The following is a 144,179-nucleotide window of genomic DNA, read 5'->3' on the forward strand; positions in this document are numbered from 1 at the left end:
ACATTACGGACTAATGAAAACAAAGAGTCATATGGTCTCTAACACATCTTTTCTGTTCCAGAAGTAATGCATTCATACAAACTTGGACGAGTAAATGACGAGGGTCAGTAAATGATGACAGAATACTCCTTTCTGGGTGAACGAACCATTTAACCAAACAACATGCCACACAACAAGAATGAACTACTTAGATTTCATCATTTCATCATGTTCTCTGCATTAACAGGGAACAGAAGGAAGGCTTTGAAAGTGGAGTTTAATTTTTCACTGAGTGGATATCGGAGTTGCTTCAGCTGCCTGAGGAAAATTACAGATGATAAAAACGGAAGAACGGAAAATACAAGAAGATACTGTCCTGATTTCCAGACGTTCCTGCAAGCTCAGTCTTCTAATCTACGGTCAAGTATTTTCGAAAAGCTTTCTAAAACAGACCAGCGCTTTCTGAAAAAAAGTTAAACTGCCTAAAAAGTATGCATGTGCACCAGTGAAGGAGGGGGCACTCCAGCAATTTCTCATTCAACACTTCATATGAAAATCTGTCTTGCTTGACAACTCTAAAGTCATCTTGGTCCAGTATAGTCACATTGATCTCTGCTTTATTGCACTTTTTCTACACTAGCGCACACTGGCTCTGTTTCAGCACTTCAGAACGCTTCAGCAGATGTCCCAGACTTATGAGTACTAAATACTGCCATCATCTGCGGTGCTCTACTTCGTAGCAAGTGGTTTTGTTTTATCACTTGGCGCTTTTTATCATAAAGTAAAGGTCTACGAATCTTCTAAAACAGAAGATTCGTAGACCTTTACTTTATGAAAAAAAGCACCAAGTTTGAACCCTGAAGACAAAGATAGATGCTGCTCTGGTTTTCCTGCTTTATTCTGACTGAATTGATGGAGATGCATATAAAATGTCTCAAACATTCAAGCTGGGGCTGCACGATATTGAAAAAAAATCGGACATTGTGATATTTTGTTTTTTACACTCTCAGAAATAAAAAGTACACGAGCTGTCACTGGGGTGGTATCTTTTCGAAAGGTACAAATTTGAACCTAAAAGGTCCATATTAATACCTCAAGGGTACATATTAGTACCTAAAAAGTAGAAAAGTGTTCCTCTTAAATTTTTTAGGTACTAATATATACTTTTGAGATACCAATAGGAACCCTTCAAGTACAAACGTGTCCCTTTTAAAAAGGTACCACCCCAGTGACAGCTCACTTACCTTTATTTCTGAGAGTGTACAATATATATTAGGATATGAATACTATTGCACTAGATGGCTTGAATAGCTGTTTGGAAAGAAATCATTCATTTAGATTGACTGTGGTGATTTTGTAAGGATGTAAATCATGTACAAAAAAATTATAAACAAATTGGGGTTTGGGTCGATAGACGATGCCATCACAATGCTAAACCAGCATTGTGATCCTCCGCCCAGCCCCCATCGCAAACCAGCTCACGAAAAATACACACTTAGGCCCCATTTACACTAATACATCTTGGTTTTAAAATGACATTTTAGAACAAAAATGATCCACGTCCACACTGGCGTTTCGTCTAGCATTTCTGAACCGCCCTCCGTCGACACTATACCGCTGAAAACGCACATCACGTGACCACACACAGACACAACACATTGTCATGTGCTCATCTGAGCACCTGTATACATTGGCGTTCACTTCGAGTTGAGTTTTTTTAATAGAATACAGCGTTTGTTAATTTAATTGAATTTTTATTTACTTTTTACTCATTCTGACATTGTGAAGCACTTTGGTCAATGATGGTTGTTTTAAATGTGCTATATAAATAAAATTGAATTGAAATGTAAAATGGGCGGCATTGGTGGCTCAGTGGTTAGCACTCACACTGCATTTTGCCATCTGAACCGCAGCACGCTAATGTCATTGATGGTGCGACTGTTCAGTTTAACAGAAGAGAAGCGCTCTCGCTCAGCACAGTGGACATTGCTTTAGGTATATTTTTTGTACTATTTGTAGTCGTTTGGGATGCAGTGACATGCAGTCAAATATTTTGCTGAACAGATCCACAACTTCTGGCTCTCATAAATTATCATAAAAGTCCTTGTGCTGCACGTATTAGGAGGTTTGCTGAAGGTGCAGCTGTCGTGCAGTGAGGGGTTTGCGTCTAATAAACTATGACAGTTTGCGTACATTGAAAAGTAAGAATGATTAATAAATCTATATGAAACAGTGCCTAAAAATGGCGTCGCGTCTTAAGTTTCGGGCTCAGACGCGCTTTGCACTCACACTACAAGCATACTGCGCCGAAGCCCAAGTGAACGCTCTAACACACCTCTTCCATCTGGGCCAGGGCCGGCCAATTGAACCGCACCTGGGCCCGATTCATAGCAATCACACTTGTTAAATGAACCAGGAAACGTATCTGGACACAGTTCGGATAGCATAGTGTGAGTGCACCTTAAGTGAATTGGATGAACTAAATTGGCCGTAGTGTATGAGTGTGTGAATGAGTGTGTATAAGGTGTTTCCCAGTACTGGAAGGGCATCCGCTGTGTAAAAATATATGCTGGAATAGTTGGCGGTTCATTCTGCTGTGGCAACCTCCGAAATAGAGACTAAGCCGAAGGAAAATGAATGAAATGTACAACAAAAAAAAAACTACTTTACATATGCTATTTGACAAAACATTATTTTCAATAACTGCAAAAAATGCAACGTATTACCATATTAGACATAAAAACATAAATGGGTGTCCGATTAACATTTAGGCCCGATTTTCACCTGCCATTAAAACGCATTTACAGTAATCCAATCACAGAGTTCTGCTTGGAGTCATCATTACCATTTCTGCATGGTATTACCATGACTTCATCGCTTGTGACTACTTGTTTAGATTTTATCTAGATCTTTCCACCTTGTTTCATCACGCTCCACATCATTTTCACAGAAACTTACTTTCACTTGCATTTCACATTGCAGAGACTGCAAAATAATCCTTTGCTGGCCACTGATATTTCATGTACTTCTGATTTTCAGACACCATTTAGGAGCATGTGTGGATATAAACCTAGATTTTTCTTCCTTCTCAAAACAAACCTGCAGCAGACATGCAATAATAAGTCTGCCTCCCAATTATCTGAAAGCTCTCAAAGGCCTGCAAAATATGGCACCATGGGGAATTCCGGTAGTCCCATACAGAGGGCATTGCTCTTTCAATAAAGATGAGACGTTATGTAATCTGCTCCAAGCATCTGTTTTCTGCAGTGTTTCATTTATATTTTTTCTGCCATTAAGCCAAATACAAGCCATTCTAAATCCCTGTTGCAATGAACAGAATCAGGGCACAGGAGTGGCCCTCCAGTGAAAAACACCTGAAAGTTTTTCAGAGAGATACTTTATGTTCATGCTCTCCCTGCTTAACATGAGTTTAGTCATTCATAGTCATGCAGCCTGCAAAACACAGCGCTCAAACGCCACCGGTCCAACACCGAGAAACGATTAATGGTGCACATTAAAATAATTGATGACAAAGCACAATCAGTGATGTGTAAAACTCCTGCTCATTAAATCAATTCTTTCCAGGGCAATGATTTATTCTTGTTTATGCGTCAAACAAGAAAGAAAACCTGCTGCAGCTTTGCAAGAGGAACAGTCACTGAGAAGACTATATTTAGGTAGCTGTTGCTTCACTTCTTGAGAAAATTATCTTTAAAAATGAAATGGCTGAAATTTATTCAGCCTTTTTATTCAGTGACCCATTGGTACCGACAACATATCCATAAATTAAACCAATTTTAGAACAAGCATTAAACCAGACAGGCTGTTTAAGCTTCTCAAATGTGAAAGGTTAACCATCCCATCAGCTGTCAATGTGCCTCAAGTTAATTAGAATTGAATTGAACTCAGGACTATGGCAAGCAGTTTAAACATTAACATTCCTTAAGTTAAAACTAACTAATGTTGCGAGCGCACCACGAGTCATGTGACAAGAACTGACTGTTCAGCTTCATGCTTTGTATGGAATATACACATTTCTACTACAAAGTGTAAACAAATACAAAATAAAATTACCAAACACATTCATAATATAGTTGATCATAAGTGCCATTCAGACATAGGTTCAGTAGCCATGACTACATTTGTTCTCTTTAAGGGAAATACTTAGCAAATATAATGCTTAGATTTACATTGGACAAATACTATTTTTTATTTATTCTTATTTTTATATTTATTAAATGTGTCATTTATTTCAGTGTAGAATTATTACTTATGTCGTAATGCCAAAAAACTTTTTTCCACTTATTTTTAAGTCCAAAGAGAAATGGACTATTATTTGTTTGTTTGTTTGTTTGTTTTTTTTGTTTTTGTGCTGTATTATTTAGATACTGAGCAGCAATAAGTAACACTTTCAAATATAAGAAGTTTTCATGTGATTTTCAAAACTAGTCTTGTTTTTAAATCAATGAATGCATAATAATCGTGATAACTGTGAAACTGTGATTATTCCTCAGACTATAATCGCTGCATCCCTACTTGTAAGATACTAAGTAAAAGTATCTCACAAAAAATACAATTCGAGAGCCATTATATTTATGCATGTATATTAGAAGCATCGGAATGCATTTTACTACTTTTTTCCTAATAATAAGCATTGTATTACTTAAATTCTAGTAAATAATAAACAGTATTTGTTCACACAAGTCCTCAATAGCTGGGTTTCCATTACCCTGTGCTAATGTGCATTTTAAAGTACTGCATGAGAAAAGATGAGATTAAGATGATAATAAAAATTATTTAATTCACAAAAAACTATTTTTTAAAGATAGTTAAGGCGGTTTTTGGACTTGTGTGAAAAGGGTAAATGCAAATCACTTGAGACGGAAATGCATTTGCTAAATAAACTCTGACGTAGTGAACATTACACCCACAGCCCTAATCTGTCAGCATTATGCTTGCCTTGTTTACTGTTGGTCACTAGGTTACCAATACTACTGTCAGTGGCGCTCCAACAACTTGACAGAAAGCCAACAAATTTGCATTTGTGATTGTTTTGCAAACTTTCAATTGGTTCAAGTTAGAAATTATGGAAACCAGGCTAGTACAATTTCAAGTACAAAGTTCCGATACCCGTTGACTTGAATTTTACAAATCACAAAAATTCACGTTTTCAGAATATTTCATCCGCTTGTTAATTGTGACATCATGCGAAGCAGCTTCTGAGTCCAAGCGCTTTATTAAACTGCATGAGGAGACTCAACAAATGGTAATAATAAATGTTTAAGCAATGTGTAATACTTTTCGAAAATCAACAAACACAATATACTGTTTATATCCATGCCTAATTTTTTTTTATATATAAATTGTTAAAATATTGGTGCCTGTGATGCAGAGACTGTTGTGTACACCATGATTTTATATCAAATTTAATGTGTGATATGGCTAAAAAGTGGTCATAAATTACTATTTTCTCAATTCAAATGAGTAGCGGCTTAGACCCGGAAAAAGTATTCCATGTCATGACTTAACAAGCGCATAGAGACTAAAAACAATAACAGTAAATTATTCAATTAATTACCTAGTAATAGCTATAAAACTGCCCAAATGAAACATTACTATAGTAAATACTATAGTGTTTCTGAAACATACAATAGTATACTACTTGAACCTGTTGTGGTAATTCTACAGTTGCTATAGCAATATAAACAAATATAAACTATAGCAATATAAACAAATCACCCAATATTGTAGTTTTCTACAACAATAAAACGCATATTATACACCAATACACCACAGTTTACTGTAGTATTTACTACATTTTATCAGTTCACTGGTTGATACTAAAGTATTCTGTAGAATTCACTAACAAATACTATAATACAGTATAATATACTCTGGTTTAAAAACATTATAATAGTTACTATAGTATGTTGTAGGTGGGTTCATTAACATTTACAGAGTTACAGTAATTTTTAAAACGGCTTGCCATAATGAAACACTACAGCGCAACACTGTTATATCTTCGCCGACATTAAACGTGAATGTTTCCCTTTTTTCCAGCAACGAATGATGAATGGAGGCATTAGACCGACTCCAGTTACTTCCTACACAAATGTTGGTGATCATGAAATATTTATCCCCCTTCACCCATCCCATGCCTCCAGCGAGCACTCTTACCTTGCAGATTCTGCACTCGGATGTCGCTGATCTGCCCGATCAATTCCTCCCGTTCAAACCAACCATCACATTCGTGTCCCGCCATCTGGATCAAACAGCTGCTCGTTTTAAGAAGCTTCCGTCCCGTGATCTCCGCAGATCTCTGTTATAAAGTACTCTGTGTGGCCGGTGGCCAGGCGGTGGCCATGAGTGGAGTTTGTGCGGGTTTCAGGGGTCTAGATCCGATAAGATGCTGGTGCTCGGCTCCCGCATTGCTCCAGTAAAGTTACTTTGATTCCTCGTGACACACAACAAAGTCTCTCCAGCGCTGCTGTGAGGAGGAAAATGAGAGGGAAATGTGGGAGGAAAAAACCACCTGGTTAATGTTTGCAGGATCCTCTGAACACGCCTACACTACCTCTGATACTGCGAGGGCGGCGCTGTCTCTCTCGCTCATGTTTGATTCCTGAAAGAATCACTCTATTGAACCGATTCTTTTTCAGTCTGGTGCAGCTGTGGTCTCTGAAGCCAGTCAAATGAGAAATTAACCCAAATTTTTTTGCTAGTAATTTTACTCACCCCTCAGGCTTTCAAACATGTGGGGGACTTTTTTTTATCAGTAGAACATTTTAACTGAATCTGTGGTCCTTGGTGATTCATGAAATTAAATCAATTTAAATTTGAGAACCCTAATAGAAATATTTTCATATTCACAAATACTCATATAAAATGTGACAGTATTGAGAAATAATGTCGTAGTATTTACTCTGGATTTGATAATAATGTCTTATGGACTATTATTAAATATTTGGGTTCAAAAAAGGTGTAAGTGTATATATTTCTAGTAAAAGTAAGTTACATTTTGGAGCTTAAAATATATAAAGTGATAAAAAATCGTTACCTCAAAAAAACTGTCATCTTTACTCAACATTTATTCGCATGTATGTGTGTTTGTTGTTCGGTTGAATACAAAAGAAAATATTCTGAAGGAGTAGAAAATCTTATGCACTGACATAGGTTCAATGTCAATGCCAGTTTCCAACATTCTTCAAAGTATCTTCTGTATTCAACAGAAAAAAACTAAAGCCATAAAGCCATATTATTTTGAAGAAATCCTGAGGGAAGTACGGTGGCTCAGTGGTTAGCACTGTCGCCTTACAGCAAGAAGTTCGCTGGTTCGAGTCCCGGCTGAGTCAGTTGACGTTTCTGTGTGGAGTTTGCATGTTCTCCCTGTGTTAGCGTGGGTTTCCTCCGGGTGCTCCGGTTTCCCCCACAGTCCAAAAACATGTGCTATAGGTGAATTGGGTAAGCTAAATTGGCCATAATGTATGTGCGAGAGTGTATAAGTGTATTTGCTGCGTAAAACACATGCTGGATACGTTGGCGGTTCATTCCGCTGTGGCGACCCCTAATAAATAAATGGACTAAACCGAAGGAAAATTAATGAATAAAATTATTTTGCAAAAATGGGTGTGTGAAACCTTTTTTTATCACAATACTTATTAGCTTTATTTGTGAGCTATCAAACCTTTATGAGAATCAATAACTTATAATTGTGACTTGGAAAACAATAAAACCAGTGGACTATTTTGAGTGAAGACTCCCAGGAACAGGTGAATCAATTGTCCTACTCAATTCATTTGAACTTACCGTCAGAGCGAATCGGTTCACTAAAGTGAATCATTCTTCCCAACGCAGGCAGATTTCTCTCACTCGTTCCTCTCACTGACGAAAGACTTCTTGAAGGATTGAGTATGTATGCGGTATTGTGCCGCATTTGAGTCGTGTAATTGTGAAGGACACCGTGGTCGTTCACAACTACATGTACATGTGTTTTAGACAACAAACGAGCTAAATCTGCTTCATGCGATGTGCAAATAAGCAAGCCGCCCCCATCCGACTGATCGAGGTTTAACGCGAGCTGTAATAGACAACCATCTGTAATCGTGAGCACTTCTTTTCAAATGACACCAACACACACTACACCATCTGATAACAAACTAGAAGAGTCGTATAAAGGTTAGCGATTAAGGATAATAAACTGGTTACATGCGGTAGAGACACAGTAGCTTATCTTTACTTTGTTTTTGCTCTTGACGGAATTCAATCATTCAAGAACACGAGATTTTTGATCCTTCTTGATATATGTAGTAGCAGCTTCTAAATCAGCAAAACATTTTCATTTTAAAAATTCCAGTCAGCAGCCGTATTTTGTGGAAATCGTGCCACAAGATACATTTGCTTATTTGTCACAGTAATAATATGCCTATAATGGCCTACAAGTTGTAGATGTCTTCTAGATTCTTGTCATTCATTTTGATGATATATTATTAAAATTATATGTAATATAATGCAGTTATAGTTCTGTGTTGCAAATGTAGTTTGTCTGCTTATTACACACTGTAAAAAATGCAGGGTTCCACACAATTCATTCATGTTGTCCCAACACAAATTAATTAAGTTAACACTTTTAACAAATTTATGTAGCCTGAACTTAAAAAAATTAAGTTGTCCCAATAAAATCTCAAGAATTGTGTTGTTTCAGCTCATTTTAATTAAGTAGTTTGAACAAGTAAAAATATATATATTTTTGAGTGTAGTACAGCGTTTTGTTTTTATATAATTAGTATGGTTTTCTTTAAAAAAAAAAATCTAAGTATTATCATTTATTTTTAACAAATTCTGTTAATTTATTTTATTGGCAGGGGTGGATTTAACCAAGGTAAGCGAGGTAAGCAGCCGCTTAGGGCCCCAGGAAATTTGGGGGCCCCCAATAAATATCTAGAGGTATAAATTATACCTATAAATTATATATAATGTTGTTTTCTATCATATTTTGTGTGGTGAGAGTCAAACAAATACAATTTAATATTATTTATTATAAAATCAAATGTAATATTAATATAATAATGTAATGAATAAAAAACAGCTAAATAAATTAAAAATGAAATAAAAGTAAGAAGGGTGCAAATTATGACTTATGGGCCTCATGGCTGGAATTGCTTAGGGCCCCCAAAATCCCTAAATCCGCCCCCGTTTATTGGTAACACAAGTTTCCGTTGTAAATATTACTCAATGTATGAGTAATAAGTAGCCCTTTTAAAAGTACTCAAGAATAGTGAGTATTACACTGTGAAAGGCTGATACGTTTACATGCAGTTTGTGTAGGGATGTGTAAACGTAACACTCTGTATTCTTCCTATATTTGTTCATTCCTTCCTTCTATTGTTTGTTTGTTCTGTCCATCCTTCATTCATTCATTCATTCATTCTTTTGATTTTTTGTTCCTTCATTTATTTGTTCCTTATATCGTTCCTCCCTTCATTCGTTCACTTATTCATTCGTTTGTTCATTCTTTTGTTCCTTCCCTCATTTGGTTCTTTGTTCATTCATTCCTTGAATCCTTCGTTCATTCATTTGGTCCTTCCTTCCTGCATTAGTTTGGTCCTTCCTTCCTTTTATTCTTCATTCATTAAGGCTGTTTGGTGATTTCAGTCATCATGCAGTCGACATCCTTCATTTTCACATCAGTAAAATGCAGTCTATAAACAGTCTTTGGGTCATTGGGTGTAAAGATTTTGGACATCTTGGACATTTGTAATGCTTCCAAAAAGTTTGCTGCATTTATAAAGCACCCATGTGTTGACGTTGTTCAGTATGATGTGATTTACTTTCTATGTGCGATCTGATTGGACAGGAACTTTAGCCAATCAACATAAAGAAGAAAGAAATAAAGTATAATGACTGCAGGTTGAAGGAAAGTAGTGGAGTAAAAGTACCGATACAGCACTAAAAATGTTGTCAAGGGAAAGTAAAAGTACATATTTTTAAAACTACTTACAATTCCTGAGAAAAACTACTCAATCACAGTAATTGGAGTATTTGCAATTTGTTACTTCACACCACTTTAGTTTAGGTCAGAATTCATGCTATTAACTACTAGTGCATTACCTGTCTATAATTAAGATATTAACTGTTCATTAGTAGTTATAAAGTATAATCTTATTCTGCATCCCTAATCCTAAACCTAACTTCTACCTTACTAACTATTAATAAGCAGCTTATTAATAATTTATTAGGCTATTACTGTGCTACTGATTTATTTTTCATTTATTTGAATATTGTGTAATAATTGTTTTACAACTATAATTATTAGATTATTTTAAGCTAATTTATTTGAGAATTAATTCATTTGAAACCTTTTTCATTATTAACAGAATAAGTTATTTTCACAGAGATATTACTAGCTTTCACAATTACCAAAAAAACAGCAAGCATCAAATTAAATTAAACTTTACATTTTAAAGTAAGGGTGGCATATTGGCTCAGTGGTTAGCACTGTTGCCTTAGAGCAGTAAAGTCGCTGGTTCGAGCCCCGGTTGGCTCAGTTGGCATTTTTGTGTGGAGTTTGCATGTTCTCCCTGTGTTGGCGTGGGTTTTCTCCTGGTGCTCCGGTTTCCCCTACAGTCCAAAGACATGCGCTATAGGTGAATTGAATTAGCTAAATTGGCCATAATGTATGTGTGTGAATGTCAGAACGTATAGTTGTTTCCCAGTGCTGGGTTGCAGCTGGAAAGTCATCCACTGTGTAAAACATATGCTGGATAAGTTAGCGGTTCATTCCACTGTGGTGACTCCTGATAAATAAAGGATTTTCTATATTCAACAAGCTTTTTTCTCTTCAATATAAAGTGAAAGCAAGTCCTCAAGGAGGCTTTGTGTTTTTAGCCTGTGAATGAGATCACTCTGTAGGTAATCTCCTATAGTGTTTACTTTAGAGAGCACCTAACAGCTTTCTTCAGAAGATGGATTGTAGTAATAAGGTGTACAGTCAGCTGCCTTCAACATCCTGAATGATACAGTGCTTGAGCCCAAAGCAAGCCATTATAATAACAGGGATTTCCTGTAGAGAAGCGGTGGAGTGTGCATGTGGCAGAGGTAAAACAGCGCAATGGTTTATGCACTGCAGTGATTATGATGAGACATGTCTGTGAGGGTCAGTTATGCTGAATATCCATAAAGATGGATGGACAGCAGTGTTCACCCACCCTCTGTTCCAGGCAGAGGCGGCTGTTGTGTAACAGGGAAGAAGATGAGAAGTAAAAAACACCCACAAACACAAGCTGGAACAAAATACTGCATCCAAAGATCTCTGCTGTGATTGCTCTACCTTAATAATGCAATGCTCACACGTTTGTTAAGAGTACAGTTAACGATTTTTGTAAACGACACAGTATTTAACTAATATGTACTGTATTGTAGTTATACTGCTAAATGACTAAATGTAAATGTAATGTAAATGTATACGGTATGTTACTGTATTTTCAATTTTCAATGTGAAAATGACTGTATATTATACAGTAAATATATACATACTGTACAGTTCTGTAAACATATACAGCAAGATAAATGGTGCTGTAAATGTAAATACAGTCGTTTTACTGTAATTGATTTCCAGTAGGGCGGCACGGTGGCTCAGTGCTAAGCACTGTTGCCTCACCGCAAGAAGGTCACAGGTTTGAGTTCCAGGTGTGCACTTCTGTGTGGAGTTTGCATGTTTTCCCCATGTTCGCGTGGGTTTCCTCCTGGTGCTCTGGTTTCCCCCACAGTCCAGAGACATGCGCTATAGGTGAATTGGATGAACTAAATTACGGGTCATTTGAACATGAGATGGGGCATTGGTGTGTCAACTTGAATGCACCACTGGAACTCAGATATGAAGCTTATCAGGCTATAAAACTACTTGTGAGGTCATAAAAACATTGCTTTGATTTACAGTGATAGTGCTCGTGAGTTTGCGAAATATTATTTTATTTTATTATTTTTGTAGTCTACTTTGTGTCATAGATTGACATTCAGAACTAAATGTAAAATGTATTGTCTTGTGTTGGTCATTTTTCAGCTTTCAGTGTAACTACTGTGATTTTGAAGAGAATCTCGCTGAGAAACTTGGCTGAAGTCAGTATGATTATATTATTTCATGCTGGTTTCAGTCTACATTACGGATGTCAAACTCATTTTATTTCGGGGGCCCGATCAAAGAAAATATCTCCTTGTGTGGGCCAAATTACCTGTATATATATTAAACGTTAGTTTCCTCAGGATTGTTTAAGTTTAACAAATTTTCTTATTTATTTTATTTATTAATTTAATCACTAATGACTGATTAGAAATGAAGCAAGTGGTATTTATGAATGGATCATTGAATCATCGAGTCAATTATTATGTGTGTGTGTGTGTCACAAAATAAGGAGGGAAAAAAAATAAATAAAAAATAAATATATATATATATATATATATATATATATATATATATATATATATATATATATATATATATATATATATATATATATATATATATATATATATAACAGAACAAGGTTGCACGGTGGCGCAGTGGGTAGCACAATTGCCTCACAGCAAGAAGGTTGCTGGTTTGAGCCCTGGCTGGGTCAGTTGGCATTTCTGTGTGGAGTTTGCATGTTCTCCCCCTGTTGGCGTGGGTTTCCTCCGGGTGCTCCGGTTTTCCCCACAAGTCCAAAAACATGTGGTCTAGGTGAATTGGGTAAGCTAAATTGTCCGTAGTGTATGAGTGTGAATGGATGTTTCCCAGTGATGGGTTGCAGCTGGAAGGGCATCCGCTGCTTAAAACATATGCTGGATAAGTTGGCGATTTGTTCCGCTGTGGCGACCCCAGAATGACAAAGGGACTAAGCCAAAAAGAAAATGGTATTGTGTGTAGACTTTTAAGAAATTTAATTAATTTAATCCATTTTGGAATAAGGCTGTAACATAAAAAAATGTGGAAAAGTGAAGCGCTATAAATACTTTCCAGATGCACTATAGATAGATAGACAGACAGACAGAAAGACAGACATTAGCGACTCATTTGAATTACCAATATATGGAATAAAACCTAAATAATAAATTGTCACGCGAGTTGTTCAGGCCTTAAATTTCCAACCCTACGATACTGTAGGAATAAGATTTGCATTACTGATTTGTGCTGTTGTAAAAGCTCATTTTAACAAGTCAACAAGTCACAGAGCTTTGGATTTTGATTACGATCGACACTAAGTGAATCTATATTTAGGCAGACTTGACACTCCGCATTTTTGACACGGGCCACAGCTGCTCTGTGTGTCTTGTGCGGTGACCCGAGGCTCTGATGTGATGCCACTAGTTGCTGCAGAAGCTCTGATTGGATTTATTTTTTGAATGCTTTACAGAACAAGTGCCATGCTAATGCTGCCAACACACTGCTGACCATCTGTCCACTGAGAAACATGGAGGAGTAGAAACGGCAGTGACACAGTTGAAGAGCAGTGGGCAAATGAACACCACTGAAACACAACACTGATCTATTCAGAAACACTCTCGAGGGCTTCTCACACTGAGCTTAATCCCTGCTTATCAATCGTCGCCGTAAACTCTGCTTTCAATTCAATTCAAGTTTATTTGTATATTGCTTTGTATATTTGTATATTACAATAATTACTGTTTCAATGCAGCTTAACAAAAAGTGCACATTATTGCATTACAATCAAATTAAGCTAATGTTACAATCAAATATAAGGTATATAAACATAGCTAACCTGCAGTTTTATAGCATATAGGTGATGTCTATTTGTGCAAGCTTTCAAGTAGAGAAACATTTCACCCCAAAATGAAAGTGTACTCATTTACTCACATTACTAGTTTTGTTCCTACTATGGACGTCAATGGGTTGCAACATTCTTCAAAGGTTCTTCTTTGTGTTCTTTAGGGGAAAAAAAGTAATTCAAAAAGACTGTGAACAATTGGAAAGGGAGTAAAAATTATGATAGAATTTTCATATTTGAGTGAACTCTAAAAAAAAAATTGTTACACATGTGAGTGGGCTTGACAAACCACCTGTATAAACACATTCTCTCTTCATATGCACCGGACACTTTACTTAAACTCCGTTTTACAAGGACTCAATAAGGAAAACAATGTTTACTTGTGAATGTACAACAAATCATCTTGCACTACTTGTTTTCATCAACATTAAATACCTCATTTGCACATTATTGTTCTGTCTAATGTAAAAGTACTTGTATACTCTGTCTTATGTTTAAGTATGGACAGTATATATATATTTAGTATAGTTAGATTATCACTCCGGTATGTTAGTTATGTATAGGTTTAAAATACCTCTTACATCCAGTGTTGTGTTCATATTTATGATTATGTTTATTGTTGTTGCACTGTGATCCTGCAAGACACAACATTCCGTTCCCCTTTATGCCCACACATGCAGCGGAATGACAATAAAGCTCAATATGTCTTGACTTGACTCATCACTTTAATAATGCTTGCTATGAAACAATTTTTTTTAAAGTAAACAATACTTGGGACTTTTTCTCACAATTCAGTTTTTTTTTCTTTTCAGGCAATTGCTTGATGAAGCCAGAATTTTCAAATCCAAAATGGCGTTTGCTGTTTGCTCAAACTACTTACATTTAAAATTAGCTTAAACAACAAAATTATTGAAGGTTTTTTGACAACTTAATTGTTGTATGTTCAATCCGCTTAAATTTGTAAAAAGAATAAGTTAACTTAATTTGTTCATGTTGTCCCAACACAAAGCGATTGTGTTGAAATCAGCATTTTTTACAGTAATATAAACTTGCAAATGCGAGAAAACATATACACACACATATATATATATATTTATACACACACACACACACACACACACACACATATATATATATATATATATATATATATATATATATATATATATATATATATATATATATATATATATATATATATATATATATATATATATATATATATATATATATATATATATATACTTTTTTTTACAATACACTCAAAATATTTTTGCTGCTTTTTAGAAATTATATTATTTACAATGTACTTAAACACAATTATTGATATATTTTGAACAAACTAAGTGTTTTATGTTCAATCAACATAAATTGGTAAAAACGATTAAGTTTTACAGTGCAGTTTTGAGCTCTAGTAATACAAGTTTCTCATAAAAATCTCATATATCTGTAGAGAGAACTTATAATTGTGAGTACACAAGTCAGAATAGCAAATTCTAATACTTTTTTTCTAATTATGACTTTTTCCTTGCAATTACAAATTTATATCTTGCAATTCTTTCAAAATGTGAAATTGTGAGGTTATATGTCACAATTCAAAAAAAAAAAAAAAAGTAAATTCATTATTTTTTAAGGTGAAACATATCAAATGATAAGGAAAACAAAATGGTAGTGAATAGATGTAATAATGTAATGTGTATTCATATAGTGCATTTATTGTGTATGGCCATACACCCAAATTGATTTACAATCTTAAGGGGGGCGGGAGTCTCTGTCCACACCTCCACCAGTGTGCAGCATCCACTTGGATGATGTGACAGCAGGCACAGGACAACAGCACCAGTGCACGCACCAGCTATTGGTGGAGTTGTGAGACAGTGATAGAGCCAATTCAGTGGATCAGGATGATCGGGAGGCCATGATGAGTAAGGGCCGATGGAGGGATTCTGGCCAGGACACCGGGGTTACACCCCTACTCTTTATGAAAAGTGTCATGGGATTTTTAATGACCACGGAGAGTCAGAACCTCGGTTTAACATCTCATGCAAAAGACGAATCTTTTCGTACTTAAATCTAGAGAAAGTTCAAAGCAGTTTTTAATGTGATTTTATGTAAACAGGTTGCATTTGTACAATCAAATGACAATCAACAGATATGACTGTTAATCTGGCATTTATGAATGCACATAACCCCAGGTTTAGAAGAGTTATAGCAAATGTAAAAAAGCCCTTTTGATGGCATTAGTGTCATCTCTACGCACACAATCTCGTGACTTACCGCCATCCCATCTGGCACTCAATCCAAAGCTGAAGGTCATGAAATCTTGTACTCAGGTCTTGTAGTTCACCATAAAGAAGCATGGTCTCCAACCTCTCCTTAACTGTCTTAAAAACACAGAGCACTACAGTACAAAGACATCATTAAGCTGGATTTAGGACGCTTTAATTTAATGGGTTGTTCCACATATCAGGTCAGTCAGTAATCAGCTGAATCCAGAGAAGGAGACTCTCATGACATAATCTCTGCTGTAATATTCAACTGCAGTACAAGCAATAAAGAGCTTATGATAGATGTTATCACATGATCTTTCCTTGGTGAATTATCTATAAATAATGTGCACCATTTCTAACTAATGCACTGTTCAGTTCTATAGCTGACTGCAAAACTGGTGTTTTAAATCATGACTGGCTGTAGCTTGTAGATATTAGAAGTAAAGTTCATCCAAAAGTCAAAACTCTGTCATTAATTTCTTACCATTATGTCAATCCATACATGTAGGTTCATCTTCAGAACACAGATTAAAGCAGGGGTCACCAATCTTGGTCCAGAAGGGCCGGTGTCCCTGCAGGGTTTCGCTCCAACTTGCCTCAACACACCTGCCTGGATGTTTCAAATATACCTAGTAAGACCTTGATTAGCTTGTTCAGGTGTGTTTGATTAAGGTTGGAGCTAAAATCTGCAGGACACCGGCCCTCCAGGAACAAGTTTGGTGACCCCTGGATTAAAGAGACAGTTCAACCAAAAAATGGAAATAGACTCATTATACTTACCCTTGAGTGGCTCTAAACCTTTATGAGTTTCTTTCTTTTATTGAAGACAAAAGAAACTTGAAAACTGGTAACCAGTGGTGTAAAGTAACTAATTACAAATACTAAAATGACTGTAATTGAGTAGTTTTTCTCAGGAATTGTAATTTAATAAGTCGTTTTAAAAATAGTGTATTTTTACTTTCCCTTGAGTACATTTTAAGTGCATTATTGGTACTTTTACTCCATTACTTTCCTTCAAACTGCAGTCACTACTTTATTTTTTTCATGTCTAAGGGGATTAGAAAAATCAGTCCTGCGAGTCCAATCAAATCACACACAGAAGGCAAATCGCATCATAATGAACTATCTCAAGACATGTGCGATTTGTAATTGCAGCAAACTGTTTGGAAGTTTTCAAAGTGTCCAAGAAGATGTCCAAAATCTTTCCACGCTCTGACCCAGAGACTGTTTAGATGCAGGTCACTGATGAGAAGATGACAGATGTTTACTGTATGATGACCGAAATGGCCTTAAACACCCAGCAGGCACAAGACGTCAACATGACGTCAGATTGACGTTGTACCCCAACGTCATGGGGACGTTTAATTTAGTTTGGAAATAAAAATCGATTTGACATCAGAACTAAACATCAGGCTAACGTCAATGTCCAACATAAAACCCACCGAATATCAACGTCTAATGATGCTACAGCTTGACGTTGTGTGGATAAAATTTTAGTTGCCATACCATATGAATAAATGTCAGTATTTGACGTCAATATGATGTTGATTTTAGATGTTGGATTTTGGTTATTTTCTAACAACCTAAAATTGTCCAAATATCAACGTCATTTGACATCATTATTGGACATTAAAATAAGATTGTTCTTAGACGCTGGCTAGATGTTGAATTTTGGTCACCTGACGTCACAACCTAAATCTAACCTAATAATAACGTCTTATGATGTTGTGTGCCTGCTGGGCAATAACTAAATGCACTACAGAATGTTACGTTTACACATGTTCACAAATTACAAGTAAACACATCAGCTTTTAACAGCGTAATACTCACTACTATTGAGTACTGTTAATGGGCTATTTTTTACTCATACTTTGAGTAATATTTACAACCGATACTTTTTACTCTACTTGCACAACATTTTTAGACAAATAATGGTTCTTTTACTTGAGTATGATTTTTCAGTACTCTTTCCACCGCTGCTGGTAACCACTGACATCCACAGTAAGACAAAAAAACACTGTGGAAGTCAATGGTTACTGGTTTCCAACTTTCTTCAAAATATCTTCTTTCGTGTTCAACACAAAACAACAGAAAGCCAAACAGGTATTGAACAAGTAAAGGATAAGTAAATGATGACAGAATTTCCAGATTGAATTGTATTTTTTATGAAAAATGAAGGCCCTCTGACCCTCCATAGACAGAAAAGGTCCTGAAACACAAAGCCCAGAAAGGTATCAAGAACATTGTCAAAACAGTCATGTGTAATCAGTGGTTTTGACCATCTGTTTGCCCAGGCTGTTGATTAAATCTAATGATAATGTTCAATTTCTTGCACAGACTGATCTTTTTTACGCTTTACAAGATGTCAGTATGCCGCCAGGAGCTATGGCTATTTATTTGGACTTGTTTGTATAATTATTTCTAATCTACAAACAACCCTGTTACCACTGACTGCCATTATATGAATTCCTTATGTACCATGAATTCAGCTAAAAAGTCAGGAAAAAAGTGACCTACTGTACATGTCGTATGACCTGAAGATGAGTAAATTTTCATTTATTTTGAGCCTTGTTATATTAAAGGTGTAATAGATGAACATTTTTTGTTGTGCCGGTTGAAAGTCTCTTTACATTCTAATAGTACTGATTAAAATAAATGATCTAAATGTATTTATATGTATTTTTATATTCTGGGTAAGGCATAAGACTAAAAAATGTTCATCCAATTAAATATTGTCTTATAATTCTGATAAGTAGCCCAAACTATCTGTCAGCAAATGAAGATCTGATCAAATGCAAATGTACCAATGTGCGTTCACGCGCCACAGTCACGTGGACACATGGACACGAGTGACAGCAGTAAAAACAAATGCTGAATCAAAACTTGTTAAAATCCTGAGTGAATATTGGAGTTAGTTTTGCACGCTGGAGTCACACCATGGCAGAAGTATTTCTGTAATGTTCTGTTTTAAAATTATGTTAATCACGCAAAGCTGATGTAGATTGAGTTGTTATGAATGGATTATATGCACAGAAGTGCTGTTCAGCAACTGAAATCTTCCAGCGAAAGATTGATGTGGCTATTTCAGTTTCATAAGTGACCTTTTACAGCATCAATAATGTAGATTTTTATTTAGTTTAACAAAGAAACATCAATATAACGCTATTGCGCCTAGCCTGCTTTACTGAGCTGACGTTGGTTTATATTCACATTGGTTCAATTTTGAACAATGACAACCTGTCATCATGCTCCATATATTGTTTACTATGCTACTCTGAATATTCGGTCTGAAATAGCATGCAAGTATGGCTTAGCATTAAGCAGGGTTTAATTTGTGCCTGAACACGCCAGATCCAGAACCTCTGAAATCTGGTCCGGCACCTCATTTTACCAATCCCCTCCTCAACTGCCCAATCTAGTACAGTAGCAACTTATAAACAACCTCCAAAGACGATTTGCATTTACAAATCACACACAACTCAATGACCTGATAAGGCAGTTCTTCTTCTTCTTCTTTTTTTAAAAGAGCTGTCGATTTGCATTTACAAGACTTTCCCAGTGGAAAGCACCTCTGACATGGAAACCTTGGCTGCCATGGCAAAACGCCACAGAATTAAATATTTACTACTTTAGTCACTGACCAGACAGAACCATAAAACAGATTCATTCAGCCACAGCTTTAACAGCCCAGGTGCACAATGACATTAAACCATTAGCTCTGCATACTGATTAATTAACAACCAGTCATCAATTTTGCTCAAGCTACTCTGCAGTTTGACTTTCACACTCAAACTTTGAGTAGTGTGTCACAGAGGGAGATAAATCATTCACTTTTGCTAGATTTCTAAGCCAACGAGAAGATCAGCAGTGTGATTCATATCCGGTACATTCGCCGCAGCAGTTCATCATGTGCTCTCTGTGTGTTTTCTCATATCCTACTTAAACCAGCAAATGTGTAACTTGAATTTGAGTCAAAAGTGTGTAAATGTGATGGCACCGCACGCAAACATCCGGCTAGAGCTTCATCTCTTACATGCTTTCTGCTGACATAATTCAATTACTATGGAGTGCAGATTTCCGCACACATTACAGGAGGTTAATGCAGGTCATCTTTCTTTATTTCAGTGAACATGGTCATATTGGTGAGGTCCAGAGTGTAAATGACTGATTAGCACAGACTGAGCAGAGTCAAGATGGGTAGTTCAAGGTTACTTGTACAAATGAGTGTGATTTAGATTTGGATACTTTTATGTTATTTATTATTAGTATTTGGCGATGCGGTGGCGCAGTGGATAGCGATGTTGACACAGCAAGAAAGTCGCTGGTTTGAGCCTCGGCTGGGTCAGTTGGCATTTCTGTGACGAGTTTGCATGTTCTCCCCATGTTCGCGTTGGTTTCCTCCGGTTGCCCCAGTTTCCCCTACAAGTCCAAAGACATGTGGTACAGGTGAATTGGGTAAGCTAAAATTGTCTGTAGTGTATGAGTGTGAATGGGTGTTTCCCAATGATGGGTTGCAGCTGGAAGGGCATCCGCTACGTAAAACATGCTGGATAAGTTGGCGGTTCATTCCACTGTGGTGACCCCAGTTTAATAAAGGGACTAAGCTGAAAAGAAAACGAATTAATGAATTATTATTATTAATATTTATATGAACAATTGTATTGTTAATATTTATAAGAATGTTGCTTTAGCTTTATTTTCATATTAAATTTTAATGTAACAGTTCTATATAGGTTAATAGTAACTTATTTATTACATTTTTTATACATTATATTTTATAAATACATTTTTATATTTAAGTTTTATGTTTATAGCTTAAACTTTATTAGGTACAGATTACCGATAAAGTTAGGAACAACTTCATTAGGTACAGATTTGTGAACTGCACATTCATGATGTGAATCTCCCGCTCCACCACATCACAAAGGTGCTCTATTGGATTGAAAACTGGTGACTGTGGAGGCCATTTGAGTGAAGTGAACTCATTGTCATGTTCAAGAAGCCAGTCTGAGATGATTCACGTTTTATGACCCGGCGCCTTATTCTGCCCTAGAAGATGGGTACACTGTGGTCATAAAGAGATGGACATGGTCAGCAACAATACTCAGGTAGTCTGTGGCGCTGACACGATGCTCAATTGGTACTAATGGGCACAAAGTGTGCCAAGAAAATATCCCCCACACCATTACACCCCCACCACCACCAGCCTGAACCGTTGATATAAGGCTGGATGGATCCATGCTTTTATGTTGTTGACGCCAAATTCTGACCCTACCATCCGAATGTTGCAGCAAAAATGACGAGAGACTCATCAGACCAGGCAATGTTTCTCCATTCTTCTATTGTCCAATTTTGGTGAGCCTGTGTGAATTGAAGCCTCAGTTTTCTGTTCTTAGCTGACTGGAGTGTAGCCCATCCGCTGTGTTGTGCAATCAGAGATGCTCTTCTGTATACCTCGGTTGTAGCAAGTGATTATTTGAGTTACTGTTGTCTTTCTATCAGCTCAAACCAGGCTGGCCATTCACCTCTGGTATCAACAAGGCATTTGCGCCCACAGAATCGCCACTCACAGGATATTTTTTCCTTTTCAGACCATTCTCTGTAAACCCTAGAGATGGTTGTGCGTGAAAATCCGAGTAGATCAGCAGTTTCTGAAATACTCAGACTAGCCCGTCTGGCACTAACAATCATGCCACGTTCAAAGTCACTTAAATCACCATTCTTCCCCATTCTTTTTTTTATTTTCAATAATAATTTTTTTGGGGGTTTTCACCTTTTAATGGATAGGAAAGTGTAAAGTATTGACAGGAAAGCAGAGGAGAAGGATCGGCATACGAGGTGGGAATCGAACTCGGATCGCCATCAGCACCGGAGTGCTTGTGTCGACGCACTTAACCACTACACCACTTAACCACACATATTGAGTAGCTTGGTTAATGTGTAAGCATTTAAAGGGCAGAGAACTACAAATATGATGTTTCAGTCACTCTCCAATGAAATGAATGTGGGTAAAGGATCACTGTATTATTCAAACCCCGTTACTTTCACCTGAATGACTGATTTCCAATCAATCTCAATCTTTGGGCATCAGCAAACAGACTGGATTGCAATGAGACAACAGAAGAAAAACACCTCAGCATGGAGACGACGGCGTGAAATGTGTAGCTGTGGGTGTGTGGATGACTCTTTCACACACTCACAACAAACACATCTGAATAAATCAGGCCATGCAATCTTCTGCTTTCAGAGAGTGGGCTTTAACATTAAAGGCACAGATCCACTCATATATCTTTGTGCCAAATAGACTAGAGTTCACACACACACACCTCGAAGACAAACATTCACCTGACTACACTGACACTATGTCAACAAAACAGACTCTGCTATGACCAATGTTTAACCAAACATGTATCTGTCCAGTCTAATGGTGACTGAAAATATACAGTAGCTGCTGCACAAATTGCTTCATGGAGAACTTTCTCTTTCAATCAACTGAAGAAAAAATAAAACCCCGAAGGTAATGGAGAACCACACGAGGGTGCTGAGGCAAAGCAGAAATGACAAATCTCGGCCAATAAGCACTAAATTAATTGAAAGAAAACAATTCATTCTTGTTCCATTCTTAAGTCTACGGAAGTACATACAGTAAAACACTACGGTAAAGAGTGGTGAAATTAGGCACACAGATAGAGAACAATGTGAACATTCACAGCAAATTTAAAGACTTCAACTTAAACTATCTATCGCCACCATCATTCAGATTTGCATTAATGTTTAGGCTAACAACTGATAAACCACAGAGGCTAAAACCAAAGATTGTTCCTCCAACCATTTAAATGCATGAATTGAAGAATCAATTGATAAACACATCATTTTTTTACTTTTAATTCAAAAAAAGACAAGTATTACTATTTCTTGGAAGTTTTCAGCATCAGGGTATGTGACAGTGTGAAGCTACGGCTCTATCGCCCACTACCTGTATTCAATACCTGTATCTATTTTCATGTTACTAGTACTTATTCTTTAGATACTAGTGCTTATTCTTTTTACACTAGTGCCTATTCTTTTACACTTACTAGTGCTTTTCAAAAATTTACAAGTGCTTACTCATTAGACATTAGTCCTTTTTAATTAGATACTACTGCTTATTCATCAGACAGTGGTACGTATTAGATACTGGTACTTATTTATTAGGTACTACTACTTATTTAATAGGTACTTTTACTTATTCATTAGATACAGTGCATCTGGAAAGTATTCATAGAGCTTCACTTTTCCACATTTTGTTTATGTTACAGCCTTATTCCAACATAAATTAAATTCATGTGTTTCCTCATAATTCTACACACAGTAACCCATAATGACAATGAGAAAAAAGATTTCTTGAAATTGCAGCAAATTTAATAAAAATAAAAAAAAAAACTGAAAAATCACATGTACATCAGTATTCACAGCCTTCGCTCAATACTTTGTTGATACACCTTTGGCAGCAATTACAACCTCAAGTCTTTTTGAATATGATGCCACAAGCTTGGCACACCTGTCTTTGGGAATTTTTTACCATTCCTCTTTGCAGTACCTCTCAAGCTACAGCCATTTTCAGATCTCATCAGAAATGTTCAATAGGATTTAGATCTGGGCTCTGGCTTGGCCACTCCAGGACATTCACAGAGATGTTGTGAAGCCACTCCATTGACATTTTGGTGGTATGCTTTCAGTCATTGTCCTGCTGGAAGATGAACCGTCGCCCCAGTCTAAGGTTAAGAGCATTCTGAAGCAGGTTTTCATTCAGGATGTCTCTGTACATTGCTGCATTCATCTTTCCCTCTATCCTGACTAGTCTTCCAGTTCCTGCTGCTGAAAAACATCCCCACAGCATGATGCTGCCACCACCATGCTTTACTGTAGGGATGGTATTAGCCTGGTGATGAGCGGTTCCTGATTTTCTCCAAACGTATCGCCTCGCATTCACTTCAAAGAGTTTAATTTTAGTCTCATCAGACCAGATTTTGTTTCTTATGGTCTGAGAGTCCTTCAGATGCCTTTTGGCAAATTCCAAGCGGGGAATGACTCCATCTGGCCACTCTACCATACAGGCCTGATTGGTGGATTGCTGCACAGATGGTTGTCCTTCTGTAAGGTTCTCCTTTCTCCACAGAAGAACGCTGGAGCTCAGACAGAGTGACCATCAGGTTATTGATCACCTCCCTGACTGAGGCCCCTCTCCCCTGATCACTCAGCTTAGATGGCCGGCCAGGTGTAGGAAAGGTCCTGGTGGTTCCAAACATCTTCCACTTACAGATGATGGAGGCCACTTTGCTCATTGGAACTTTCAGAGCAGCAGAAATTTTTCTGTAACCTTCCCCAGCCTTGTGCCTCGAGACAATCCTGTCTCGGAGGTCTACACACAACTCTTTTGTCTTCATGCTTGGTTTGTGCTTTGACATGCACTGTCAACCCTGGGACCTTATATAGACAGGTGTATGCCTTTTCAAATCATGTCCAATCAACTGAATTTACCACAGGTGAACTCCAATTAAGCTGCTGAAACATCTCAAGATTGATCAATGAAAACAGAATGTACCTGAGCTCAATTTAGAGCTTCACGACAAAGGCTGTCATTGAAATATCAACTATTCGGTTTTGACAAGCATGTCTTCCAGTTGGGACTAGTACCTATTTTTTTATGTACTAGTAGTTAATCATTAGGTAGTAGTACTTATTAATAAGAAACTAGTACCTAATTAATAGATACTAGTATCTATCTATCTGCTAAAAAAAGCAGCTTAAACCAGCCTAGGCTTTGGCCATTGAAGGTTGGTTTCCAGCTATTACCAGTCTGGTCTTAGATGGTCAGGCTCTAATAATGAGTGTATTCAATCAGAATACATACATCTTATTTGTTAGGCCTATTTTGTGTTCAATTCCTTGTTTTTTTTATTCACACAATGCAGACTGGTTTTGAGTTTCATTATCACGGCACATCTCACTAGACAAGTTAAGATGAACAGAGACAAACAGATACTTTTCCAGCTAAAAGATGATCACTGCCTTTCACAATGGCAATCGTGATATCGAGTCACATTTATCTATTCAATCTCAAATCCACAGCAACAAAGGAAACACAAACAGCACTGAAAATGCACTGCATGTTTATTGCCTGGAGTAAAATACAAAAATACTGGTTATATGCTTCATACCGGATATAGTCATCAGATCGATTATAAGATTATACGTTTCATCCAAAATACGGTAATAAAATAAACGTCTTTAAATACATTGTCTTCATGCATTTGAATTCTAAGCCATGACTATCATTTTACTGGCTTTTGAACATTTCTATAGTCAAATATTTTCCAGTATTTGTCTTTTCCCAAATAGTAAGTAAAAGTAAACTCTCCCATGCACACTGTGCTGTAAACTAGCTATATTAGTATACGTTAAAAGATCTTTAGGGCAAACACAACTGAACCGTTCAACCAGATTTGGAGTTTAGCATTTTGCAGTATCATTAATAAATCCTATACAGCTCATTAAAGGGTTTGCATTGACAAAGTGGATTAAATACAAACAATAAAGCAGTGCAATGAATTGAAGAGGTGAGCTTCAATATTAGTTTCCTTTGAAAAACGCAGCATATTTTGGGTTAAGTCTCTCTCTCTGACCATGCACTTTTGAGAATGCATTTAACATGAAATTGTACATTGCATATTAACGGAAAACTGGGTTATCATATCAGAGAGGTCAGTATAAGAGTTTTAATTTCGCTACAGCATGGTGTGCGTATGTGTATTATTAATCTAAGCTGAAAAGTCATGCAACTGGAATCAATATAATGTCTCACACTGCAATTGTAAAACTTAAAAATGCATTTAAAGTGACAGTTCACCCAAAAATAAACACTTTCTCATCATTTACTCACACTCAGGTGGTTCTAAACTTTAATTTCTTACTTCTGTTGAACACAAAATAAGATATTCTGAAAAGAAAAAAAGAAAAGTAGGGAAAAAACAAACAAACAAAAAAACAAATACTGTAGAGGTCAATGGTTGGTTTTTTTTTTTGTACCAACACTATTTAGTAAATCTTCCAGTGTGTTCAACAGAATAAAGCAAGCAGAGGATCATTAAATGATGACAGAACTTTCATTTTTGGGTGGACTATCACTTTAAAGAGAGTTTTGACCTTTGCCGTCTCTGTTTTTGTTAGACAAGCCTTCATTTTTGGACAAAAATAGATGCAGGCATTCCTTTCATCAAACTATGACCTTAAAGAAGTGGTCCTGAAAGAACAACTGAACTTTGCTTATTTTGGGTCCTTAGAAATCCCAGCTGAGACACTGCTTGCAAAAAAAAAAAAAAAGAGGTAAAGAAAAACAGACCAAGAAGGTCTTGAGTTCCCAAATTCTCCTCAAAAAAGGACATTTTCCCCCAAACAGGGCTATTTTTACTCCATAACCTCTATAACTCCATAATCACACACGTATACAGTAACCTAGAACAACAATCAGAGGCTCATACCAAAAACTCAACAATTTCCAAAACGGGTAAAAAGCCTGTTATGAATGCACCTTTGCTTTGGAGTGATTCATGAATGTGTGCATTGGTTTTGTCTTTTCTGAGGTCAGCAATGTATGAAGAACATTTTAAAAGCCTTATTTATCACTGACATCCAAATCAATACCCGCAGCACAGTGATAGTTACGTCCTATTACTGTATCAAACACAGTTTAGTTTTCAAATGGCCTGAGTAAAATAACAAACAACAGTGGTATGAATAAAAACATCCACAACTTTAAATAAGACATACCACAGTAAAATCATACACTCTCAGAAATAAAAGTACGTGAGCTGTCACTGGGGTGGTTACTTTTCAAAAAGGTACACGTTTGGGAGTTCATACCTCAAAAGTACATATTAGTACCTAAAAATTTTAAGAGGAACACTTAAATGTACCCTTGAGATATTAATATGGACCTTTTGGTTACAAATTTGTACCTTTTGAAAATGTACCACCCCAGTGACAGCTCGCGTACCTTTTTTTCTAAGAGTGTAGGGATAGATCAAGCAAAAATGAATTTTCTGTCATTATTTACTTACTATAATGTCTTGTTTTTAATTGGGTCCATAAAATGAAAGTCAATAGGGTCAAAACTTTGTCACAAAGGCATAATTAAATGGTAGTATTAAGGTTTACCCCACAATACTGGCCTTTCCTTTGAGAAATATTTTACAATATCATGTAATTCCTGGAAAAAGTCTAAATCGCAACACTGCAGTAAGCAACAAGTTGTAAATAGTCAGGATTCGGAGGAAAAATATACATAATTGCAAGATGTAAACTCCGAATTAAGGAAGAAATGTCTAAAATGTGACAAACTTAAAAATCTGAGGGAAAAAGTCTGAATTAAGATGTAAAAACTGCAAGAAATGAGTAAAATAGAGAGTTTATAAGTTGCCTTGCTTCTAACTTTTTTTTTTGTTGCAATAAAGAGTTTTTATCTTACAATTCTGACTGTTTTCTAAGTGTATTACTCAATATTACAAGATATAAACTCACAATTCTGACAAGAAAAAACACAATTGTGGGACATTAATTAAAAATTGTAACAATTTTTTAAAAATCAATAAAAGGAATATTATTCTTTACCAAAAAACTAAATCCCACAATTTTGGACCCGATTGACATTCATCATGTGAGCAATTAGCATTTATTTATTTATTTTTTACCAATGATCTCTCTGTGGGCTCCATAGAACAAAGATGTGATATAATGGATGATATAATAGTAAATATTTAAAGACAGAAATTCTATTTTGGGGTGAACAATCTCTTAAAACGCAGATGAACTACCAAAAAAACACAAGTGATCCTGAGTAAAATATGTCTCTAAGGAAATGTTTTGCTCCTTGTAAAGGCTGCACTACTTTCTCCAAATGCCTGTGGAGAAATGAACAGCTTGAATCATGTCGAGCAGGTTGTGAGTGTCTACGCCATATATCCACCCACACACACACACACACGCACGCACACGCACATGGACACACACACACACACACACATTTCTGATCTGCTGTGTCCACCGGTGGGTGTACGACACCAGCTGAGAACCAAAAATAAAATAACTTTGAATAAGAACAGGAATAAAACCAATGACTTTAAACAATGATAAAATATATATAGGTTAAATAAAGAGAAGCGCGGGTTGGAGTGTTTTGATTAGTTAAGTGGGTGGAGGACCGTCGTAGCGGAGCATGATGTTGAAGGAGCGGGCGAAGTTGTTGGCCAGAGAACAGCTGGTGCCCTCGTCCATCATGGGCAGCAGGAAGGCCAGCAGCAGCAGAGCCAGTAACAGCAGCTGGAGAGGAAGAGCCACGCGACACACACGATACAAGAAGCCCAAACCACTGCTTGCCTGAAAAACACACACAAAACACACACGCTGTTACATGCTGAGTGGTAGTTACAACAGGTGCTTTGATGCTGACTGGCATTTGAGCAATCAGCTTGTGCAAGAAACTGAACATGATTACTTTTTATTTTATAATAATTATATAATTATAGTAGTGTTGGGCAATGATTAATCGATTCCAAAATAAAAGTTTGTTTTGATATAATATATGTGTATTATATATATATATTATAGTCAAACTATAGTATAAATTAAGTTCCTTGCAAAGACTGATTATTTCACTTCATAAGACCTCTGTTTTTTGTCATTAGTTGAGTTTTACATTTTTTTGCCTGTATATGTTATTTGACTCTCAAACTACCAGTAGCTATTGAGTTGCATTTCATGAATCATAAACAAATGAGATATCATGGTACCAGCTAAAAATTTTCATTTTGAGATAATTATTTTTACAATTACAATTACAATTACAAGTACACAAGTACAATTACATTACTTACAATTACAATAAATTACAATAGAGTTCTGTAGAATTGTATTGATATCTACAGTTCAGTAGAATTGTAATATTGCTTTATTGATTTGATTTTTACAATTACAATATATTAAAATAAAGTTCACTATAATTATATTGATATTTATAAATCAGTAGAATTATAGTGATATTTACAGTTCACTAGAATTATATTAATATTTATAAATCAGTAGAATTATATTGATATTTACAGTTCACTAGAATTATATTGATATTTATAAATCAGTAGAATTATATTGATATTTACAGTTCACTAGAATTATATTGATATTTCTTTATTGACTTTATTTTTTTTCTAAATAACTTTCAGAAATATTACAAAAATACTCTTTCAGAAATTTTCAGATGTTGTCAACAGTCATCAGCATCTTAAATTATCAAGTTTGGTAAGACTTTATTTTCATGGTGCCCATTGCAGATTTTGTTGAGTAAAAGTTAATTATATAATTAATAGCTTAATATCCGCTGATACTGCTCCTTCAACAGACATTTGACTGACTATAAGAAACTTTGCAAGTACATGTCATCTTACACTAACCCTAACCCAACCACAACCTTCTACTTATAATCTAATGAGAATTGCTGGCATGTAGATCCAATTTAACTTAAATGAAACAAAATGTGTTAAAGAGACCATCAAAATATTTAGATTTTAAAAATGTACTAAAAGTGTTTTATAAAGCTACACATTGTTTTACATCATCTTTGCATCAAATTACAAAAATCAATAAGTAAATAAAAAATAGTTAACGCTTATGTGAGGTGTTTCTAATAGAGCATCTAAGGACAGGATAGTAAATTTGACGTTGTTTTCGCTTCTGGCTGTCATCAGTCTCATGTAATTTTTTTGAAAGTCATAGAAACGCTATCTTGGAGTTTTTTTCTTTTATTTGAGCAAATTAGAATGCAAAAAAATATAAATAAATAAATACATTTGTGGTAATCTCCCAATCTTTCAATCAAGTCCCAGACCATTAGAATGAGTGGCAACATACAATATATTCTAAGTGTAAAGGTGCTTCTTTGAGTTTAAAAAGTTTATTTTAAAAAGCCTGCAAGAACATCAACTTTCTGCTTTAATAAGCTATTGTAATCTCTCCTGGTGGACAATAAAAGGGCTAAATAATCCTCTCTAATCCTCTTCTAACTCCTTAATGAAGTCAGGAGATTAAAAAGTAAACCCTTTGTTAGAAATACAGACCCTGTGACTTGATGCACAGACACAGCACTCGCATTCATTAGTAATATACAGTAGGGCTGAATAAATGCCTACATTTGCAAAAATATCTGAATATTATAAAAGGCTGCATTTAGATTGTGGTCATGTCACATGCCAGGGTAAAGCAGCAAGGATACATCAGGTCACAATGTTTTCTTATTTTCCTCATTGGGATTCCATATAGACCATTTTGAGGGATGTAAACAAAAACAATGGTCCCGTATTTCGTGTTTTACATGTTTAATTTATACGGCTTCTGAGAAGAGCCACATATTGATAAATATTGCTATGATGGCTGTTTTAACATTGAATTACCTCTTGTTACAGTTATGAAGTAGTTTGATATCAAGCAGGAAATGTTCATGAGCCAATGACATCACCACAATGGTCAATATATCTCATTGGGATCTCAATTGGATTCAAGTCAGGACTCTGACTAGGCCAATCCAAAGTCTTAACTTTATTGTTTTTCATCCATTGACATGCTGGTTTGCTTTGGATCAGTGTCCTGCTGCAGAACCCAAGTTCGGTTAAGCTTGAGGTCACTAACAGATGACCGAACATTCTCCTACAGGAGACGCTACGCAGCACTAGCTACACAAACACTTTTTCACACAGGGCTGTGTAGTTTTAAAGTCACTTTCTTAATTGCATTTGAACAATGTGATTTCACAGAACCAATCCAGCAACTGTGTGGAGTCACAAGCTGCATCAGAAACTGCATACTTCCATACTACATAGGATGCTAAAATCAGTATGCGAGCCGAGTAGTATGTCTGAATTCATAGAATTCGAAAAACAGTGTGTGAGAAGTACCCGGATGACCTACTACTTCCAGAGAGATTCTTGTGAAGTGCGCATTAGATGGACGCTACGCTATCCCATGATGCATCATGAAATAATTCATGAATGGGAGTGAAGCGACGCAACTGACGCGGGTAGATCACGTGATGATGACAAAATGGCGGATGTAGTAGGTCCGAATTCCATTCATACTGCTTACATTCATACTGTACAGAACGTACTTTTCTAATGGCCGAGTAGTACATTTAAATTCAAATGCAGTACCTACTAAGTAGTAGGCGATTTCGGACACAGCCACAGTCCTCTTCAGAATTTCTACACAAATTATTGAAATGAATAATTGATGATGAAAGTAGTGATGCGATTTGCTAATCATATAAACATTAGCATAAGACAGCTTTGCACAAAGTGTGACTTTTTTAGGGAATTAATTATACAATACAATAATTCTGTGTTGGACATACTATAAGGCATTATTACTTGTCTTTGTTGACTAATACAGAGGACAAAGAGTTTCAAAAATTGGATATTAAATCAAATGCAATACTGCACTGAAAAAAATTATTCAAAGATGATTCCTTGGATTTACTCAATTTTTTACGTTAAGTGGTTGTAAACAATTTATTTGGGCTGAATTTACACAAACAAATTAAGTTGAACATTGCTCAATTGAATTTGTTTGTTTAAATTCAACACAAATAAATTGTTTGCAACAGTTTTGCATGCAACACTTTTTTCAGTGTGGTTAAAATAATCGTTAAATGGTGAACAACTGGCTCAAACAAATGTGAACGTGTAAATGAAGTTTTTCAAGCCGCTGTAGAATTGTAGGAGTGAATGTCCACCCACAGCCGCCATCGGGCCGTGAAATATCTGAACTGAATACGACCCCTTTCTATTAAACGCCTCTGTAGCAGAGCTGAGGAAAGAGCACAGAAGTAAGAGAAAGTGAGGAGGAGGTGGAGATGTGGGTGGATGAAAAAACCCAAATCTCTTTGCACACTTTTCTTTTGTCAGCCTGTATTCAGGAGACTGTGATTACACTGAAAGGTGAAGACGGCAGTGTTCAGGTCTACTGGAATGCAGAGAACAACTGACTATCCTTATAGAAGATGCACATCATCTAATCATCAGAAAACAGGAAAATATACTCGATCAAAACCAATAATTATAGATGCTATGTGCGCAGCCTGTAATTACAGCTGCTGAAAGAGAACGTCATTGTCGACTGAGGTGTCATCTTCACAATTAGATGATTGTATTTGGTCAGTGACGGATACAATTGTAGTGTGTGGAGAATGTATATTTACCCTTTATGATAATAACAGATCACTTAGACAGCAAAAAGTAATGACAGTTTCCAGGACAGGTGAACAATATGGTGGACAAGATGTGTTTTAAAACAGTCTAATTTTTATATTACATAAATATAATATATATTTTTTGTTAAAAATAGAACATCATTTAATCAACGTACAGTTATATGAAAATAAACTAATATAAATAACAATAAAAGTACCATAGTGATGGTTACATCACACATACCAAATTTTTTTCCCAATTTCTGTTTAACGGAGAGAAGATTTTTGTCAACACATTTCTAAACATAATAGTTTTAATAACTCATTTCTAATAACTGATTTATTTTATCTAGTCCATGATGACAGTAAATAAAATTTGACTAGATATTTTTCAAGACGTTTCTATACAGCTTAAAGTGACATTTGAAGGCTTAACTGGGTTAATTAGGTTAACTATAGGCAGGTTAGGGTAATTAGGCAAGTTATTGTATAATGATGGTTTGTTCAGTAGACTAGCGAAAAATTAGCTTAAAGGAGCTAATAATTTTGACCTTAAAATGGTTCATAAAACATTAAAAACTGCTTTTATTCTAGCCGAAATAAAACAAATAAGACTTTCTCCAGAAGAAAAAAATGTTATCAGACATACTGTGAACATCTTGCTCTGTTAAACATCATTTGGGAAATATTTTAAAAAGAAAAATAAATTCAAAGGGGGTTTAATAATTCTGAAAATTTTCACAGTATGTCTAATAATATTTTGTCTTCTACAGAAAGTCTTATTTGTTTAATTTCAGCAAGAATAAAAGTAGTTTTTAATCTTTTAAAAACCACTTTAAGGTCAAAATTATAAAGCTTTTTTTCGCTAGTCTACAGAACAAACCATCGTTATACAATAACTTGCCTAATTACCCTAACTTGTCAAATTAACCTAGTTAAGCCTTTAAATGTCACTTTAAGCTGTGTAGAAGCGTCTTGAAAAACATCTAGTAAAATATTATTTACTGTCATCATGGCAAAGATAAAATAAATCAGTTATTAGAAATGAGTTATTAAAACTATTATGATTACAAATGTGTTAAAAAAAATCTTCTCTCTGTTAAACAGAAATTGGGGAAAAAATAAACAGGGGGGCTAATAATTCAGGGGGCTAATAATTCTGACTTCAACATAGCGAATCCTAAAAGTCAAATGTATCATTGTTTCTATGACACTATGAAGCAAGAAAACACTGATAATTGTAAGAACCATTATTAGTGATTTTGTATAAATAATAACAGCTTATTATGGAATGGTAAATAATGATTTATACTGATTTCTGAAGGATCGTGTGACAATGAAGGCTGGAGTAATTATGGTGAATATTAAGCTTTCTATCACTCACAGTTTAATTTGAAACTACTCTACTCTACTCTACTCTAGTTTTATTAAATTCAATGAGAAAATATTATATTCCACAATTTACATATTATTTACTCTATATCTGGTCAAACAACAATGCAGAATTGGCTTCTTTTAAAACATTAACAAATCTTACGGTTTCTAAACTTTTGGATGGTAGTGTGTATATAAAATATATTATGTCAAAATTAAACTGGTTGTTGTCAAATAAACTATGGGTTATAATAAAGGGCAACAGTCTGGTTCTGGAAGAGAAACTTGTGTATATGATGTGATATATATATATATATATATATATATATATATATATATATATATATATACATACACCTATTTCACTCTCAATGCCACACAACCATTTTGCAGAAGAAGAATGTTAGTGTTAAGTATATCAGTAAAGATTACTGACTACCAAACCTACCTAAATACCAAACACCAAATATTAAAGTTAAAAAATGTATGAAAGCACTAAGACTTCACCTGATATTTTAAAATTCATGTTTTGGAGATTAAAAAGGTCAATATTTTCACATCTGCAGATGTTCTAACAATTTTGGCTATATCAATTTTTCAGAACAAGTTCAATTTAAGCATCTGTGCTAAGCCTTGATAATAGCACAGTAATGCTGCATGAGCAAAATGACAATCTCCACGCACTGTTATCTGCTTATGTAAACAATGCAGTCAGACTCAGGACAGCCTTTATAAGCAGTCAGCAGCAGGACACCTGCGTCTCTCCTGACCGACACTAACAGATGGCCAGAGACTGAAGGAGCGAGAGGAGAGGTGCTAAAAAAGGTGTGAACGCTGCGAAAATAGAGAAATAACTCAAAGATTAACACACTCCCCAGAGAAACGCAGTGGTGAAACTGCCTTCATGTTTTCAAGTGGCCCACAGAGCCAAAAAATAGCATTTGTTTTTTTGGGGGGGCCAAGATGGTACTTTGGTCCAGGATTTCCAAAAAGCTATTTATTAGGCTCTTTTTCAAAAAGCCTTACTAATCCAGCCGAAAAAGGACTCAACTCTCTTGCCAAGGCTTATGAACGATTTAAATCAACATGAAACACTATTCACAGCTTACTTTACTGAGGTATTTCAGTGTGAAATATTCAATAAGAAAACAATAGCAATATGCAGTTAAAGGGATAGTTCATCCAAAACTGCTCTTAATTTACTCCAGGTTTCAAAACGTTTATTGTTTCTGTTGAAGACAAATGAAGATATTTTGAAGAATAGCCACTGACATCCATAATATGTACTAAAAACACAATGAATGCCAATGAATATGGGTTCCCAACATTCATTGGCATTCATTGTGTTTTGGCATCTATTGTGTTCAATTAAAGTAAGAAACAGGTTTGAAACAAGTGAAGGGTGAGTGATTGGTGACAGAATTTTCATTTCTTGATGAATTATTTATTTCATTTGACCTGTAAAATGAGCTTCTGTAAAAAAAAAAAAAAAAGTGCATTGCGAAAACCAGGATAAAAACATACATTTTAGGAATGCACAATATATCGGTGGCCATATCATTATCGGCTGATAAATGCTATTTTTAATGTTCTCGTTATCGGTCCGGTGTCAAAATTAGGCCGATGTATATTAAGTAATTGTACAGAACTGGCTGCTTCACACATGCGTGGGTCGAACTTGTTCAGACTTGTCCAGTGCAATATAAGGGAGCTTTCCTCACATTGTTTATTCCTTCAAAGTCCGTCCTTTCTTTGTGTGGTATTGCTGTGCGTTAATAACTCAGTAAGTAACCATATTCCTTATCATTGTAGATATGTTTGATAGCGCGGCATTGTGTATTTTGGTTTAAATCGTCTCAACAAAAATTCTATCTGTATTAAGCTTTTTGCTTGTACGGTGGCTCTGAACTGTCAAAACGCCTCTCAAAATGCTTTTCTCTACATTGTTTGTACATATGTACATTACTGTAACACATTTTATTCAAGAACATTTGAGCTGGTTTCAGTTCTTAGTTCTTTAATTTTCATATTATTTCAAATATATTTATTTTACTTGTTTGTTAATTGAATCCCATTTGTTATTTAACCTATTCCTTTTTTATGCAACAGTCAAGTTGCTTGGTAATTTGCTATGCAAAGAAAATGAAACAATTAATTTTTGGCATGCTAATTTATGTGAAATTATGAATATAGGTCTATATAATCACCTTGCAGTTTTGAAATTATTGCTTTTTTTGCTTTGAGTAGGTTATTCAGTTCATAAGATCAGATCAAACTCTGAACTGGGTCTGAACTGAGAACATTATCTAATAGTTTAATGCCAAGTGACAATAAATAAACAAGTACCCTCCCATATATTACATGAAATCAATTAACTTTTATTATTCACCAGCCTTTACACTGTAAGAATACTCTGAAGAAACAAACTCCACCAGCCTCAGTTGTGTGTCAATAAATCAACACTGTGTTCAATTCTATTTGAAAGTTGAAAAAGGAATATCTTCTTTTCCAAATAGGCTTCAAACGTCCTATTTTTTGAAACACACTTTAAACACAAGCTCTTCACAGCATGAAGGTCTGTGTTTGAAGAATAAAGCCTACCTTTCCTGATCGGACATGCTCTTGTCTTTGTCCACCGACACGCTGAAACACACACAAACATTTGTTTTAGTTAAATATGGCTACAGGCTGCTGCCGCCTTCTGGTGGGCACACGCTACTACAGCAAAATATGCACTGGAGAATGGAGAAATCATGTATAGATAATATACGACTCTGTCCTTGTTTTCATCAATAAAATGGTGTTCACCATTTTTCAAAACAGAAGACAGCTAAAAGAAGACTTTTTTTATAGACAAAAAAAAAAGTGTAAAGCAACCTTGTTCCATTGCATAAATATAATTGTTTATGTATAACTAGCATACACTTTTATTAGATTTGCATAAAACACACAAAAGTTTATACCAAAAGTAAGTTTTTTGAGTGTATATATACACTTGGTATAAATATAATGTCACTGGCCCAATAAACAAATAAATAAAATCAATATATACATATTGTATGGCCTTAATGATTTTTTTCCTGTTAGTTACAATTGTAAATCTAATGTTTATTAGCAAAAATATCTAATTCTTTAGCAATGTATTAATTGAGTAGTGATGGGTAAACTCATTTATGCTAGGTTATTATTTAAATGCACGCACGCACGCACGCACGCACGCACGCACGCACAATACCAAACAGAGTTTAAAATGAATGACAGCAGAATAAACAGACAGAGATTTTCAATGTGTACCTTGTTTTTCAGATCATCAGCCTCTTTGAGTTTAGATTTGTACAACATCCAGCGATACCGCAGCTCTTCCAGCTCCATGTCCTCCTCTACTGATTTATGCTGCTGAGCGTCCATCAGTTTCTGGAACTGACTCTGACCCCAGACTACACCGGCACGCAAACCCTGGACGGAAAAAAACATCAACACAGAGCTACCTGAAGATGTGTGCTCATTATTTAATCATAATCCATTTATTCTGAATTCAAAACTGACCCTATCCTGCCTCAGCAACTTCTCGTCAAGCATATGATCAAACAAGCTTTTGTTGTTTTGTGACGCAAGCAAACTATGCATCAAAAGTTTAGAGTCGGTAAGATTTTTCAGTGTTTTTAAAGTATCTTCTCCTCATCAAGATTGCTTTATTTTCTCAACATTTTAAGCATCTTTCAGTCATTATACACTAATTTGGATCAAGTTTTTATTTTTAATTAAGTTAAATTAATAATTTAATTATGTTTTTTGATGAATAATATAAAAAAAGAATACAACCATCTGCCAAATCACGAAATGCAATGTACATTAGGGCTGTGCTATACTGGAAAACTATGCAAAATGCAGTACTGTTACTGAGTATAGCGATTATGATATTTCTTATGAAATAACAATACCCTAGAAAAATGCTATTTTTTTATTAGCCATGTTTTTTAAATCATTTATTTATTTATTGAAATTAAAATAAACTGGTAAAATAAATGTTTCAGATCTAATTAATTCTAATTCAGACTAAAAACATAGTGTCATAGTCCAAAACATTTAGTCTTTTAAACACTATAAATGAATAAAAATACCTATTCTGACTCTGATTATTATTATTATTATTGTTGTTATTATTATTAGCAGCATTATTTAATGTACGCATATTTATATTTGCTTTATACACCATATGAGGCATAAGAACAGGACGTGTGTTTGGAAAAGCACACTTTGTTATTATTGTTTATTTATTCGTTTGCTGCAAATTAGAACTGAATTTAGAAATAGTTTTGAAACAAATCTTTGTGCTTTAGAAACGAAATTAAATACTGTATGTAGGCTGATGGATGTCTTCAGTTGAGTGTGTACAACACAATTTCCTTATCAACGAAAGTAAAGGAGTAAAGTAAAGATTAAAAGTAAAGTAAAGAGAAAGTAAAGAGGCCAAATGGCGGAAGCTCTTTCTTTACCTTGCTGTAGATGGTCTGTTTAACCGTTTTCTCACTAGTAAAACGTTCAGTTTTTCCACTTACAAAGTCTGCCATGTAAATAGCAAATGCGCAATGGGAATCTATTCCTTTAAAGGGAATAAAAGATGCGACTCTGATTGGTTTAATGCATGTTCAAAACACACCCATAACTCATTAAGAGAATAAGCAAAACCCTGTTAGACCATGCGCCAGGGTGCAAAGCGTATTTTTTCATCCTTAAACTAGCAAAAGTGGATTCAGACACGCCCTTAATGCTTTTGCGCCATGCGCTTAAGACTTTGCGCCTAGATCGTTAAAATAGAGCCCATTATCTCTTTTAAAAAAACAACCAAAAAACAAGTCTTTTTTTGAACAGCTCTATCTGCAAGTCTGATGGCATATTCAACAGGATAACCGCATATGAACCGCCGTTTAAAAGCTTTCTCAAATCTGAGCTGTGAAGCTGTGACTGAACAAAAAAACAGCATGACACCGCGTCTGTCAGCTCAGCTATCATCAGATGTGACAGATTCTAGGTAGTTGTAAAGCTTGAATTTCTCAAAGCCTAAGGTAAAAAAACCTGAGCCCGGGCCTTCAAAAAAGCTTCACAGATCAGCATCTGCACTGATGTAAACGTACGTATGGCACACTACACACCAGATTCACACAGACACGCGGCTTCATATACTGAAAAATGATCCAGCATGTTCCGAGTGTGACCAAAGTAAAACATCACACTGCGCTTTGTTGAATAAGATATCAAAGCTATCAAAGATTGTTTTCTGCGCTAACACTTTTTGATATTTTGGACTTGACATGAAACTTTAATCAAAAACTGATAAAAAAGAAAGCAAAAAATAAAAGAAATGTAACAAACACCACCAACCTTGAGTGTATTCTGTCTTATCCTCAGTTCTTTAGCGCTCAGGGATCTTTGGTTGCTCAAAATTCCTGTGAGTATGTCGTTTTCCTTGTGAAGCCACGCTTCAAACTGACTCCTCTGGGCCTCCGTATCAGCAGGACGCCGGGGCCCCTGAGAGCCCTTCTGCGGGAGGAATGAAAAGAAACATCCCTCTGTCCGATTAGGATTGCAGCTTAGGTATTGCTCGCTTAATAGTGGCTTTAGGGCTGGGTGATCTAGCTAAAAAAAATTATTTTGATATTTTTTCCAAGCCTTTTGATGAAATTGCACGTCTCTTTTTTTTATGTATTTGGTCTGAAGTGACCTTAAAAGTTTCCTCTTCTAAGTAAATTACAGTACAACAGTCTACTTTAAAATACTTTTCCACTTATATTCCAATTATATTTCATGCAAAAATCACAGAAAATACACAAAACATTGATTTAAAACGATAATTCACCCCCAAAAAAGACATAATTTACTTTCTACTTTTTTCCCCCAAACATGTTTGTTGGTGTTTTTTTCTTATATTGAACACAACATATGATATATTGAAGAATGTTGGAAACTCCTATGAAACTCCTACAGAATTCAAAATATCTTCTTTTGTCATAGTCATTAAGGTTTGTGAAAAAACACCCTAATTGAAGGCGAGTAAATCATGAGTAAAGTAGATTTTTTGGGTGAATCCTCCCTTTAACTCCCCGCCCTAATAATAACAACAGTTAGTAATAATTATATTTTGATGATCCTCACCAGTGTGTTATCATATCTGATCTGTGATGACATCATCCTTTTCTGTGCATCGCCAGGCTCTGTTTCATATCTGCCATGCATGTCCAGTTCATCAATACCAGAACTAGTCATGTGTTCTTTAACCCAATCCCCAGTCCAACCAGCACTCCTGGCCAAATCACCTCCACCCTCCATCTGCATCTGCAGATCCATCTTCCTTGTGTTTACAGTAGGGATTCCTCCAGACGTGACTGCATCCACCTCGTCATCCAAGGACTGGTCGAGGAAACTTCTCTCTCTTCTCCAGACTTCGGAATCTCTAAGACTTGATATGCTTCCGGGGAGCACGGTTGGAATTAGATCCTGGTTTGCTTCCGTGTTTCTCTCCAGCTCTTGGAGACCCGTTGATTCTGATTCAGGATGGAATCTCAGAAGCTGATCTGGTCTTTTATTACCTGTGATTAGACATATGGCTATATTCATTATATTTTGATGATAAACATGCACAACTTTGATATTGTGGCCACAATTTGACAAGTCTTGCTAACACCACCCGTATGTTTTTCGGGTGAAATGTAAAGAAAAAGGGTCCATTCTGTTACACTGTGGAAGCTTCTGTCACAAAAACAAATTCCTTGTACATGTAAACACACCTGGCAATAAAGCTCTTTCTGATTCAGATCAAATGAATCCATTAACTTACACTCACCGGCCACTTTATTAGGTACACCTGTCCGACTGCTTGTTATTGCAAATTTCTAATCAGCCAATCTCATGGCAGAAACTTAATGCATTTAGGCATGAAGACATGATCAATACAATTTGCTGAAGTTCAAACCGACCATCAGGATGGGGATGAAAGGTGATTTAAGTGACTTTAAACGTGGTATGGTTATTGGTGCCAGACGGGCTTGTCTGGGTATTTCAGAAACTGCTGATCTACTGGGATTTTCACACACAACCATCTCTAGAGTTTACAGAGAATGGTCTGAAAAAGAAAAAATATCCAGTGAGCGGCAGTTCTGTGGGCGCAAATGCCTTGTCCAGAGGTCAGAGGAGAGTGGCCAGACTGGTTCGAGCTGATAGAAAGGAAACAGTATCTCAAATAACCACTCCTTACAACCGAGGTATGCAGAAGAGTATCTCTGAACACACAACATGCCCAACCTTGAGGCGAATGGGCTACAGCAGCAGAAGACCACAGCGGGTGCCACTCCTGTCAGCTAAGAACAGAAAACGGAGGCTACAATTCACACAGGCTCACCAAAACTGGACCATAGAAGATTGGAGAAACGTTGCCTGGTCTGATGAGTCTCGATTTCTGCTGCAACATTCGGATGGTAGGGTCAGAATTTGCCGTCTATAACATGAAAGCATGGATCCATCCTGCCTTGTATCAACGGTTCAGGCTGGGGGTGGTGGTGTAATGGTGTGGGGGATATTTTCTCCTACACACTTTGGCCCCATTAGTGCCAATTGAGCACTGTCACTGCCACAGCCTACCTGAGTATCGTTGCTGACTATGTCTATCTTTTTATGACTACAGTGTACCCATTTTCTGATGGCTACTTCCAGCAGGATAATGCGCCATGTCATAAAGCGTGAATCATCTCAGACTGGTTTCTTGAACATGATAATGAGTTCACTGTACTCAAATGGCCTCCACAGTCACCAGAGCTCAATCCAATAGAGCACCTTTGGTGTATGGGGGAACGGGAGATTCACATCATGGATGTGCAGTTGACAAATCTGCAGCAACTACGTGATACATTGACCAAAATCTCTGAGGAATAATTCAAGTACCTTGTTAAATCTATGCCATGAAGGATTAAGGCCGTTCTGAAGGCAAAAGGGGGTCCAACCCGGTACTAGTAAGGTGTACCTAATAAAGTGTCCGTTGAGTGTATATTTACTAGTTAGGCTTTATTGTAAAGTGCTACCTATTTTACTTTAATCTGGTTGAAACATTTGCTTATTAAAGCCATATACTAAGTATTTTCAGTTATTATACCTGTTAAAGTAAACTTTTTTGGAGCTCAGATCAATACCATCACAATAGCGTATACAGTGATAATTCCTTCAGTATTTATCACTAAATCGCAGACAATCGCAACAAGAACATTTAATACCAGCAGAAGTCTACCTGTGATGAACCCCTCCTCAAATTCTGAGGACAATCCCTGCTGATGCCCGTCTGGCCATCTGTCCTGGAACTCAGTGGTCTGAAGAAGCCTAACAAGGTATGGCGAAAACAATAAAAGTGCTGTCAAAAATTGCAAAAAAACTTTATACTATATGCAAAAGTGCTTAGATTAAAGGCTCAGATGAGATATCTAATTTCATTTAATCTACTGACCTTGTGAACATTTATTATGTAATATAGTGGTTAAACTCCACTCCCACAAAACCTATTTAGCTCTGCCGGCAAATTCAGACTGTAGCAGTAAATAACGAGTGGTCTACACAGAAATGACTGAAGACATCAAAATGCTGTGTAGTGCAAAGTTTTGGAAAAACACAGTCTTCGCATTATATTCTTTCTGATCTCAATGTTAGGGAAGTAAGAGTAGGTAAACTTTATTTTTAATGAAGTTCCAAAGAGCATCACTATGAACTTGATCCTTTGTTCACTTCCCAGCAAGTATTTTTTTTGTATTTAATATGTTGTCTATTCTATTTTGTCTGTTCAGTCAAACAGAAATAATTGAACAACTACAATTGTGAAGTCTGTCTAATCTGTCTAATCTGTCTATTTGACGACTAGTCTATTTATTGACCATAATTGTACAACTATGAGATCTCACTGACAGCCCAAATGTAGCCTTGTATTAATGTCTACGTTTAGATGACTAACACAAAACAGCTTGGTGAATTCTGTTTTTTAAAGACAATTACATCGATTACAATCCAACTACATTGGATCCGACAGTAATGTCACACAACACATTGTGTTACACACTGTGTATATAATTTAATTATACATTATAATAAAAATAAAATAGAATTATACCTGAGTCACCTGAGTTTCTCTCCACTGACTGAATAGCAACAACATCCTCTTTAAAAGAAAGCACTTCTTCTGCTAACCTGTACAGATTGAGACTGAGCGTGTGGAGGGACATCCAGGACTCTCTGAGACGTTTGAGGTCTTGCAGTATGTGCACTTTGCCTTCCTCAGAGGTTTTGGCCAGCACAGTCTTACCCTGAGCCTCCGTCTGATGAAGCTGAAGTTCCTTCTCTGGGAACTCTCCCAGCGCCCTCTAGAGGACAAACACAGTGATATGCAAGGATGAGTCTCAAATAATGCAATGCACAGACAAGCATTGATTTTGAGATATGACAAATTATATAGCACACTTTAATTTTTTAAAGTATTTTAAAGCCTTCAGTTCAAACTTTTTGGGGAAAATTTGTAATAAAATGATTTGGGTCAAAAGAGTACATAAAAAATTGACATTTATTGTAACTTGTAAGAGTAATAAAAAATAAAAGTAATAAAAACTTGTTTAGATGAAATCTTTTGTTTACACTGTATAAAATAATAATTAAATATGATTGGCAAGTTCATAAATTTTCCTTCAGCTCAGTCTATTATTTATCAATGGTCGCCACAGCGGAATGAGCCACCAACTAGGGCTGTGCGATTTGGGGAAAATATCGAATTGCAATTTTTTTTGACAGATATTGCAATTTTGATTTGATTTGTGATTTAATTTTGTATTCAGGCTTCAGCTTAATAATCTGTATCGTAGCTTCCTACTGCTAAAATGCAGTGAGTGTTAGTTAAACGGGGAACTGAAAAGATATTAACTTCCTTCAACATTTATTGAAATTTGTTTTTAAATATTCAGAAATGAAACACTTATTTTTCTCTAGAGCAAACAGTAAACACAAATAAAAGGACCTTATCTTTCTGTAATCAAGTTCAACTCAAATTAGGGAGATAGCATATATTATACAAACAAAAAAATTATAATTATAAAAATACAGAACACTCAGCAAACTACAATGGCTGATAAGAGCCTTTCTGTAGCTTATATTGTCTAAAACAAAATAATTATCACAGATGCTACACAAAATATCATGACGTTAAACATACAGCTGTGACACTCAAAATGGCTAGAATAGGTGCGAGACGGAAGTGTTTATCTTCTATCCTGCATTTAGATGTGTTTTTTTTTTAAATCCCTCTTTGGGCACTGCATTAAAAGGCACTGTGTCTTTAGCGAGGTAGTGCGCTAGTTATCTCCTGGGTAGGGTTGCACCAGCTGTTCGTAAGTCCTTTCTTAAACTGGAAGGTAAAGTCCAAACTAGGGGCTTTGTCATTACTAGCTAGTTTGTAACTAAATTTGTTAACATGTTCTTAAAGCAAACCATAGTTAGTAGGTCGTAAGCTCTCCATAAAGTCATGCGTATAGTCGCATTAAATGACGTAATATCCAATAAGAAACATTTAAATCGTTAAACTGCTTTAAAATTCTGCATCTAATGCATCTATACAAAACTGTTCTATGAAAATCTAAGTAATTGCACAACCGTCATATGTTTCACACAGCGGATGCCCTTCCAGCCACGACCCAATACTGAAAAAATGTTTGGCAAGCTTTAACTTAAAAATGTTTTAAACTGCAAATAATAAAAAAGAAATAATATTTATTACCTTTTTATATAGCACTATATAACAACAGCCATTGACCATTGTGCGGTACACAAATTGTATAAAATAATCAGATAAGATCAAAGGAATAAAACAACATACAATAGATAAAACTTGAAACATAAAAGAAAAAAAGCAAGCTCAAATGTCTTTTAAAAGGCTTGCTTGGGCAAAAAAGGTCAAGTTTTAATGTTTCCCTGAACACAAATTCTGTGGAGAATTATTCTAATAGAAAAAGGTAAACTACTCCACAATTTGGGGCCCACAAACGCAGAAGCCTGGTCTCCCTCTTTCTTTAACTTTGATCTTTTAACAAATTCTGACTTAATGACCTTAAACATTTAGCAGATATGATAACATAATAATGACTTGGTACTTTAAAATAAATGTAAAAAACCTAATAACACAATGGAAATCCAGAAAGTTACAACTCATAAAATCGTAAATATATCAAATATTTCACAAATTCCTTTGGATATGTTTTACATGGCTCTAGATAATTAAAAAAAAATACTTGAAATGATTTTTGCTTCACTCTTGCCTGTTTAAGGATTAAAAGTTAGAACGTTTGATCAAGACGTTCATGGTCATCTTTAATTTTAAAGCATTTTATAGCCTCCATTTTGAACATCATTTGTTTTGGAATTGCAGTTTATAGCACTTTTCACGATAATTATTGTTTCAAAGCAGCTTTACAAAGGTCCAGATTTGGAAAGGTAAATTTATTAGTTACCATAACTTTATTAGTTTCTAATAACTTTAACAAATTAACTAGCAACTAATATCTTTTACAGTTAAAGTTATTATATATAAGCATAGTTAACCTGCAATTACAGCTGGGAAAATTGAACACATCTCGCTTTTAAAACATATTTCTAAAGGTGCCGTTGACTTGACATTTTCACCAGATGTTGGTAACAACCAAATAAATCCATTTACGCAAAGAAAACAAATCAAACTAATTTACAAATTAAGTTATTCGTAATAAGATTAAATGACGCAGGGAAAAAGTATTGAACACATGAAGAAAGGAAGGTGTAGAAAGGCAGGGAAAGCCCCAGACAGCAGTTAAAATCTCTCAGTAGTTATTCAGCAACTCTCTGCTCTTCATCATTGTAAATGAATATTAGCTGCTTCAGTCCAACATCTACATTATCAGGATGATGAAGATGAAACCAGGGTGGACATTTCAGAAAGACAATAATCCACAGCCAAAGAAACTCAAATGCTTTCAGAGAAAGAAAATCAAGCTGTTGAATGGCCCAGCAAATCACCTGACTTGAATCCCATTCAAAATACAAATTAAAGATCAGATTTGGTAGACGAGACCCACAGAACCATCAAGGTTTTTACACTCTGTTGAAGTCTGAAAAAACAATAACACCTATTCACCAATATTCACCTATAACACCTTTATTAGCAATTGTTTTGACTTCATTGTCCATATGAGAGGCATCTTTAAGCAGTCATCACTGAAAAAGCCTTTTATATAAAGTATTAAATACATTCCAGTAGTTCAGTACCTTCTCCTTGTGTCACTTCATTGTTATAGCACATAACTCAGTTTTCAGATTCGTTTCGTTTTATTTTTATGTTTGGGTTTTTACCAAAATCTGGTTCAATTTCATGTCAACAGCTCCTTTGGAAATATTATTACCAGAAAACATCATGACGTGTTCATATATAGTATATAGGTTATGTCTATGTGTACATGTTCAATGAAGTGTATTTGTGTATTAAGTGTATGTGTTGTCCTCAAAGCATGGGGAAGCCATGCTTGAAGCATATATAGCATTGGGAATGCCATGCTTTATAACAAAATGCCTTTCCAAACATGTTCGGCATTATAAAATCAATAATAAACCAACAGATTAATCAATTATTCTATAACTAAGAAACCCATACTATGATACCAGAGCGATCCTCCAAAGATTGTATAAAACTTTAAGAAGGCATGTATTTTATCATTGACATTATCTGTTCTTAGTACCTCAGCCTCATGCTGTCGGTTGTCAATGCTCCACTCTCCCTCTGATCCACGAAACGAATCCAACTTCTGCTTCATGATCATTAACCACTTCTCCATATTCAGAATGTTTTCATGAAAGCTCTCATGCTCTGCGATATTCTCCTCGCTTTCGTTCACCTTCATCTGGTAGGAACAAGACCACATGCGTGTAAACAAACATGAGTTCATAACAAGCCTAAAAAACAGCAGTAAGAAGCTGCAATAGTTTTTTTTGGCATCTCTTCCGAAAAAATTGGGAAAATAATAAAATAAAAATCTTCGGGGCAAAAGTGTGCATTAAAAGTGAAGTGAGGAGGTTTGATCAAGGCCTTCATAGTCATCTTCTTCATCACTATCACGATCCAACACACAGCAGGAGGTATGGAAACCAGGGTGTGATCTCAGCGGTTTCCACAGATCTTCAGGGTTAAATCAGAATCACTTGTGAAGTTGGGCATTTTTGAAGAGGCTAGTTAAAAGATATGCAGCCTCCCCTCATTATTAAGAATTTCATATTTCTGTCAATTAGCGATGCAAAAAAAGTATTAGAAATATAAAGAATAAGCACATCAAAAAAAAGAAAATTAATTTGCTTTGTGAAAAACTTATTTTAGCAATCGCACTTTCACCTATGAACACCGCAAATTTAAAAGCTGAAGTTGTAGCAATTACTGTAATAAGTCTTTCTTCAGGCTGTGTGTTGTTATTACAGAAGTCTCTGAGCTCATGAAATGGTTCTCAAAATCCCATTCTTACAATTTCTGCACAACTGTAGAGGTTATGGATGACAGATTAATCCATCCATGATAGATGGATACTGTGATAGATTAATATCTGTAATCAGGGTACATGCAGAAATCCTAAAGGAATTTCAATACCTTTTTAAGACTTTTTAAAGACCTTCTCAGAATATTTTAAGACCTCATCCCCACTTCAAGTTCTAATCGGTATCAAACCTTTAAAACTGAATAAACAGTTGTTAATCAGAAGTTGTAGTAAATAAATCAATGGAGCACAACCATGCAACAGAACTCAGATAAGCTTGGAAATAACAAAGCTTGAAAGAATAAATTAAGACATTGTTTTTAACGTCAGGCTTCAGCCACTGTTTAAACTCGTCTTTCTTCAACCAGGAGTACGCAAACTTCCATTTTCCCATTTTGCAGTCTGTTTTACTTTATGGTTTCGCTACATGTGGATAGAGTCACATCACCTGCATGGAGGAGCTTGGCTGGACACGCCCGGGCTCGAACCAATCGCGTGGATCGAACACGCCATTGTTAATATCAGGAGGAAAATAAATATATTTAGGCTTTTTTTCAGTCATACACTTTTTTTTTTGAGTCATACACTTCGGACAACCCTTGAACAAAATTTAGGATCTCGATTAAAAACCTGATTAACACTTTTTAATACCTTTTTAAGGGCCTTAATTTTCTTAAGTATTAAAAAAGTATTAAAAGTTGATAAATTAATTTTAACACCCTGTACTTGGAACAAGTCTGAGACAGGGATGTGCAGTACTGATGATACATGTATTTCAAATACAAACTAGTCTTTTGTATTTGATAGGGTTTATGAAAGTGGCTTAATATTTTGTATCAAAATACTTTACTGTCTTGTATTTTGAAAATACTGTAAAATACTTAAGTCTACATGATGCAAGTCGTCTACATGATGACATCATACAAATGTTGACTTTAATTAATGCTTTCTCAGTTATTTGCTAAGGCTTGAGATCAGAACAGGAAACTGATTTAAATTGAAGACGTTGATCAATGCTTGGAGTATGGATGGAAATTATGCATCACATATAAAGACAGTAACAGACAATTAGCAGGGGTAAATTCAGGAGCAGGTCAAAATCAGGCAGGAAAATAAGACAAAAAGTCCTACAGTGGCGATACCTACAGAAATAAATTGGCTGTTTCAAATGCCAGTAGCTAATCTGCAGGTACTCTTTATAGTTAATTACAAACTTTGACATAGTTAATCAGTATGATACAAAAATATTAAATAATATTCCAGTGTACTGGTCACAAACTTCCACATTTTTGAGATCTCGTGTTTTTTAGTGCGTATTGAAGAGTACAATTGCAAAAAACACATGATTTATGGAAATTTAAAAAACTGGAAATTTGAGTAGTTTTCACAAATCGTGATTTTACATTGAGTATTGAAGATTTCAACTGCAAAAATGTTGAAAAATAAGACTTTTAAGAGATGGGGGCAATTTTCACAATCATGAGATTTAGTACTACATTCCAACTTATTATCTGCATTAAATGGTTATTACAGTGATTAAAGACATCATCTTCAAGACTGCACTTTCTGTATGAAATTTGTACAAAATCTATACTAAAATCAACGAGAAAAACATGTTTTATGAATAAAATTTACATTTTTATTCTTACAGTAGAAGTGATGAGGTGCAGAGAAGCTGACTTAAACTTGCTCAGAGAAAGGCTGTTGTTATCAATCATTGTTTACTTTACTAAATCAGTTTAACTTGATCCAATAGGCCTATTGATAGAAGGTTTGCGAATAAAGTGCCACGCTCCCTTGTAAAAGTATTCAGTTGTATTTTTTAAAATACAGCAGCCACAAAATGTATCAAAATAAAATACTGTATTTTGTAGTTTATTTTGATACATGTAAAACTGAGGTATTTTGTATTTTATTTTAAAATACATTTCAATGTATTTTTGCCCAGCCTTGGTCCGAGAAGAATTAGTTGAAATCTAAAACAAGAGCATTTCATTCTCCACAAAAAAAATTTAAAGCAGAAATCAAAACAAACCATATGATTTTGTTAGCTCACATTCCTTGCTTTGTTGTAAGCAATTCATCCGTGCGTGTCATTAAGACATCTAAAATTATTTGCCCTTGTAATGTTTAATTGAAGTCTAAAAATGCACTTCCTGTCTTTTTTTTAGTTAAATTGTCAGATTACGTCTGTCTGAGGTATTGGGCGTGGCTTACATACTTTAACCACACCCCTCCAACTGTCAGTTTTGACAGCAAACAGAAATGGTGAGCAGAAGGAGTCTGTTAGGTTGTAAAACCCATTTCCCGACCTTTCCGAATGAAATGCCTACTTTACTACATCCATTCAGCTCGCAGTAGAAAAAACAAGCCACAGTAGAAAAAACAAGCCACACCCACAGTTTTCTCATTTAATACTCCATTTTTCTAGGAAATCTGTCACAATACAAAGAAAGAAAAAAAACGGTCGCAGCTTCCGGTTCATGCAAACTTTAAGCATCATAACTGTTTTAGGGATGCTCTGATCGATCAGCCAAAGATCAGTCAGTGCTTCCCACACATAGACTTTACTTGGGCAGGCCGCCCAGGTATATTAACAGCCACCCAAGTATATTTAGCGACACTTTATTTATTTTTTTTATTTTTATCCTTTTACACTTTTTTTTGTATCTGCCCGATATAACCAAACATCCACGAGCGATTAAGTAGAGGAAAATCCTCACCTTTACCAATTTCATACTGCTCGTTCTGTGTGCGCGACACCTGTCAACACCCCCACAGACAGTCTTATGTGCTCTGCAGACTCACAGAGACTCGGTTGGGGTTGGAGACCCACACTTTTTTGTGTCCGGCAGGGGTTTCTAAATCTACTAGAATGTCTGGGATTTGGTTTTGCTTTCGTTTTCTAAGCTGTCATTCATTTTCTGCGCACAGCCGCAAGAGAGAGAGACATTAAATAATTAATTCTTAAATCTAAACGACTTAGAAAAACTTTGCTAAATCACTCAGCTTAAATGGCTGGCCAGCTCTAGGAAGAGTCCTGGTGGTTCCAAACATCTTACACTTACAGATGATGGAGGCCACTGTCCTTATTTAAACTTTCAGAGCAGCAGAAATTTTTCTGTTACCTTCCCCAGCCTTGTGCCTCGAGACAATCCTGTCTCGGCGGTCTACAGACAATTCTTTTGTCTTCATGCTTGGTTTGTGCTTTGACATGCACTGTCAACCCTGGGACCTTATATAGACAGGTGTATGCCTTTTCAAATCATGTCCAATCAACTGAATTTACCACAGGTGAACTCCAATTAAGCTGCTGAAACATCTCAAGATTGTTCAATGAAAACAGAATGTACCTGAGCTCAATTTAGAGCTTTATGGCAAAGGCTGTGAATACTTCTGTACATGTGATTTTTCAGGTTTTTTATTTTAATAAATTTGCAACAATTAATAAATAAATGAATTTAATCCATTTTGGAATAAGGCGGTAACATAAAAAATTGTTATTTCAGCCTTTATGCTTTGTTAATAATAATAATAAAAAAAAACACAAAAACAACAGAGTTACTAATCAATTCCTTTTTTCCAGGGGGGTAAAAACTTACAACCACAGCTGAGAAACTCAAACAACCTCAAGTGGAACAAATCTTACCCGAAGCGCCTTATAAAGCAATCTCCAGTCAGCATACAGCCGCTCAAACTTGGTCCTGTTCGCAGGGTTGGACGACACCAGAGTCTCCAGAGCTATGATATGGGCTTCGCACTCCTCCAAGTCCTTTCTAATGACCTGCAGAGAGATGCAAACTCATTTTACATGCAGACTGCCACCAGCGAGTCCCACCTGGACAAGCCCCTCTGATCAACCAGCGCAAACACATTGAGCTCAGCGTGACTTAACTCCTAGCTGCTTAAATTATTCACATGACTCTTTTTAGTGTGTGCCGAAAAGATGATCTAATCAAAAGTCACTGTACGTCTATAGCGTACCACATGCCGAGATTAAAACCAAAACAGCTGTTTAAAAAGAAATTCAAAAAGCTGTGTGCAAAAGCTCGAGGTTTTTGAAGTGAGAAACAGCTACACGCTTCTGTTTTCTCTGATTTCTTACCCGGAGCTGGTCAGCCTGGCTCTTTTTGGCTAGAATGTCTGGTTGGAGTCCATCTGTGGAGACGAACCGGTCTTTTATGGAGGATAGTTTTGTGTGTATGGAGTCGTAAGCGTTGGAAAAGTCCTTTGTTTTTGATATTAAACCCTAAGGGAAAAAAGGAGCACATGGTTTGAAGACAGCATTTACACTTGAAGTCAGATTTATTAGCCCCTTTGTAGATTTTCTCCCCAATTTCTGTTTAATAGAAAGATGCCTTTATTCAACACATTTCTAAACAAATAATTTTAATAACTAATTTTTTAATAACTGAATTATTTTATCTTTAACATGAAATCAGTACATAATAAAATTATTTAGCTTAAAGTGACATTTAAAGGTTTTTATTAGGTTTACTAGGCAAGTTAGGGTAATTAGGCAAATCACTGTATAACGATGGTTTGTTCTGTAGACAATTGAAAAAAAATATGGCTTAAGAGGGCTAATAACATTGACCTTAAAATGGTTTAAAAAAAATTTCAAACTGCTTTTACTCTAGCCGAAATAAAACAAATAAGACTTTCTAGTGTAATAGTGTAATTTAGTGTAATAAAAATCCTTACTCTGTTAAGCATCATTCAGAAAATATTTGCAAAAGGAAAAAATAAATAAATTTTAAAAAAATTTTATTAAATAAAAAAATAATAAATACAAATAAAAAAAAATAAATTAATTAAAAAAAATAATAAAATAAAATAAATAAAAAAATAAAAATCACAGAAAGGCTAATAATTTGGACTTCACTGTATAAGGTTTAAACAGACAATAGTGGCCATTTTTAGATTCAGATTAGTGGGGATGAAAGAATTAATTTATATAATAAGAAACACAATAAAATTAACATTTTTATGAGAAGGTGGTTCAGAAAGTATTGAAAAATAATTGAATACAATATTAAAAGTAATCATAGTTAGGAGAAGCAGAGTTATCAAAAGTTATGAACAGACTGCATTTTAAAAAGTAGAAAAACAACAATCTTCCTTTTTGCATACATTTATGCAAACAAACAGGGATTCTCCTTTTTTAACCAATGTAATAAGAACAAACTTGGAACGTTTTCTGTTGTGTAAAATAAACTAAAATAAAATAAATAAAAAAAAGTTTTTTTAAAACATGATAAACACTCACTTTGACAAGTTCCACTAACAATTTTTAATGAAACATTTTTAATAATAAAGTGGATTAAGAACTACTGAATACTAACTGCAAGTCCTCTTGATTTAAACATAGTTATGTATATATATAAACAAAACAAAACAAAAGTTAGGTAGGTAGGTAGGTAGGTTTTATTCCCTCCCCAATTTTAATCATCTCCACATTTCCATACTTCTCTTTTTTTCAGTTGGACAAAACAAGCTCTGATCACAATTATTAACTTTTTTTGTTATGCAAGACTATGCAAGACTCTGCATGCTGTATGTCTAACAGCAGGTGTAAAGTCTGTTACTATATCGCAGGCATTTACGGTCAGATTGCGAGTGGAGGCTGTTGGTATACCTGCAGGCGGTTCTTGCGCTGCTGGAGCTGGCTGTGGAGCAACTCTCTCTTCCTCATATCCCCGCTGAGCTCCCCCAACAGATCTTCAGCTTTCTCCTGGCCAAAAACGGCGCTGAGCAGATCACTCTTCACCTGGAGCAAACTCAAGCGCTCCTGGAGCTGCACGCTGTTTTTAAGCAACTTCTACAAAAGAACAAAAACAAAACAGAAGAAAGAGCGCACACGATCACTTCAAAGCCAACAAAGCACTAACACGGAATTAAGCCGTCGAGATGAAGCGCTACACATGCTTAAAACACAATATAATCACATCCACAAAACAAACTGGATCCGTAACCTTTCTAAGAAACAAAGTGGAAATCAAATGTCGAAAATGCTGAATGTTAGAACATCAAACAACAGCCAAGAGTAAAAAAGCTGATCTTTAGTACAGTTCAGATCTCTGCATGAGGGCGAAACAAAAGCCTGATATGAGAGCGATTCAATGGGATTTCACTGGATGACAGAAATATTGAACAAAAACTCTGAAAGCCTCAATAATATGGGCTGAAAAGGATAAATAAGTCATACATTGTTTTGCACCGTAAGCTACAATTCTTCAGCATGTTTGTTTATGAATAAAGAGTTACATCGAGTTACATAATTATAGAGTTTAGGGCTGTTATTGCAAACTGCAAAAAAACATAATAAATTAGTTGTTAAATATTTATTTTACTTTTTTTAATAATGTAGTTTACATGTTTTGGACGAGGCCAGACTATCAGAAAAAACAAAACAACTTGTTGAGTCCTGGGGTTAATATACTTCGCTCTGAATTATTTAATTCACATACAAATCTTTAAGTAATGATTCCATCTGAAAGTCTGGTCACTAATTATTTTGACACATTACAATTTTATTATTATTATGAAAATTACAACAACACCAGCATTCAACAGATTGAGGTCAGTAAGATTTGCCAGTCAATCCTTTGTAAAAGCCTCCATTTTACTCTTATTTTATCATAAATACAGTAAAGAAACTACATTTTGTGAAATGTTATTATTAATTTTAAAACAATATTAATTTATCTCTGTGATGTCAGAGTATATATATATATATATATATATATACTCTGACATCACAGAGATAAATTAATATTGTTTTAAAATTAATAATAACATATATACATACATATACATACATACACACATATACATACATATACATACATACACACATATATATATATATATATATATATATATATATATATATATATATAAAAGCTTGAGGTGTTCAGGGCTGCACAAAAACCCTGATATGAGAGCACTGGATAACAGACATAATACTGTATATATTATGTCAAAAGAAAACTTTTATTTTGCCCAGCTCTAGAATAGATACATTACATCCCAGATATGCAAAAAAAATAAAAAAATAATAATAATTAAATTGATAGGTTTTTCGACATTTTAATGCATCCTTGCTAAATAACAGAATCAATTCTTTAAGAAAAACATCTTACCGAGTACAAACTTTTAAATGTTGGAGAATAAGGAAGAACAAATTCTTCCACCATCACCATTCCACCATCAAAAAAAATATATAATAATCTCCTCCTCTTCACTGTAAATCATTTACCTCTATATTCTGCACGAGCAGGGCGATATGGGAGAATTCGGTTACGTCAGCAGAGGCCTCGAGCACCTGAGAAACCAACTGACTCCACTGGCTGAAGCCATACAGAGGATCCTGCAGTATCTGCCGGAGCGCCGTCTCGCTCTCAGAGGACAGCCGGAAGGATCTGCCTTTCACACTGCCACAGGAAAACACAAAACAAGTCTACAGTAGCAGCGCTTCAACAGATGGCTGCCAGACAACAAATGAATAAATAAATGCGCTAAACCCTGTGTGTAATGCACTAATTGTTTGAAGTGCTTACATTAGCACTCTTTGAGGGCTGGATACACATTGTTTACGGCTGACTAGACTGGCGTGAGTGACATCACGCTGACAGAAACACAATGGAGATGAAAAGCAGAGAGTTGTTATTATCATTAGTGTTTACAAGAAATACTGCGATTTGTATCTTTGATATGATAGCAAAAACATATTGATTCGCCATACCATTTTCGATAGCATGAGGAAATATTGACAAAAGCATTAAAGGGCTAGTTGACCCCAAACTGGAAATTCAGTCATCATTCCCTCAGCCTTCTTGTCACAAACCTGTTTGAGTTTCTTTCTTCTGTTGAACACAAAATAAGCTAATATGAAATATTTTTGGAAACCTGTAACCATTGATTACCCTAATATTTGTTTTTCCTACTATGGATATCAATCGTTGCAGGTTTCCAACATTCTCCAAAGTATCTTCTTTTGGGTTCACGCTTAAGAGGGTCAGTAAATAGTGAGAAATTTTATTTTTGGGTGAACTAGGCCCTTAATTAAAGTTTACACACATGCACACACACACACACACACCAGTTCGGTCTGGTTCTCGAATCTGATTTGCTGACAGCCGTGCAATATGCTGCAATATCAGAACTCGTACAGCCCCTTCACTCGTGCATTACTCCGCCCACACAAGTGGCAAGCAGAGGACTACATTTTGACAAAGATTGCAGCTGTTGGACAACATAATGTACTTTTGAGGCTTATTTTAGATGAGAATGTAGTTGTTTTGTAGCACAGCAATCGTCATTTTTTACGATTATTTTTCGTTTTGATTTTGCGTTGGATTCAGCAATCGTGGAATCGCGAAAAACTAGGGGGTCTGTATTGTTGTGTATTGAGCGTGAGATGGGACTCGCATATCAGGAATGTATGCATTTTGTGTTGGCCACTCTTTGTATAACCCTGAGACTTTTTGGTTGGCCATCTGTTTGTTTCTAATGAGTCTCCTGTTTTCGTTACTGCAGACTAGTTCAGTAAAAAAAAAAAAAAAGAAAGAACAAATGCGCGCATGTGTTGAAACGTTAATCTGGTAGTGTTTGTGCTGCTTTGACTTTTTTTGGGGGTTAATTATTGTGATATCCCGATTACAACAGAGAAATACTGGGAAATCTCTGTAGACTGATGGCATTTCATGCCGTTCAGCCTTATATTCTTAAAATGTCAACAAAAATCACCTGTTTTGTCTTTAGATATTATGCTAGAGAATCATTCAAATACTAGCTCTAAAGTGATGTTGGTGAATTAGTAACGGCTTTTGCTGTTCTGACGGTCAGCTGCAGATGTGAATGAATGGCAGAATAAAGTAGTTCCTCCTACAAAAGGATTTTTGAGACTCTCCGTGTTTGACTTTCTTATTTATATACACAATTATGCCGTTGAACTGTTGTATAAACGCAATATCACATGAGTATCGTCACTGGTAGGACACTAAGGCACTGGGCCTGCAGCTTTGTGCCAACACACGCCTCCCACCAGTGCTTTAAACGTTTAATTAAGTTTATTATTATTATTATTGCTATTAATTTATGCTTTAACACCGTATCAGCAGCATTGGTTATATTTATTGCAACATTAGTAATATATATTTAATACATAATTTACAACCCTAACAGCTTCTTAATAAACAAGCACTATACAAAAAAAAACATATAAGAGCATTCAATTTAGTCAATGACAAGTATTCTACAATTATTCCAGGAGCAACAATTTTTAACATTTCTCTTAAGAATATTTCTGAATAAATGTTTAAAAATATACATTGTTTTAATAAAAATGGTTTACAGTCAAAATTGTCTGCATAAATCTAAGGCTACTAACTTAACATATATAAAGTTAAGAAATTATTATAGAAGAAAAGTAAATGGTCAGTAATAATAATAAAAATAAAAAAAATACAACCAATATTTGATTGTTTTTTTATTTAAGAGAGAGCTCAGCCCAAAATTAAAACTTCCTCATCATTTGCTCACAATCAAGTGGTTCTAAACATTTATGAATTTCTTTCTTCTCAAAACAATATATTTTTTTTTAAATACTGGAACAAAAACAACCATTGTGTTTTACAGAAGCAACAACAAAAAAAAAATAAATCAATGGCTGTTTTCCCAACATTCTTCATTATATCTTGGCTGAATAAATGATGACAGAAGTTTTGGGTAAACCATACTTTAATGTTAACTACTGCTATCACTTTAGGAATTTTCATCTTCAGCTGTTTGCAGTCACGTTCACTTTCACAATTGACCTCGTTTTAAAAACTGGTAATTTGTTTTGACATTATTTGACGTACTGTATATTTATGCAGTAAATCACAAGAACATGCTAAAGAAAACTCGGCATTTGTGTACTGAGAGAAAAGGACACACAAACAGCTCAATATTGCATCATTTCAAAATATTTCAGTGTCAATACTTATTGAAACATCGCTACATTTGACAACTCTGTAGTCTGCATGACGGAATGTTTGCCAACGACAATATCAATAGCTAATGATTAATAAAATATCCATCAAAGAATTTCTCCTGGCCTCGTTCCTCGTTAGCCTCGGGCCTTTACCGTGTGTGTCTGTGTGCGGTTGTGTTTGCCGCTCACCTCTGGTACTCCTTCACCACTGCCAGCACCTCATCAGAAAGACTTTTGGAGTCTTGTGGGAATCGGAAAAGCTCTTTCAACCGGGATTTCAACTCTTCCACACTGGGCTCCTCTGCGATGAGCTTGTTGCGCACACCCTGGAATATGGACGTTGAGATATAATCAATGAAATTAGTACACGCACACATAGCGTGAGCTCGAGGGGAGCTCATTCAAGCCGGGTTTTAATGCTGAACGTCTCTGCATGGGGTCCAGACAGCTCTGACTGATCTGAAACAGGTTTTCATCCTTATTGGTTTTCCTCCCCCCCACTGCTAACAGCAAACTCGGTCCAATTAGTTACTCCTGGTGGACTGACGTGAAAACATTGGGTTTCGAATGGCATCTAAAATAGATTGGGTGTTTTTCAAGAAATGTTTAATTGCGAAGGATGTGGCATATGGGTAGCTATACACAATGGAGAGCAAAGCTAGGGAACAACCTGCAGTTTCCTTAGTTTTGAAAGTCACTGTTTAGTCCTATTTTATGTAATCTTAAACATTTAATTATACATTAATCATTCATTATTCATTCATTTTCTTTTCGGCTTAGTCCCTTTATTAATCTGGGGTCACCACAGTGGAATGAACCGCCAGCTTTTACGCAGCGGATGCCCTTCCAGCTGCAACCCATTACTGAGAAACACATTCATACACTCTCATTCACACACATACATTACGGACAGTTTAGCTTACCCAATTCACCTGTACCACATGTCTATGGACTGTGGGGGAAACCGAAGCACCCGGAGGAAACCCACGCAAACGCGGGGAGAACATGCACAGATACACCTGATCCAGCCGAGGCTCGAACCAGTGACCTTCTTATTGTTAGGCGACTGCACTACCTACTGCGCCACCGCATTGCCCTATACATAATCAATTATACACTATTTTAAACATTAAATTACATACAAACAGACTGCATAGTGAATCTGCCCATGTCCATCATTTTGGAGGTATTTCACACCACAGAACTCTTTTTTACCACTACATCTCAAATGACTGTCTCTCCCCACACAGGAATTTACCTAAGGCACTGCCTACATCATCACAGGTATCATACGCTGTCACAAAACTATGTCGAGACTCCAACTATGTGTCTTACAACCAGACAGTAGAAGTATTTGGGAGTGGTGAAAGAGAGAGTACTTGTTTGTTTGCTTGTGTTTAGCACTTTGCTAGCTTCAATGGTTATGTTTAAGGTGAAAATGTTTAGTTAAATAATATGATGTTAGGGGTGACGCAGTGGCGCAGTAGGTAGTGCTGTCGCCTTACAGCAAGAAGGAAGAAGGTCGCTGATTCGAGCCTCAGCTGGGTCAGTTGGTGTTTCTGTGTGGAGATTGGATGTTCTCCCTGCACTCACATGGGTTTCCTCCGGGTGCTCCAGTTTCCCTCAAAGTCTAAAGACATGCGGTACAGGTGAATTGGGTAGGCGAAATTGTCCGTAGTGTATGAGTGTGAGTGAGTGTGGATGGATGTTTCCCAGAGATAGGTTGCTGCTGGAAGGGCATCCGCTGCGTTAAACATGTGCTGGATAAGTTGGCGGTTCATTCCGCTGTGGCGACCCCGGATTAATAAAGGGACTAAGCCGAAAAGAAAATGAATTAATGAATATAATGTTAATTATCTTTTTTGCTTAAGACTCTAAAGCTGCATCTGAAATTGCATACTGCTTGAGTAGATCCAACCTTTAAATTTTAACATACTTCCCAACCTTTTAAATAGTATGTATGCGAGTAGTATGAATGGAATTCGAGCGTACATCCGCCAGGTTGTCATTAACACATGACCTACTCATGTCAGTTTAGTCACTTCACTACTACTATATCCATAACTTTTCAAGGTGAGAAAATTATACAGGGTGGGCCCTTTATATGAACACACCTTAATAAACTTATTGGGAATTTTACAAGAAAAACAATGGTGTGTTTGGTTTTAAACGTAACTTTACTCTTTCATGAGTTATTTACAAGCCCCCTCACATAAACTAATGTGCTACAAACAAGACGTTTATATCACCAACCATTCCCATTTTATTAAGGTGTGTCCATATAAATGTCCCATCCTGTAGTTGCATTGATATTATGATGAATGTTAAATGGTATTGATGTTATTGAAAACTTGTTATTTGTTTTCAATAAAATCGTATATAAAACCATAAGGAAAACAGCCGTCAGCCGAGTCACGCCGCCATTATGGACAAGCAACCATCAGTTCTCTGAGCAACCATTACTGACAAAGCCTTGCTGTAGCTTTGATCCAAGTTTTATTTATAGAGAAATGTATAAAGTGTTGTAGTGTTTGGGTGCTCTGCGTCTTTTAGTCTACAGTTATTACTGAAATGTGTATAATACAAACAAAGAGTAAAGCTGAGTGGTTGGTTCTCGTCATGGCACACTTCTGGCATTCAGAAAAGTTGCAATAGCATCTAACTGCAGACTTCCATATATATGGAGCTAGTGATGTCACTGTGAGGGGTAGGGTTAGGTGTGCACATTAAATGAATTGCATGCAGCTCAGCCTGCATATGTCTGAGAATTCATCGTTTCTGCATCCAGACCGTTCCCAAAAGTTAAAATGTTGTCGGCACCAATGGCAAACTCTTTAACTCTCTACGCTTTAGACATGTATGTAAAAATCAAGTGTATTGACTATGTCATTTCCTATTTGTGTGCACTTGCTGTGCATTTCCATTTGAAATACCATACTTGAGCAGACAAAACATAGAACTTGATTGCAAAATATGAATTAATACAGAAGACGACATAGAATTTGAGCACACTTTATGAAAGGCCCTTAAAGTAGCATCTAAAATCCCCTACTTCCCAAAGAAGTCTTACATTTGAATTTGAGCATACTTGTCCCCCATTAAAAAGGTATGTTTCTTTATATACGGATGTTGCTATTTTTATATGACCTACCAGAGTCAGTTGAGTCACTTCACTCCTAATTTAAAATAATCTCTATCCTTTCATGGACTACAATAGTAGTTCTTTTAATAGAATACTGAGAATTTGCACATACTATTTGACTCGCTACTTGATTTTTAACATGCTATATCAAGGTGTATACAGGAATCAGAGAATGAAATTCAATACCCTTTAAGACCTTTTTTAAGAGTCTTCCATACATTTTGAAGCCTCATCGCTACTTTAGGTTTCAACCGGTAACATTGGCATCATTTTAACTTAACAAAGTATATATGTACTGAATACTGATTGTAAGAAACTAATCCCAAACTAAAACATTAATCATGTACTAAATAAAAATGCAAATCCAGCAGGAAGTGCCTATAGAATGCAGAAATAACATTGATGCCTTGGTTACTGCAGTAAACAAAGCAGTGTGATGCCAAATTCAGGCAAACTTCAGGATAAATTTGCATGCTTCTAAGTTAGCATACATTGTATAATCAAAAATGATACAATATTTAATACCTTGTAAAAAAGCATTTAAGGCTTTTTAAATACTTTAAGACCCAGCGGACACCCTGTATATAACTGCATTTGGGTAAGTCCTGTTAAAAATCTACTCAAAAGATTTAACTGAATTAAAAAAAAAAGCTTTCTCACAGAATTGAAACAGACACAATCTGATAAAACCTGACATATGGATAAAAAGATTTGCAATAAAGAACAGTTTGGAGAATCTTCTAGTATTAAAAACGAAAAAGAAAGTGCTAACCGTATGCATCTTCCATTGAGCAACCATGTGTTCCTCAGTGCGTTCTCCATCTCTGCTCTCCAGTTCACCGCTGAGCTTCTGGACGAGGGTTCGAAGCTTCGCCAGATCTGCCCACAGCTCTTTACAGCGCTCTGAATACTCGCTCTCAGAGTCCAGCGTGATCTGGAGCTCTTCTTGAAGCTCCAGCAGTGTCTGTCGGAGCCTCTGCCAGGCCAGTCTTAGCTCCTCCATCTCCTGTGTGATCTTCTCCGCTCCTGCTGGAGACGTGTTGGCCTTCACCGCCTTTGACAGCTTTTCAATGTGCTGGAGAGTCAGCTCTTCTTTGGCTATACTAGCATCCAGATCCTGAAGGAGAGAAAAGTCATTATTTAGGATTAATTTCTCACTTATAATGTGTTTGTTAAAAAAAAAAAAGTAGAAGTGGAATTTGAGGCTGTGATCATAAACATGGAGGTTTACACAGAGCAGAAATAAAATGAAATAATAAAAAATAAAACATAGTATAAAATATAAAATAAAATGAAACAAAATCAAGTAAAATATAATTAAAATATATATAAAAAATATATATATAAAAAATTAAGTAAAATAAAATTAACTTAATATATTTAAAAAACAAAGATAACTAAAAAATAAAATAAAAGTAAAATTAAATTAAATAAAATAAAAAAAATTAACAATTATATTTTTAAATTAAATTTTACTTAATTTTATTTTATATCTTATTATATATATATATATATATATATATATATATATATATATATATATATATATATATATATATATAAAAATATAAAATTAAATTAAGTAAAATTAAATTAAAATAAAATTTTTACATTTTAAAATAAAACATATAATATTTAATGAGATTTAAAAAAAATCAATAAAAATATATCTTAAAAATAAAATATAAAATAAAATAATAAACAAAAAAAAAAAAAACAAAAAAAACTGATGAACAACTTGAAATGAAACATGTTATTTTGGGAACTAACAATACTCTAAACTTACTCAAACTAATTAACTAAACTAACTAAATTAAATATATATAATATTTAAAAAAAAGCTAATTTAAAATAGAAATAAACACTATAATATTATATTAATAATACTATAATATAGTGCTCTATATACTATATGATTATATATATCAAAAGTTTATATTAATAATTAAAATACAAAATGACAAAAGCACATAAAATTACTTGTAACATATCTAAATTAAAATTGAAAATTAAAAAAATAAGTCAATATTATATTAACAATACTAAAATAGAACTTTCAACACAATCATTCTAATAATGAATAATTTTGAAAAAAATTCTAAATAATATTTTTATTTTTGAGTGACCATGTATAATATTAACATTACAGTTTCTATTTGGTTCTGCATACAAAAAATAGCCAACAGCCAATTTCTTTTCATCTGTAGTGCCATTTATTAATTCAAGAGTTTTACAATAATCCCATAGAAATATTTTAACATTTGTGTCCTACATTTTACATTATTATTAATCATCATTTACCAAACTCCTGTCATATTCTTCATAATGTATTTGTAAAAATGGTTTCTAAATGTGGCATGATAAGTGGAATGAGATGCAGTGGTCAAAAACATAGATTTTACACAAAGGAGAAATAAAATAAAATAAAATAAAATAAAATAAAATAAAATAAAATATAGATGAACAACTTGAAATGAGAAATGTTAGTTTGGCAACTAAAAAAAAGCTCTAAACATACTAAAATGTAAAACTGATAAAAAATAAAAAATAAAACACAAAACTATATTAGAAAAAAAGTGAAAATATAAAAATCAAAGCTAATTTAAAATAGAAATAAACTTTATAATATAATATTAACAATACTATAATATAGTGCTGTATATAATATATGATATATTTAATAATAATATATTTCTCAAAAAGTTTATATTAATAACTAAAATATAAAATGATAAAAGCACATAAAACAACTTGAAAAATATCTAAATGAAAACTGAAAATATAAACAAATTTAAGAAAATCTTATATTAACATGCTATATAATACAACATTTAATTATATTCAATTATCAAAAACATTCTTTTTAATAATTAATAATTTAGAAAGAATTTCTAAATAACATTTTTATTTTTAAAGTGACCATGTAAAACGTTAACATTATGGTTTAGCCAATAGCTAATTTTGATTAGCCAATAGCTAATTTTGATTAGCCAATAGCTAATTTTCATTTGCTGTGCCAATAATAAAAGGATTATACAATGATAATATATAATCTTTTTTCCATTTCTGTCCTACATTTTACATTATTATTAATTATCAATTACCAAACTCCTGTATTAGTCAAACTCTAATCTACATCATTTAAAAAAGCACAATGTCAGCAGCATCAAGTGTGAAAGTCAGGTCAGTTTATTTGCAAAGCAATTTTCAAAATGCATACAGTTTCAAAGCAGCTTTACAGAAAAATCACAGCTAACTCCCCCAACGAGTGAGCCAAAGATGACTGCGGCTGGGGGAGAAACTGCACAGGATAGAAACAGTCAAAATATAGTTTTTCAATATTTTACAAGATGAATAAATGCAACGATGAAGTATCTTCCTGTCAACAACAATAAAGCTATTGATCCATTTTGGCATGTTAAGAGTTGCCATGGATACAAAGGATAAGTCCAAGGATGTGAACTGCTCTCTGAAAAGACTGAGTTGTCAGCTCATTAAATCTGATCAAGAGACCATTAAATAGAAACTGGAGAATATTATAGTGGAGTTTAACATTAACACATTCTTCAGGTGTTTAGAAATAACCGTGTTTTATCTGTTTATCTGTACTACTCGCTAGACCTTGATTAAAGTTTAAAGAAAGTTCACCATTCTAAATGTTTATTCACCCTCATTAGATCTCACAAAATGCTTATGTAGTTCTAACAAATGCATTATTTAAAGTAAGAAACTTCAGGCAATTTTTTGTGCTCCTGTCAATTTTGAGATTTGGGGTTTTGGGCTTTTCATAAATGTGTTTTTTTTTCAGTGTAATGTACAGAAAATATTCAAAATGCTTTCCAAAAAAAGTTATGAGTCTGTTTTTGTAGATTTCAATTACATTTATGCATACCTTTATCAAATTACAAAAATCCATGACCTTATTTTTATGGTTGGTAGACATTTTTGGGGTTGATTGCACCCTATTTGTGTGTTGAAAAATCTAAAAGTCATAGAGGAAAAAATAATAATAATAAAATCAGGAAATACTGTCAGAGGTCCAGTGCACCACATGTGGTAAATTTCCAACGTGACTTTAACTGAATTTCAAAAATCCTTGGCCTTATTTTTATAGTTGCTTCATGTTTTTGTGGGTTTATTGCACCTTATTTCTATATAATTTAAAACGGAAACACGTTTAATGACTCTTCTCATTATTCATCTACTCTATTCATCTACTCATCGTGTCGAGAAATCTAAAAGACACAGAAAAATTGCCAGAATTCCAGTGCACCACATGTGGTAAATTTCCAACAAGACTGAATTTCAAAAATCTTTGGCCTTATTTTTATGGTTGGTATACATTATCTTGGGGTTGATTGTAACTTATCTGTATTTAATTGACAATATATACATGTTTAATGACTATTCATTAACAGTGAATTATATCATGTTGAGCAATCTAAAAGTCATAAATTAGGAAATCATAGTCCAGTCATAGTGCACCAGATGTGGTAAATTTCCAACATGACTTCAACTGAATTTCAAAAATGGCTGGCCTTTTTATATGGTTGGTATAGGTTTTTGTTGGTTGATTGCAACTTATTTGTATTTAATTGAAAATAGAAACATGTTTAATAACTTGATTCATTAAGAATCAGTTATATCATGTTGAGAAATCTAAAAGTCATAGAAAAAAAAATCTAAATTTGCCAGAAGCACAGTGCACAAATGTGGTAAATTTCCAATCCAAAATTAACCAAATTTTTAAAATGATTGGCTTTATCTTTATGGTTGGCATACATTTTTTTGGGGTTGGTTGCACCTTATTTGCATTTATTGAAAATAGAAACATGTTTAATGATGCTATTCATTAACAGTCAGTTATATCGTGTTGAGAAATGTAAAAGTCATAGAAAAATAAAAAAATCTGGAAATACTGTCAGAAGTCCAGTCTACCAAATGTGGTAAATTTCCAAAATGACATTAACCAAATTTGAAAATCTTTGGCCTTATTTTTATGGTTGGTTTACATTTTTGGGGGGTTGATTTATTTGATTTGATTTTTATTTGTTTTCTTGAAATGAGAATTTCTCCTGAATAAAGTGTCATAAATGTCAATTTTACAGGTACTTAAGAGTACATACAGTTGAAGTCAGAATTATTAGCCCCCCTTTGATTATTTTCTTTTCTTTTTTAAATATTTTTCAAACGATGTTTAACAGAGCAAAGAAATTTTCACAGTATGCCTGATAATATTTTTTCTTCTGGAGAAAGTCTTATTTGTTTTATTTCCGCTAGAATAAAAGCAGTTTTTAATTGTTTAAAACCCTTTTAAAGGTAAAAATTATTAGCCCCTTTAAGCTATATATTTTTAAGCAGGTTAACCTAATTAACCTAGCTAAGCCTTTAAATGTCACTTTAAACTAGAAGGTGTCTTGAAAAATATCCAGTCAAATATTATTTACTGTCATCATGGCAAAGATAAAATAAATCAGTTATTAGAAATGAGTTATTAAAACTATTATGTTAAGAAATCTGTTGAACAAAATCTTCTCCATTAAACAAAAATTGGGGGAAAAAATAAACAAGTGGGCTAATAACTCAGGGGGGTTAATAATGCTGACTTTAACTGTACACCACTATTTTAGAAATGTATTAATTTCTATACACCATAATTTCATAAGTTTTATGGACGAATATGTTTATTCATACTTTGCCTTATATACAACATCTTATTCCACAAAAAAAAAATAACACTGTCAAAATGTTTCATATTGCTGGCTGTTGACAGAATTTTCTGAACTAAGATCCTCTTTTAAAGATCCACAAGATTGTATCCCAAATCTTAATGCAATCAATCAACTGTGGAAGTGTATTGATAACTATAGGCAGGGCTTGACATTAACACTCGCCAACCCACCAAATGCAGGTAGATTTCAGCTGTGGTGGGTTAGACAGCCACTCCCACTAGCCACTTTGGCTGGTTGAAGATCATTTTTTAAATTGTAGCTGTCTTAAAATCAGAGTTCAATAAGAATTGCCCAGTGGTCCAGGGCCAGCATGAGAGATGACAAAAACACCTTCGCATGAGCAAAAGAAACCGGTGAATACCAAATAAGAGGATGATCATGTGCACGGTGAGACACAGGCAGTTATAGTTATTTTTGTTAATATGGTTTAATTATTATCCTGTACAATAACATTGCATTAACATGAGATTAACTCTCCATTTATGTATAATTAACCGAACTTTAGCCTGGACAGACTACTGCGCATAATTCTTTTTTAAATGTCAATTATTTTTCATGGGCCAACAACATCACCACATTGAAATGGTCTATACACAAATATTTAGCTTGTTTTGGCATGATCTTGGGATAATGCTTTATTTATTTTTGGTGTGGCTAGAGAAAAATTTGGTAAAACCTTAGTGTTGAGCACTGAAAAGTTCTGGGAAATAAAAACGAATTGCAATGCGACACTATGAAAGCTCAATACACAAGCTCATACACAACACACAACAAATGAAATATATGAGGAGGCATGTGGACATAACGCAAAATCTAAATCAAGTAATTTTAGCATGCCAAAATCTAATTTTATGCATATAAAATATATTTTCCCAACAACAAAATTGTGGCTAGTGAAAATTGCGAGTGGCTAGTAATGTTGGAAAACTACTAGCCACAGTGGCTGGTGATCAAAAAAGTTAATGTGAAGCCTTGTTAGTGATTTTTTTTGCCTATTCACCAGTGCCTTAAGTGCACTTCTGCAGGTTACATTTTGTTTACATAGTAGTAGATTTTCCAAAATACCAGACATAGTGAGCTTGTTCCCGCAACCTCGTTTATACAGTAGCCTGAAGTGAAAACGAGAGCTTAAATGAGCTAGCAGTCTGCTAAACTGGAATGACTTTTCCACAGTTTGACTTCCAAAGCAGGAATGATTTTTTTCCCCCAGTTGACCAGTCTGACCTCCCCTCCCCCCAAAAATAAGTAGGTCAGTACCTGCAGCGCTTTCAGCCTGTTCTGTGTTGAATCCTCCAGATCACTGAAACGACTCACTTCCTCTGTTTTAGACACCAGCCAGCTCTGGAATTTATGAACACAGCTTTGGTACTGCTGGTGCTCCTCTGCTATTTTCTGCGCCAATGTCAACCTTTCCTGCAAATGAGTAACACACTCAGATTAAAAAACAAAAAGTTTCATTTTTGGACACTGAAGCAACAGTATTTTTTGTTGGAACACAAAGTTGACACAGACCAAAAAAGAAGCGCTGCATTAAACTCCATTTTTCTGCACCATGTCTTTAAAATATGTGAATTTATTTTACCCCAGCATTTTCAATAGAGTTTGCACTAGACAGCTGCTGCTGACGGTGCTATAGCGTTTACACTAGGCATGGGACGCTAACCGTTTTCAAGGTATACTTTGGTTTGGAAAAGTCAAGGTTTTGAAACTTTTCTGTAATACCGTTCCTGAGGTATGTGTAAGATTTTTATTTCCATTTTTTTAGGACAACAATATATCCAGCAGAAAAAATATTCAAAGATGCCGTTCTAAATTTTAAAGAAATCTGTGTTTTTGAAACAAATGAAGACAGCAGAAGTCACCGATTCATTTGAATTATATAGCCTGACGTGTTTACTGCTCCAAAATATCATAAATCTTTTAAAAAATAGAATATATTGTTTTCAAAGGGTGAAAAAGTTTTAGTTTTTTACCCAGACATTTAAAAAGAATATATTTTAGAGCAGTGAGCACAATACCGTGAAACCATGATATTGTTATCCAAGGTTATCATACCGTCAGAATCTTATTCCGGCCCATACTCAGTTTACACGGTCTTTCATCTCGTTTTAAGTTTTAACAACTAAATGAATGCTTAAGTCTAATTAACCAATTGTATTTTAATTACATTACCACATCGATGCTGTAAAAGAAACCTTATGTAATTGAAAATAGTCACATAAACCTTTCACAGGAAGTTTATTGTTGCCTCAAAGCACAAGCTAACCATATACCCCATTGGGAGAGAGAGAGTTTTGAGTTTATCTGCTTCTATTACTGTTATAGCAAAAAAGATCAAAGTTTACCACATTTTATACATATCACTTTTCTATAATTATAAAAATATTCTCACAATTAAAATTTATCAACAGCAATAAATACCACACCAGATAAAAAAATACATAAATAATAATAATAATAATAAAAGATAAAAATCTAAAACTTTTTAAAGTTTAATTTTGATCAAAATTGCACAATTTTAGAAGGATTCACATTTAAAAATATTTCATTTAAAGTCTCTCCAGATAAAAATTGTTGTCTGATAACATAAAAAATTGGGCATTCCACAGGTATATGTTTAACAGTTTGGTGTCTGTTGCAATATTGACATTTTTTTTGGGGGGGGGGGGGGGGGGGGGGTCCTCTCCTTTGAGTAAATGTTCATGTGTGAAACTAGTGTGTCTGATACAGCATCTTCTGTAAACAATCTCATCATGTCTTGAGTTAAAATTGGATTTTGTTCCTATTTCAGGCTGGATTTTAAAAAGTTTATTTTTTGAGCAATGATTTTGCTTGCCATTTGTCAAAAATGTAGCCTTTTATTAATGGCTTTAAATCTGAAGGCGGGATTTTGCACTCCTTCATCTTTCCTGTTAGGGCTGTTTTGGCAGCTTTGTCGGCTTGTTCATTTCCAAACAGTTCAACAGATCCAGAAATCCAGCAGAAAACTATATTATAAAATTTCTCTGTGGTTCATTCGCTTTGATAAAAACGTCAATAATAATGGGATGCTCCAGTTTAAAATAATTCAATGTTTGTAGACAAGAATTTGGTTTCACTGAGTTAAATTTAAGACTTTAAAAGACATTTTTAAGACCGTTAGGAATTTAATTTTAGACTTATAAAGGGCTAAAGGCTAAGGAATTTAGCAAATGGCTCAGATAGAAAAAGATTTTTATTTGCCCTATCAAAAACAAATATTATAATTTAATACATTAATAAAACAATAATAAAATAATAATAAAAAATATATATTTTTGATTTTATTTCTTAGCTAAATATTTTAAATATTGTGTAAAAACAAGCAGGCTCTAATTTTTTCAACACAAACTTTCTATAAAATAAAAAACAATAACAAATGTTTTAAAAGTTTAAAACTATAATAAACTAAATCTATGCACAACAATCTGTCCAGGTCAGTGTCCTCAGCAGTAAATACATAGGGCACTTTTAAACAAATGTTATTGCAAGGAAAATAATTAAACCATAAATACAGTTAAAAATGAATAAAATTAAGTTTTATTGAGATTGGTACTGTTTATTGTTTGGGTGTCAATGGCCAGATTGAGTAGCAATACATGAACAAAAGAAAATTAGGACCAGTTTAAAAAAGATTTAAGACCTACAAAACAATACTTCAGTAGATTTAAGACTTTAAGGCCTAAAATTTGGATTTTGAGATTTAAGACATTAAGACTTTAAGACCCAGCAGAAACTCTGCAGAAAAAAAAATAATAAAATTGTGTTCTTCAGCATTTTCAATGTGTTCCAGAGTCAAAAATAGAGCCTTTGCTTCAGCTGTAAAATTGAGCTTTAATCTGGAATACGAATGCCATAGTGTAATTGACCCATTAATATTGCTGCAGAAACACGACATGTATATAGGTTTATGAGTAGGATACAAACTGCTTATGTCAGCAACTTCTTGTTGATATGTATGTGGAAAAGTATCAGTCTTCTTATGCTTGCCCAGATCCAGATTTACATGCAACTTATTTGAACTCCATGGTGGGACCGGGCAAATGAGTGTCTGGTGGATAGAATCAAGATTTTGTTTTTTTATGTGTGTTCTGATCCGCACACCAAATCATCGAATATAGCTGGGACTTGCCTCAAATAAATCCAGATACTGAGGTTAAAAGATTGGTTTAAAAAGCTGAGCCAACTCGATCCAACAGGATCTGACACGACCTGACAAGAGGTGATTTGTGGAACACACCAAACCATCTAGCTGGACTGACACTGACCAATGGCCTGACAAAGCCCAACGGCCGACTATCGGCTTATATACTGTAATTAAATTTTTTCTTAGGCAACTACACCGGAAAAACACACAGCACTCATACTGTAAAATAAAGTGCAACCAAATGAAGTGCTAGCGTAAAATCTTTGACTTGAGTTGGTTTGAAGAGAGGCAGGTTTACCTGTGCTCGGTCTCGAATGTGGTTGTAGGCCTCTTGAAGACCCTGCTGAGTCTGCTCATCCACACTGGAGTCTTCTGTGCGGTTGAACAGAGCTGCGGCCTCATCCAGGAGTCTCTCCAGAAACTGGGCCTGGCCCTGGATGTCACTGTGGAGAACCCGCAGATGATCCACCTGCCACAGCTTTTCTTGCAGACCCAGCTGCATCTCCAGCAGAGGCTCCAAAGAGCGGTGCATCTTCTCCAGCCACAGGCCAAACTCCTCATGAGCCTTCAGGTACTCACTCCAGTGCAGCCAAACCCACTCGATACGACTGTCAGAGAGCACGAAAGAGATCACACTAATAAACTGAGGAAATAAAACGATGGGTCCATTTAGACATTACGCTGATGATAAGCATCTTTGTGTCAGCATAAATCACCATATATTTGAATGTATTGCACTGTCAGCAACAACAGCTATTTTCATGGCAAAAACAAATGATTAAATTTAAATAAACACTATAGTGAAACTAGATCAGATTTATGTTAACATTTGTTTACAATTCTAGAGCACTTCCAATTAAACCTTTCATGAATATCTCTTTAAATGAACTTCAATTGCATGTCAGTTTATTCAACTAACAACATCCTAGCAGTCTACTAATACTCTAATGAGAGTTAACTGACATCTAATAGTCAAGTTAACTAAAGTCAACAGATAGAAAAAAAGATGATCATCAAAATAAAGAACAAAAACGTTTATTTTTGTAATAAACTAGAAATTTACAGCTTCATGCATTTATATAGACCTTTTTCTTCGTTGCTGCATGGAAGGCGCCTTGTGACCAGCGACTTTCGCTAGGGTGCTTAGAATGCTTCTTAGGCCCCGTTTACACTAGTACATTTTAGTTTTAAAGGGCACCTATGGTGAAAAATCTACTTTTCAAGCTGTTTGGACAGAAATGTGTGTAAGTATAGTGTATAAACTGTCATATTGGGGTGAAATAAACACACCCAGTCCTTTTTTTTTTCAAATTTAACAACATAAAAACGGTGAACCAATTGGATCAGTTTTCAGATCGACCGCAACTTTACGTAGGAGTGCGGCCCCCCCGCCCACCAATATTGATTGCCAGCTGTGTGCATTAATATGTCCGGTAGTCATGTGTATAATCATTTCAACAAGAGAGGACGAGCGCAAAGCAACCGGGAATAAAAGGTCTGTTGTGTCGCTTGGATCATCAAATGTGATCAAGAGTAAGTTTTACAAGTTTAACATGGTTTAAAACAGAGCATGTGTGTAATGAATTAAAGCGATTCACTTCAGATTCACTTCATCAGCACAGCCGCGTGTCAGAACAATTATAAAGGAAGACGCTTCAATCGCGGTTTGTGGACGTTAAATCAGGTTTATTTTGTAAATTAACATACAGATATCCATACAACAGTGGAGATTACCAATATCATGTCACATATGCGTGCAAAACGAGTGCAAAGCTTAACGTACTGTCTCTCTCTCTCTCTGTGTGTGTGTGTGTCTGCTGCGCTATGTGTGTGTGTGTGTGTGTGTGTGTGTGTGTGTGTGTGTATGTATGTGTCTGCGGTTTGTGTTTGTGTCCTTGCTGTGTGTGTGCGTGAACTTTGCAATGACATTGTGTGTGACTCATCGTTTCAACGCCACAAAAAATGCATCAAATACTGATTGTTAAAAGTTCTTACTGTAGTATTTCTCACACACGTTGCGTGAGATCTGCTTCCTGAAGCAGCCGAGGGCGGCGATTGCTGACAGGCACGTGGGAACGGTGGGCGGGGAGGACTAGCCTTAAAGGGCCAGTACAAAAAAAAACAGCAAAAACTTTTTTCCAGCTATAATATAGAAACTTCAAACAGCTATAATAAATAATCTCATGGGTGTTTTGAGCTGAAACTTTACAGACACATTCTGGGGACACAAAAGACTAATATTAAATATGAAAAAAGGGGTAACCTATGTGCCCTTTAAAACAGCATTTTAGAATGAAAACGATCCACGTCCACACTAGCGTTTCACCCAGCGTTTCTGAACAACTCTCCGTCTACACCACACCACTGAAAACGCACATCATGTGACCACACACACACACTCTGGCATGCGCAGCAGCATATGTACCCAGATGAGAGCTGTGCTCGTCGGACTGTTCATCTAAGATCTACCGCTGGATCCAATCTTACTATATTTGTTAAACGTGATATTGAATTAATCTTGTTGCCTATATCTTATGACATATTCCTTGACTTTGGTCTTTTGAATCTATTACTTGTTCTCAGGTAACGTGTTTTGGCTGAGCGCAAAGATAAGTGAATAATTAATGCAACCACGTACATTCTGTATGTTGACTGATTGCTTGCCTTTATTTCCTATAATGTATAAACTTATTGTAGGTTATACTTTTATAATGGCCATTATTAAACCTGATATTCAGTGGAAGAGACAAGGTATGTTTCGTATTTTCAATGAAAATGAAAGGAGGCAGTTATGTTATAGGCTCCGTTTTGTTTATAAATATGCATACAGTGAAGATGACGGTCATATAAATATGCAGCTACATGACGCCTCAACATTACTGCTGTCTGTTAAGTTGCTAATATCAACATGAGAATAGGCAGTTCCTTATATCATGTTTTCATTTTACTGTTAAGAGAGTGAAACAACGTAGCCAGGATGATGTGAGTGAGGTTATAAAGTACACTGTGTTCCCTTTGAAGATTTACCCGATGTGTCCTCGGGTGTCTGTTTTCCATATCAAACTTGCGAAGTCTGAAGAATGAAAATGGCCTCTTCAGCATTTTCAAAAAGCTCCGTTTTCGGCGCTCGAAAACTCTGGTGTAGTGTGGACAGATGGCGTAACTGTAGCAAAACGTATGTGTTTTAAAACTAAAACGTATTAGTATAAACAGGGCCTGAGATGGAGCAGCAGCATTTTAGAATGAAAACAGCCTCTTCAACGTTTTCAAAACACTCCGTTTTCGGTGTTCGAAAACTCCGGTGTAGTGTGGACGGATGGTAAACGTATTAGTATAAACGGGGCCTTAACGTTCGTTAAGAATTGTCATCAGCCAGAGCAGCGTTTGTCAACTGGGCGTCAATACTGTTTTTAGTGGATTGCGTGTCAGACAACGAGGAAAAAATGCCTCGCAGCAGTTGTTTTCCATCCCACTAGATCGCAATTTTTTTTAAATAATCAGTCCAGGAGGTGGCGCAAGTAAAATAGATTAAAACTATTTTTTTCAAAGCTGTCCGAATGTGACTCTTTATAGGTTCAATGCATCCTCCTTACGCATACACGCAAAGCATAATGCGGAATTTTGCGTTCTAAGAAAAAGGTCTGTAGCTCTCTCTGACTGGAACAGTCATGGAAATCTCTGGTTAAAAAAAAAATAATAATAATAATAAAAAATAAATTCCCATAAAAAAATTTTAATATTACTTTATTATATCTAATTAAGAGAGAAAAAAAGGGAGGGGGGACAAAGCGGATGTCATAGGGTTTACAAAATCAAGTCACAATACATTTGAAGCACATTATCACATATTGTTCACAATGACATACTCAGTCCACTTTTGGCACTTTTTTTTGATAAATACTAATGTTTGATTACATATATAATATTTGTTTTTCTTGATTATGATTCATTATGGGTTTATATGTAATATACACATTTTTTTTATCAAATACTGTATGAACAAAATAATTTACACAAAAGTTTTATGTGACTTTTAAATAAAAATAACAAAGAAATCATTATAACAAAAGTCACTTCATCTATTAAGGCAAAAGATCATTGCTTACTGCGGTTTCTGTAGTAAAATTATTGTAGCATTAACAGTGATATCCCAAATGCAACCATATGCAAATAGCCAGGCACTTTTAAGTATGATTTATGACAGAGCCTGTACCTGTGACAGTGAATGATGTAAGTTAACGTCTCATCCCAGAAAGCTTTCAAATCTTTGAGTTTGGAATGAGTCTGATTCTTCAACTCTTCATCTCCATTTCGAAGAAGTGCTTCAGAAGCCACAAGCACTCGGTCCATCTTCACATGACCTTCAGGCTCTGAGGTGTGGATTTTCTATAAGACAGAGAAAACACATGATTAGACATATGCTGATATTCAATAATGCAATATACAGTATATTGTTAAAATGAACATGCACAATATTGATATCGTGGGCAATTCGAAATATTGTAATTTTTTTTTATTATTTAAGCTTTTTGAGTGCTTTTAAAGAATACTGAGATTGTTTTATTGGCAGTGGTTGTTCATTACTGCAACAAATGCTTGCAGACTTAACAGGCGATTATTTTTAAACGTGACCATTTTGAACATTTAATCTGGCCTACCACATTGAAAACTGACTATTTATAGGTCTTTTCAATAACTCTGTACACTAAGGCTCCATTAACAGTAGGGTTGTCAAAAGTATGAAATTGGGTACCAATTGGTACTGAAATTTTAAAAACGTCTATTTCCTGTTAACAACTGAGCGATGTTGAGCGCACACCTAAACACTGCTGATTGGCCATCAGCTCACAGACAGATCAGCTGATCTAGAGGCTTTGAAATGCTCCAGCGTCTGTGTATCTCTAACTGTGTCTCATTTCAGAGGCTGCATCCTCCGAAGGATGCATTCGAAGGGCAGTGCATCATCACGCCACAACGAAGACTGTCTCATTCAAAAAATATATAATCAATTAAAAGTAAATAAATAAATAAAAATAAATAAATATAAATTAAAAATCAAAGGCTCCTTCAAATGCATCCTTCGGTTTTTCAGGTAACAAAGGATACAGTTGGTGGATCCGTCGCAGCCTCAAACATACCAAGATTGATTGCCTGATAATAGCCTCTTTCACACAGTGAAACCAGTAAATATCCTGAAAATTACCGGAGCGACTTTACCAGTACATCCAAAAAAGCGCTGTTCACACAGGCAAGGATGTTGCAGAATTTTTCTGGAAAAGACCATTCACACATCCATTCCAGAATACCGGTAAATTCTGACATCATTAACCAGAAATGAGCTCTAAACGGCTACACTTGTATTTGTAAACATTTTACTACATTACAAACTCTTTGGATGGATAAGTATTGTGAACAACTTCGATGAAAACATATGAAGTAACACTTTCGCATGTGGAGATGTACATAATATGTGTGTGCTGGTGCTCACCGGCTGCTTCACGTGCACGCACGTCATGCAACTGAAGGAAGCAGAACTTGAAGGTAAACAACCAACGGCTTATCATAAGCATTTTATCGATAATTTTACACACAGATGGCATTAAGGAGGAACATAAACGCTTTCAGACAAACATCTAGCAGCTTAATGTGTCTGGAAAAATATTCAAAGGTTTTTATTTTCATAAACAGATAGATGTCCTTAAATCTAACAGACTGAAACTAACATCTACATTTTTTTTTTTATTTCATGGGACCTTTAAGAAATTAATAATTGTTCTATTAATAATAACTGTTTTAAGATAATAAATTTTTTTTTTTTTTTTTTTTTTTTTTGTTACCTATCTTACTTTATCCCCCTTTTGCAATTTAATTTGATAAAACTAGGGATGCACTGATCTCGATACTTGGAATGGATAACGTTTCGATACCGCATATTTTTGCTGGAAACCTGCAGGAAAATATTAGGCTTTGATAAAAGGCTGATTACTTCACCAACAATTAGTGTCAATGGTGGTAGCCTATTGTAGATTTCAAAGAAAAATCTTAATATTAAAAAAGCAAACATAAGCTGGACCACAACAGATCAATGTCATCACAAATGCTTAAATAATGTAGCCCACAGTTTATAGCAAGTATAATTTTTTTTGTTAGATTGCTTCATCTGTTTCATAGAAACTGTATTATGCTTAACAAAACGGCACAGTATCGGGATCAGATCTGTATCGATCGATACTCAGAATTTTGGTATCGAGATCGGATCGGTTCCAAAAAATGGTATCAGTGCATCCCTAATTAAAACATTTCTTTACTCCGAACATGTATACACAATAAAGTGGTAAGTATTTTTTTTAGCTATTATACCGGTTAAAGTAACCTTTTGTGTAGCTTGGGTCAATACTGTGATAATACCGTCCATCGTGATAAAACTTTAGCAATTAATCGCAACAAGAAATTGATAGAAGCCAAGTCATGATCAATGGAACATCTAAACTGATAGGATTATATAGGATCAACCTCTGTGAGATGATCACAAGAGCTTCTTTAGCAAACATGAGACACATCTGAGAAACTGAGATAGCTCTATTTCAGTTCTACCAAAAGTCAGAGATCAAGAAAGGTCTTACCTCGGTCTCTCTGAGCCTGACCTCCAGTGCTGATCTGGGCCCTTGGGTGTTATCATTTTGTTTGAGCCTCTCCTGGACGGCCTGCATCCAGGATCGGGCTTCCTCCAGACTTTCCCTGAACTCATGCTGCTCCTGCTGGGTCATTAGGTTAAGGCTGACCTGATGCAAAAACAGGGGACACACATTTTCATTTCATATTTCAATTTAGTAAAAACAACCGATAGCGCATACTGATTTTAATCACTTTAAGCACATGCGTTTATCTAGAGTGTGCCTGTAGCTCAACTGGCAAAGCCAAAGCACCTTTAAGGCAAGTCTGTTCATTCAGTAACCATATTGGAAATCATCCCTCAGGAAGCAATTTTTTAAATCAAGCAAAAACAGCTCTATTTATATGAATGGGGAAAGATTGAAACCTCAAAAAGTGTTGGTTAAAAATTATGTGATAATGTCAGTGCCAATAGCCAATATGCGCCGACATATAGCACCATGGTGCTGACGGCGACCAGAGTTCGATTCTCGGCTCGAGGTCCTTTGCCGACCCCTCCCCTCTTTCTGCTCCCAATACTTTCCTGTCTGCAACCTCTACTGTCCTTTCCAAATAAAGGCAAAAACCTGATGAAAAATAATTACAAAAAAATAAAATAAATAAATAAAATTATGTGATCCGGAATATACATTCTAAATCATACAGTTGAAGTCAGAATTTTTAGCCCTACTGAATTATTAGCCCCCCTTTTTATATTTTTCCCCCAATTTCTGTTTAATGGAGAGATGATTTAATAACTCGTTTCTAATCACTGATTTATTTTATCTTTGCCATGATGACAGTAAATAATATTTTACTAGATATTTTTCAAGACAATTCTATACAGCTTAGTCACAATTAAAGACTTAACTAGGTTAATTATGAAGGATAGAGTATATTTATTAGCCCCTTTAAGCTATACTTTTTTCAATAGTTCTACAGAACAAACCATCGCCATACAATAACTTGACTAATTTCAAAATATAGCTTAAAGGGGCTAATAATTTTGTCCTTAAAATAGTGTTTAAAAAAAAAAAACTGTTTTTATTCTAGCCAAAATAAAACAAATAAGACTTTCTCCAAAAGAAAAAAATATTATCAGGCATAACGTGAAAATTTCCATGCTCTGTTAAACATCATTTGGGAAATATTTGAAAAAGTAAAAAAATTCAAGTGAAAAATTGAAAGGGGGGCTAAGAATTCTAATAATTAGACTTCAACTGTAAATAGGGCTTGTTTTACAGATAAATATTGTATTTTAATTTAATATATATTTAAATAAAACTGTTTTTACAGAAATTATTTGTTTAAATGTTTGCATATTTCTGTAAAAAAGTGGAACAGAATTCTTTTAAATATTAAAATGGATATAAGGATAAACAAAGTTCCACAAAACTGCAATTAACATTGATGATGAAAGGTCTTCCATCAAAATGAGTGAAAAATCTGACAGATCTCAAACATTTTATCGTAAATATCTTGGCTTTGGTTCCCGGGAAATGTCACCACAATGGAAATAACAACCTTGACTCAAAAAATAAAATAAAATAAAATATGAGTCACTTACTTTGGATAAAAGGGCCGGTCAAACAAATAAATTGTAAAACACTTGTTTAAATCAACAAGGATAATAATCAGTATAATGTTTTTTTAATGAGAAGTTTAAGCATTTGCTGGCTTCATGATTATCTCATATTTTGAGAAGGGTATAAACGGAGGTCAGAGCCAGCTCCAAATGGACTGGTTAGCTCCAAGTGGGTGGGACTTGAGCCCAAGTGGGCGGGACTTGAGCTCCAAGTGGGCTGTACACACCTCCTGGGGTACAGGATAGCTCCTCTTGTACATGAGTCCAACCTTTTGTGTTTTATGAATGTCTACACCTACCCCAACCCTAAACCCAACCTCACAGCAACCTGTTGTGTTTTAATTATGTCTACTACACCTAGACAACCCTAAACCCAACCTAGATGCAGCATAAGTCCCTCCCACTGGTTGGTCACCCAGCCCACTGGTTGGTCACCCAGCCAACTTGCGGTGTAATTCCTCCCATTTGGAGGTCTCCAAACAGCAGCTGGAGTCAGCTTCTTTTGGGGCTCTTTTCCATTTAATAAAGATTACAATATAAAGCACATCCTCAATGTACACTGTATAACTCATTCTAATTATAAAATTGAGTAAATTGTTTTATGTACCAGCCTTTTTGTTTTGGTAGTGGCAGTGTAATTTCTGAAAGAGGTTTCACCACATCAGGACTTCCTGTTAAGCAACAGACTGCTTGAATTTATACAGGCTTTTCCTCATTTAAAAGAAGATATTCATTATATGTTCTCCCAAAACTCTGCATTTTGTCTAATGTATTATTTTGAAGTTTTATATTATTTAGTAACTCTGAAACAAACAACTGTTATTACATATAAAAGTTTCAATTGGCTATACATATTATTTCTGTCATTAAAGGGATAGTTCACTCAAAAATGAAAATTGTCTAACGTTTACGAGTTCTTTTTGTGTTTAACAGACATAAAAGGATATTTTAAAGAAAGCTGGAAACCTGTAACCACTGACTTCCATAGTATTTGTTTTACCTACTATGGAAGTCAATGGTTACTGCTTTCCAGCATTCTTTAAAATATCTTCTTTTGTGTTCAACAGATGAAAGAAACTCATCAGGCATGGGATTAGCAGAGGACAAAAAAGGAGGAAGTCGAGATCCCAACCCCCTCCACACCCCCAAAAAATGTAAATAATATATGTCTCTGTGTGTTTAAATAATAATAATAGAAATAATAATTCTAAATAATAAAAAATTCTTTATATAAATATTTGTTATTGGCCACACAATTCAAGTTAATTTAATTAAAGTTTTTTTTAACCGTTTAAATGTTTAGTACTTTAATAGTCACCTAAATAATGTTTAATAGGTTTATAATTGTATTGTAATGTCGAGACAGACCCACACCGCCACTAGATGGCGCCACTAACTCTTAGTTCTCTTGTGTCCATAGAATATAATTTTCCCTGTTATTTAGTGACTCTTTATTCCACTCAATAAATAAACTACTAGTCAATCAACAATTCAAACTGTAAAAAGTCCAGTTGAATTGAGCAGCCTAATATGCTTTAACATTCCACCCTGAAAAATATATCATGCATTGCTAAAAAGAGTTTATCACTTTCATGTTCCTTCTGCGTAGTCCATGTTTTAATAGGTTTAATTAATTAAAAATATATATTTTTAAATTGGTATCATCATCTAAACAACTTTAGGACAATTTCAGGCACTACATTTCAGGTGCTAAGCTGTAGCACTGAATAAACGAAGACATCAGGACAGATGACTTGCAGAGAACAATAACAAAAGTGCATCCTGGCTTTATAACATGCATAAAGCGCACTCGGTCGTGACATAAAAATGTGAGCGTGGAAAAAGTGTACAGCCGAGCAAGAATTCAAATCGATTTCATAATTTTGTATATTGTCAGCGGCTTCGTCATTATAGGACTACACAATATCATTATCCCTAAATGACGTCCGGAATGAAGCAGTTAATGCTCCTTGTGCACAATGTTGAGCAATGAAGGCGCAAATCATCAATCAGGTCTTTTGCTTTGATAACGATGAACCTGACTGAGACCCCCCACTCCCTCCTCAAAAAAAAAAACATCTGATTTAAGCAAATCACAGGGGTTGCCCCATTGAGGTCGGAAAATATGGAAATCCCTGACTCATAAAGGCTTGGAATCACTTGAGGGCGAGTAAATAGTGAGTAAATGCACATTTTTTGGGTGAACTATTCTTTTAATACAGGGGTTCTCAAACTTTTAAGCAACCCCCAAAATAACAATGCCAGTGACTCGGGACCCCCAATATCCTCTGAGGTTGTTATAAATACAGAAACCTTGCATGCAATGGCAGCCACACACCAATAGACCAAAGTCTATTCTTCCTTTATTTTTTTTAATGTATGTCAGCGCTGTAAATGTGCCAGAAAGTTTAACCTGGTTTATAAAATCAATCTGTGGCATCTGCCGCTATTGCTGTGTCTTTAATATAATGTAAATACCCCAGGGGTTGCATTCCAATAGAACTAGTAACTATAAACAACTATTTTTTTCTCTTCAGTAGGTTATGGATAAAATACGGTAATTCTTATGGTTTAATAAAAAGAAATTGATTTTTGGAAAATCACCAAGTGACCCCCCCTTCATTGTCTCTTGACCCCTCTGAGGGTCCCGACCCCCACTTTGAGAACCACTGCTTTAATAGACTGATAAACTTGTAAAATTCCATTCAGAGAAAGTAAATTAGTACATTAAAAAATGTATATCACTAAGAAAACAGTCAAAAAGGTCTGTTTAATATATTGTAACAAACTGTTCTAATTCTAGTTCTAAGACTACTGTTTTATTTTAGATCAAATATATTATTTATGATTAAGCCAATGTTAACAGATTGTTGGAATAATTATGCCAACTATCTGCAACTATTAGATGACGCAGTCACAAGAAAACTTTGAGTCAGAGAAGTCTGACATTTTTTACATCGTAGCAAAGCGTAGTAATTATTGGGTTTTTCGGGTTTGTTCACAAATTGTGACATGAATCACCCCTCTGGCAGTTGGTTTGAACCAAACACCTTCTGGTTGCCATCCAGTATTTGTAACCACTAAACCACTCCACCCTACAGCGCAATGTTTCACCAAAACGCTTGTATACTGTCAATAATGCTAAACTTTTCATAACGGGGGGTGGGGAAGGAGGTCTGGGTGCTAAACAATATTCCTTAAGTGGCAACAAACAAAACAAGAGACTCAATGAATGGCAGAGCAAAATAAGCCCCTTTTTCAACTGTACAGAAGCGCCTTACAACGGATTTTACAAGGCATTTTCCTGCGTGACTCATATCTCCCACAGCATTCCCATAACCCTTTTCATATGAAAATACTCAAACAATAGATCTGGAGAAAACTGTAAACCCTTAGTGCCACAGTTTCCCTCTGAGTGTCTTGAATGTTATTCAGTGGGGATGTGAACAAAACATGCTATTAAGAAAATCTATATATATAAATAAACTATTTTTACTTTGTGTTTCTCAGGATTTATGATTTTTCGGTGTTCCCACATGAAAAAAAAAAAAAAAAATAGTAATTTATAGTAAATACTACAGTGCTTTTGAAATATACTATGTTAAAGTGAATTATGCTGTATATATTATATTATTTACAAGTTAAAACACTTTATTGATGAATGCTAGTGTGCTGTAGCACTAACTATAGAATGAAATGTAGTATATTTTAGTTTTTACTACAGTAAACTGTGGTGTTTTTATTCATTAATTTTCCATCGGCTTAGTCCCTTTATTCATCAGGGGTCGCCACAGTGGAATTAACTGCCAACTTATCCAGCATATGTTTTACACAGCGGATGCCCTTCCAGCTGCAACCCAGTACTGGGAAACAACTGGGGTGTATTGTAGTTTAATATATGATAGTTGTAGAAACACTACAATATTGGATGATTTTTTTATTACTATAGCTGGTGTTACCATACCAACTACAGAATTACCACAACAGATTAAATTCCAGTACTTTACTATAATGTGATTCAAAAACCCCATAGTATTTACTATAGATTACTACTATAGTGTTTTAATGTTGGTTTGAGTAAAATCTTTTTCTTGTTTTACTCGGTAAACTACTGAAAATATTTCTGTCAAATTAAAAATAGTAATGTTTTCAGACATGTTAATGTTCACATTTAGATAACAATACCATCATTTTAATTTACAAAGTTATGAAAGCAATAGTGGGGTAAATAGTGATTTTATATTCTGACTTTCTCCTTAATAATATCATATCAAAAAAATATTCTTTGTCAATTCTAAACAGGGAAATAATAATAATAATACCTTACATTTAGTGATTTTCTGGACACTCAAAGCGCTTTACCTGGGTTTCTACAGATATCATAATGTCAAATTTAAGACTTTAAGACCTTTTTAAGACCATTAAGTATTAAATTTAAGCCTTTTTGACCTTATTCTTCAATGCGGAAGTGCGCTTATTTTCGCGATTGTTTTAGAACTTCTGATTCAGTTGCCTATGAGAGAAATGACTAGTAATAATAAACGGCAGAAAACGGTCAAATTACTTACTCTACAAACAAGTGTTTGCTTGACAATAAAAAGTAGAATAATATAATAAGAAAATATCAGTTTGCAAAACCAAGCAGCAAAACGAGCTGTTTTTAACGTTTAAAAATGAATGGAAGTGAATAAGACTGGAAGTCTTGAGCCAAAATGATTCAAATGGCTTCACCCACTCGTACGTGGAGAATAAGGTGAATATCACAATAACAAAAACACGCACACACATAAAGAGAAAATGCAAAATCACAAAATTAGTTATAAAATAAATGTATTCAAATTGAACAGTACTAAAGACAGGTTAGATGCATCATTGAACTACAGAAAAAACAAACAAACAAACATCTTAAGGCTGATTTATACTTTCGCCTGGTGCCGCATCGTGCATCTCACGAAACGGATGAGGCTTTTATACTTGACGAGTTCGACATTGAGATATTGTTTTAAATGACAGGGGGCGGTCAAAAGAAACGCAGTAAAATCAGACAAATAAACAGAGAAAGTAGAAAGTTTCCGGAACTAGGTCATATCATTGAAGATTTTTAAAATAATTGTTTTTTATTATTTTTATAATTGATTATAATGATTTTTATAACCATTCAAGATTTTTTAAATCAAACTTTGATGCATCACTTGCTTTTGTTCATATCTTGGACAGATCTACCTATTAAAGTTAGATATTAATGGCAACAGAACATGAGTAGCTCTTCAATTATATATTTTTATTATGGCAAGAATACTGACGTTTTTATTTTTATTATTATTTTGCCCACTCATTTACATAAAGCTAAAAAGGCAATAATGGTCCAACATTCCTGACCATTATCACCAATAAAGCCTAGAAACTGGACATCAGTATATTGTAAATTTATAGGTTCATGTATTCCTTTCCAGTTATCAAAGATAATTTGTTGCTTAATTATAGTTTTGTAACTTGTAAACTATTTTGAAATCAAAATTGTAATATACAGTTTACATCAGTGTAAAACCTATGAATGGTGGAAAAACATATTCTGTAATATTAAAACCGCCTGGGTCTCCACTTTTGCATGGCCTCTTTTCAAACATATCTCTCAGGTTTTTCCAAACGTTTACAAAAACTGTCCTCCTTTTCCACGGCTGTTGCAATTAATAGCCAATAATTATTGGTCATCTGGTTATCTCTGTGATCACGCATGGACGGATCATAAAGATGTCTGTACAGTCATACCTAATTCAGACAAAATCTTATCAAAGTGTTTCATATTCAACTCAAATCAAGCACGATGCCGCGAACTGTTCATCCGAGTCTCAAAAAATTTGTGAGCTCCGCCAGCTGAAATCACATCGAGCGCATCCAAAGCAAACATCTGCAAACATAGCGATGACGTCACATTTGCCACGCGCACTCAGTTCAATAACAGAAAGCTGATTGGCTATGCATGTTGGTCTCATTTGTAGCTGTAATACCGCATTTACATTTGGACTAGTGAAATAAAGTACAACACCACGAAATCCAAGCAAGAATTTAATTGAGCATTAGATGTAGCATTACATGGACATCATAAAAATAAGACCTGTGGTAACATATTTAAGGCCTAGAACAGCGAATTTACTTATTTTTAAGGCCTAAAATTTTGCTTTTTAAATTTTAGAATTTTTAAGACCCAGAGGAAACCCTTTTTACACATTTTTGGCACAATCTCTTTATCAAGATGCCGGGGTTAAACCCCTACACTTTTTCAATAGACACCCTGGGATTTTTAATGACCACAGAGGATTTCATCCGAAAGAAGGCGCTTACTTAGATTCCCCATCAATATACTGGGGCATTAGGACCCACACAGACCACAGGTTGAGCTCCCCCTGCTGTTCTCACTAACACCATTTCCAGCACCAACCTAGCTTTCCCATGTGGTCTCCCTACTAAGTGCTGACCGTGCACAGCCCTGCTTAGCTTCAGTGGGCGAACATGTGAGAGTTGCAGAGAGCTAGCTGCCGGCTGAAATCATATAAGCAGTCAATGACTATCAAAGCGCAACATTGTTCATTGTGAATTAAATAGTACTAATGTTGTTTTGAAGTCATACTTACTGTATATTTGATTTCAAACTGAATATTCAAAGTAGTGTTGAAAAACGGTGAAGGGACTGAGTCACAAGTTGTCACTGTTCAAAAATAAACAAATGTGCTAAATAAATCCAGCTTTACCTCAATCTAATAACTAGGGCTGGGCAGATAAACGATATTATATCAAATCGTGATAAAATGTATATCAATAACAAAGAAAGCTTTGGACTTTTTTACTGTATATTAATCTAAGACCCAATCACACAGTAGAAATGTGCAACAATGGGAATCTAAAATAGGCATGGGACGATTACAGTTTTAAAAGGTATACCGTGGTTTGGAAAAGTCAAGGTTTTAAAACTCCCAAAATTTTATGCTATACCGTTCCTAAGGTATGTGTAATTTATTTTTTACTGTTTTAGGAAATAAATTGTAAAATAAATAAATCTGTGTTTTTGAAACTAATAAAAACAGCAGACATGAATAATTCATTTTAATTATTTAGTCTGTCATGTTTATTGTTCCAAATTATTTAATATGTTTCTTAATATAAAATATATTGTGTTCAAAGGTGGAAAAAGTTTTAGCTTTTTGTCCAGATATTTGAAAACGAATATATTTTAGAGCATTAATCAAATAACGTGAAACCGTGATACTTCTATTCGAAGGTTATCATACTGTCAGAATCTTATACCGTCCCATTGCTAATGTAGAAGTGTGTTGATATTAGAGGTGTACCGAATTTTCGGCCACCGAAAATTTATCAGCCGAAAATATGTTATGTTGGACCCTCTAATTTTTGTGGCTTCAGTCACTGTTGGGACACTCTTAAATCTGGAAGAAATAACAACTTACATCGAAATATATATATATATATATATATATATATTATTGTTGTTGTTCAATATGGAAAACAATTATCAAGACTACATTATTGCCATATCAACCAGGCCTAGGAATAACCCTGAATTTCAATCATAACAAATGAAAGCATTTCTTATTCTGACCAACTGCCATTTTTGGAGGAAATGCTCTAAACAACAAAATGTTGATTTGAATTGTATAAGAACTTTATATAATAATACAGCAATATTAACATCACTCTAACATAACTTCTTCGGAGAAGCTGAGAATTTTCAAGTGGTGTTTTCCTTGCGGTATGTTGTGTCTGTACAGTTTATTAACATACACTGCATACCCGACAGTTCACAAGTAACGTTAAGTTAACTTAAAAAGAAATGCAATAGACTTACAGTCAAATGCAAAGGCTTAAACAGTGTTTTACATTAGACTACAACACACCAACCCCCTAAAATGACACCATTATTCCATATTGAACACTGTTATAAACATAAACACCGATAATCGTAGCGACTCCCAACCAAAACAACTCCACGCCCTCTTTTACGATAATACATTGATTTGCATACATTGAGCAGTTGCTGAAGGTCTGATACAACACAAACGCAACCTTAAAGTCACGTCTAATTCAGTCTGACAACAATTTATAGAGGATTACTGCCTCGACTGAAGCATGCGGACACAGTTAAGTGCATTAAATGGCATCGTGTTGCACTTTATAAGCTGTCAACTTTATGCTCAGAAAGTACCAGCGCAGCAATGCAGCTATACCGACATGACTGCGTTTACAGGAGCCAAAACAATCGATAAAGTACTCGTACTTACGGATATGTGCGCATCTGATACGAGTATTTAGGATAGGAACGACCTCAAGTTGCTCTTCGGGCTGTAAAGTTGTTACAGTGATCCGTCAGGAAGTCAATGCAGGCCTGTCAGTTGCTTCTCGGGCTGCTCGAGGAGGAGAGATCGGCCACAGGCAGAAGCAGCTCATCCACCGAGCAACCGATGAGCAAACGTCACTGAGCACGCGCGCCAAAACCATTCAAAAATAAAGCGGGCTTTTTCTGGTTTTATTTTTTTCTTATGGGTTTGAAGTTGTTGATTGGAAAAAAAACGTGCATTTACAAAAAAAGTACTCAAGTCTAATAAAGTATATCTTATCTTGTTAGCAAAATTTCAGGTAGCCTGTACATAGATAGGCCTATTTACATTAGATGTTGCCTACGCTAGTGTTGTCTATTGGAAGGAATGCGTCAATAGAGCCGCCATTTTAGTACAGGGCAGCACTCCTTTGAAATGTGGGATCAAGGTGAAGCGGAGGACTGGCCATTCATAGGCAGAAATATCTACACATATACATATAAATCTATGATCAGGAGTTTTCTCTGTGGTCAGTATGCAAATATTTTTTTAAATTACGAAAATTATCATTTTAACCATAATTTAGTGCGAGTTGATGCTACTTTCTTTATGATCAGTGACTGTATTACCTTGAATGAAAGGTGTTAGAAATGTCAACTTTGTAATGTTCTTTTGCATTAAAACAACAACAACAGACCTTTAGTTTAAGGGCTTGTTAATAAAGTATATAGCTATTTGAATAATACGACAATTGAGGAATAATATTATATAGAGTTTGACAGAAAAATAGCATAGTTTGTTTGTGATTATTACCCTTTAGGTTAATATTCATAAGGGTTGGACACAAAAATGATGACTGAAATACACTCACCGGCCACTTTTTAGGTACACATTACTAGTACCAGGTTGGACCCCCTTTTGCCTTCAGAACTGCCTTAGTCCTTTGTTGCATAGATTCAACAAGGTTCTGTAAATATTCCTTAGAGATTTTGGTCCATATTGACATGATAGCATCACGCAGTTGCTGCAGATTTGTCAGCTGCACATCCATGATGCAAATCTCCCGTTCCACCACATCCCAAAGGTGCTCTATTGGATTGAGAACTGGTGACTGTGGAGGCCATTTTAGTACAGTGAACTCATTGTCATGTTCAAGAAACCAGTCTGAGATGATTTGTGCTTTATGACATTGTGCGTTATCCTGCTAGAAGTAGCCATTAGAAGATGAGTACACTGTTGTCATAAAGGGATGGACATGGTCAGCAACAATGCTCAGGTGGGCTGTGGCGTTGACACGATGCTCAATTTGTACTAATGGGCCCAAAGTGTGCCAAGAAAATATCTCCTACACCATTACACCACCACCAGCCTGAACCATTGATACAAGGCTGGATGGATCCATGCTTTCATGTTGTTAACGCTAAATATTGACCCTGCCACCCGAATGTTGCAGCAGAAATCGAGACTCATCAGACCAGGCAACGTTTTTCCAATCTTCTATTGTCCAGTTTTGGTGAGCCTGTGCAAATTGTAGCCTCACTTTTCTGTTCTTTGCTGACAGGAGTGGCACCCGGTGTGGTCTTCTGCTGCTGTAGCCAGGGGCGTTGCTAGACATAAAGCTCTACTGGGGCACGTACCCCCTCCCCCCCCCCCCCCCCCCCCCCCCTCAAAAAAAAATTATATATATATATATATATATATATATATATATATATATATATATAAATACACTATTATTCACTATTATTTTGAAGAATAATTGTATAATAATAAGAATACTTTTATTTATAATATAATATACATATGTATATTATATTTATTATAAATAAAAGAATTCTTATTATTATACAATTATTCTTCAAAATAATCTTAAATGTAACTGGAAAACAATGTTAAGACAACTGGAGTGATGCTAAGATCATTTAAGAAATTACTTTTGCATAAATATTAATTTAATTTGAATGAAATTCTATAGACAATTCAATAAAATACAAAAAAAAAGATGTGTTATAGGATTATCTGTTGTAGACTTGACACATGGCAGATAATTAGGTTTGTTAAGTCTTGACTCCTCATCCCTCCTTTTTGCTTCATACAAAAAAAATCTATCAGGAGGCATGCTTAGTAAGATCACCATCATATTGTTTAAACTTTAGTTTTGTCCACTTGCAAAACAAAAAAGGCTGTTACGCTGGTTTTCCAACGCATGAGCGGCGTATAACAAGCAGCCTGCTTTTTTGGCGCGCATGTTTACTACCGGGACGCTCAGAAGAAGAGCAGTGCGTGCGCGAGCAGCGCGTGCGAGAGGCGCGCGTGTTCTCTGCGCACACGCGGAGATGCGTCAGTTTGCTTTTTGATTACAATACTATTACATTGCTTTCACCAGCGTTGGTTCGGTTGCACTTAGAGAATAACGTTTTTATTTGGGAATGACCACTTTTAATAAATACACTTGCATATGAAGTAAATCATATCTCAATGCATTTACTGGGGCACTGGAGATTTTCACTGGGGCACGTTGGGTCTAGCGACGCCCCTGGCTGTAGCCCATCCGCCTCAAGGTTTGAAGTGTTGTCCATTCAGAGATGCTCTTCTCCCTTCTTGACTTTCTATCAGTTCGAACCAGTCTGGCCATTCTCCTCTGACCTCTGGCATCAACAAGGCATTTGTGCCCACAGAACTGCCGCTCACTGGACATTTTCTCTTTTTCGGACCATTCTCTGTAAACCCTAGAGATGGTTGCGCATGAAAATCCCTGTAGTTCAGCAGTTTCTGAAATACTCAGACCAGCCCGTCTGGCACTAACAACCATGTCATGTTCAAAGTCACTTAAATCCCCTTTCTTCCCCATTCTGATGCTCAGTTTGAACTGCAGGAGATCATCTTGACTATGTATACATGCCTAAATGCACTGAGTTTCTGCCATGTGATTGGCTGATTATAAATTTGCGTTAAAGAGCAGTTGGACAGGTGTACCTTATAAAGTGGCCGGTGAGTGTATTTCATAATAACTTCATAATATAAAATATTAATATATAATATATAATACACATCTACCAATATAATTAACATTGATTACATTAAGATTTACAAACATTTTCTCCACAAAATGCCTTTAAATAGGCAAATCAACCAATATTTAAATATGAATTAATTCATTCATGACTTTGCATACAATTCCAGCACAATTTATTATTATTATTATTATTATCATTTTACATCAGAGGGTTTTGGAAATCTATTTTTATCACATTTTTTTTAATTAGACAAGTAGACAAAGTATTAAGTTTGAATGTATGCCTCGCTAAGTCCCTCATAGTGCTGCTGAAGTGAAGATTTAGATTTTTCTTAAAAAACACAGTTTAAAGTATGTAAAAAAAAACACAATTTAAAGTATGTAATAGAAATCTACAGACACAAACTGATAAAGAAAAACTTAAAGGTGCATTATGAATATTTTATATAATGGGCCTCTTGAAAGTGAGGAAAATAATCTATAAATTCCAATCAACCATTTTAAGCCTTGGCCTCCCTCAGGACTTTCCACTGAGTTATTTTATAGTGCTTTTTGATTTACGAATGAAATAAGGTTTGGGGAGAACACTAGAATAATACATGAAAGTCTAATTCCAAAGGGAACACATGGTGAATTAGCCTTCTAGGTTGGCCTAAATATTGACGTCACAGCTTTACAGCTTAAAAAAAAAAACTATTAATCTCACTAAAGCTTTTTCGACCTTGTTGAAGTGAATAGAAATAGACAGAACAGAAAAGAGACATTCAGGATGAAGCCTGACTTTTAATATTACCTGCTCTAAGAAACATGGTGTTGACTAAAAGCAGGGACTCTATAGAAAATCTTCTAGAAGAAATTCTGTATTTTGAAAATGAAATTCTGCCTTCTGTCAGGATAAAGAAGTGATCATTTTTTTATTGAGTAATAATCCTCGGACAGATGATTTCAAGGGGACTGAGTGATAATGTAATGCAACATAACTAGCAATAGCCTTCATCTATGCATCTGTACTGCATATATGAATAGTAAAGCCCGAAATTATTCATACCCCTGTCAAATTCTGTCTTGATGTTACTTTTATTCAACCAGCAAGTTTGTTTTTATCCTCAAATGACATGGGCTTCTCCCAAAAAATAATAGGACGATGTACAAGAGGCATCATTGTAGAAAAAAATATTTATCAGCTTTCATTTACCTTTGAACAAAAAAAGTGACATGTCTAAACCTATTCATACCCTTCTCAATAATCAGTAGAAAAGCCTTTATTGGCTATTACAGCAATCAAACACTTACTATAATTGCTGAGCAGCTTTTTGCATGTCTCCACTAGTATTTTTGCCCATTCATCCTTTGCGATGAGCTCCAATTCTTTCAGGTTGAAAGGTTTACTAGCCATCACCCTGATCTTTAACTCTCTCCAAAAATTCTCAATTTAGGTCAGGACTCTGGCTGGGCCACTCCAAAACATTAAAGTTTTTTTTTTATCTCCAAACCATTTCTTTACCACTTTTGCTATGTGTTTTGAGTCGTTGTCTTGCTGAAATGTGCACTGGTGCCCAATGCTAAGTTTCTCTGCAGGCGGCCTGTTGTTGTGATGAATAATTGTTGTTGTATGAATAATTTCAGGCTTATATACTGTATTTATGAAACAAACATGTTTAATTACACTGCACCTGTTTTTTGAAACACAAATACATTCTTTTCAATAATTACAGAAACATATGGGGTGAAATTGACTTCATAGATGATTTGGATATAAGTATGACCTTCAAGCACATATACAGTTCACAGTATTTTCATTTACAGTAACAGTTTTTTTTTTAATGTTGCATGAAAGCATCAAATTAACCACCACCTTCAGTGTTTAACATTGCACATAAGGCAGTTTCAAGCTGTAAAACTAACAAATTAACTTTCAGCCTGCACTGACCGCCTACATGAACAAGTTTTGTAAGGTCTCGTGGCAAGTTTGGGTTGGAGTATAACTGATTTAAAAAAAGTTTAATCAATAAAATTAACATTCATGCAGATGAGCCACAAACTGAGAAGAAGTATGAGAAATAAAATGGTCTCAAATTCACACACACACACACACACACACACACACACACACACACACACACACACACACACACACACACACACACACACGCACGCACGCACACACACACACACACACAAATCAAACTGAAAGGAGATTATATCGTGTTTGCAGTATTTAATTATAATACATTAACATACATGAGCAAATAAATTAGCGTAAACAAACTGCCTTGCGTAAATGAAATAAAACTGGACATTGTGCATATAAGCAAATAAACAGATGTAAAGGTGCACTAGGTAATTGTTTGTTTATGTTGTGGCTTTATACTGGTGTAGATTGATTTGTTATTTGACATATTACATTAAGAGACCACTTGATTCTGTAAACTATAATGACATTTCTTCTAAATTTAAATAAAAATGGTGTCATTTCAATGATTATTTTTTGCATAAAATAACAAAAAGTGACCATATAAAGACACACTAGCAGTTTTACCAGTGTTTTAACGTTAAAGGTGCAGTAGGTGATCTGCCTAAATGCTATCCGTTAGCATAATAGCTTTGAAAACACAATCCTTGTTGGCGCCAGTGGTGTAGTGGTTAGTGAGTCGACATATGCACACCGGTGCTCACGGCGACCCGAGTTCGATTCCGCCTATGCTGATCCTTCCCCTCTCTCTGCTCCCCATGCTTTCCTGTCAATACTCTCTACTGTCCTCTCAAATAAAGATAATAAAACCTCCAAAAAAATTATTATAAAAAAAAAGAAAACACAGTCCCTCCCCTACCGTCCAAAGCCATGCCTCCTAAAATCACAAACGCACATATTAAAGATGTCCAAATCTACATTTGCTGACAGACAGTTTGGGCTACTTATCAGAATTATGAGTTCTGATAATTATAGGAAATGTCAGCCTGACAAGGATGAACATTTTTTAGTCTTATGCCTTACTCGGAATATAAAAATACATATAAATATATTTAGATCATTTACTTTAATCATTACTATTAGAATGTGAAGAGACTTTCAACCAGCACAACGCAAAATGTCAATATATAAAAGACAATCACCTACTGCACCTTTAAGACAAGTTAAAAATGTATATGTTCGGTGGAATAACTTTGATTTTTACAACCAAAATATGACCAAAATAACACTTGTAGTTCTGACATTAATTTCCTAAATAAGTCTCAAAATGGAAATATATTTATTTGAAATTTGGAAGAAATGTTCTCAAACCTTTATAGAATAAAACAATCATTTTCTGCCGCTTTTCCGGGGCTGGGTCGCGGGGGCAGCAGTCTTAGGAGAGAACCCCAGACTTCCCTCTCCCCCCGACACTTCCTCCAGCTCCTCCGGGGAGATCCAGAGGCGTTCCCAGGCCAGCAGAGAGACATAGTCCCTCCAGTGTGTCCTGAGTCTTCCCCGAGGCCTCCTCCTGGTGGGACATGCCTGGAATACCTCCCTAGGTAGGTATCCAGGACGCATCTGAAACAGATGCCCAAGCCGCCTCAGCTGACTTCTTTCAATGTGGAGGAGCAGCGGCTGTACTCCGAGCTCCTCCCGGGTGTCAGAGCTGCTCACCCTATTCATAAGTGTGCGCCCTGCCACCCTGCGAAGAAAACTTATTTCGGCCGCTTGTATCCGAGATCTTGTGCTTTCGGTCATGACCCAAAGCTCATGACCATAGGTGTAAGTAAGAATGTAGATTGACTGGTAAATCGAAAGCTTTGCCTTTCGGCTCAGCTCCTTCTTCACTAGAGATATCTTTAGCATTACTGCTGCCACTGCATCCAATCCACCTGTCATTCTCACATTTCATCCTTCCCTCACTCGTGAACAAAACCTAAATATTAAAGTAAATCCAGAAAACTATGAATTTTCAAGTCGTCTCTTAATTTTTTTTTATAGCTGTATACACATTGTGGAACTTTGTAACATCTATTGCAGTGTTTCTCAACCACGAGGACCACCAACACGGCATGTTTTGGATGTCTCCTTTGTCTGCCAAACACATTACAGCTCTTTCAGTCTCTGCTAATGAGCTGATGATCTGAATCAGGTGTGTTTAGTTAAGGAGACATGGAAAATGTGCAGAGCTGGTGGTCCTCCAGGAACATGGTTGAGAAATACTGATCTATTGCATGTGGTTTGTAAGTAAACTATGTTATATGAACAATAAATATAAGTTTATAAATAAATATATAAAAGTTTTACCCATTTTAAAGATATGACTGGATATCACATGAGCAATATCTTTTTTTTTAATTATAAAACAGTAAAATTGAGAAATAAGTTAATTAGTACACCTTTAAAAGAGACGCTAACACCAGATTTTCTTGTGCCTACTATAGCTTTAACACTCCAATGACACGAACGAGAGTCGAAAACACATAACCTCGTACAAAAGTCTGATAAGTGTTTTTTTTACAGTTTGTTTGTCATAAACCCCAGAAGGTCTATACAAAATCCATCCAACCGTCTTTCTCCTCCCACTTCTCTAGTCTTTTTTTTTCGCGTATGAAAAGTGAGAAAGATAAACGCAGTTTGGTATCGAACGAGCCTGATGTGCGCCAAAAAAAAAACGAAGAAAAAGTCAGCCGGATGGTTATAAATCCTCTGAAAGAGTGCAAGATGGAGAACGATCAGCAGTACACCGACCAGTAAATAAGGTTGAAAACTATATAAGCTCCGGGAAAGATCATTCTGGAGTATTTATCAATGGCGTGTGTGTTCTGCATGATGCGTAAGGCGCGGATGCCCTTCTTCTTGGTGTTGGTGGACTCACTGCTCACGGATAGGTGGACCACCATATGCTCCTGTTTCTCCGGCACCACTTCTTCGGGTACCATCGGAGCCTCTGTGTAACCGGCCAGACTGTTGGTGTCAGCCTCACTGTAGGTCCCGTCCAACATCATGGTCCTGGTGTGGGACATACCGCAGGTGCAGGGCAGAGACTGGAGAAATGAGGAGAAATTGTTAGTGTGGGCCAAAATATTGCATTAATTCAATTCGATATAATAGCGAATTACATAATTGAGGGAGGGTGTTTTTTTCTATTAAAATACAAAGTAGATATAGAGTGCAGCTGGGACCTGAAAATGTAAAATCTGATCCAAAATAATCAGTTTAAGGTACTAAAAAAAAATACATTTTAAAATACTTTATTAATATGGCTATTACGGCACCAATAGCCAAGTGGTATTGTGTGCCGACATATAGCACCGACGTGCTCACGGCGACCCGAGTTCGATTCCCGGCTCGAGGTCCTTTGCCGATCCTTCCCCTCTCTTTGTTCCCAATGCTTTCCTGTCTGAAATCTCCACTGTCCTATCATAAAAAAGGTGAAAAACCCCTAAAAAATTATTATAAAAAAAAAATATGGCTATTATATCAAAAAGAGGACTCATGTACAATAATAATTCTCATTAAAAACTCATTATGTACTCAATATGCATTCATTTTCCCTGAAGGTCTTCTTGTTTGTTTTGTTTTTTAATGTAAAATCCAATGTTTTTTTTTTCAATGGGGGGATTGATTTTTTATTTTATAAAATATTTCAAAAACTGAATCACCTGATAGAAGTGATGCCTGTCATCGTTGTAAGCAGTCTCCTGCCAATCATCTCCATATGTTCTGGAGTTGCCCCCAATTGAAAAATTTCTGGTCCAGTATTTTTGACACACTGAATAAATCTATTAACATAAATCTAGACCCTAACCCCTTGACAGCTCTTTTTGGTATTTCAGAGAGAGCTGACTTGACTGTTGCATCTCGCCAAGTTATTGCTTTTTCTACTCTTTTAGCTAGACGAGCCATTCTTCTCAAATGGAAACAGGTGATTCCTCCATCACATGACATGTGGATCCGAGAAATCTTTAGTTGCATAAAACTTGAGAAATTAAGATGTTTACTCGCAGGATCTCTCAAATCTTTTTACAAGACCTGGAACCCTGTTTTAGACTATATCAAAGGCTTACCCTGCTCAGTTGATATCAGATCTAATACACAGTAAATAATTGGAAAGAGAAAATATTGACTCCTTAATGTGAACTTTTTTTACGATCTTATTTATTTTTATTTTATTTATTCAAAAATTGTTTTTATTTATTTACTTTTTTTTTGCTCTTATCGTATACTTGCTCATTTATCATTAATATATTTTTTTAAAAGAATTTCCTTTATCTTTTAATTTATTATCATTATGTTTACTTTCCTTTAGAGGATATGTTTGTTTATAATTCATAAATTAAATTTATTTTATTTTGAGGGGATAGTGGGGAAAATAAGAAAAATAAGACAAACTGTAATTTTTCCTATGTTGTATTGTATACAGTGAAGTATTGTCTTGTTAAACACCAATAAAAAAAATAAATAAATAAAAAAAATGCCACTGTAGAAATACTATAATAAAACATTTCAATTTCATAAAAAAATTAAAATAAAAAATAAAAAATACCGAATCACCCAAAGCAGGTTTTCTCACCCTCGGACCATCCAAGATATAAGTTAATATAAAGATAAAATTACGATATCAGTAGAACATTAAAAGGATAGTTCACGCACAAAGAAAATTTCATGCTCACTCAAGTGGTTGTACACTATTGTGAGATTGTTTCTTGTGTTAAATACAAAGCAAGATATCTCGAAGAATGTTGGACTGGTAGTTATTGGCATCCATTGTAGGAAAAGCAAATACTATGAAAGTAAGTAATGTATTGAAACATATGCTTGTCTGTTGCGAAAAAATTGTAATAATGCCAAAAAAGTACTAATTTGTGTATCTCCTGACTTCCATGTGGAGCCATGCTGCCTTTGTAGGTGGTGCATTCTGGGAAATTTTCGTACCCCTTGGTTTCGAGTGTGGTCCTGAAAAATCTCCATTTCAAGGGCTATCTAGTGCTTCCCCTTAGCTCTACGCCTTCAAGGTAAGGAGAATTTTGATTGGGTAAGGGCTAAGGGGTAGAATTGGGATTGGGCCTAAATGGTTACCAGTTTCCAACATGTTTCGAAATATCTTCTTTTGTGTTCAACAGAAGAGAGAAACTCCTCTAAGATCAAAACAAGTGGAGGGTGAGCAAATGGTGACAAGATTTCTGTGTGAAATATCCCTTTAAGGAAGTTTATTATATTATATTTTAGTGAAATTGTGGTGTTAAGCTGTACAAAAAAAAGTGCATGCCAATGGTGCTACAGGTATATACAGGACTATACAGGTACAGGTTGGGACTTGTGGAGCTGCGCATTGATAGATTTGCTCTTCAGTGTTTGGACATTCAGCAGTGAAATTTAAACCAGACTGAACTGAACTTCAACTCTGAAAACTGGACTGACAGTTTCAATTTACTTGAACTTCTATGTTAAGCTGCTTTGACACAATCTACATTGTAAAAGCGCTATAGAAATATACATGAATTGAATTGGATATAGAATTTGTTCAGTCTGTATTGTTTTAATTTTTGGGTGAACTGACCCTTTGAAATTAAGAATAATAGGATCTATGTAGAGAATGAGATTGTTAATCTATAGTACAGGCTTCTGATTAAGCCCTTAGCTCATATTAAAAAACATCTGTAAATAAGATCTGATAATAAATACTAGGTATACTCTTTTATGTACATGTGCTACGTATTTAAATACACTACTTTTATAATTATCTATCATTTTTATCCATATGTTCGATATAATAATAATAAAGGTGTGTGTCATCCACAACAGTAATACAACTATATTAGCTGCATGCCATATTTTTTGTATGTATTGAAACACAACATGCCATTTGTGAATGAGCCAAGGGAAATATCCTCACAGAATTTTGTGTTTTGGAATTGACAAGAGTGAAAATTTTTATATGCAAAATGAGATTTTTACTTTGTATTTCTATTTACAGTTTCATAACGAGGTCGCGTCAGAAATGCCATTAGGCCCTCACAACAAAGGAGCAGATTTGAGACGCAACGCATTGAATAATGCATCACGCTGCTATTTTTATTTAAAAAAACAAAGAGCATTATGCATTATGCCAGTATTTAAATTTCAATTCCAAACCTTGTGGCTTTTGTTTTTCTGTAATACATTGAATGTACTGTATAATGTAAACAGTACTGTATGTGAATTGCCTGTAGCCGGATTACTGCAAGAATAAAACAAAGCTTTTCATTTCCTGTTTGTCTCAGTCATTTTACTTTACCTTTATGTAAAATAAAAAACTTAAAAATTGGTATATTTAAAATTATAGTACTATATAGTTAAAATTATAGTACATTTGGCATAAAAACTATTATTTCAATTTAAATTCAATGTATTACCTGTCACGTCTTTGTAACTGCTTTTAAAATGGACTGAAAATATTTTCCTGACCAATTATTTCAGTGTATACTCGTTTGATAGGTCTGGTAAAAGCGAATACATTCAAAAACAAATAAGCATTTATTTTTAAGATGGTCAAATTAAATAAGGAAAATAATGCAGAAATCTGACACCTTTATATTATAACGTCACTTGAAAGTATTAATATTTGGTCAAAGTTGCCAGAATAGACATCCAGTAGGTTTTAGGCATATACTGTATTGTAGTTCATTTTAGGCTACATTAGCGCATATTACACTGACAAAATCCTACATTTTGTGTTATGATGTCTTTAAAGGCACAGTTCACCCAACAATAAACACTTACCCTTAATGGAAAACATATCTTTATGAAGTTATTTTATCTTGTGAACTCAATATAAAAAAATATATTTTGAAGAATTCTGAAAAAAGTAGTCATAATTCACAGCCATAGTAGGGGGAAAACACAAAAGAAGTTAATGTCTATTCTTTAAAGTATCTTTGTATGTGTTCAACAGAAAAAAACTCTGAAACTAATAATATGACAAAACTATTTTAATTTCAATTGTTTCCATTTAAATTATTGATACATTTTATTTATTAAAACTGAATACAGTTGTCCCTCGCCATAACGCGGTTCACTTTTCTCAGTGCATAGATTTTTTTAGTACAATTTGACATGCTTTTTTTTTTTACAGCGCATTGTGTTTTGCATCCTGATTAGCACATTGTGTTCTGCATCCTGATTGGCTGTAAACCATTGTCAATCAATGTCCTCCATGCCGTGTCTCCTGTACAGTGCAGAATATGATCATCTTACAAAATTGACATAAATCTTTGATCTCTAGTGGTGTGACTCTGAAGTGCTGGACTGTGTGTTTGCAAGTTTTCTCCCCAACAAACCCCACAATGTCGACGAAACATTCTGCACCGTCAAAGGCACCCACAGTAGAACCCAAAAGGCAGAGGAAGATGCTAACCATCGCACACAAATTTGAACTTCTGGACATGTTTAAGGAAGGTAGATGTTACGCGAGTGTTTAAACGAGTGTGAAAAGTGTGAAAATGCTAATGCCTGTCTGAGAAAAGAGTGTAGTGAGGGGTTTTACAGCCTTAAAACATCTATAATAATTGTAAAAATTACAGCTGACTACTTCGCAGATTTCACCTATTGCAGGCTATTTTTAGAATGTAACTCTCACGATTAATGAGAGACCACTGTATTATATGCTATTGAAAATAGCTTTGAATCGGTCTTTATTGCTTGAATATTGTGTACTATTTAATTACTGTATTTTAAGGCCGTTTTATAGACCTTTTAAAACTACAGATTTCTTTTGGTTTAGGATTCTGAGATTGCAGATATCCAAATATATAGATGCAAGTTTTAAAGATGAAGAAGAAATTCAACATCAAATTCAACAATCAAAATGCAGAAATTTAGAGAAAATAGATCATAAGTCGTCCACAGGGAAGAGTAGATGATCTCTAAATAGTCCAAAGAAGTTTATTTATTTGTGGGTCAATTCTTCTGCTGGATTATGAATCGATCCGAGGTACAGGATTCTTATCCATATAGATTAATTAATTCATTCATTTTAATTCAAGTGCTTGATTTGTCAGGGGTCGCCACAGTGGAATGAACCGGCAACTTATCCAGCATATATTTTACATAGCGAATGCCCTTCCAGCTGCAACCTAGTACTGGAAAACAACCATACACTCTCGTGTTCACACACACACATACACACACACGCACACACACACACACACACACACACACACACACACACACACACACACACACACGACGGCCAATTTAGTTCATCCAATTCAACCATAGGTTGTTTTTTTACATGACGTCATTGATGATGCGCAAAATTCAGATGCGGGGCAAGAAGTGATTCTCCTACATAGGAATCGCTATCAAGACATCAAAATGTTTCTGTTTTATGTTGTTTATAATTGTTTCAATTGTCCAAAATGAGAAATGAGAAAGTTTTTGCTCATAAAGGGGGGACGTTTAAAAAAACTGGCAACTAACTGTAACCGCTGCAATGAAATCTCCGTCTTGTTTTGCAAAGACAGACTGATATATTTTAGTTCAGTAGAAAACTCGGCCCTCTTCAAGATATAAGGATCATGCAAAACATATGTGGTTATTTTCTGTTTATTTCTCTTTTGAAATCTGGTATAAAATCGCAAAAATACTGACTTTTCCTCTTCGTCTCCCATTCAGTTTTTTTACTTCCTGCCCTCCATCTTAATTTCACACGTCACCAGAACCACGTGATTGAAAACAACCTATAGAACATATCTTTGGACTGTGGGGGAAACCGGATCCATATACAGTTGAAGTCAGAATTATTCACCCCCTTTGAATTTTTTGTTCTTTTTTAAATAATTACCAAATGATGTTTAACAGAGCAAGGAAATTTCCACAGTTTGTCTGATAATATTTTTTCTTCTGGAGAAAGTCTTATTTGTTTTATCTCAGCTAGAATAAAAGCAGTTTTTATTTTTTTTATGACCCATTTTAAGGTTAAAATTATTAGCCCCTTTAAGTTATATTTTGTCTAACAAACCATCTTTAAACAATAATGTTCCTAATCACCCTAACCTGCCTAGTTAACCTAATTAATCTAGTTAAGCCTAGTTAAGCCTTTTAAATGTCACTTTAAGCTGTATAGAAGTGTCTAGAAAAATATCTAGTAAAATATTATTTACTCTCATCATGCAAAGATAAAATAAATCAGTTATTAGAAATGTGTTTAATAAAAACTTCGCTTCGTTAAACAGAAATTGGGGGAAAAAATAAACAGGGGAGATAATAATTCTGACTTCAACTGTATATATTTACATGTAATGTTTATATGTTATTCATTTTATAAGTTAATCGAGATTTGGATCAACTGAAGCCTGACTATATGATGACACAATTTTCATTTTTGGGTGAACTATCCCTTTAAAAAAGCATATAAACAATGAAAAGTGGATATTCTTTTGTGGTTTACCTGCTCTCTAACAGCTCGATCTCGAAGTTTGCGCTCTCTCCTCTCCTGGACTGTGGTCAGATAGTTGACCGCAGCATACTCCAGAACAGAGAGGAACACGAACACGAAGCTGACCCACAGGTAAATGTCCACAGCTTTGATGTAGGAGACTCTGGGCATGGAGGCGTTCACTCCAGTGATGATGGTGGACATGGTGAGCACGGTGGTGATGCCTGGATGACATCAGCACATCATGTTAAAAATCTGCAGGTGGCTGAAACCACACTGCATCCGTCAGCCTGAGGCCAAAAGGGCCATCTGTGATAATCTTACCTAATGAAACTCTTGCCGGAACGGCTCTGCGATCAATCCAGAACGACACCCATGACAGCATCACCATCAGCGTGGCGGGAAAATAAGTCTGCAGCAGGAAAAAGAAGATGTGCCGGCGAAGTGTGAAGTTTATATACAGGCGGTTGTACCATCCTAAAGAGAGAAAGAGATTCAAGAGTCAAATATTATCACTAGCGACTTGAGCCAGATTTAAACATGCGTTTTATTGGATTAAACATTACAGTTTTTCTCAGTGGCCTTGGTGCATTTCTCATGACACTATTTACATTTGCACAACAGTTAATGCATTTCTCAAAACAATTAGTCAATTGTGCATATCATAGTAGCAGTTTCTCATTCCTTCCAACAAATTGCAAAAGCTTATATATATATATATACACACATACATATATACATATATATATATACACACATACATATACATATATATATACATATATATATATATACATACATTATATATATATATATATATACATACATTATATATATATATATATATATATATATATATACACATATATATACACATATATATACACATATATACACATATACATGCCACAATTTATTAAACCTCACTGTATATCTGCCTCAGAGAAGCTAAATAATTTGCAAGCAAGGCACTGGCATCACTTGCTTGAGGTTGACACTTGCTTTGATATTTAATGTAATAACATTCAAACACTTTTAACTGTGACTCGGGTGTCCAAATCAGTCTTGGGGCCACAGTACACATTTGAAAGAAATCAACTTGACAAATAATCCTCCGATACCTGTGCTGCTGTAGAAAGCCAGCCGAGAGGTAGTGTGAAACTTCTGTATGAGGAACTGAGACAGTGAGATTTTCTCATCTATACTCAAAGACTCATCTCCGTTTTTCCAGTACAGCATCAGATCCTCATCCGTGTAGGCGTCTAGAAAAGAAGCATCCAAATTCAAGAAAAACTAACTTGGCAGAGTGGATTGAACATGTGCCGACACTAAAAATAACACAAATTAGTGATTCACACTCACAGCTCTCCAACTCCAAAGAGCAGGTCTGTGAATCCAGCGGGAAGCGGCTGAAGTCCATGTTGCAGGCGGCTGTAACTGTGACCCTGGGCACAAGAACCATGCGAGACACAGATGAAAAGTACAGAAAGCCACACATCTCATTTCATCATATTCCTCACAGTTTGCTTTACCATCCCAACAAAAATATCTATGGAATTTTTCGTATACAGTTTCAAAGGAATTGGAGTCTGCATTGATAATGCAAATTTTGCCATCGTTTTCTCACCTTCATGCTCAAACCTTTTCATAACTTTCCATGATAGATCAGTGTTTAAATTAACAATAAATTAAATCAACTAGCCATTAACCTTAAAGAGACGGTTCACCCAAAACAGAGAAAGTTTACTCACTCTCAAGTGGTTCCAAACTTTTATGAGTTTCTTTTTTCTGTTCAACACAAAATAAGATATTTTTTAAAATGCTAAAAACCTGTAACCACTGACTTCACTAGTAGGAAAAGCAAATACTATGGAAGTCAATGGTTGCAGGTTTCTAACGTTTTTCAAAATATCTTCTTTTGTGTTCAACAGTAAAAGGAAAGTCAAACAGGTTTGGAACAAGTCAAGGGTGAGTAAATGATGACAGAATTTACATTTTAGTGTGAACTATCCCTTTAACTGAATGTCAATAGCATTGTCTCAGATGTAAAACTTACTTAAGTAAACAAAAAAAATCCTTTTACTGTCATTTTCTTCTCAAATATGCATAGGATATTAAAGAACATCTGGAGAATGTGAAAGGGGCAAGGTTTACTCATGAATGTCCATGACAAGAGCCAGATATGGTCGGCGGTAGCATAATAAAAGCTCCGCTGCTTTTGTGCCGTATTTTGCTCGTTTCTCATTAGTAATTGCTTCAAAAGCCTCAGGTTTATAGTCAATCTGCTTCATACTCCTATAATAAAAAGTGTTCAATAATTTAGCTCAAATATTTAAAATATTTAGCTGAATATGATTTCTGCAGGAGTCCCATCAGATTTAATGAAGACCATAACTCCCATGATTCCACACTCAAACTGCGCTTTTGTTTTTTAGTTTTTTAATATGTGCCTTCTAGTGGTGAAAATTGCATACAGTGCTTTTAAATGGACAAAACAATTATCATTATCTGGAGAGAAAATAAATTCATTACTTAAAAATACTCTAAATGAGAACTTATTTCATTTGAAATGTGCAATAAACATGACCAGACCTATGCAGAATAAAAGAAATGCTGTCATTGGCTGTCGCCACTGGCTTGCATGGTTCAGGATCTGTAGAGCTGCGCATCGTTGGATTTGCTCTTCAGTGTTTGGACTCTCATTGGTGATTCTAAACCACACTGAACTGAGCTAAACTGAACTGAACTTAAACACTACAAACTGAACTACACTGTTCCAATTTACTATGACCTTTTATGTGAAGCTGCTTTGACACAATCTACATTGTATAAGTGCTATACAAATAAAGGTGAATTGAATTGAATTACCCAAACTCATCCCTAATAAACTTTTAGGGACGAATTAGTCAGTTTAAAACTAGATTAAAGACACATATCTTTGCATTAGCATACACATAAAACACAAATGCTTTTGAATTCCAAATCCTCTAAAGGATTGTTAGTCTGCATTATTTAGAGCAACCGAAGCCAGGAACACTTCCCAGAAGACATTATAATTTGAACGGCATCTGCGCTTATGTTAGTCTATTTTTACTATTCCCGAGGTTTCCATAATCCTGGACCAGACCGTATCCTGAGCAGCTGCTGAGGTGGTCATGGAGGAGTGGAGAGCATGAGACTGATTCCTGAAAGACCCCAGTGACGGACAAGTCTTCGCATTGATCCTGAAGGGCCAGCCTGAACACCCGCCGGTGACCTCTCCCACCTGCAGCTTCTCCAGGATGAACGTCCAGGGTTCTGCAGCTTCTGGCGCCCAGACTGCAGCTCTGCACAAGAAGTTTGGCCAGAGGAGAAATGGTCGTGCCCAACTGAGCCTGGTTTCTCTCAAGGTTTTTTCCTTCACATTCGTCAATTGGTGAAGTTTTTTCCTTGTCACTGTCAGCACTGGCTTGCATGGTTTGGGACTTGTGGAGCTGCGCATCGATGGATTTGCTCGTCAGTGTTTGGACTTTCAGCAGTGAAAATTAAACTACTGAACTGAACTAAACTGAACTTCAACTCTGAAAACTGGCCTGACACAATTTCAATCTACTATAATCTTCAATGTTAAGCTGCTTAAACACAATTTACATAGTAAAAGCGCTGTAGAAAAAAATAAAGATGAATTGAATTGAAATGAATTGAAAATGCAGTAAATCCAGAGAGAGTGAGAATTTTCAACTGCAAATGCAAGTAGAAATGTTTTCCATAGCAGTATATATTTATTTGTTCCGTTGACATTTATTTCAAGTAAGAAAATGTATTTTGTTATTTAGTTTTCATTCTAGTCAACTTAAACATAACAACCCTATAAGAATTATAAAAGGCATTTTCTAGCAGAAAGTCCAGGCTGCTATTTTCCAAACAATGCATGTAAAAGACCACCTTAGACATTTTGCTATGCATCTACATTTGGGACCCTGGACCACAAAACTTGTTTTTTAACAGTATGCTGCAGGGGTTTATTATATCGTGTAATGTGGGAATAGCCAAAAACATATTGTTATAGAATAAATTATCATTTTATTTTATGTCAAAACCATTAGAATATTAACTAAAGATCATCTTCCATGAAAACATTTGATACATTTTCTTCCTTATAATATCTATCAAATCTTAATTTTAGTTAGAAACATGCTATGCTAAGAACTTATAAAATTAAGGGTGCTTTTCACTTCTGTGCTTCGGTTCATTTGGTCTAGACCAAGGGCAACAATTGATACATTGTAGCATTTTTCTGCCGTTTTTGGGTCCTTTTTACACCACACTGATTGCTCTGGTCTGAACCAGTTGAAAAGAACCAAAATGCAGTCATTTGACAAAATCTACATCACTCATTGGCCAGGTGTTATTGACAGTAGTTTCCTAAACTGCTTTTTGATTGGTCATAATTAACATGCGGGAAAATGCCAATGGAACTCCTGCAAGTAAACAAACCGGCAGACACAAAATGCACTTTTTACTATGGAGGGACGACTGCGCTGGCTGATTGTATACTATATAATCTGTGTACACCACTTTAGACAAACTATACATTTAGAGAATGAAGCGCGGCTGGAAAACAATATTTTAATGCATTGCAAAGAGCGAAGGCGCATTGCAAGTCACTTCAGGAGGAGCCGTTAATTAACTTAGCTAAACTGCGACATGGTCATCTTCCGGAAATATTACCATTGATAATAATCGTAATGTTTTTATCTCTCTCTACCTGTTTAAAATTGTTGGTAAAGCGCTGTCAACAAATATTTTTCCTCCACATCCAATAATGCAAAGCACATCGGACTACAGCAGCTGGATTAGCCTAAAAAGGCGCAGCTATTTTTTGCAGTTGGGTCTAGTTCGAACCATGCGATTGATACATTCACACCTGCCTAAACGAACCACACCAAGAGGGAAAACAAACTCTAGTGCGATTCAACCGAACTAAATAAGGCAGGTGTAAAAACACCCTAAAATAGAGGTTAGATGTTTTAGATAGTTTTAGTATTGTTAGTTTTTAGGATATCTATAAGCTAGTGAACACCAAAACAGTGACAGAAGACATAAAACTGATATAAACACGTAAGGACATACTTTTTCACTTCCACCTAAATGGATCAGCGTTTTTTTTTTCACCTCACCTCATATTTCAGTTTCTCATTAAATCGTGACCATTCAAATGCTCTTGAGTATCTGACTTGCCCCGACCACTTTAAGATACTTCACATTTGATGCGCTTGAGCTCAACCACTCTCACTGGCAGAGAGGTGATAAAGCAAAACACTATTGGATGTTTTATAAAAAGGGGTGGAGCTACACCATGTCCCACCCTCTCTTCGGGCTGAGATTCCGTCAAACATTGAATAAAAATTCCCATTTCAAAGCACTTCATGGGACCTTTCATAGCAATTTCCTTATAAGTTTGATTTGTTCAAACCCTCTATTTCCAAATTTTCAAATACTCTTATCTCAAATATTGTCCAATGCTAACAAAACAATGCAAAGCTAATTTATTCAGCTTTCCAATTTCCAAAAAATGGCTTGTTCTGTGATCCATGGTCACATTTGTGCTGCATCTAAAAAAGAGACACCCTTGGAATGGCAGTAGCTCTGGTAAGAAAGCTCCGGCTAAGGATAAAAATGTAAATGCGATGTAAATGTGCTTAGTAATGCTAGTCAAGAACAGCATACTAGAGCCTTTTACTGAAGCGACACTAAGGCCTTCTCGTCTCTTTCTCTGCATTTCTCTCCTCTGTTCTCTGCAGCGCTTGCCCATCATATGTCGGACAATGGAAATAATCTGGGCCAATCCCATCAATAATGACACTTTCCCCGGAGCCAGAACAGTGTCTGAAATTTGACTTTGAACTCAGCGCTAGCCCTTGATTATAGCCTGCACGCAGGTAGCTTGGCCTAATTTTTAACTCACAGCACAAAAAGACAAGGCAAAAACATCACAGGCCAGAAGCATCGTTCTAATTTTAACACCGCAGCAATATGCAAATGCTTAAACCCGGCGACATACTTTTGTTTTTCCAACCACATTTGATTGAAATGAAAGCAGATGCAGTACTTGAGTTGCTTGGAGGTGTAATGTAGTAAGAACTGCATTTTTGTATTTCACTTACACTGTACAAAACATTTGCATAACATTTGCATAAATACATTTAAGCGCTATACATATATGCACAGCTCATGTATAATTAAAATTATGATGGTCGACTTAAAAGTCAGACATGTCAGTGTTGATAATGTGCTTTTCTACCTCAGGCTGTAAAGAACGTGACCGTCAGGGAAGACTCTCAGCATGATGTTTTCGGTGGTGGTGTCATGAATAAAAGATCTTTTGGAGTGGACGAAGAAGACGTCAGGAACCCAGATCTTCTTCACCAAGCGTCCGTCGAAAGTCATGCTTTTGTTCGTGGAGCTGGTGAAGGACAAGCGCTCATCCTTCCAGTAGTGTCGCAGGTATAATGTCATGGTGAAGTCCTGGACAGACGGAGAAAAGAGAGATTTTTACAAATATTTTGTTGAAGCTCTTGTTTTCTACACACATAAAGAAGCTTAGGGATTGTAAGCACTGAAATTAGCACTGTTATTCAGCAAAGATGGATTCAATTGATCAAATAATTACTTGTAATGGTGTGATAATAGCAATTTCATATGTGTCCTGAAATATGAAATCCTGAAAAATGTTCTCGCAGTTGCTCAGATTTCTTCTTATTATTATTTCTTGAGCACCATATCAGCTAATCAGAAAGTTTCATGCGATGTTGAAAAATTGAGTAAAGATGCTAAAAATATAGCTTTGCATCACAGAAACAAGTTAGATTTTAAAATATATTAAAATAGAAAACGGATTTTAAATTCTAACAATATTTTACAGTCATGAGTGACAGACATATTTATATTGTATAATAAACTAATCTAATCTAATCTAATATAATATAAAATAATCCAATCGAATCTAAATTAATCTAATCTAATCTAAATTAATATAATATAATATAATATAAATTAAAATAATAAAATTTAATATAATACAATACAATACAATATAATATAATATAATATAATTCAATATAATACAATACAATACAATACAATACAATACAATACAATACAATATAATATAATATAATATAATATAATATAATATAATATAATATAATACAATATAATATAATATAAATAAAAATAATACAATACAATACAAGGCAATGCAATATAATATATTATAAATTAATATAATATAATATAATATAATATAATATAATATAAATTAATATAATATAAATTAATGTAAATTAATATAACATAATATAATATAATATAATATAATATAATATAATATAATATAATATAATATAATATAATATAATATAATATAATATAATATAATATAATATAATATAATATAATATAATGCTTTCACTGGGTGATGAATCATAAGATAATACAGTTAGAATGACCCTATAAATCAGGTTATGAAAGCAAAAAACATTTAAGTATGTTTTTTTCTTTTTAATGTTTATAATATATTACTAGTTAAGGAACATCATACCAGAAAAATCTGTTTTTTTTTAATCCAAGTACAGTCGCAAATATAATATTCATTACAACTTAATTTCATACAGTTAATATTGAGCAAATTACATTTTAGACACGACATTGTCTTGTTTGCTGACAAAAACAGCTCAGACCTAAGCCGGAGCAGAAGCAACACTGCAGTGTTAGTTCCTGAATGAGTCTGTTTTTGAACAAATCAAGTGAGCCATTTTTCATAAATGCTTTGAATTAATGATTGAATTAATCAATCATTTCGACAGGGACATGTTGTCACATGCTGTGTGGTTTTAGAGTAACACTTGTTTGCTAACGACAGGCCAGTCAAAGTGGAAAAACACACTCTCAAAAATAATGCTAAAACATCTTCCCCAAACTAGTGAAAAGCAGTGCAGATATTAACCACATCTTTGGAATCATGATATTTTTCCACCTCAAAATAGATGGAAAAATGTAAAGATTTTTTTGCTAATAAAAAGGAATGCCAAAAACAAATACAAATAAAATGTTCCCATGATGTAAACGTGAAAGATATATGGCTCTGAAAAACTTATACAGCTCTAAAAAGTTAAGAAACTACCTAAAAATTCTGACTTTTTCTGGATTTATTGGATTTTTTAGTTATGGGTTTGAGCAAAATATGAATCATTGTTTTATTCTATAAAGTCTTAGTAACCTTTCTTCCAAATTTCAAATAAATTAATGTAATTTGGGGCATTTATTTGTCAGAAAATTACAAATATTCAAAATAACGAACGTAAAATCAGGACTATCCCATCAAATATAGCTGTAAATCTTGCCAACTACAACGAAGTGGTGTAGTGGGTAGCACGATCGCCTCACAGCAAGTAGGTCGCTGGTTTGAGCCTCGGCTGGCGTGTTCCCATGTTCGCGTGGGTTTCCTCCGGGTGCTCCGGTTTCCCTCACAAGTCCAAAGACATCTGCTGTAGGTGAATTGGGTAAGCTAAATTGGCGGTAGTGTATGTGTGTGATTGAGTGTGTATGGATGTTTCCCAGTGATGGATTGCAGCTGGAGGGGCATCCGCTGCGTTAAACATATGCTAGACAAGTTGGTAGTTTATTCCGCTGTGCGACCCCAGATTAATAAAGGGACTAAGCCGAAAAGAAAATGAATGAATGAATGAATGAATGAATGAAGGAATATTGCCAACTATTGCTTTCTTAACTCTTTCCTAAAACATCTGCTTTGTGCTCACTAACAACAAATACAATTATACTAAAATATCTGTCAAAAAATGCTCTAAACAACATCAAATGTAAATAAATATCTTCAGTAGTTTAAGAATAAAGTAATAGTTACAAAAAAGTTCAACAAGTTAATGAAAATTCTGTCATCATTTACTGTTTTTCCAAAACATGATTTTGTTTTATGTTTAATAGCCTGTGCATGTCACAAAAATGTGGACTACAGCTTCAAAAGACATTGAAGTACCAAAAAAGCAGTTCATACTTTATGACTTATGCAATATTCCAAGTCCTCTAAATCTTACAGCTTCTGAAGACTGAAGAAGTTCGTGCACAAGTGAACCACTTTCATTTTTCACTTTACTTGTTCGTTTTTTTTAATCTTTGAATCTTTTCAAGCTAAACGCAACAAGTAATTCTACATAGTTTAGGAATTCAGCTTCTCTGAGAATGAACAACATGATGAAGAATAAATGACGATGTAAATAAAACAATGATGTAACATTGCTTTTTTAGTGCATTAGCTGTGTTTCTCAACCACGTTCCTGAAGGACCACCAACACTGCATGTTTTGGATGTCTTCTTTGTCTGTCAAACCCATTACTGAATATTTGTAATCTGTCTTTCAGTCTCTGTTAATGAGCTGATTATCTGAATCAGGTGTATTTGGTTAAGGAGACATGGGTTGTGGCTGAAACCGTCTACTACTCAGTAGGTACTGCATTTGAATTTAAACATACTACTCGGCCATTAGAAAAGTACGTTCTATACAGTATGAATGCAAGAAGTATGAATGGAATTCGGACGTACTACAGCCGCCATTTTGTCAGTGTCACGTGACCTACCTGCGTCTGTTGCGTCACTTCACTCCCATTCATGAATTCTCTCTATTAAGCCTTGAAGGGTAAGTCTTAATTTAATTCATGGGACATATAATTCAATAAGTTTATATAAAGCATAAAAATTCAATAAATATGACTATATTGTTTATATAAAATAAACGGCTGCACTTGATAAAATATTTAACAAAGTCTTGTGTGCTAAATTTGAACAATTAAGACAAAATGTTCATCCTAAAACATGAATTAAATGTTATAGAAAGCAAAAATCCAACTTTCTTAAGCATCAACATATTGTTACAACACCAATTTTTTTATAATTTTTGTGATCGTATTTCTTGAAAAGTAATACTTCGATTTATGCTCTGCCAGACAGAACCTTATAATCTCAAGCAGAAAATGACTTTAGAATCAGAAGGTTTTTTTTTAAGGGAATTTTGATAATTCACATTTAGAGTACATTTAGGGTCCCTGTCGTGTTAATGAATGAAAGAGAACTGTTACACATATTGTTTGCTATATGGAATGCAAAAACTTTAAAGCTCAATATCTCAAAATCATGACGACATGCATTACTTTTGATTTGGAGGTCAAATTTGTCTTGAATCTCTGAAGTTTATATGATTATTGGCTGAGACTTTTTCACAGCAGCAAGTCAAAGTTGCATACATTTTCCTCACGTTTTTATTTCTATTCTTTCAAGAGAAAGTCTATGTAAGTCAAAATCCTCCATATGACAGCTTTGCCTTTCTAAATCTCTCAAGCAGATCATCCCTTCTCTCTTCTTTCTTCTGGTTATATAACAATAAACATTTGCGGCGGCCAGTAATTATATATGGTCAATAAAAGCCCCACGCAGTTTCTTTGTTGCATCACACAAAGGCCTCTTATAACCAAGAGGGAAACCCTAAAGCATGCGAGCGGAACGACAGAATGGGTGTCATATTCTGTAAAAACAGAAGTAAAAAGAAGATTCGTGATCAAAGATTTTGCCATCAGAGACATGAAGAAGCTCTTTTTTTTTTTTGAGGAATACCCTTGTGGGACACAGTCGCTGCAAAACTGCCAGCGATAAATTGGCAAAAAGCAATGGAATTATGAATTATTAGAGGCTGAATGTGACATAATCTGTCAAAGATCATGTCTAGGTCACTTTATTGAACACAATCAAAAGAAATAATTTTTCATTTTAAGCATTGTAAGGAATAAAAATTGCATTTCTATCATTCGAAATGAGCTATAGCTTGATTCCCAAAGGAACTTATATTATTCTATTAATGTAAATGAAGCAAAAAGTACAAATTGCAGACTAATTTAAGTTTTTAAGATGTGAGTGTTTTGTATAGCTTCAGTTTCACTCAAATTAGTTTAAGCTTGACACTTAGCATTTAATAATAAATGTGGTTTATAGTGAATGGCACTCTAATTCCTGTCTGTTTAGTAATTAAATTTTTCATTATTTTTTGTTGTTGTGTATTGTTAAATTTAATTAATTTTTTTGGAGTGAGGAGAGCTTAAATATGTTCATGTTTGTAAATGTTTAATGTCATTTATGGCTACATGGTTTCTTATTTTATGTTATTTCTGAAAAAAAGTTATGATATTTCAACCCTACTCTCTGTATGTTGGGTATTTTACCACTCTGTTATTGTCAGATGTTTAGGATTGAAATGTTATTGTGAAAAAAATAATGGCACCCAACCCAGCCCTAAACCCAACCATCAAATTGTGTGAATAAGATCGTAAGAATTCATACGAATTAGCCCCTAAATCAAAAAGTTAAGAATTTCTGTGAGATTGTGTTGGATATTTCACTTATTATCAGGTTGTTTTCTCAATGCACTTTTAATTTAGGGTGACCCACACTGAGATTCAACTTATTGTCCATAAAACATGGAACTATAACTAAATTTCATTCATTCATTCATTTTTTTTCAGCTTAGTCCCTTTTATAAATCCGGGGTTGCCACAGCGGAATGAACCGCCAACTTATCCAGCAGGTTTTATGCAGGGGATGCCTTTCCAGCCGCAACCCATCTCTGGGAAACATCCACATACACACACTCACTCACACTCATACACTACGGACAATTTTAGCTTACCCAATTCACCTGTACCACATGTCTTTGGACTGTGGGGGAAACCAAAGCACCCGGAGGAAACCCCCGCGAACGCAAACTCCACACAGAAACGCCAACTGACCCAGCCCAGGCTCGAACCAGCAACTTCTTGCTGTGAGGCGATAGCACTACCTACTGCACCACTGCGTCGCCCATAACTAATTTCTATTTTTACTATATATAAATTACATTTCACATAAAAAAATGAGATTACTATTAGGATACATTTTAATGACAATTAATTCCAATTAATAAGTTTCATTTTGAGTTAATGAAGTCCAAATAAAAAGTTTTTCATTGGCTTAATTTTTATTTTTTTTTAATAATATTTTTGCATTTAAATTTCAGGAAAATCTCAAAACACATAATGGACACATTTCAATTGTTATTATTTAAGTCCGAATTGTGCTTAAGAATCATACAAATCAAGGTTAATAACTAAAACCAGAACAATAACAATATTAATAATAATAAACTTTATATAATGCCTTTAAAAGTATATCTCAAAGTAAATTACCGACATATAAAATGAGTTACAGTAAAAGATACAAACAAGGATGACATTTTTTAAAAACTATATAAAAATAACATAAAATAATAATAGTACTAGATCTAAAAATCAAATAAAAGCTACTCCAAAAAAATAAGTTTAAAGTTTTAATGATTCTGCATTGTGATTATCAGGGGGTAAAGAGTTCCACAATTTAGGTGCCAATGAGGAGAATGCCGGTTTTCCCGTTGATTTTAGCCACGTTGACTGAGCAGTTAAAGACCAGCACCAGACGAGCGTGAACCATGTCTAGAGGTATATGGGATTAAACGCTCAGAAATATATTGTTCAAAATTAAAATACAGTTGAAGTCAGAATTATTAGCCCCCATGAATTATTTTTTCCCCCAATTTCTGTTTAACGGAGAGAAGATTTTTTTCAATACATTTCTAAACAAAATAGTTTTAATAACTCATTTCTAATAACGGATTTATTTAATCTTTTCCATGATGACAGTAAATAATATTTGACTAGATATTTTTCAAGACACTTCTATACATCTTAAAATTACATTTAAAGGCTTAACTTTCCTTGCTCTGTTAAACATCATTTGGGAAATATTTAAAAAAGAAAAACAATTCAAAGGGGGCTAATAATTCTTCAACTGTAAGTTATTATTAAAATCAAAATAAATTATTAAAAATAAGTTTGCAATTTAAAACAAAATAAGCTTCTTAAAAATAACTTCATTTGTACAATTATACATTGGAAAAAGAATTCTCACTTTTATTTAGTCAAACAAACCTAAAAAAAAAAATAAAAACTATAAAGATATATTTTAAAAATTAACAAAGAAAAATCTTATTTTTTTAAGTTAATCTAAACCTAAAATAGCTCAAATAGAAACTAAAAAAAAAAAAAAAAAAATATATATATATATATATATATATATATACACACAAAAATGAAACAAAAAATGAAAACTAACTAAATTTAACTAAACTAAAACAGTTAATATTAATAAAAACCACAATAGTAAAGCAAAAACTAATAAAAATAGCAAAAACAACATTTTCAAAACTAATTCAACAAAAAAAGTTTATATTACATACTAACATTATTAATTAAAAATAGAATTAATATTAAAAACTATAACAATTACTCAGTTACACTAATTAACCCTGATCGCAATGCAAAGTTATTTTTCTTTTCATACAACCCTTCATTTCTCGTTTTTTTTTTTTTCAAACTAAACTTCAATTATTTAATGCATGCTCATATGCTTATCATTTAGCACTCATCATGACGTTACGTAAACCACCACATGTGATATCAACAGCAACTGTTTCGGATTACCCACCATGTCAACTTCAGAAATACTATCCAAGCTTTCCACTTGCACATCGACTCCCACTGGAATAGCAGGACCTGAAAACACACACACACACACAAAAAATCAAAAACATTAATCCATTTACACAATATTTGGTGACCGAATTACCCCGCTTTCCCCCATATAACCTCTTTTGTATATGCTGTGCATTAATTTTTCATAACAGCCATTGTTTACGACAGCTTCATGCAGACGCAATTAAGCCTGCTGTTCGCTCCTGACTTCAGTGAGCATCATTAAACACGTCCTGAGATCCGAATCTGTTTGCTTTCCACCAGATCTGCTCACAAAAAGGGCTTAGCAGCTGCTCTGACATCTGACGGATTGTAAGGAATGCTGCTTTCTCAAAGGACGGGCCTTCAACCAGAACCGCAGCTTTGATATCCGACACGGAGCAGCACTTGTAAGGTCTTTTGTAGCGAACGTAAACCCTGGGATTAGTGTAATAGGGCTATCTGTCGTTCAGAAGGTATAAGACATTTAGGTAAATGGGCAGGGGGCGATCGCTACATATGGACGAGGATGATGCGGGAACGGCAGACAGAATCAAAACCAGATTTCCCCCATGTCCTCGTAATCCCACCAGATTACTGGAGATGGTAAATGGTGGATTAGAGTTTGATGCTCCAAATGATACTGACACCAACTCGAACTTGCCATTACGGGTCACTTAATGTGTCACTCATATATTAAACGCATGACTTTAAAATGCTGGAGAAAGGGCATTTAAGTGGTGCAGATAAACCACCGCATGCTTTTTACGATTCTGCTTATGTAAGATCTTCTTGTATAAACTTGAATGGCGTCAAAGCTTTTGGTTTCGCACAAATAAAGAAGGTTTACATGTTATTTGCATTAAACTGAAGCTACAAATCTGTCTTTTTATGCTCATGAAATGGTTGCATTTCAATATGTAATACAAAAAGAAATGTGAAGATAACTGTTTGGTTATTATTTACACTCTCGTGTTGTTCCAAGCAAGGTTATTTGGATTTCTGAAATTTTATTTTATACTATTTTATACATTTGCTGTATATTTCAGCTTAGTTCTAGTTACTTTAATTAATTGATTTAGTTTTAGTTTATTTTTTTGTGAACACAATTTCTATTTTGTTTTTAAATACAGTATTTAGTTTTGAATTTTAGTTTTCAGAACATGTCCATTATTGACCAAAGCCTTTTTTAATGTTTGCACAGCTTACATAAACTCTTGCCCAAACCTCTAAATATTAAAAATAAAATAGTTGTTTCAATGGACACTAAATCCGAAAACACAAATGCAATCAAATAAATCTAACAGTTATTAAGCATTCAGACAATATTATTCATATTAAAGATCATACATATTTTAAAGGTATAATTTATTTATTTATACTGCTATATAAAATATAAACCTATTGAAAATCACAGAAAGGAATAAATAAACACAAATACTTATTGCAAAGTTTGTTGTAATAGTTATGATATTGACAATATGTGCTAATTTAACTGTTTATGCATTTTTGCTACATACTGGCTATTAGTAATATTTCAAATGTGTCTTCTAATAACAGGATAAAAACTGTCATGAAACTGTACTGATCTGCTCCACAGGCTTCAATACCACCTGCCTGATGGCATGAGCGTGAGCAGACTACATTGAAAACCCTTATAAGTTGACTGAACTAAATTAATTGAGTTGCCTTAATTTAATTGAGTAATGGAGTCTCCCAAAACTGGCATATTAAAGGTTATATAACTTGCCGGTTTTGCAGACTATCCTTAATTTGTTCAGTTCACCAAACTTAGTAGAACATTTTTATAACAAAAAACAAGTGACAGATACAGTATTTCATTCTGTTACTATTTATTCACATTATGATGAATAATTATACCTGAAGCCATTTGTTTTCTGATTTAAAAAAAGACCTTGCACTTAAAAGGTTGCACATTTTAGAATTTTACAGTCAAGACTACACTTGTGAAAAGGACCTATTTTTTTTAAAGGATTAATTATGATTTTGAGCTCACTACACTTGAAATCTTAAGTTTATGCATTTTTATGGTACACAAGTTAAATTAACCCATATTTTCAAGTGATAGGACCAAAATGCAAAATTTTAAGTTATGTTCAGTCAACTTTACTTAATTGTTTAAGTAAAGACAACATTAGGGTTTACAGTGTATGGCCTTTGGAATATCCAACCCACCCGTTGGTAACAGTTTATTTTGATGGTCCATTTGAGTAGTAGACTGTCTGCTTAATATCTGTTGATACTGCTTCTTCAACAGACATTTAACCGACTATAAGAAACTTTGCAACAGCTTACCCTAACCCCAACCTAACAGTCTACTTATAATCTAATGAAAATTAGTTGACATGTAGATGCAATGTTACTTAAATTCAGCAAACAGACCATCAAAATAAAGTGTGACCGATTCCTTTAAATGCTATTTGCTCTAGACAAGGATCGTTGTTGACAGTTCCTAAATAGATGTCATTTTGACTCCAATAGACCTTTCAGCTGACTTTATTAACCTAAGGGTGTTCTTATCTGATGCATTGCTGTTCTCATACCACATGGAGATTCCATTTATCAGAACACTTGTTGTCCACTTTTTGGTCCCACTTTATATTAAGTGGCCTTAAGTAATATGTACTTACACCAAAATAAATAATTCGTTACAATGTACTTATTGTGTAAATACATGTATTTACTGTGTACTTATGCTTAATTAAATACCTGTATGTAATTACATCTCTAATTAATTTCTGTAATTACATTTGTAAATACACTGTTGACCATCCCTTACACCTTAACCCACCCTTTAACCTACCCATACCACTAAACCCGTCCATAACCCTACCCCTATCCCAAATCAAGAGCACAAGTTCTCAAATACATTATGAACACAGTAAGTACATTGTATTTATTTTTAATGCAAGTACATAGTAGTTAAGGACACTTAATATGAAGTGGGACCCACTTTTTTAAGGTTTGTGCAAACATATTTCGTTCTTTCATCAATAAATCAACAAAGAAATGTATCCTTTATTATTTTACATGCTTTCCTTTATTGTTCTAAAATCATATGATGTTTTTAATACAGACTCTTTCTTTTTATAAGTCACTAATGTGTCACAAGGTTTAATACAGTACGCTGGAGAAAATGCATTTGAGTGGTGTAGATAAATAACCACATTCTTTTTATGGTTTGCTTATGTAATCAAGATCTTGTGTAAACAGTGGGCGAATGGCATCAATCTGGCTGTCAAATAGCATCACAGCTTTTCAAATTCACACAACTTTCTTATAATGAACTGATCTTCTTAAAATGCATCCTTTGTCTTTCATATAAGAAAAAAGAAAGTGACAATAACAATTCTTGCCATTTTGTGTCACTTAGAGTAATAGTTCACTTGCAGAGGGAAAGCTTCCTGACAATTTACTCACATCCTTGTCATGCAAGATTTTAATTTCTCTCTTTCTTCAGTCGAAAAGAAATTAAGGCTTGAGGGAAAAAAAATCTGGATTTTTCTTCATATACTGGACTTCAGTGGTGCTCAATGGTTTGAACTTTCAAACTGCAGCTTCAGAGCAGCTTCAAAGCGCTCTAAATGATCCCAGCTAAGGAATAAAAGGTTCTTACTTAGTTAAACTAAGTTCACTTTTTCAAAAAATAAAAAGAGGCAAATATACTGTATTTATAGTTGTTTTTATATAAAGATGCCATGCTTCGGTCAAGTTAAACTGTTGCCCTGACAACTTGCAAATTAATATAAACAGAAGACTGCCTCCAAGTTCTTCTAATTGGTCCACTGCTTTAGAACTGACAACATCTATGTTTTCATCCCAAGATGCAAATTAAATTTATGCGGAAAACTGGAATTTATAATAAAACATTTGCAAATAAAGCACAGTTTTCATTCAAGGATTCAAAGAGAACAAAATCATGTCTGTCTGATAAACTGGCACCAAATCTCAGAAAGAAAAATTAAATTAGCTCCAGTAGAAAAAAACCCACGGTGAGCCTCAGAAGAAGAAGCCAAAATGCAATGAACACAGTGGCTTTTGAAGGCGTGAGTCGCTCTTTGGGAGCACAGATGCTCAAACAGTTCTTGGAGGTAATAATACTGTCCTGCTTTGATGACAGAATTTATCTAAGGGATTTTAAAATGACCAAAACAACATTTCAGATGTTGTGCAATGTGGTCGGTCCACTAGTTTGTCCATTAATGACATCCCATCATGCCCCAGTTACAATACAAAAGCAGATTGCCATTGTACTGTATGAAACTGGCAATAAGATCCTGTCAAAATCACATGACTTTTTTAATGTGCATGCTGGAATTTATTTGATAAATGTGCTTCCATCTTTGTTTATGCACTTTTTTGTATCAAATAAATCTTTATCCTACTCACCTGTGCGCATAAGCATTTTCAAAATTAATGCACATCTTGGAGATTCCAATTAATATTTTTTTAATGTGAAATAAATGTGTGCATAATATTTAATAAAAAGCTATTCATGAGCAATATTTTAATTTTTTTAACTTGAAATTCTTTAACTAACACTAGCTCATTCACTTAGAAGAAACAATAGAAAAGCAGCATATTGGACTGGAAAAACGCATTCAGTGTGAATGGCCCCTAATTTGAAGTTTGGAAGTTCAATCCATTCAGCACCACTGAAGCCTAGTTTATGTCCAAAAAATGTGTTATGTTGTGTTTTCCTCAAAAACCTTACATTCTTTTTGACTGAAGAAAGAAAGATATTAACGTCTTTAATGGCAAGGGAGTGAGTAAACTGACAGGAAAATTTTATTGTGAAAGCAAACATCCTCTAATGTGTCACAATACGTAATATGCTGGAGTAAACGCGTTGAAAGTCATGTAGACAAATAACCATATGCTTTTTTTTTTTATTTTGCTTCTGCACTAGACTAAAAATCGTCTTAAGTAAATGTGCTGTCCAGTGGGTGAAAGAGGCTTTTCATTTCACACAAATAATCGTTACTATATTATTACATCAAACCAATATTACACATGTGAACGTTTTTTTATCTTCTTTATAAAACATCCATGTTTTATATCCATCAATTCTCCATATGGCAACTGAGTTTCAAATTAAGGTTTAAAGAACTTTACTAAACAAAACTTCATAAAACAACTTCCTTTAAATAATTTTAGGATTTTATATCATTCATAATAATAACTACAAATAATCCATATACTATACGGACAGATATAGTAGGTTAACATGAATATAACATTCTACTTGGTATTATAACATGATATTCATTCATTCATTCATTCATAGCCTCTTTTTCATCAGGGGTCGCTACAGCAGAATGAACCTCCAACTATTCTGGCATGTTTTACGCAGCAGTTGCCCTTCCGACTGCAACCCAGTACTGGGAAACACCCATACACTCCTACACTGACACCGCACTCATACACTACGACCATTTTAGTTAATCTAGTTCACTTATACTGCATGTCTTTGGACTTTGGGGGAAACTGGAGCACCCGGAGAAACCCACAAAAATGCGGGGAGAACATGCAAACTCCACACAGAAATGCCAACTGACCGAGCCAAGACTCAAACCAGCAACTTTTTTGCTGTGAGGCGACAGTGCTAACCCTGTGCAACCCTTAACATGATATTATCATCATGCAAATCTGAAAAACCCATTCTTAGTTCATAGTGTTTTAGTCCTCTGGATTATTTTCTGTTTTCCGTCCCTAAAGTAATATGCAACATATCTGTAATATTGCAGCAGAAATAGCATGAACCTACCCAGCATGTTACCACTTGTGCCTGCCATCTTAATGATTTGTTGTTTAAATATGTTTTAACTCTTTTTATCTCTATTACATAATGTTGGTGTTTTCAGTTTATTTTGTACATATACATTTTTTATTAAGATCTATGTAACTAGGTCTATTTTAGTGCTTCTTAATTATGCTTGATTGATTGTATAATTTTTGTATTGATTTAGGTTGACAATTTTAACATCTGTCCAGGGACAATGGATGAAAAATTGACTTCTGTCTAATTCTGGTGCATTTGCAGCAATGCTAATTATTGTACACTGTCCCTGCTAAATAAACAAAAGAAAGAAAGAAAAAAAAAAAGACTCTTTTTTTGTATTTATTGATGAATGTAATATATAATAAGTTTGCTTTTAATAATGGAAGGATGAACTGTTAAGAGAATAATGACACCTCATTGAACCCAGTTATTAAAACACTTGTTTACAGTTTAACAAAAGCTACTCTCATAAAATTACAGCAGAGGCTCATGAAAACCAATAAAAAACATAAATGACAATAACAATTCTCAAATTTGCCATTAAGTGTCATTTAATCTCTCGCATGACTTAATATGCTGAAAAAAAAATGCATTTGAGTGATGTAGATAAATGACCACATGCTTTTTATGATTTGGTTATGTAATCGAGATCCTCTTGAGCAAACTTGCTGTCCAGTGGGCGAACGGCATCAATTTGACTGTCATGTAGCATCAAGGCTTTTCCTTTCACACAAATAAGCCTAAATAAGGACAGAGCTTCTAGGTGAAATCGATTTGTCCAAACTAATCAACCCCCTGCTGTCAGCTCGAGTCTGAAACCATCTAGATGACCTTGAGTTCGGCTCATGCCCGTTTCTCAGTTATAGTTAACACTTGGAGGAGGAGGGGGGATTGTGCTTTTCCCATTAAAAACGGATTCGGAGATCTTTATCTGCACAATATCATTAAAGAGATTATAATAATAATAAAAAGGAATATTTATATATTTGCGTCAAACCAAAGTTCCAAATCTGAATGACTTTTTATCTTCTTAAAGAGATAGTTCACCCAAAAAATGAAAATTACTTCATCGTTTACTATCCTTTAAACCCTTTTGGGCTCTATTTTAATGATCTAATTGCAAAGTCTAAAGCGCAAGGTGCAAAAGGATTAAGGGCATCTCTGAATCCACTTTTGCTATTTTAAAAACGAACCAATATGGTCTGTGCACATGGTCTAAAATGGTTGTGCTTATTCTCTTAATGAGTTATGGGTGTGTTTTGAGCATAACGTGCATTAAACCAATCAGAGTTTCATCTCCCATTCCCTCTAAGAGTGAGTTGCATGGCGCATTCGCCATTTACATGGTGGACTTTAAAAATGGAAAAATTTAACACTTCACTAGCGAGAACAGTAAAACAGACCATCTGCAGTGCAAGGATAAAAAACAAGCCTCCTCCAAATGGCCTCTTTCTCTTTACTTTCATGGATTAGGGAAACGGTGGAAACTCACTCCACTGAAGACATCCATTAATACATATTTAATTTGGTTTGTTTAGCGCAAAGATTTGTTTCAAAACTATTTCTAAATTCAGTTCTAATTTCCTGCAAAGGAATAAGTGAACAATAATAATGAAGTGTAGTCAAAAAAAAACAGATGTGGCTTCTGTGAATGCGCAAGTGAATGAAGGTGATGACACACAGTGTTGCAGTACTGCACGGCACAGCACAAATTAATTATTTGTTTTTATTAAAGCAAATATAAATATGCATAATAATAATAATAATAAAACAACAATAAGTGTTTTTATACTTATGTAGAAAATAATAATTTTTGTAACATTTTAATCCTTTAATTGTTTTCATATGTAAAGATATTTGTGTATTTCCGTACATCCTGTGTGTATTAAGCAATGTGTAAGCGTTTGAACCTGCATAGGCGCATAACTAACGTGCTCTGGTGGACTTTAGACCACCTTTTAGTTGGACAATGGCGCGGCATATTTCATTTCCTCAAAATAGCAATGCGCTGACAATGCGCCTTAACACACTTCCTTTTTAGACCGGCACACCCATGAGCCCACAAAATAGCGCAAATGGATTTGCTATTTAAACAACATGGTGCAAAACATGAAAATTACAGTTGCACTGTTCTAAAAATAGCAACAAATGACGCCATACACATCTTGCACCTTGACAGGTGTATGACAGGGCCCTTTGAGTTTCTTTTTTCTGTAAAACACAAAATAACATTTTGAAGGATTTTGGGACTTCCATAGTAACCAGCATTATTCAAATATCTTCTCTTGTGTTCAAGAGTGGGAAAAAAGTCCCTCAGATAGGTTTTAAATATGTCAGAGTGAGTAAATGATGGCAGAATTTTCTTTGCTGGGTGAAACTTCTTTAAAATGCAAGATTTAGTCTTTCATATAAGAAAGAAAAGAAAAAAAAAGGAAAAATGAAAATAACAATTCAGTAATTATTTACACTCATGTTGCTGCAAGAGCATGACTTTTTATCCTTTTTAAAATTCATGAAAATTTCTTCTTTGCCGCCTGCATTTGTAAGGTTTGGAACAACATTATGATTCATTAAAGAGATATTTCATTTTTAAATAAAATCTTTCTTTCTCTATTATTATTCTTTCATGTTGCTCTAAAACCTTATTCATTTTATTGTTTTCATCCTTAAAAAATAATACTTAAAAAAAAAAACATATATTATTGTGCTCCGCAAAAGAAAGTCAGACTTACATAAGACTGAAAATGTAAATATTTTATGAAAAAGGCATTTTCTTATATGATTAATATGATTATTTATATTATTTATGATGAAGCCATATGATTTATAAACTTCTTTAAATATTTACAATAGTTCCCACAGAATGAAGTCATGTAATAATAATAATATTAATATTAATATCAATTTCAATATTAATATGAATTTTAATACTAATATTAAGCGGTTAACAAAATGTTCATGAAAGGCACAGATTTATTTTTTAAAAAGTAAAGAAAATGAGATCTTTTTTAATGAAGAGAAACTGAAGACGCATTTAAATTCTCATGTGAGAACTCATGTGACTTTCTATGATAGCATTTACAATAAAAATATTTTTGCGTTCTACAGAGGAAAAGGAAAGTCAAACAACAGCTTGGAACAACATAACGCACATGACAAAATATTCATGAAAGGCAAAGATTAAAAAGCAAAGATTAAAAACTTTGCTATTTACTGTTCTTTCAACCCCATATGGCTTTTAATCCTCTTAAAATTCATTAGTAAGTCACAGAAATTCTGAGAAAAATTCATTATGGGGTAATTCAATCAATCGACCTACAAAGAAATGAAATAAACAAACATAAATGTGTATAAATCAATAAAACAATTAAACAAACAAATAATTTCTGCTAAAAACTCTCATCTTGAATAAGTCAAACAGGTTTGGAACAACATAAGCCTTACAACAAAACAGCCATTTTAATGTCAACTACTCCTTTTAGAAACAATTAATTCACCCTTTCCAGGGATGGATTCATAAACAGAGTTGGTGATCTCTGGTTGTTGTTTGGCTATACTGTAGGCTGTCTTTAACCAGCTGTCGCCAGGGCAGAGCAGGGCAGGCTGGGATTGTTGCATGTGTTAATCCATGGGTTGGCTGACCGGCCGCTCGGTACACACCACTGCCAGATTAATCTTGTCACTATAACCAGAGAGCCTCAGTCCACAACTTCTCCAGATGGACAAACACATCAGTAAGGGCTGCTTAAGTCTTTAAAGGCATACAGTAGTTCACCCGATTATGAACATTTGCTCATCATTTACTCACTCTCAAGTGCCAGCCTTTATCTTTATTTATTGCTGTTGAACACAACAGATATTTTGAAGAATGTTGGAAAACTGTAGACATTGACATCAAAGGAATGGGGGAAAAAGGGTTTCTGGTTTCAACATTCTTCAAAATATCTGTGTATATTTTGTGTTCAAATTTAAATTGAACAGCATCAGTCAAAGTTTTTGCTTTCACACAAATAAAGAAGGTTTACATGTTATTTGCAATAAACTGATGATTCAAATCTGTTTCTTTATGCTCTTAATTTATTTTGTTGTTTGTCACATCAAGATAACAGAGCAGTTACTATTATCATCACTCTCATATTGTTCCAAGCAAGGTTATTATAGTTTTCATTTGTAAATTAGTTTACATTTCGATACCATTTTTAAATTGCTGTACATTCAATTTAGTATTTCATTAATGGTTTTAATAGTTTATGTTGAAAATACAATTATTTTTTTTATTATTTCTTATACATTTAGTTTCGTATATTTAGTAGTTTAACAGTTTTAGACCATGTCCATTGTTGACTAAAGCAAATTTTAGTGTTTTCACAGCTTACATTAACTGTTGCACAAACCTCTAAGTAGTAAAAATAAAATAATTGAACATTTACTCATTATTTACTCACTCTTAAGGGCCAGTCTTTCTGAGTCTATATGTTTTTTCTATTAAACAGTAGACTTTGACATCAATGGAATGGAAGAAAAATGGCTTCTGGTTTTAACATTCTTCAAAATATCTTCTTTTATGTTTAAGATCTTCTTGTATAATCTTAAACTGCTTCAGTCAAAGCTTTCGCTTTCACACAGATAAAGGTTTACACGTTATTTGCATTAAATTAATGATTCAAATCTGTATGTTTCTTTATGCTCTTAATTTTTTTGTCACATCAAGACAACAGTTCATTTACTATTATTAACACTCTCATGTTGTTCCAAACAAGGTTATTATAGTTTTGCATTCATAAATTAGTTTATATTTCAATACTATTTTAAAATTTGCTGTACGTTTCAGTTTAGGTTACTTCATTAATTATTACTTTTAGTTTATGTTGTGAACACAATTTCTATTTATTTTCTACATTTAGTTTCATAGTTTTAGTAGTTTAACAGTTTTAAAACATGTCCATGGTCGACCAAAGTAAATTTGAGTGTTTTCACAGCTTTCATTAACTCTTGTGCAAACCTCTTAGTAGTAAAAATAAAATAATTGAACATTTACTCATCATTTACTCACTCTTAAGTGCCAGCTTTTATAAGTCTTTTTCTTTTTTCAATTGAACACAAGAGGATTTTTTGAAAAATGTTGGAAAACAGTAAACATTGACATCAATAGAAGGAAAAAAAGGGGTACCATATTCAACATTCTTAAAAATATCTTCTTTTGTGGTCAGCTGTTTATGATCTTATAATATAAACTTGAACAGCATCAGTTAAAGCTTTTGCTTTTACACAAAGAAGGTTTACATGTTATTTGCATTAAATTGATTCAAATCTGTATGTTTCTTTATGCTCTTAATTTTTTTTTTGCCATATCAAGATAACAGTGCAGTTACTATTATTACCACTCTCATATTGTTCCAAGCAAGGTTATTATAGTTTTGCATTTATGAATTATTTTATATTTCAATACAATTTAAAAATTTGCTGTACGTTTCAGTTTCGTTTGTTTCATTTATGGTTTCATTAGTTTTAGTTTAGTTTTTACATTGTGCTTTGAAACACATCCATTGTCGACCAAAGCTAATTTTAGTGTTTGCACAGATTACATGAACTCCTGCGCAAACCTTTTAGTAGTAAAAATAAAATAACTGAACATTTACTCATTTACTCACTTTCAAGGGGCCGCCTTTATGAGTCTTTATCTTTTTTCCCTTTTGAACACAACAGAGGATATTCTGGATATTGGTTTTAACATTCTTCAAAACATCTTCTTCTTTTGTGGTCAGCTAAAGTAAGAAACTCATAAATTGTAGGGTTAATTTTCCAGATTTGTCAAGACCTATATATAAGTGAAGTGAGTATTGCCAAGTTCCCAAAATCAGTTCTCTAGTGTTGACCCATCCAAGCACACACATACAGACACCTACGAATGAAAAGTGAGAGCATACACATACACTCACAGTGAGCATATACCCAGAGCAGTAGGCAGCTATTGCTTCCAGCAAGGTTTTGGAAGCAATTAGGGGTTCTGTGCCTTGCTCAAGGGCACCTTAGCTGGGTATCAGAAATGAAGAGAAGACAGTGTGGTTCAATTCCTGCTGGGACCGGGAATCGAACCTGCAACCTTTCGACAGTATTAGTATGATTATCAAGTAAGATTATTAAGTAAAGTCAGATTATTAAGAAAATCTGACTTTTTCAGTTTTAAAAGTCAAGTGAAATCTAAATGTACAGTGTTTATTTTGCTAGCACAAATTTAAAAATCTCAAACTCAATTCCTAGAGGGTTGCAGCTCTGCAAAGTATTGCTCCAACCCTGATCTAACACAGCTGATCCAACTAATGAAGGTGTTCATGACTCTTTTATTTGGATCAGCTGTGTTTGATAGGGTTGGTGCATGAAGAAAGCCCAGTCCACTACTCAATATTGTAAAGAATAACTGCAAAAATTACAGTGCAGTTTCAGACTAAATTAGTTGCAGTAGTCATCTGCATTGTGCTGACATCTGCATTGTGTAGACAATGCTTTAACAACATGCACCAAAAAATAGTTTTCCAAACACAGTTTTCCAGTTGGAAGCGTATAAGTTTGTGACCCAGTTTGCGAATGTTCATTGGAACAATGTATTTGGGAAACGCCAAATCAACGAATTATGTTTGTAACGACGCATTTTGCTACTTTAGTTGGCTATCCATGATTTTCGGAAACGCACCCATGATCAGTGTGGTGTAAAAATAACCTTAAAGGGACAGATCACTCAATGAATCTTTTGACATCATTTACGGACTTGTTTAAAACCTATTTGAATTTCTTTTTTTTCTTGAACACAAAAGAAGATATTTTGAAAAATGCTGGTTGCTTGGACCCATTGACTTCCATAGTATTTTTTCCATTCTTCAAATTTTTTTTCATTCTTTCCAATCTTTTTCTGAAACTCATAAAGGTTTAAAACCACATGAGGGAGAGTGAATGATGAGGCAATATTCATTTTGGGGTGAACTATATCTTTTTAACTGAAGAAAAATGTTAGAATGTGTAATTTGCTGCCCTTGATAGGAAATCGACAGGACAAATTGACAGAACACTGAGCCAAATGAGCAAAACCAGAGGTTAGAAAACACCCTAGAAGAGGACGTACATGACATAATTTTACATAATTTTACATGACATAATTTTACAACCAAAGCAAACACATGAAACTTTATGGCAAAAACCTGGACAGAGGGAGACGCTTTTCTTTGCTTTCAGAGCTACACTCTCTATCTATTACTCTCTCTCTCTCTCTCTCTCTCAAGCTCTCACAAAATTTCATACGTGCCATGTATGTTTGTTACACACAGGTTCTGATTCTTTTTAGTCCTGGCAAACTAGTGCCTGGTCACAATGTGTGTGTAAATTATGAAGCATAGTGCATGGTACACTACGATCTCTGACAACCCTATCATGCATGACACGTCATGCAGTGCTCTGTGTTCAGTTAGTTTATCCTCCGGGAATTTTTTGACCAGATCAATAAATTACTGGAAGTTTGTGAGGTGCTTGGCTTGTAAGTTTCTCTTACACGGTACAATCCACAACCATACAAGCAGTGATTTCCACGTGACTTCTACCAATGGGGAAAAAAGACATACAAGCTTGTATGACAAAAATAAATAAATTTATGCTATAACATACAGTATAGTGCTATAATCATGCTCTCAGTGCATCTACAAATCTAAAGAACTTTAAAAAAAGACAACATACTTTGTTTTGCTAAGCCTTTTTCTGCAACCTGCATGTAGAAAAACGCACTGCTCAGATTTGGCTTCCCTAGTGACATAGTAGGTAGATCTTATTCAGACACTCTAGTTTTTCCACGATTTTTTTGCGATAAAAATAACTGATTTTGAGGTGGTAATTCCCAGAAATTTGGGGACAATTTTGCGATGAATAAATACTTATATATATGTATTTCTGAATAACGCAGTTGAGAACCAGGTTAGTAACAGTACTGCGGTGTTATTAACTTTACTATAGACCGGGTTTCAAGCAGACAATGCGATCGGATACTATACCAAAGTTGCAATTACAGGAGTTTTCCGGGAGAAATAAAAAAAACGAGAGGGTGGTAGGAGCCATGTGCGCTGTGTATGCAATGTCTAGAAGTCGTGTAAAACAATTAATTGCGTTTAAATTAAGAATTTTTCAGGATTGCAAAAGTTTTCGAATTTTTCGTTGACATTGCGTTGGAGTCAGCGATCGCGGAATCGCGAAAACTAGGGGGGTTGCTTATTATACATTACCACCTTAAATCTGCATGTTTCCACCCTCAGCGTCACTGCAACAGTTCACTATAATTAAACATGTAAGGGTTTAATACTTTCTAACTTTTTGGCTACATGGTTTCCCTTGTTTTGTTGTTTCAGGGCGGTCAGAATAGTGTAAAAAGGTTCCACTCTCTTCTGGAAAGTACCACCTCATTTGCATTTAAAGCCACACACACAAAAACAGCATGTTGTTCTTAAGGCTTTTCAAATTATGTTCATATTTGGGTAGAATTAATCATTGTTTGATATTTTGAGATGACACTTCACAGACTACAGACAGCAGAGATTTATTTCTCATCTTATGAAAAGCGGAGAAACAAAATGTCCCCTTTGATAAAGATGCATGACTTGTACCTAGTTGGCTGTCAGAATTATTATTTACCTGTGACAAGCAAAGTGTGAGACGCTCCACAGTAAACGTGTCTGATTTGAGAGCAGATGCGCGTCTGCTTGCGTACTCAAGACTGGCAAAATGAGACATCGGGAATCAATTTTTAAGTGATCGGTAGTCATTAATCCCAATGCTGCCATAGTGCTTCATCTTTATTTATTTTTTTGTCAGTATCTGATTTTCAGCTGGCCTGAACATTAGTATTGAGAGCAGCATTGCACATATGCAAATCTGCATACAGAAGTAAACAGGGATGTGTGTCATAACACAACATGAGACAAATCCTTAATATGCGTAATCCTTCACATCAAGAAGAAACGCATAGTGGCCCATAATGACCCGCGAACGCGCAATGAGTGCTATATGTCCTGTGTACATCAACCGATACTCCCCTGGTGGAGGATTAGTCGTAAGCTTTATGCACCATCAGTTAGCCGTCTCTGGATTTAAACCAGACTGCAGTCATGCATTAGCAATTCTCTTTTGCTTCTGAAGTAAATCTCATTTATGCAGTACACAGGGCACATTATACCTGCGCTACCTTTTACTAATCATTGCTTAGGTGGAACGCTGCAATTTGATGGTTGAAATGCAGGCCGGAAAGCATTATTGAATATTATATGGTTCAACAGTGATTAAAGGCAGTGTGTGTGTTTTTTTCTGTTGCAAAAGTGCATGGTGATTAAAATAAAAGGATATTGATGGAGCTGTGAAAATTAACGCTTTAAGTAATTCATAAAAATACAATTGATACAGCAAGGTAATGTGTGTTCTGCTTAACATCTACATCCCAGCAGACACACAACATCATAAGACATTAATATTAGGTTAGATTTAGGTCGCCAGCATCTAAGGACATTCTGACGTCCAATAACGACGTGAAACGACAATGATATTTTGTTGACTTTAGGTTGTGTTAGAAAGTGACCAAAATACATCTAGCCAACATCTTAAACCAACATCATATTGACGTCAAACACTGACGGCGTGCGTATGTGGACTTTCTTATCACAAAACGCTGCGAAAAGTCCAACATGACGCTAATAATTCGATTAAGGTGTTTACATGTCTGTAATGCACTTCAATAATGCAACTAAAATCGCCATACTCCACATGTCTTTCCACATATTGTCTTAAATCGCATTAAAATTTAATTATTGGCGTCCATGTAAAAGTAGTCACTGACATTTATTCGTCAGGTATGGCAAACAAAATCCAAGGTCTGATAGATGTCATATTGGTAACATCCACTCAACGTCAAGCTGTTACATCATTAGACATTATTAGCAAACTCTGTCTGACATTGGACATCTACATCTGCTTGATGTTGGGTTCTGACGTCAACCCGATTTTTCTTTCCAAACAAAACGCAACGTCCCACGATTGGGGTACAACGTTAATCTAACGTCATGTTGATGTCCTGTGCCTGCTGCTATTAAATATCAATAATAATAAAAATATTTTAAAAACTCAAATCACGGTTCACAAAAAATAAAAAAAACTGAGACATTTCTGCAGACACTTTTAAAGCACCAACATCTACATCACAGTGTTGTTTTTATTCATTATTAACAGACTACCAAATGCAAATACATTTCAGAGCAGTGGTTCTCAAACTTCTTCAGCAGAGGGCCCCTTTGTGTAAGGCGAATCGTTTTGGAGCGACTGATAATGCTCCTTTTACAGCATTGATCATGTATTTTAGGTGAAATATTGTCAGATAAATAAACCTGAGCATTCATTTAGTTAATTAAGTGAAACGTAAGTCAGGAGCAGCAGACGAGCGTCAAAAACCGCACCGGGAGTGCTTATCAAATAAAAGACCCCATGCATATAGCGGTGCAGCGCTGTGCTTCTTTTCCTGTGTGCGAAAGGATCAACTGCATTTAAATGACACAAACATAAACCCTAATATTTGCTGTACTTCTGAGCTCAAATTATAATAAATAAATACATTAACCTTCAGAATGGCGTGGGACACAAAATAAATCCAGGTGGGGCTGTTGATTTCCCCTCATTACCCCCCTAGCGCCATCAGACAGCCCCGAGTTTAAGAACCGCAGTTTTAGAGTAACATCTAAATCTAAAGTAGTTTTTCATAAAAGCAGTCAACTTCAAGACCTGCTAGACTTTTACTGAAAATGTTTACTGAAATAATCACTTTTATCAAAACTAATATAAGACATGTTAACTTTACTTTTGATATTAAGTAACATTCATTCGTTCATTTTCTTTTCGGCTTTATTAATTTGGGGTCGCCACAGCGGAATGAACCACCAACCTTTTTAGCATGTGTTTTACACAGGGAATGCCCTTCCAGCTGAGACATTCATACACACTCATTCACACACATTACGGACAATTTAGTTTACCCAATTCACCTATAGCGCATGTCTTTGGACTTGTGGGGGAAACCCACACGAGCACGGGGAGAACATGCAAACTCCACACAGAATAGCCAACGGACCCAGTCAAGGCTCAAACTAGCCACCTTCTTGCTGTGAGGCGATCATGCTACTCACTGCGTCACCGTGATGCCTATATTAAGTAACATCTACATGCAAAAAGTCATTTTCAGTCATTTTCACAAAAGCACTTTCAGTTTAAGGCCAAATATCAATTCCTCTACAAGGAAAATTTATTAAAACATATTCTGAGTAATGTCCATGCAAATGCTAATAGAAGAGCTCATCCAGTATTATTTTATTTTCAGTCACTGCCGGTTCGCTTTTTGCACGTCCTTCACAACAAACCTACTCTATTCATTTATGAAAAACAGTTAGTGTGTTCCGTTTTTCCTGGAATTAGTTTTTTTTCTAGAGATTTTGCTATTCATTTGCAGAATTTGGTCTCTGAATCACCAAGATAAAATTAATAAAACATATACAAATTAAATATCATTCACCTTATGTCTTTAAGTGTGTTATAATAGATCAATAAAAAGGTTTTAAATGATTTAAAAATAAAGAATACAATTCTTATATTCATTTCATTACAAAAATGCATTGTACGTGCATTTAAAAAATCATTTCAAAGTGTTTTAAGAGAGCATTAAATGTAAATGCTCTTTAAACCCTCGGGTGGAAATCTATAATACGACATGAATCGATGGTATTGGTTGGCAGATGAACTCATTACATTACGTTTTGAACTAGCAGTGAGGTTTTCACCAATGCAACAATGCATCAGTGGCAGAGCTGACAGATCAGTGCATGCGTCTGAGGGGGGGAATATGTTTGGGCTATTTTCATTCCCTTTGCTGTGACCCCCTGCTGAACAAAGAGCAATTCCCAAACGTACGCCGAGTCAGAGCATCCAAATGAGTGACTTTTTAGATACTCTATTCATAGGAGGAACGGCATCAAACGCCAGAATGTTCCTTTTTCTTTGCCCTATATAGGAACACATCATTAAAAAAAGAATAGGGGGTCTGTATGGACTGGCAGGAGAACTTTCATTAGTTCTTAGCCTTTACTGCTCAAACTTTTAAGTGTCGTACAAAGAGAAGCCTTGAGCTCCCCCCTTATATCATCCTTTAATACCATTCTAGCCATGCTAGACTAAAAGAAGTGTCTGCATTGAAGGAATAGATCATACGAAAAAATGAAAATTCAGACATGATTTACTCAGCCTCTTCTTTTCAAACCCCTGCGCTGCTATTTTTGTCCTTGAATGGTAAATGGACATGTTTTTATATCTTTACACCATTGCAGCGGCAGTTCATAGTGACCATGACTGTCAAAAAGCACAATAAATGTCTTCTGAAGCTGTTCTGTAATGAAAAAATGACGTTATGAAAAACAGCAATGCCGTTGGGGCCCAATGACAACATTATTATGAATCTGGACATCTCGTGCTTTCAGAACACATAGGGCACCATTTTAATGATCTAGGCGAAAAGTCTAAAGCGCATGGCGCAAAAGCATTAAAGGCGTGTCTGAATCCACTTTTGCTATTTTAATGACAGAAAAATCCTCAGTTAATGAGTTATGGGTGTGTTATAAGCATTATGTGCATTAAACCAATTAGAGAGTCTCATCTCCCATTCCCTTTATGAGTTTGTTGCATCGTGCCATGGTGCATTTGCTATTTACAATGCGGACTTTGTAAGTGGAAAACTGAACGCTACATTAGCGAGTTAAACTGACCATCTGCAGTGCGAGGATAAAAAACGAGCCTCCTCCATTCAGCCTCTTTACTTTACTCCTTTACTTTCGCGGATAAGGAAACTGTGTTGTACACTCCACTGAAGACATCCATTAGCCTACATATTTAAATTTCGTTTGTTACGTGCAAAGATTTGTTTCAAAACTATTGCTGAATTCAGTTCTAATTTCGAATAAATTAATAATAATAACAAAGTGTGGTCAAAAAAGTTATATAAGAGTTATACAAGTTATATCCAAACACACGTCCTAATCTTATGCCCTATATGGTGATGCAGAAGTCTCCAAAACCTGACAGGTGGACAAATCTAAACTTGTTTTTATTAAAGCAAATTTAAATATGCATATAATAAATATTACTGCTAATAATAATAATAATAATAATAATAATAATAATAATAATAATAATAATAATAACAACAACAACAACATCATTATACAAATGCAAATGGTCATGAATAAACTGAAAAAGCCCCCCAAGATGAAGGCATGGAGGTAGTGGTTTTTATATTTATGTAGAAAATAATATCTTTTTTTAACATTTTAATCCTTTAATTCTTTTTCATTTGTAAAGATAGTAGTGTATTGCTGTACATCCTGTGTGTATTAAGCAATGTGTAAGCGTTTAAGACGCACAACTAACGCGATCTGTGCTGGACTTTAGAGCAGCTTTCAGCTGGTCAACTGCACAGTTTACTTTAGTTCCTCAAAATAGCAACGCACCAACACTGCACCTTAACACACCTCCTTTCTAGACCGGCACACCTATGAGTTCACAGAGCGGTGCAAATGGATTTACTATTTAAACAACGTGGCACAAAAAGTGAAAATTGGGGATGCGATGGTCTAAATAAAACACGTCTTGCACCTTATTGTGCCCGGTGTATGATAGGGCCTATAGACTTCATTTAGAATTCATGCTGACTATTTGTATGAGTTGAAAAGTCTTATTACTTTTCCATGCCTGTCATAGATAAATCAATATGACAGTCAAACCACTAGCATGTGAGCGGAGTTGTTTGTGGAATGCTTTCATGATGCACTCAAAAAAAAAGATTGTTCCTACTTGTTCAAACCATTGCAACCAGTGAACTATCTGAGAAGATAACAGGTAAGATGAGCTAACTCATACTGCATTTAACCTGGAGACCCGATTTCATAAATGCATTTTAGTTTTGTCTTGTTCGAGAGGCCACATTTACATGTCTTTGTAAATTACAGGGGAATCAATATGTAACATTTTAATTATAGTCAAATGATCTGAACTTGGAGTTGGCATGTTCTCCTTGTGTATGCATGGGTTTCCTCTGGGTACTTCAGTTTCCCCCACAGTCCATAGACATGCGGTATAGAGTGTATGAGTGTTTCCCAGTGATTGGTTGCGGCTGGAAGGGCATCTGCTGCGTAAAACATATGCTGGATAAGTTGGCGGTTCGTTCAGCTGTGGCGACCTGTGATTAATAAAGGGACTAAGCCGAAAAGAAAATGAATGAATGAATGAATGAATGAATGATCCGAACTTTCCATAACTATATTTGTCACTTCAATCTTTTTTGTAAGTTTGATTTTATTTTAGGCTATTCACACATTCTGAATACATCACTCGTGTGCATAATGCAGACATTTGTCAGATTCAGGCTCAAATCAGTATGTCATTTTCCCAGAAATCTCCCCAGAAATACTCTGGGGAGTGCACAAATTGATAGGGGAGCGCCACAGCTGATAGTGAAAGCTTTGTCAGACAGTGAGAAGGTTGCAGGGTCTGCAGTGTCATTTGTTCTGCTGCAAATATTTTTATTGGTTAAACAGAAAAAAAAGTGGTGTCTAAAATAGAACTCACTCAACATTTTCATGAATTAATATCCTGTTTGTGAAACACTTGTAATATAAAAAAAATAATCATAACATTTGTGAGTGTTTTCATACTGATAATTGGGAAAATAATACTTATGATTATAAAAAATTAATAATTTATTTAAAATAAAATAAAAAATTGCTTTAATTCCCTATATCTTTTGACAGGCGGTCATTGTACTATAAAACATTTTAGTTGTAAGTTTCAGAACTCATAGCTTTCTTGTTGATCTAAAAAAACAGTTCATACTGAAACTAATCTGCCAAATCAACTGGTTGTGAATATGACACTTTATTTTGTAATAGTTAAGGGTCCACATCACCCCCGTTTTAGCTCTGAGCACAGATCTGCACATGCAGTAGATAAATAACAAGAGGCAAACGAAGGTCAATGCAGAAACCGAATTATAAAGATGGCCCTGAAGACAACAAGATGCATTAAACTGCTATTTTAAATAAAAGATTACATTAGTAAAAGATTGGTCCTTCGTTCACACTCATTTTACCAAAAAATTGTTTACAAGATTTTTCAGAAAGATTGAAACTAAAAGCCGATGATGTGCCAACTGTATTTGTCGCAGTTGATCCAAGTGTGAGTGGCTGCTTTTATTACATGTTCACTATTGCTCAGATAGTTTGAAGTGTACCGATTGAGTATGTAAATCTTTTAGGCTGTCAAATATGTAGAAGTTTAAAACGCTGTCACATTTTGAGACCTTAGAACCTAGGGCTTTAGAAGCAAAGCTGTGACATTTTTTAAAATATGCAAACCTTTTAGCCAATCAAATGAACAGGCCTTTATTTCTTAGTCTATGCCTGTTCAAACTATGTGCGTTAAAACTGAACAGAAATTAGCCTTTTCTGCTGAAATGTGTTGTTTTTGATGTGAAAAAGTCTCGATAACAGCATAAGTATACCTCAGAGAACAGTACAACTAATAAAAAAAGTAGTTCAGGAACCCTTTTACTATATTTAGATATAAAAACACCCTCACATGGATTTGTTTTTGCGTATAATTTGTTTTATAGGGCCATTCTAACTGCTTTCTAATAGCTTCACCATGCAGTGAATGCTTCTGAACTCCAACAGCATAAATGGCACACTCGATAACGTCAGCTTGCACATCATTAAAACAAATTTACGTTTTTATAGATGATAAATACCACACACCCCACTTGTTATTATGACTATCGCCATAATCCTCTGAAAATATCTCAGTATGTGGGTTAGGAAAAAAAAGGGGAGTGAATAAATAATGACAATTTGCATTTTTTGGGGTAGAGTTTTCTTATTTAAAGATCTCATCTTCCCAGTGGATTAATCCGAACACGCATCCAGCTGTTTCTATGAGATCTGATTGACTGTTAACTCTCCTAACTGTGACAATCTCATTAAAACTTGTGTAAAAAGCTTGAATTGAAGTGTACAAAGCTCCATCTGCCAGGCTAAAGGCTTAAAACTGTAATTGATCTGAGTGAGTTTAATATGCTATTGATTTGTTAAAGAAATATGTGAAATCATGTTCAAAGCAAATCCATGTCAGTGCATAAATTAAATCAAAACACACAGACTTCTTACAGACCAACATTCCATTGTCATTCCTAACATGAGGTAATGACTAATTCAATTACTGCAGAAACAATATGAGAGGAATGTTTGTCTGAAAATGAGCATGAATTTCAACAAGAATTGCACCAACTTTATGAGTCTTTTTCAAACCTTTTGATGAAGCTTAGTTTAATTAATGTTTTCAGAACAATTGAAATGACCATTGTCATTTAATTCTTATTCCTATGAAAAATTACACCCACTTTTTTTGATTTCGCCAGAAAGACAATGTGATACTGCATTAATTTATAAAAGTGTTCATATTCTGTATATTGAGTTACACAATTACGCATACAACTGCAGCATTAACTGCAGCAATAATGTAATGTAATGTAGCATAAACACTACAGTACCTCACAAAAGTCTTGTCGTCAACCCCAGTTTTAAAAGCAACAAATAAAAATTTGACTTCTAGTCGATCATTTGCAAAAGTGGCAGATGAATCATCTGTTGAACTGCGTATGGACCCAAGATTCTCACAGAAATCAGTCAAGTTTGCAAGGTTACATTCGGTATGGGGATGTGCGAATGATCTGCAAAGTGGATGTCAACATCAACAGCCTGAGGTATCAAGATATTTGTGCTGCCCATTACATTACAGACCACAGGAGAGGGCAAATTCTTCTCCTGGATGGCACTCCTTCTCATACTTCAACATCCACATCATAGTTCCAGAAAGCAAAGGAGGTCAAGGTGCTCCAGGATTGACCAGCCCAGTCACCAGACATGAACATTATTGAGCGTATCTTGGGTAAAATGGAGGCATTGAAGATGAATCCAAAGAACGTTGATGAACTCTGGGAGTCCTGCAAGAACACTTTCTTTGCCGTTCCAGATGACTATAAGTTATTTGAGTCATTGAAGAGATGTATGTCGTCCAAGCTCATGGGAGTCATACACAATAATAATGCTATTTTCCACTGCACCATGACTTTATATTCTATACTGTACATTATTTCTGTTAAGTGACGAGACTTTTGTCTAATCAAAGTCAGACCTTACTGTCCTCATTAAAAATCAAGTCATGATCATATATATATATATATATATATATATATATATATATATATATATATATATATATATATATATATATATATATATATATATATATATATATATATATATATATATATATATATATATATATTTATTTATTTATTTATTTTATTTTAATTTTTTTGGTAAAATAAGCGTAATCAAGAGGTCTTTGCCTTTTATATAAGCCACTTCTGACAACAAAGAATGAACTAGAGTAGGTAAAAAGACTTTTGTCAGGTAGTGTATACATATAGTGTATATGAGTCAATTTGCTTTGCAGGGAGAGACGGATATTAAAAAGTGGTGTTTTGGGGGACAATGCAGGGCCTTCCATAACATTGTGGAGCCCTACCCAACCTCAGTAGTCCAGGGCTGCTGCATACCTACTATGTACTTGCATAAAAAAATAAATACAATGTATTTATGTACTGGTGTTCATAATGTATTACACTATGTGGAACACTTCTGGTGCTCTTGAAGTGGGATACGGGTAGGGTTAGGGACAGGTTTGGTGGTATGGGAAGGTTTAAAGGTGGGTTAAGGTGTAAGGTATGGACAGTGTAATTACAGAAATTAAGTACAGATTTAATTATATGCAGGTATTTAATCAATCACAATGTACAATGTACTTATAGTGTAAATTCATTGTTTACATTGCAACAAATGATTAATTTCAGTGTAAGTACATATTAGTTAAGGCCACGTAATTTAAAGTGGGACCCAATTTACAGTAAATAAGTGTGCAGAATTACTTTTGATTAATAATGATGCCAAATTCCGTGACATTCCACTGAGCTAAATCTATTTTTGAGTAAGTGGAATCCAAAATTCTGTCTTCATTTTAAAATGTACAAACATCATAGAGCCTTAAAAGAGTCACATGACCAAATGACAGGATTCATGCAGGTGCTGAAACTCAAATGCTTGAGTTTTAATCTAGTGTTTTCAAGAATTTGGATAATGAAGCTTATAACTGCTTGAAAATGTAATTGTGTTGCTTACATAATTTATCTCACTAAATAAGTAATAATTAACTTTAAAGTAAGTAATTGAAGTACTTCCGGTAATTTCAGTATGTAATTCAATGTTTGGTTTGGGGCAAACGTGATATCAAATTTTTTCCTTAAAATACTATATAATATACTGTCACATTATAACAAAATCTCATTTGATGTAATGTGATAAATATGTTTCTGTATGTAAATACGTAATTTGCCAAACTATCCGCTGAAAAAATTTGAAAATGCAGATGAAAAGTTCCTGAAAAGTGCTTAAATTTGACTTCAGAAAAGGTGTAAGAGCCCTGAAACTGACATATGCAATGCTCTACACATATTTACGAAGCAGGTTCTGCAAATTGTTTCATTATTTCAGACTCATAAAACATCATATTCACATCTAGGTTTAAATACAAACATGTTTTATATTTGATCTTACTTTTTAGAATGTATTTAAAGAGCATAACTGCTAAGGGTATATGATGCATTATGCAACTGTTATGTGGCCAATAGTATTATAATAGTCTACATTCACCTGCATAATGCACATTAGATTTTCCAGTTCTCAAAATAACATGCACTGCAGTTAAATTAAAATCCCCTGTCTTAATTACAGGCCACAAGAGCGGATAATAAAGATATTGTTTACCCCTCTAGAGGGAGCCAATGTAGATTTAATGCCCGCTGGACAAACAAAATGACCTGAATGTTTTTCACTTGTGCATACTAAATATGTGTAAACTGTGCAAAACAATGCACCATTATTTAGTGCATTCAAGGTTAATAATATTATTTATAATTGCATTTTATTAGCTTTGTCAACAGGATTTGTGTCTTTCTTATTCTCACACTCCAAGTACAGCAGTCTTATTTTTGTGACAAATCTTCGCAGGAAGTTGACGTTAAACCTTTTATACTACACATCCTGCATTTGAAGATTTTTCAGGCTCCCAACAGAGGTTGTGACACACAACTGAAGGGAATCCCAGCTTCAGAATGATGAACTAACCTCCAAACGCAGGCCTCATAGTGAAGTCATGATCATCCACTTTCAGCAGCTGCTCAGTTTTCAGTCGTCGTGATTTCGTCACATCCGGTGGCTTCTTCGCCAGCGACCTGCATGAATTCAAAGTCACAAAAACACCCCGATCAGCCTCTTATATCACGAGTTTGGACAGAACGCACTATTATTATGTGAAAACTAGCAGAGGTTACATAGAGAGAGAGAAAAAAGCAGCATGAACCCTCAAAGTCAATGACGTTTACATAATTTCTGTGAAAAAGCTGCCGCAAAAGTGTAATGACGGATTAAGATCATGCACGCCGCTCGTATCAACAAATTGTTAAGGCAGCGGTGAACTAGCAGCAGCCGGATCTGTTTCAAATGACAGGAAATCTTATCGACAGTGGATTTCACAAACGCTGCTTGTTCCAGTCAAACAATGAACATAATTAACTCTTTAAGTAGTGATGTTATAATCAGTGACAGCAATGAGTAGTCGATTGCCTCATTCCTCACAGCTTCTTGCCATTTGTAATTTCTTTCCTGTAGCGAGTATGAAACAAAAGGCAGCTTGCCATGACTGGCACCCTGTCTGCTGCGATACTGCTGGATGCAAATTTGCTGGCTTTTAGCACTCTAACAACATGGTAATTCTGAAGACGCCGGTTTGTTGTTTGTTTTAATTTCATAGGCCCATGAGGCCGTGTACCCATGTCAGCTTGTCAGGATAGCTTTGTGCCAATGTACTGTCCCCGGCAGATGGGGGAAACGTGCTTGTGACACGTGGCTGTTTGTCTGAGTAAAGAAGCACCAGTTGGAGAGCACGCCAGTGATACGTGTTCGGTTCAGTGGCGGTTTCATTTGTCTGGGTCACGATAATTGCGCCCCGGCCCCTGGCCTCATTTATGGCCCTCTGCTGTCATATAGAAATCAGGCTAATAAAGGTGGTCGAAAAAATTGAGTCTGTGAGAGACATCAGTGGATGAGAGCACGCCATCACCTCAGTTCTTGTGCAACGTTTTCAAAATCAGAAAGTGACTTGTATACTCACTCATATGATATTTATGATATTAAGCCAGCATCACTAGCTACAAACCATGCCAATGCCATGGTTGATTAATAAAAGTTATTCTTTACAAACAAGTTTTACAGCCTGACATTTTCAATTAATTTCTGCTGCTTTCAATAGTTTTCAAAGTTAGCATTCGTCCATTAAATTTATACAAAATGTCTGTCAAAATACATTGAATTTAACGCATACCTCCAGGGCTAATTTTAATAATAATTTAGTGTGACAACTAGATTAAGGCATTCATGGACTGTCAGATGGAAACAGCACTTCATGCGACATGTACAGCAAAATTTGACAACCAATTTGCATGTCAGTTTGCTTATATATATATATATATATAGATAGATAGATATGTTTTTTTATTTTGTTTATTGTTTTCACATTAATCTAAAATGCAAAGCTAGCTCTTTCCCATACACTGAAAAAATGATTCAAAGATGATTCCTTGGATTGAATTTTTTTTTAAGTGGTTGTAAAAAGTTTATTCGAGCTGAATTTAAACAAACAATTTAAGTTGAACATTACTAAATTTACTTTGTTTTTTTGTTTTTTACTTTAATTTTTTTTTGTTTAAATTCAACACATAAATTGTTTACAACTATTTTGCAGACGTCTTTTTTTCAGTGTAAGGTTCATGCAATATATGGGTCACAGTGCTTGGAATTTATTGCATAATCACTACTTTAAGATTAATTTTATATGTAACTTCGAGGTATTCCTGGATTTTCAGATGAAATGAGCATGTCACAAACAGTAAAAGATTCATAGTAGAGATAATTTCTATAATTATACTAAAAACTATTTAAATTGTTTGATGCATTAAAAAATATCTGATATAATTCAAAGCTACCTGCTATGTGCGTCAACATCCACATAATTAGATGCAATATGTATAACACTACTTCAAGACTTTTAATTGTGATCCTTTAGAGTGTGACTTCTTGATTAAGGCATTCCTGGATTTCAAATGCAGGGCCCATTAGACACAACAAAAACTGAACACCAGACAATTTTGGGTTGATTTCTACAAATGTGCATATCATGGTTTCCAATTATTTAATTGCTGGTAAAAATGCATAATATTTTTAAAGTTAAAGCCAGTTTTATATTGTACAATAATGTGGGACAGAAATAGATGCATAATCTGTAGACTGTAACATTGCATTAACCCTTTAATAGGCATCTTAACTGTCTGGTTGACATTTCTCTTCATGGTTTTAAAACTAAAAAAAAACTAAAACAAAACAAAACAAAATGCAAAATGTCAGACGTCAGGAACAAACTTTAACCAAAGAAATTGATCAAAATAAAATCTTGCAAGTTAAAGGGTTAATACACTACTTGACTGAGGCATTCTGAATTGTCAGTTGAAATTCAGTGATTAAAGCAAAAATCAACAACCAGATTGATATCAGTTTTCTCTTTTTATCTAAATTTGAAAGAATTAATTGTTTTTTGTCATTAAAAATACATCAGTTTTCAATTAACTCTAAAATGCAAAGCTAGCTTTCCCATATAAAACTCAATGTGTGGGTCAAAATGCAAAGAAGTGAATGCATAATCTAAAACCAAGACTCATTTTAATTATGATCCTTTAAAGTGTGACTTCTTGATTAAGGCATTCCTGGATTTCAAATGCAAGGACCATGTGACAAATATAGCAAAAGCGGAACACCAGACAAGTACATTTTAGAGTTGATTTCAGAAATGATGCAAATATCATTGTTTACAATTATTCATATGTTGTTAAAAAAAAGCTGAATATCTTTAAGCTAAAGCCAGTTTCATACTGTACAATAATGTGGGACAGAAATAGATGCATAATCTGTAGACTGTAACATTGCATTAACCCTTTAATAAGCATCTTAACTGTCTGGTTAACATTTCTCTTCATGGTTTTCATTAAAACTAAAACAAAACAAAAAGAAATGCAAAATGTCAGATATCAGGTTTAACCAAAGATATTGATCAAAATAAAATCTGGATTGTGAGTTGAAATTCAGTGATTAAAGCAAAAATCAACAACCAGAATGATGTGCGATTTCTCTTTTTATCTCAATTTGAAAAATTTATTTTTTTTGGTATTAAAAATACATCAGTTTTCAAATAACTCTAAAATGCTAAGCTAGCTTTCCCATATTAAACTCAATGTGTGGGTCAAAATGCAAAATGGATGGATAATCTAAAACTAAGACTACTTTTAGTTATAAAAAGGGGTGAAAAACTTGACTTAAACATATTGCTGCACTGTCAGGTGAAAAGATCATTTCATGTGGCAAATAGCAAAACAAGGAATAAATAAATAAATAAATAAAAGGAAGACATACATTTTAGGATTACTTTGTATTGTATATCTCAACTATATTAGATCTTCATTATAATTAAATAGCAAGTACCTATAATACCCTCTCTAAATATTTGTATTGGTTAACAGTTAAATCCAGTAAACCTAAAGTTTAACTTATTAAAAACATTCACCGATCATTCAAAAGTAGAAAGGCAAGTTAAAACGAAATCTCTGAAATGTTGTTACACAACAAAGATGTTTTGAACTTGCTGACAGGCACCTTCACTCATCTCCATTGCCATTACTGCTTCACTCAAAACATTGACGCATCAGCATCTTATTTTATTCCCATCAACAACAATGCACAGGTAAGCTATTTATATCATCATACACGAGATGTCAATGCAAGTTCAGCTGTCAAAGACTGATCTGCCACTTACGTCCCATGCTTCTGAGTTTCCACAGCTCCCGTCCACCTCCTCTCTCTCGTGGCGTGTTTATTCCGGCATTCCCCAAACGAGCCCAGGAAGAGCACTAAAATCAGGAGCTGTCTCGCATAAGGCATCATGCAGAGCCGGTGGAAAATCTACAGGTGCGTCCTGAAATCCAGCTTAATCCATGAACGCGGTGGCGGCGGCGGCTCGGGAAGGGCAGCATCTTTCCGTCGCCGGCGCACAAATCGCTGCAGCTCGCATCTCTGGCATGCGCGATGTGTGGATGGTTTAAATATCAGCGCGACGCGACGCGTGCTGCAGCCCCGCGCGGCGCCTGCTGCCTGTCATTGGTTATCAGCCGCACAGCTGCTCTGACCACATGGCATCGGCAGTGGGCATACGCGCGTTCTCCACAGCTGTCT

General features: G+C 34.9%; 3 protein-coding genes across 3 annotated transcripts in view; all 3 read right to left on the reverse strand.

The window, feature by feature from the left end:
- The window catches only part of clmna (calmin a), a 59,345-nt gene extending 52,836 nt beyond the window's left edge, over positions 1-6,509 (reverse strand). The window contains exon 1 of the mRNA XM_056476749.1: positions 6,157-6,509. Within this exon, the coding sequence (XP_056332724.1) occupies positions 6,157-6,241 (85 nt within the window). The 5' untranslated portion in view covers positions 6,242-6,509. The remainder of the gene's footprint in view (positions 1-6,156) is intronic.
- A 20,449-nt stretch (positions 6,510-26,958) lies between these two features.
- Positions 26,959-86,899, reverse strand: syne3 (spectrin repeat containing, nuclear envelope family member 3). The gene is made up of 19 exons (XM_056476831.1): positions 86,764-86,899; positions 76,857-77,015; positions 74,447-74,619; positions 70,532-70,841; positions 67,326-67,481; positions 61,109-61,453; positions 57,384-57,520; positions 54,477-54,651; positions 52,854-53,036; positions 51,321-51,464; positions 50,865-50,999; positions 46,433-46,594; positions 42,873-43,045; positions 41,929-42,017; positions 39,807-40,240; positions 39,036-39,194; positions 36,948-37,109; positions 36,255-36,296; positions 26,959-28,423 (listed from the first exon to the last, which is right to left on the reverse strand). Exons 2-19 carry the CDS (start codon positions 76,998-77,000, stop codon positions 28,232-28,234), a joined length of 3,315 nt encoding a protein of 1,104 aa, XP_056332806.1. The 5' UTR covers positions 77,001-77,015; positions 86,764-86,899; the 3' UTR covers positions 26,959-28,231.
- Positions 86,900-94,125: 7,226 nt separating this feature from the next.
- Positions 94,126-144,122, reverse strand: gabrr2a (gamma-aminobutyric acid type A receptor subunit rho2a). The gene is made up of 9 exons (XM_056477727.1): positions 143,764-144,122; positions 139,971-140,077; positions 114,790-114,857; positions 107,474-107,697; positions 102,553-102,635; positions 102,312-102,452; positions 101,515-101,667; positions 101,203-101,414; positions 94,126-94,816 (listed from the first exon to the last, which is right to left on the reverse strand). The coding sequence occupies exons 1-9, from the start codon at positions 143,889-143,891 to the stop codon at positions 94,505-94,507; spliced, it is 1,428 nt and encodes a 475-aa protein (XP_056333702.1). The 5' UTR covers positions 143,892-144,122; the 3' UTR covers positions 94,126-94,504.
- Positions 144,123-144,179: the final 57 nt, after the last annotated feature.

The sequence above is a fragment of the Danio aesculapii genome, chromosome 17, assembly GCF_903798145.1.
Source record: "Danio aesculapii chromosome 17, fDanAes4.1, whole genome shotgun sequence".
In the NCBI taxonomy this organism is placed as follows: domain Eukaryota; kingdom Metazoa; phylum Chordata; class Actinopteri; order Cypriniformes; family Danionidae; genus Danio; species Danio aesculapii.

Excerpts from the sequence above, each read along its gene's own strand:
- syne3 (XM_056476831.1), bottom strand. The coding sequence starts at position 77,000 with ATGACCCAGCAGGAGCAGCATGAGTTCAGGGAAAGTCTGGAGGAAGCC. Across the intron at positions 70,842-74,446 it reads TACATCATTCACTGTCACAG|TCGTATCGAGTGGGTTTGGC; the intron begins GTACAGGCTCTG and ends GCTCTCTGACAG. Across the intron at positions 54,652-57,383 it reads GTGGTGAAGGAGTACCAGAG|TGTGAAAGGCAGATCCTTCC; the intron begins GTGAGCGGCAAA and ends TTCCTGTGGCAG.
- gabrr2a (XM_056477727.1), bottom strand. The coding sequence starts at position 143,891 with ATGATGCCTTATGCGAGACAGCTCCTGATTTTAGTGCTCTTCCTGGGC. Across the intron at positions 140,078-143,763 it reads GAAACTCAGAAGCATGGGAC|GTCGCTGGCGAAGAAGCCAC; the intron begins GTAAGTGGCAGA and ends GAATTCATGCAG. Across the intron at positions 114,858-139,970 it reads TATGAGGCCTGCGTTTGGAG|GTCCTGCTATTCCAGTGGGA; the intron begins GTTAGTTCATCA and ends GTGTGTTTTCAG.